The sequence below is a fragment of the Dermacentor albipictus genome, chromosome 1 (assembly GCF_038994185.2).
Source record: "Dermacentor albipictus isolate Rhodes 1998 colony chromosome 1, USDA_Dalb.pri_finalv2, whole genome shotgun sequence".
NCBI lineage: Eukaryota > Metazoa > Arthropoda > Arachnida > Ixodida > Ixodidae > Dermacentor > Dermacentor albipictus.
Window position 1 is genome coordinate 205217649 of NC_091821.1, and position 136447 is coordinate 205354095.

The window sequence follows — 136447 nt, forward strand, 5'->3', positions numbered from 1 at the left end:
GAGCGGCATGATTACAGTAGGCTGGCAAAACCACAACGGCTATTCACTAAAGAATCAACAAAGTTCAAATACAAACCCGACTGGATGGTGATAAATTCTGAGTGCTAATAGAAAGGGTCCGGCACTCCTGGTTGTTGTCAACCAAACCTGGGAGAAAAATAAAAGGTTCACCGGCTGCAGGTTTTTTTCCTGACCTACAGCCGGTGGCAGACGCTCCAGAATGTCCAAGTCCTGCCGCGGTCTGGTCGTCGAAACGCCGCCACGTTTCCTGACAGCCAGGGGAGATTCCGCATGTCGTCGGGAAGCTACGTTGCGGCCGGCTGGAGGCCCTGCGAGCCCACGTCCGGGCGTCCGTGAAGCCCCCACCTGCGCAGCCCAGCTCGCGCGGCGCTCCGTTCTTGTAGTTATCGTCGACCATATTGCATGCGGCGATCACCAGAGACAACGGTGAGTTCGTGCACATTATCACGGTGTCGTTGCCGAGCTCCTTCGCTAACGATAAGTGAAATGGCTGGCTGGATGTACAAAAAAAAAAAATCTTTCGCTAAATTCTTTCATGAGAGTAAATTTCAACCGATCTTGATGTTGGGTATATTATTAGCGAACGCGGCCGGCCAATGGCAAGCAGCAAGCGAAGAGCTTTGCGAATCCGTCTGGAGAGCCCGGATTCACAAATCCTTTTGTTCATAAGTGTTTTTTTTTTTTGCCGTTGGCCGGTCACTTTTGCTAATAATATACTGAACGTCGAGTTATACTGAAATTTTATCTTACGAGGAATTCTAGCTTAAGAGCCTTTCGTGAATACGCGCCCAGTTCTTCAGCGTATAACTCCTTCTGTGGTTATGGGCCCAGGTGGGCTATAGGCAGGATGCCCAGAGTTTCTCGCTCGCCTGAGTTTGCTCGACAGCAGACAGTGAACGAGGATAGCGCGGAACACGCGAGAGCTGGCAGCAGGTACAATAAAATGTCAAGATAAAGCCACGTATATGTCAACACGAGCGCACCATGCGCCACGGTGCTCCCTCGTTTCAAACGCAGAAGACTGGGCCAGCGTCACCTATTGTTAACGCAATATCGCAATACCGTGAATGGCCCGCTTTCTATCTGCACTCGGAGCTAGCCGCTTGCCACGCCTTTCTGGGGCGTGTCACGGGCGCATCTCCTATTTCGGATATTATCTGCATATCCATCGTCGAATGCGAACAGCGCAAATGTGGCGCATTCCCTCGCCCACCCTTTCTTTTCTTTCGAATAGGTTAAAAGATATCGTTTTTTTCTATAGCTTACTTGCACAGGTAGAACGATAAACAAATGAAAGAAGGCACCGCGATATGGCCACGTGACTGCTTCTTTTTCGGTCGCCCATGAGGCAAGGGGCAAGTGATAACCCAAGAGTGAATCTAGATGTGCCAATGAAACTGAAGGCGTGCCGAGCGTCTTGGTGCTATAGTGAGCTAATAAGAATGCGCTAATATATTAGCTCATTCATATGGGGGCGTCGCCAGTGCTCGGGGAGAATCCAAGCTTTGCCAAACCCGGGCCTTCCTGCATATAGCCTCCAGGGCCCCGTATTCACAAAACTTCTCTTACTATAAGTGCTATATCGAGGGTTGGTCTGTCGTTACCAGTCCGATCACTCTTATGAATGTCGGGTACCCAAGCGTCAGCCAATGAGAAAACGCTCTTGCGAAGGAGCTAGGGCCCGTATTAAAAATAAAATGATTTGCTACAACTATTCGTAAAAGCAGGTATCAGGCAATCGTGTTGCTGGACATAGTATTAGCGAAAGTATACTAGCCTGCCAGAAATAGCTCTTACGAACGAAAAACTTTCTGAATGCAGGCCAAACGGCCGAATTAACAAAGCTTTTCATCCCTATGCGCTGTTTGCCATTGGCAAGTCTGTAAGTTACGTTACAATACTGTAAAGAAAATTGGTGACCTAACTCTGCGAGCGCTTGTGAATATCATTATGGAACACCTGGTATCATGATTTGAACTGAATGAACATTTGGATCCTTTTTCTAAGGGGAAAAAAAAAAAAAACTCTCAGCCCAAGCACTCCGTACAGATGGTTAACCAGCGAAGCTGAAACGTGCCGCCCCGATGTTTATCACTTGGTATATCCCGACGGTTCATTAAAGTATTTTTTCAATTATTGGTTGCGCCTTCGTGTTTCCGAATGAATGAATTAATTAATTAATTATGGCGCCCGCGAGAGCAATGGCAGTAGCGCCGAGGGCCGCCAACAAGCCAGCTGCGGAAGAAGACGACGACGCTGGAGCCAATGCTGATGATGATAGTCTTTTTTTTTTCTACACGCGGACAGGATAGTGGGGAAAGCAGCCGTTAACAGCTTCGCTGTAAAAAAACAAGAACGTTTAAGTTTTCCGTAAACAGTGGCTGAATTCAAAAAGCCTTTCGATCCTACCTATATGTGCTCCTTGCGATTTGCTGGTAGCTTTCTCCAATTATTGTCCAGCGTCAGGATTGGCTGAAATTTTCTCTCGCGAACAATTTTAGCGTGAGAGCTTTTTCTGAATACGGGCGCAGATTTACAAACTGTCTCGTACGTAAGCATGCGTGGTAGTTGTTAGCCGACACATGAAATCACGGAGGAAGGAAACTAAGGAGAGGCCCTACCCCCTCCGCGCGCTAGGAGAAAAGTGTGGCGCAAATGACGTATAGGTTCTCATTTTTTTTTGCTGCTTTATTATTTTTGTTTGCTGCATGGCCACGCCTTTTGGGCCACAATGGCGGCGTTGTTTTGATTTTGAGCGCTCACACGTGTTGCTCTGGTAGGTTTCGTGCCGTGGCAAAGGCGCTGTGTGGGCGGATTTGCGTTAGTCACCGTGTCTTGTTGCGCTGTGTTACCTGCACCGTGCTCTGCCGGATGTTGCGCGAGCGCGCGCGCTCCGCGCGCGAAACCACGCGCAGCGCGGCGTGGTTTCGCGAAAGATGTAAACAAGAGAGGAGGGTGGCACAAAAGGCGGAGCATCGCCATGAGCAACGCCAACTTCCGGCTTCACTTTTGCTTCACAAAGAGTGACGTCAGGGCCTCTCCTTAGTTTCCTTCCTCCGTGCATGAAATGAACAAGGCTTTAATGAAACGATAGTGACGCAGAGTGCCGGCAAATCTCGAACCGCACTTGCGGATGACAGAAGTCGTCCAATCCCGGGCTTTGTTTGCTATCCATAAGGGATGTTGTGTCACGGAGTAACCCTACAGTGCGTGCCCATACGCCCACTCACTTCCGCATGGAATGAGCGAACCCGCATTTCTGTACATTTGAAATCGCCGCGCTAGGCGCTGACATCCGAGCCCGACAAGTGGCGCCGCGGCGGTGCATATCGCGCCCTCGCTCCGTTTTCAGCTTGCACGGCCCCCACCCCAGGCTGCGCTGTTCGTCTCTCTCCTACAGTTGCGCATCCTCTGACGGCATCGCGCGTGTAACACGTTTCTCCTCTCCTTTTTATCCTCTCTGTATCTCTGCTTTGTGCGCGCGTCTTGGCTCGACCTTATCTCAGCCGCCCCCTGAGGGGCATGTTCTTCGGCCTCATCTCGTCCACCCCTTCATCCCATTCAGCGATGCCCTGTTCCGCGCTTGTGCACCCGACCGTGCCAGGGAGGTCCTTCGTCCTCATCCCGCACGAGGGCGAAGGGTGTGGACCCGGTCGCGCGAGCCAGCTATAGAAGCCCACCAACATTTCAGCTGTTCTCGGAGCGGAGATAAAGCGAGATTCAAACGGTTCGCCGCCCGTCTAGAAAGCCCCTGCTATATAGTGTCTAAGCAAAAACCCACTTACCAATGGGTGCCAGTCAGCGCGGGTATGCAACGGGCTCCCAAAAAGGCGAAGCCAAATCATCTCATGTTCAGCGGATCGCTTCTGTAGTGCTGCGCGCGCAGAATGATTTATGAACGAGAAAGGTTGGCTGTTGTGCGTGCGATGCAGACTCGCGCGGCCGCATAATGGCGCGCTTCCACGCGCCGCTGTTCACTCTGCGCCGCGGGATGGAGCATGAAAACACGAGCGCGAGATGAGGGCCAAGATCTACGGCCGTAAGGGTGATGAATGAATCTAATCGCTCTTCTACACGCAGACAGATTTGAGCTTGTCCGCGTCATATGCGCACACGCCAGGAACAAGTATTTATACAGAAGCGTGTGTAGTCGAACCTAGCGCGCTGGTATACTTTCTGCGGTGCATGCTTATGGAACATTTAGTTTTTACTGCGATAGCAATTATTGGGGGCGAGAACTTACGGATTCACCATCTGTCGGAAGAGCCTCGCTTGCGTTGTATGAGGGATAACGTGGCGCGCTCGTGATAGGTTTAGCTGTCGGCGCTCAATAAAAACACCACGCGGGACAATCCTGTAAGTACTCTCCGAACGAAGGAAGTGTTTACTGTCAAAATAATAATCTCGAGCAAACAGAATGCAGAGAATGGTTTACAAACACTATCTATTTACCGAATACGTACAGTGAACGCCCACTGCGCGCGGTCGCCGCGATCGGGTCCCCCAGAACGGCTTCTTGCGCGAAAGGTCAGCTATCGCTGAGAGCAAACTATGTGAAATATGTTCTTATAGTAGGCTGTTTGTATAACGAAGTGGAGCATAACAGAATGAAGCCTCAGTGCAGCGATCGCACGTGTTCGCAGACCGACTGCGCGTCTGCATGCATGTCCACGCACAAAGTTTCGCTTTCGCTGCGAGCGCGTTTCCCCACCGTGCCGTCTCAGAATATGACCATGTGACAGAACACAAGCAACCATTGTTGCGTGGACACTATGAGAGCTGTTCAAAAATAATTTTGTTATAACTAGGGAGATGTCAACGACGGCGACTTGTGATGTCCCGTCGCGACAATTCAATCTTTTTTTGCAGAGAAGCTGTTTATGCGGACCCTGCGCCGTCGTTGTCAGACTTCGCTGAAACTACCATCACCAACAATGGCTCGAGTGTCGTCATCTTCTTCCACAGCTGACTTGTTGTCGCCCCTCGGCGTTATCGCGCGAAGGCACTCGTGCCACTGCTTCTGCGTTCGTATGGCTCCGTTGCCGCTCGTCATTCCAGCGTAGAATTTCTCTTCTGTCGTCGTAATGGGGAGACCGCGTTTACGAGGGTATGAGCCATTCATTGTCTTACTTGACGGATAGATTGAATTTTGAAGCAATTTAATTTTTAAGAATCGCAAGCGGCAATGCCGGGCGGATGCTGCTAACCACTCCGCCGAGCTAACTCGAGACATCGAGTGCAAGCGACAACGGCGGACGGCGGGCATACCGTCACTGACGTCGTTCTCTCGGTCGTATACCCGAACGTGTATGTGAACTCATTAAGAAACACAAAGACGTCAATCGTCAAACGAATCCAACCAATCGTCAAAACGATTGCAGCGCCCGCATCTCCAGTGGTGGGCCTTGCGCCCAGTATACGGAGCTTTGGATTAGTGGTTGCGCACATTCCATCCCAGCTACAACTACGAGAAGACCACGAGTGTTGCGTACTCCTGAGGAAACAGCTGCCTACCACGAGCGTCAGTGAGAGTTGGCTCGTGAACCGGCTCGTCGTCGTAGAGCCTCACGCGCAAAAAAAAAAAGGAACACTGAGAGAATTGCAAAAAAAAAAACACTCCGAGAGAATTGCAAAAAAAAAAGCACTCCTAAATCATGCTCACCACGCGAAGCACGCAAAAGCGAAAATAAGGTGAAAGCATGGTGAAACAAAAGTTTTACAATATAGACTGCTTGCGAAGCTTCATTTGTATTACACTCTGTGTAACATAGCTTCGCTGTCCGACCATCTTCACGGACTGGAAGGGGCTTTTTTTTTTTTTCTGCAGCGAAGCTGTTAAAGGGACACTAAAGACAAATATTAAGTCGACGTGGACGGTTTATAAATACCATTCCAGAAACTTCTCAACACCTGTTTTGTGCCATGAAAATACTTAGTTTACGAGAAAATTGCCCACGTGAAGGGTCCGAATATCTTCTTCGAAATTTAAATCTCCCGCCACCCAACCGAGGGAGTGGTGACTTTGCATACGCCATCACCACTCTTTGCGGCCGTTGGTGAGTAAAACGACGTCCGACAGACGGCGGTACCGAGCCAAGGCAGAACGGTGGATACGCCGCTGCAGCTGCTTTTTGGTCAAATGGCGTAGACTGTTCGGGCATATCGCGACATCACATGGGAGATGAATTCTCTGCTACTTGCCTTTCCGTGCGAGTTTCGCGAGCCAGTAAAAACAGCGCAGCACTACGCCATAACAAAACTGCTGAAACGCGAAAGCGTGGGTGGCACAGAGTCGAGCGAAAACGAAACCTTTCGACCGCCCGCATCATTGTCAAGAGCAATTTCAATTAGTTCTTTTTCCTAAAAAAATGAAATAGAACTGGACAACCAGCATTTTATTTCGTCTTATAATACAATACGAGGATGTTTTATGCAACGAGTGGTTGATCATTAGCGAAATAACTTAACTGAGGAGTGCTGTCGTCATCGGGGTAATACTTGAATGTCCCGGGGAGTCTCTAATCATGACCTGCATTTATCTCAATTTCTGGATTAATAAGGCTCTATTCGCGATAATATTGACGCCTTAGTAATTCTCGAGCACTAATCTATCAATTTAGCTTGACTTAATATTTGCCTTGAATGTATCTTTAAAGGGACACTAAAGGCAAGTGTCATTCCAGAAACCTCGCAACGCTTGTTTTGTGCCAAGAAAGGAATTAGTTTACGAGAAAATAGCATCTGAAGGGTGCGAATACCTTTTTCTAAATTCAGATCTCCCGCCACCCAACCGGGGGAGTGGTGACATTTCATACGCCATCACCACCCTTTGCTGCCTTCGGTGAGTAAAACAACGTCCGACAGACAGCGGCACCGAGCCAAGACAGAGCAGTGGATTCGCAGCTGCAGCTGCTTTTCGGTCAAGTAGTGTAGACTCTTCGGGCATCCCGCGACATCACATGGAAGTTGAATTCTCTGCTACTTGCCTGTTCGTGCGAGTTTCGCGAGCCAGTAAAAACTGCGCAGCACTACGCGATAACGAAACTGCTGAAACGCGAAAGCGTGGGTGGCACAGAGTCGAGCGAAAACTAAACCTTTCGACCGCCCACGTCGTTGTCAAGGGTAATTTCAATGAGTTATTTTTTCTAAAAATGAAATGAAACTGGATAAGAAGCATTTTATTTCGTCTTATACAATGCAATAATGTTCTTGCAACGAGTGGTTGAGTGCCAGTGACAGAATTTAACTGAGGAGTGCTTTCGTCATCAGGTAAGTGCTTGAATGCCCCGGGGGTCTCTAATCATGTCCTGCATTTACCTATTTCTCGATTATGAAGGCCTTGTTCGCGATAATAGTTGACACCTTAGAGATTCCCAAGCACTGATCTATCACTTTAGCTTGACTTAGTATTTGCCTTTGGTGTCCCTTTAATTAGAACCGCAGCGTAGGTGGGTCTAAACTTTCGTTTTCAGCTCTCTTCGGTGCTTCCGAAGCAGCGGACGCGGCCGCTTTGTCCATGTGATCCATGTGATGCCTGCGGCGGCGCCAGCTTTTTCAGTGGTGGAGACCGTCCCCAATATGGACACTCTAGGCGCATTTATGCCGTCGGTGTCGCCATGAGGTTCCGTATAAAGTCCACGGGCGATAATATCGTCGTCGCGTGCCGTATGCTGTATGCACGAGTGAAAGCTTGCGAGGGTGAGCCGTTTATCGCGGCTCAAGCTCGGGCGCGCAACGGCGGAAAGCAGGGAGGAAGCGCGCCGCGTTCCGTCGCGCGCAAGGATAGCGGGGGGAGGGGAGGGAGGGAGAGGAGGCGTTTTACTCCGGGAGACCCAAGCGGCCGCGCGCGCCCGGCGGGGCTGCTGTATGTTGAATGCCATCTGCGACTGGTGCACAGTCCGCGCTGCGCTGTGTTTTCAAGGCGTAGTCCGCGTTGAAGCGAGCGGCTGCACGAAGGTCATTTTGCTCGCAGCTGCTGCCGCGTTTCCTCAATGCAGCGTTTTGACAGCGAGTTCTCGCGGTCATTGAATAATGTGTTTATGTTCATTGTGCGCGTTTGACACCATGCTTGTTAATTTGGGTGTACTCGCGGACAGCTTTCTGCGGCTATGAAGGGAAAGCTACGGAGGCAAAGCGCGCACAAGTGAGAGTGCTTCTGAAAAGAGTCCCGCATTTTAATCCACGCGTTGGTTTAGGCTGGGGAGAACAAAGCAGAAATACCTTATTAGCAATATATAGTTAAACAAGACAGAACACACTATTGAGTGTAATGGTTTACTTATCTTGCGGCTTTTCCCTTCGGCGTCTGGGGAAACGCGAAACCATCGCACGTGGAAGCTGCGTCGATTCAGCGTCTGTTCCGAGCAACCAAAAGCACCATCAAACGCTGCCGGGCTACTTGGCGCAGTAACACATGTGCAGCAGCCACGCGCCCGTAACTTAAGTTTCCCTTCATAGCCACAGAAAGTTGTCCGCGAGTATAGAATGCCTATGTTTACAAGTTTATACAGCCGATAAAACTAGGATTTTTCGTATAGTTGTCCACTAATTTGCTATCGCAATCAATGCTCTGCTTTCGGGCGAAATTGATACTTTCTTTTGTCGTTTGCGCCCCTTAGAAACCGTTACAGAGCACGTTATATGTTAATGCGATGGGCGAAGCATATGTGCTCTTTTATTTATTTATTTTATTTTACACAGCTGATGACTCCAGTGGGAGTCGTTGCAGACTGGGTAGCAAGCGATGATTACATCGGGACAAGTCTCTCAAATAGAGAGCAGTAAAAAAGAAAAGAAAGTCACATCATGATTACATATATACAAATATTAGAAAGAACGCGTACAAAGCGAACCGATCAGCTGGTACAAATTTTTTGAAAAATTTGTGTCTTCTGCTGCAACTGCGTACGAGTCTATATAATTCCACTCTATTATCGTTTGCAGAATACTTAAACAAATTACTTTTTGGCTCAAATGGAACTATTGAAAGACTATGGCGCCTTCTAGTGGCATAAACTTTAGAAAAAATGCACATAGCTAGATGTGTCACTTTTTAATTGCTCTTTAATTATTTTCAACATAAAGCTTAATCGGTTTCTTTCGTTCCTCTCCGAGGTGTGTTTTAGGCCAATTTTTGCCACCAATCCCGAAACCGATATCCTGCCATAGCGGTTAAAAATAAACTTCACTGTTTTATTTTGAACTCTTTCAAATCTTTTGGTATTAACCCGAGTAAAATGGTCTCAAACAATATTAGCGTACTCAAGAATGGGTAAAACAAGAGTCTTGTATGCTGCAAGCTTCGTTTCTCATGAAAAAACTGCAAAGGGAACGTTTCATGTAATGTAGTTTCGACATTGCCTGGTTAGTCGTTTGGGTAATGTGACCGTTCCAACGCAGATTATTGCAAATACGAAGACTTAGATATTTGTAATGCTTGACGAGTGATGTTCCATCCAGTATGTAGTCACATAATAAGACACGCGCCTTATTTGTTACAGACATGACAACATTTTGCCTTAAGGTTTACTGACATTCGCCATGTGCTGCACCACTGAAACAGTTCATGAAATTCTGTGTTTGGTTGAAGCTGATCCTCAGTTGAGTTAATAACATAATATATTACACAGTGGCCTGATTTACATTATTAAAATCTGATTTAACATTATGTACGTCAACAATGTCATTTATGTATAGAAGCAAAACACCGGGTCTAACATGGAACTTTTGGGAACACCTGAGACAACTGGAAGCAAATATGGAGAAACTTTGTTAAAAATGACATATTGATACGTAGATGTTAAGTAAGACTGATCCACTTACCAATCATACTGTCTTTAAAATGCACAGTAGTTTAAGAAGTAGTTTTGGGTGTGACAGCTTATCAAGCGCCTTGGCAAAAATCCATAAATATAGCGTTGACTTGACATCGATTATATATAGCTAAAGCAAAATAATGAATTACTTCAACTAGCTGTGTAACCATGGAAAAACCATGCCTGAACCCATGCTGTGTCGGTGATAAGACCGCGTTAACGTCCGAGAATTCACTTACATGCTTGTATATTATGTGTTCTAGTGCTTTGCAACATGTACGTATACAAGTCAAAGCTATCGGCCCATAGTTAGTTATCTGGGGCCGAATTCACAAAGCTTTTCGTGCGTAAGTGCTGCTTCTCGTTGACTGATCGCCTTCGCTGATAATATGTCCTACATCACTATTGGCTGGTACGAACGCTTTTAGCGTAAGAACGCTTTGTCAATACAGGCCCTGATGTTTGTCACCTTGTTTATGTGGAGGCTTTACTTTCGACACTTTCCAGTCACCTAGAAAAAGACCACTAGAAAGCGAGTACCCCAGTTCCGATACTTCCAAGTTTTCAATAGGAGGCAGACTTTTAAACTGTCAGAGAGATGTAAGTATTCATTGTCGGTTACAAATACTGATATAAGATCTTCGTTAAATGCATTGGAAATTACAATATAGCATCAGAAGTAAAAGCGTGGTTTACAGTAAGTGTATCAGTATTACACAGGGTGAGTTTTATAAATATCCAAAAGTTCGCTGCAGACACTCTAATCATCCGGCTAAGACGGACATTATGAAAAGTGTATTTTTATTCTCGCATCTTGCTCTCAATTCCTTGAGACATGCTTGGCATCTGACTTTGCGTGATTGTGCTGTGGTGGCGTGTTTTAGACCGTTTATTTTAAACGTTTGACTTTTCTTTTTATGTGAACGATATCTTATGTGATCCAAGGATAGGATATGTTAGCTTTTTTAGTTCTGACTGGTACAAATAGTTGCATGCAAGCCTGAACTGAATTCCTAACTTCAACCACAGAGAATCGACATCTTTTTATCTGGTGTGAGGCGAGCATTCCCAGTAAGGGTCCCAGAATTGATCGCTATTGTGACTTTCGCAAGCCACTAGGCTTCGGTAGACAAGACTAAACTTTCAGGAATTCATTGCATCAGACTGACACAAACCATACATTAAGTTCAATATTCAGTGGACTGACTCACAGATGTGTTATGTGTGCAATGTTCCCGAGGACCTGCAACATGTTCTATGTGACTGGATAGACAATCTCAGAAGGCCGCATTGCACTCGAACTGAGACTCGAGCTTGGAGAACATCCTTGGTCCGTATATAAACATCGTGCTTGCATGTTGCGCACAACGAGAGAGTGAGAAGCGAGGAAAGGCTGAAAGGTTAACCATACGTACTTCCGGCTTGCTACCCTGTTCATGGACTCGGTGCGTATGCCTTCAAATGTGCGCGAAACTACTCTCTTTCTCTCTCTTTCTCATTATTTATATTTTTCTTGGAAGCTGATCTTAATCCGACTTAGTAAATAGCTTTGTAGTTTTTATGAGCGTGTCTATGAGCGCCATCAGTACCGCTTGCGTGTGATCACTGTGTATAATCATGCAGTAGAGTGCCATGCTGTCAACCAGGCTAACAATTAACTCCAGCTCCTTTATCAAATTCAGCACCTCTCTTTCTGGTCAGCAGTCACAATGTGCCTTTACTATTGTGACTAAAATACAACGAATTGGTTTTAAAAATGGGTGGATTCCATGCATATGTGTCTATCGGCGATAAACGAGGCTTAAGTTTTCTTGATGGTTACTGAAATGTCTTCACTTCTATGAATCTCAACGCTCTTAGATATATGCACGCTCTGGTCCCATTTCGTTCCTTTCACTTTCTCCAAACTCGGCTGCTTCTGTTTCCAACTTCTTCATTTCTCTTTAGCCGACTTCAAATTTATGTTGCCGACTACACTTCTCGCCTCTTGTTCTGCTTGTCTGTTTGGGAACCTGCTAGTGAACAAAGCAGTACTTGGTCACTTACGTCTGGGTGTTGCATTTACGAATGCATACTCATATTCTTGATTGGAATGATCGATAGCGCCGAATTCCATGCCTGTGGTGGCGAGGAAACTACAGAACACCCTCTGTGCTACTGTCCATCCTTCGAAAACGAAAGGCTTGCCCTCCACACCGCTCCAAATCAGCTAGGTGAAGAAGACCTTGCTTGTTGAACTCGATTTTGCGGCCGTGATGGCCTCCCATATCACAGCTGCAGAAGGCCACGAAAGTACTGCTGCTATTACTAAAGGCAAATGGACCGAGCGACAGTCTGTGACACAGATGAGAGAACTGTCACTGCGTCGGCGACATCCAATACGGGACATTCTATTAATCTTTTCTTCCCAATTTTTCTTTCGTTCCCCCAGTACAGAGTAGCCAACGGGCCTCAGTCCTGGTTCAGATAACTGCCTGTCATTCATCCTTATTTCTACCCAGTGGCATACACCCATTCTTGGGGGTTGGCTTAGAGTGTCCACATATCCTTGTAGTTTCACATGCACATGCTCAATTGCATATACCCAGTGGCCTAAGTTGCCTGGGCGTATACCTAGTGACACTTAATGGCCCAAGTTGCTGTATACTCGGCAAGACAGCCGCGGCCAGCACCCGCAGCATGGGTAGGAAAAGGCAAAGAAAGCGTCGCCTTAAAATAACATTCGCCGCTAGTTTTAGCGTAAAGCTTTCTTTGCGTTTTCCCCGGGGCTTGTCGTTCGTCGTCGCTTCCTCGACGACTGGATAACAACTTGCGCTGCGTAGTATGTGCCACTTAGTGCGTGCCCGAATGGAAAACTTGGGCCACGGCGTATTGGCCCGTTCTTGGACAACATTCCAGAATGCGTATGTGGCAAGCCCCAAATGCATTTGCACATCTGTCGTAAATCTCTTTGCATACACTTCTCATCAACGTTATACCCTCGACAAGCGTCATACGTGGTCTCCGTCGTCGTGGCACACAGACAGCTAACAGCTACATATATATGTAGGCGACGAGGACGTACGTGCGTGTGTCAGCCACTACCGCCTGTATACCTCGCTAACTCAAACAAGCTTCGCTTCAGTTACATTACAACATTGCGTTAGATGTGCGTTTTTCTGTCTTTCTTTCTTTTCATAGTTTTTTTTTAAGTTTGTCACGCGTCACAAGAGAGTGAGAGAGACAAAAGGAAAGGCAGGGAGGTTAGCCAGTGGTAACTACCGGCTGGCTACCCTGTGCTGGGGAAAGGGAGTAAAAGGTGAAAGAAGAAACGAATAAAAAAGAATAAGCTGAGGAAAATTCACACAATAACGCTATGCTACGCGCTAGAACTTTCAAGGTTTGTGGCACAGTTCACAAGCCTTTAAGAACTTGAGCAGAGCTCTTAAGGCCTTGAGTGCCGAACCTCGTCTGGACCAGTGTCCTAGAATTTTTTCCTCTGCGTCACAATATGATCAACATAACGTTTAGAGTGAATTAACAAATAGCTTGATATCACCACGCACGCAACCCTGGGGCAATTTTCACGCTCACTAGCGCAGGAGGGCACTTAATATGTCGTCTCATTGTTGAGGCCTGTTATGTCGTGGCATGTTGAAGTTGTTAATAAGTCAACACGACATATTAAGTGCGCTCGTGGGCCAGTGAACGTGAAAATTACCATATTGCTGCGTCATGGGTGGAATGACTGCAAGTCATTGCAGCGAATAAGCAATACTGAACTTACCACTTTCTTTTTTCATCTGTTTTTCCAAAACTGCAGATTTTTAAGAAATCCGTTGCGAAAGGCAGTAAACAAGAGGGCGGTGGCCCGAGTATGAAGACATGTGGCTGCGGCGTTCCGAGATGCGGAGGACGGCGGGCATGGTGAACCACATGGCTCGGAGTCGAAGCTACGGCGGTAGGATGGTGTGCAGCGACGGAAAAATCGTGCAACGGGTCCGGGTAGACCACACGCAAAACAGATTGGCCGGTTGTCAGGAGTGCGCCATGGTTCACTGCTGTGTTGGTACCTCGGCTGAACGAAGTGAGGAACTTGAGGCAGTGGCACGACTGATGGTAATAGCGCAACGGTCTCAGATGGTGGCCGTGCGATAGCCTCGGCATAGCTGAGAGGTGCATTCACCTCGGTATAGGCAACGGGAGTCGGCACCGGCGGAGTCTCGCGGGAAGAAGGAAGAGTTGCGCAAACTTGCTCCTGTATGACCTGGCGAAGTTTGGCAGGCAAAGGCGAGGGTGGCTGCGCGATTGAGGACAGCAGCAAAAGCTGACGAGCGACCTCAGCACGAACGAATTCCTTTATCTGGCAAAGCAGGGGGGAGCGGTGGCAATGCTCGCAAGGGCGTCGTCGGATACATGTGGGCGCCGCATGAAAAGATGCTGTCTGCAGAGCTCGTCGAAACTCTGGCAAAGCTCAATGACCTGAGAAACAGTGCCAGGGTTTTTGGACAGCAGCATATGAAAGGCATCGTCGAAAATGCCCTTCTTGATGTGACGTACCTTATCCGCCTCCGCCACCGTCGGATTGACACGCCGGCAGAGGTCGATGATGTCCTCGATGTAGCTGGTGAACGTTTCACCAGTTTGCTGCGATCGACTTCGTAGGCGTTGTTCAGCGCGAAGATTGCGCACGCCAGGGCGGCCAAAAACTTCTGCGATGCTGGTTTTGAAGCTAGCCCACGTGCGGAGATCGGCTTCGTGGTTTTAAACCACAGCTTGGCGACGCCCGATAAATAAAAGATCGCGTTGTTGAGCTTCAGGAGATCGTCTTATTTGTTGGTGGTGCTCGCTCTTTCATACGATTCCAGCCAATTTTTTTATGTCTTTCTCATCGGTACCACTGATGATGTCAGGATCTCGCTGACGCCGGGCGCCGGCACATATGATGGCTGGTGAAACCGGTGGGGATGTCTGGCTCGCGTCGTCAGGCATGACTGACGGCAGGTCGGTTGCGCTATTCCGGGGGGGGGGGGGGGGGAATCGCAGCGCCTCCATCAAAATAAAATGCGAACAAAGGACATGACACGAGAGCAGCAGGCAGCGTTGGCAGCGTCTCAATCATGATGGATGGATGGAGTAACTTTATAGAAAGGTCCTGCGAGCTACGGGGCGCAAGGTCCCATAGAGCGGGCTACTCCCACGTTGGGACCGGGAGTTGTAACTCTCTGGCCGCATCGTGGGCTCGCTGGACGGCCCAGAGCTGCTCCGCCAGGTCCATGAAAGCCCAGGCAATCTCGAGTTCGCGCCTCCCGGACGACTAGCGATGTGGCTGCAGCGCCGTGCATTCCTATTCACTTCACAACAAATAATGTTTAACATTGTCTTGTGTCTTACAGGTCACGCATGTTTAACGATGTATAGGAGTACGTTCTGACCCCGTGCGGCGGCGATACGGCAGGGAGGCTACTGGCCTCCTCAGTGCCTTCGTCATACAGGACTGGTAAGATGGTGACCGTAATGACTGAAAATGACTGTGCGATGGCTTGTTTCAGAAGATGTTGAGGGTCCCTAGCAGCCTCCTTTGTTGGCCTAAGGTCTAATGCATCGTGAGAATATCTACCGGCTCGCCTCGTTCCCCGCAACGCCTACGTGAGAGGGGAGCCATTGAAACTTTATAATAAATCCGAGCCTGCGCAGTTCGTTGAGAAAGCGTAACGAACCTTGTGAGCACTTCTTGGGATGAAACCGTTGTTATAACAATTGCAGAGCAAGCTTGCTGTCTCACAGCGCTGCAACGCGCTGCGACTGGTAGGACTTCAGTTTTGTTAAGGCTCAATGGCCATTCTGTCGCATACCATCGTCGAGCCGACGCATTTAAGTCGAGCCTCCCAGGACACCTCGAGAGTCGGAATTACAAATGCGGCCACGCTGGTTCCGCGCTCCATATCTGCCGAAGCCTTTATGAAGACTAAGATGCTGGTCGTACGTTCCCTCCAAATGTTAAAGGGACACTAAAGCGAAACAATAAATCAGTTCAGACTAATGGAGCATTGTTTCAGAACCCTGCAGGGAGTCATTTAAAAAAATAGTTTGATTATTAGATGAGAAAATGAAGGCCCAAGTATGAGTATTTGAATTACGCGCCGAAGCCCCAGCGCCAGTATGTCAGCGTGACGTCAGGGATTCCAAAGTATGTTTTCGCATTTGGGCCGAGTTGGCTGAGTAAAGGTTCCCGAAACTTGCCATGTTTAATAGTTGGTTCCTTTAGAACACTATGTAGTTAATCTGTACTGCTATATATAATTAGTAGGCCCTAGAAGATGCCATAAAAATCTATGACGTCACAGCCACCAGGTGCGGGAACTTAAGTAGGCGTCGCCACCCGTATTTCGTTCTTGCGCTTTTTCTGGCTTACCAAACGTGTTGTCGTTGTAAGAATGGTATTTTTGGTTTTGTAGAAAGGTAATTTACTGATGCAGAAGAAATCATTTTTCACTTTAGTGTCCCTTTAAGAAACAACCTACATACTTCCACTACAGGTGTAGAGCGCTCGTTGTGTATCCGGGGAATGGTCAGCCATCCAGCCCAGGATTTCGTATGAGCACGATGGCTCAGACCGCTTCCTTCGTTTGGGAAACTCCAGACAAAGAAGGCGAAGAGTGTTAAACGCCATGAAAACACGCGTGTGCATCGCCGAATACGATTTCACAGGGTCGACATAATTGATGAAGTGGCGACGTGCCGTGGACGCTATGATTATAGTCATTGTACCGCGTTAGATGTACTTCGAAGATTGGTAGTTCAAAGTGGGGAACTCATCCATCGTAGATGTTAAAGCTTAGACGAGTACATAACGCACTGACTGTCAATGTCGTGCTTTTTCAATAGCCCTTACCTTCACGGTTGTCCTTGGCGTATACCACCAGCAGCGGCGAGCGTCAAAGTGCTCCACGGAGCTCGGCTACCACCGCTTCACCTTCTCACCTTCCAAAGACTGCTTATACGCATGTAGGGGCGCGAAATGCGTCCGCGATAGACAGACGCGCGCAGAGAGAAGAGAACGAACTTTGAGAGCAACCGGCGAGCAGCCGAGCGGCGGTGAAACTGAGCCTTTATTGTACGTGCCTTCCACGCCGAGGAGGCCGGCGCCGCGAACAGAAACATCCGCTCGTTGTGCAGACGCTCATGGCGGCGGCGGCGGAATCGGATCCACTACAGGGCTCCCCCCCGTAGATACAAAGGTCGCTGCTGTCGCGCTGACGTTGGTCGCAAACGCTCAAAGAGCGACCGAAGTTGCTCAACGTAGGCAGGAGGCGAGAGGTTGGGGACTGCAGCTGGTGCGAAGAATTCGCCGTGTAGACGTAGTGTCGTCCCGTAGACAATTTCGGCAGCTGTACACCTGAGGTCCTCTTTTATCGCCGACCGAATACCTAGTAGAACTAGCGGCAGGTCGTTGACCCATGAAGTTCGAGCGTCGCGGGCGATGAGGGCGGCTTTCAACTGGCGGTGAAGCCTTTCCACCATTCCATTTGCTGACGGATGGTATGCAGTTGTGTGGATGTGGCGGATACCGAGGATGCTTGTTAACGCTCCGAAGAGCTCACTTTCAAATTGTCGTCCGCGGTCGGTTGTTACCACGCTGGGGCAGCCGAAACGAGATATCCAACCGGCCACGAAAACGGACGCCATGGTTGGTGCCCTAATATCGTGTACGGGAAACGCTTCAGGCCAGCGCGTGTAGCGGTCAACGCAGGTGAGGATGTATCGTTTACCGCGCGATGAAGGCAGTGGACCGACAATGTCGATGTGAACGTGGTCAAAGCGAGAGTCAGGCGGACGGAAGGGTTGAAGTGGTGACTTGGTGTGGCGGGTCGTTTTTGCACGTTGGCAGCGTTGACATTCTCGAGCCCAGCGGCAGACATCTGCGTTGTGGACGGGCCACACATAACGGGAGGTGATGAGGCGCTGAGTGGCGCGAACACCAGGATGGCTCGAGTCGTGTAGCTGGCCAAAAACTTGACGACGGTGCGAGGAAGGCACAAATGGACGGGCACAGCCTGTTGACATGTCGCAGAAGATCGTACCGGAGGAGAACGGCAGTGGCACCTCAGCAAACGAGAGAGATGTGGACCCTGCACGTAGATCACGCAGCTCGTTGTCAGAATGTTGTGCCTCTGCGATGATGTCGAAATCCACAGCAGCAGTAGAAAGCGCGTCGACACGTGACAGGGCATCGACAGCCGCATTAACGGGTCCTTCGATGTACCGTAGGTCGGTCGTGAATTCGGAAATAAAATGCAGGTGCCGAATTTTCCGGGACGTGTGTGTGCTGTGGTTTCCACGGAAAGTGAATGTCAGTGGCTTATGATCCGTCAGTACGTGGAACACGGTACCTTCGAGAAGGTGGCAAAAGTGGCGAATGCCAAAGTAGACAGCGAGGAGTTCGCGGTCCAAAGTGCTGTATCGAGTTTCTGCCAGCTTCATCTTCTGCGAAAAGAAACCGAGTGGACACCACAGATTCTGCTGGAATTGTTGTAAAACTGCACCAACGGCACTGGAGGAGGCACCGGTGATGAGCCGCATGGGCGCGTCAGTTAGGGGATGCACTAGGAGGGTGGCTTGTGCCAGAGCATTCTTGGCTTCTTGGAAGGCGGCGTCTGCTTCGGATGTCCACTCCAAGATCGCAGATGGTGCCTTTGAAGCCTTCAGCATGTCGGTCAGAGGTAGAATGATGCGCGCTATATTCGGCAGGAACCGTCGATGGAAGTTCAGAAGCCCGAGAAATTCGCGGAGCTTGCGAAGCGACGTTGGACGTGAAAAATCCCGCAGAGCTTGAACCTTCCTGTCCAATGGCTTGATTCCTTCAGGTGTGACAAGGTGTCCAAGGAATTCGACGTTGTCAATACCAAAGACACATTTGGCTGTGTTGATAGTTAAGCCATGTTCCTGCAGTCGCGAAAACAGCAACCGCATATGGTCAGCGTGCTGCTCTGGTGAAGAACTTGCCACCAGCAGATCATCAAGATAGGCGATGATCGACGAAGTGCAGACCACGTATGACTTCATTTATGAAGCGTTGGAAAGTTTGGCCTGCAAAACGTAACCCGAAAGGCATGCGGACGTACTCGAATAGGCCAAAAGGTGTTGTGATGGCAGTCTTCGGTATGTCCGCTGGTTGCACAGGAATTTGGTGATATGCCTTGACTAGGTCGATCTTGCTAAATATGGTTGTTGCAGCAAGAGTGGTAGCAAAGTCGTGAATGCGCGGGAGCGGGTACCGGTCGGGAGCGGTGCGGGCATTCAATGCACGATAGTCTCCACAAGTGCGCCAATCTCCGGGGTCACGCTTAGGCACCATGTGCAGCGCAGACCACCAGCTGCTTGACGATAGGTGGATTATGCCTAACTGCAGCATGTGATCAAATTCTCTGCGAGCTGTGGCGAGGCGGTCTCCAGCAAGACGTCGTGGCTTGCAGGACGCTGGAGGACCCGTGGGGACGATGTGGTGCGTCACAGTTTGCCGCACTGGAAGTTCCAAATTGGTAGGTTTGGTAAGTTTAGGAAATTCACTGAGGATAGAGGCAAATTCTGATGATGGCGAATGCGGAGCTGGTTGCGTAGAGGCGGACAGCGGTGCGAGGATACCTTGCACGGAGAGGCTGGTCGTACAGTCCACAAGTTGACGGGAGCGGAGATTCACGTTCAAACCGAAATGGGTAAGAAAGTCCGCACCTAGTATGGCGAAGCGCACGTCGGCGAGGATGAAAATCCACCGAAATATGCGACGCAGGCCCAGGTAAATGGTGAGGGAGCGTTGGCCATATGTTGCTATTGTGGATGTATTTACAGCTTGCAAAGGCGCAGTCCTCGGACAACGGTGTCGGTCCTGACGAGAGGCAGGAATGACGCTTACCTCTGCACCAGTGTCCACAAGAAAGCGATGGCCTGCGATCCATTATGCAAAATAGAAGTGAGGCGTGCAGACAGGACACAAGAGTAGAGAAGGGGACAACACGAACGCCTGCGATCCTGTCTGTGATGTAGAATAGGCGGCTTCCCGTAGCGGTTGAGTCACGCGCCGCCATTAGTGACTCGCTTCCATGTTTCGATCCCTGCCAGCGACAAGGCTGTCGACATTTTGCAGCGCTGGCGCCGAACCTGGTGTGGTACCAGCAGAAGCCGTCAGAAGTGTATCTTGGACGGGAACGGGAACGCGAACGTGAGCCACCCCTAGCCAGTGGAGAGCGACGAGGCGTGTCCATCTGCATTGCTGCCATGGTGTCCATCAGCCTGTCAATTTTCTCCTCGAGGCGAGATTGCCAGGCCTCGAGGTCTGATGTGACAGTGGTCGAGGACACCGCGGAGCTTGCGCCGGAGTAGTCGTTCACGCGGTCAGCGAGCTCTGCCAGTTTGTCAAGAGGCATATCATCCGCAGCTGCCAAAACCATGACAAGTGTCTGAGGCAAGCGTTGCAGAAACAACTCGCGCAAGAGTGGACTCTCAAAGTCTTGGATACGGTCGCCGAGTAGCTGTCGCATCGGATGTAATAGCTGCGACGGTCGGCGATCGCCGAGTTCTTCCGCGTTGAGGAGTTGCTGCAAGCGGCTTCTCTCGGACACGGTTTTGCGTGTGAGCACTATGGCCTTGAAATGGTCGTAGGGCGCGGCCGGATGTGGGGCTCTCATGACGTCGTCGAACTCATCAGCTACCTCGGAGGAAAGTGCTGAGACGGCATGCATGCAGGTACATCACACGTTGCGATGCGATGCGCTGCAGATCGAAGAGGGCTTCTACTTGCGTGAACCACACGGCGGGATTCTTCGGCCAAAACGGCGGCAGCCGCAGCTGGGCATTGGAAATGGCGTCCATGGCAGCACTGGGGGCAGGGATGTCGCCTGGCACTGTTGACTGGGGCTGAAGAGCCGGGGCGTCGTTGCTGAATACTGTAGTGTTCATTTCGTCTTCCATTGCGTGAGCTTGCTACGTCCGGGTCACCAAGCTATAGGGGCGCGAAATGCGTCCGCTGTAGACAGACGCGCGCAGAGAGAAGAAAACGAACTTTGAGAGCAACAGGTGAGCAGCCGAGCGGCGGTGAAACTGAGCCTTTATTGTACGTGCCTTCCATGCCGAGGAGGCCGGCGCCGCGAACAGAAACATCCGCTCGTTGTGCAGACGCTCACGGCGGCGGCAGCGGTATTGGATCCACTACAACGCAGTTAGGCGGCACCTATCACGTGTTTATTATGTCTGCGTCTTCAAAGAAATGTTAAATGCCTTCATTGCTTTTTCGCTGTGTTGTTGTCATGACCAAGTGCCGACCAAACTTTACGAGTGATATAAGTCGGTGGGAATCGGCGTGTAGTTCTAGTTGCTGTCTGTGCTAGCGTGTACTGGGCAATCCAAGATCAGATGGCAACCAAGCTCGTCGTTGTAGCTACAGGAGAAAACGGGAGATGGGGCTCGTTTTATGCGCTATAGCAAATGTTTTGTGTATGGTCTATGAAGGCGCAGTCACCGATTTAGTGTCTCGGTACTCCTTGAAAGGTCTAGATCCAAGTGGCATTTGAGATGAGGGTCAACTTCCTGAAGGATCAATTCTTTATCATTTTCTGCAAACCAGATGGGCATACGGAATTTATTTTTACCACATTAATATGCATATTATGCATCGATTGGTGATAACGGAATGAGTTAACTGATAAATGTTTTAATCTCGCTATCCAGATATTGCAAATTGTAGTGAAAGTAATGCCCTTCACTCCTATTTACTGCCACCGCTCGAAACTACGTACACGTACGTAGCTGTCCGATAGGGAGTTCTGCAGGCAGCTCCTATGGTGGCAATTTCCCATGTAGCGTCCCAAAGTACCTATCAGGTGGAGACACCCTCGGATTGAGGAGAAACAACCCTTACCAAGCGTTGAGGTCCCATATTGGCCGATAAACTGGCCGGAAGTGCACTTGTACCTACTTTACCGGTAGGTATCCGGCGACAGCTCTAGTCTGCTTCCCACAAACCCGGCGAATGCTTTACCAGAATGCCGTTTGTGGTTGGACAAGAGGCAACCTGAGACCCCGCCTACAAATCTCTATGGGGCCCCCTTTCGAGATAAGTAGCCGGGCACCAGGCCGGGGGACATTTCTACCCATCATAAAAACCAGTGGGTTTCCAGCGGCGCCAGGAGTCGAACCCATGCAGCACCTCCCGCATACGAGGCGGATGATCTACCGCTGTAGGCCATGACCGTGTATTTTGGGCCAGTATGAAGTGAGAATACCTTTCACTATTCCTTTCTCAATTTTGGCTCAGTTCGACACACTGCTGACGAAGCGCGAAGAGAAATATAAATGGAATAGAATTGTTACATTATCCTACTGGCGTGTGACTGCATGGGGTGTGGGAACTTGGGTGGGTGTGGGTGCATGAAGCCAGCAAAGTAAACGTGAATCGGTTTGTCGAGCCGAAATCCGTTCGTTGGGTTTGTGTTAACGATTTAGCGGGGGCCTAGGAGCATAGGTGAGGGCTGGTTGAGCTCGCCAGCAAAGGGTGAGACTTGCTCGACTCGCCTGACGGAATGTAAACGCGTTCGGCTCGGTCAGGTCATCCTAACTCGACCTGCATTTAAGTCCATGTAAACGGAACTAATGAAACTTAGAACTACACCAGGTACTCACGCTCCTCCGAGAAAATCCTGCAGCGAATCCAGCACGCGCTTGCGATGTTGAGGCACTCATCTGGTACGCGCCCGTTAGTGGAAGGTCGTCGGGTGGGTTTCATCGTGCGAAAGGCTTGTAGTGCTTGAACTCCCGTAGACACGAAGTCGTGAGCGCTTGCCGTAGCTCTGTATAGTGTATAAGACTTGAGGTATCTTTCCTTTTGGCTTCCGGTTGCTGTTCAGGCGGCTGTTTCATGCTTGCCCGGTTTAGACTTGTCTTGCAGGGGCGAGTGGCCATATTATTTTTCACCCTGCAGATGCAGATTTGGGCCACCGGGTGGCATTTTGAATGAATGAATCTTGTTTAAAGAAACGGTGACACGATGGGCCTATGTCAAGGAAAACGGGGAATAGAGAAAGTGGTAATGCGGCAAAGAAATGTTTATCCTCGTAAGAATGTCCACCCCGTAGGCGAAATCCAACAGCGCACGACTGTATGCGACCCCAGTTTCGTTGGTTTGTAGCGGCCAGGCGCGATTTTATCTATACTCTTCGTACAAATGCACATTAGTCTCCTACTTTCCTTAAACGATATGTAGAATGGGTGTCTAAGTACCTGTGCTTAATTTTCAACAAATCATCAGTGTCTTGTTCTGGCCCACTTGAATGGAAGATAGCTAAAATAACTCCAGTCTACAAATGTGGTAATAAGTCCGACGTCTCTAGTGGCAGGCCAATTTCTTTTACTTGTACTGTCTGTAAACACCTCAAACATAAATTTTGATGCAAGTAACCTCATACCTAGTGCAACATCACATTTTATCTTTGTCTCAGCATGGATTTCGTAGAGGACGGTCCACCGTAATGCAGCTATTAGAAATAATACATGAACTATACCTTACTATATATAGACCGAAACAAAGGGATCTCTTACTGCTAGATTTCTCGAAGGAATCTCTGATCGTGTGACCTAGAACAAGTTAATTCACTCACGTTCATTCGACACTCGGTGATGTTCCAATTATAAAATGAATAAAGGGTTACTTATCTAACTGATGGCAGTTTGTTCAGGTAGGTAGCGAAAAAACCTCATTAGAACCTGTCACGTCAGGATTACTCCAAGGTAGCGTCTTGTGCGCTATATTACTTGCATCTACATAAATTGATTTACCGTCTGCATGTCAAGTAAAATTCCGTTTGTTTGCGGATGACTGCATCCTTTATCCCGTAATCAGCAAGGCAAGAGATCACGAAATACTGAATAATGCATTGGAGTATGTTTGCATAAAGTACGATAATTGGCAAATGTCCATGAACCTAAAAAAATCTCTCATCATCAATAACATGAAAAAAGAAAGCGTATTTCACCCATACCTACACCGTTGACAATACCATCCTCATTCTGTTTAATGAGCACAAACACATAGGTGTAACGCTAACCCACAATATTAGGTAAGGAAGTCACATCGACAACATTGCAGCAACTGCTTTAGGGCGTCTCTTCTTCCTCAGAAGACAGCTTCTCGTTGCGCCTTCTAAAACAAAACTGCCTACGACACACTAGTCCGATTAGTTATCGAATACGCAATCACTGTCTGGTTTCCGTATAACAAGCTACTCATATCGAAATTAGAAAACATACAACGTAAGGCACTTAGGTATATATTTAATAAGTGCCAGCGAACTGATTCTCCAACAGACGTACTTAGCCCAGCCTATATACTAATTACACAAGATACAGGAAAGTTATTACGATTAAAGTTTGTTTCAATTATTGCATGATCAGATTAACAGTGGTACGTCCAGGCTTATTTCATATGCTAACACAAGACCTAGGTCTTGTGTTAGCATGGTAGCTACCATGCCATGACCATTCTTCACGAATTCACTGCCAATTCAACATGCTTTAAATGCTAATTTTTCCCTTTTGTGACTGCTGAATGAAATAAGTTGGAAGCTTCTGTAATGAACGCCTTCAGGTACTTTTTTGTCATTGCGTGAGAAAGAGTTATATATGAAGTTCGGTTACGGTAACGACCGGCCTATTCCTGGTCCACCATAAATGTTTGTTTTAATGTAGTTCGAAATATTTGATTCCTTGTCATTCATGATGGTAAAGTTTTTGTTTCAATTATTGCATGAACGGATTAACAGTGATATGCGAAGGGCTTATTTCATATATATGCTAACACGAAACCTACCACGCCATGACCACTCACTCGTTTAGGTTACTTTTTGAAACGTGCACACAATACAAGTTAGTGGTCATTTTCCTTCCTGTTCCATTTTCCTTTCTTGCTTTGTATCCTTGCTACGTTTTTGTGTGCTTTTCACGCACGTGATGGTATGTTGGTTGTTCCCGTGAGCTGCCCAATTATCCTCTTTAATAATATGTATGTTGCACAGGAATGATAGACAGATGTCAGCGTTGGTAGAATAGTTTAATTTTGCATCACTGACTTTCATGTTGCATGTACGCGGTATACGATGTATACCTGTCAATTACGGCCTCTTACGTGTTTAATGTATTTGTGATATGAATACGTTTTTCCTTCTTGCAATTCCTGTAGTACAATACTTACGTAGGTGACCTTCCTGCTATGATCTTTCATGAAATCGTTTGCATTGTGAAATGACTGAGAATGAATGAATGAATGAATGAATGAATGAATGAATGAATGAATGAATGAATGAATGAATGAAATTCTCCTAAATCCAGGCACTCTCGTGTGGCGTGGTTCACCGCGTGAGTCAAGCGCCTACAATCACTGACCGTGCTAAGGAGCTGGTCAGTGTACAATTAAGATCCTCTCCGTACCCGAGTGCAATCGACAGTAGCACACAGTACTGCGGTACCTTGGCTCAGAAATGGCGCGGCTGCTGAAACGACTTCCTGCCTCGATTTGTAATATCCCATATACATTGCGGGTATTCTCAGCAAAGCTTCCGCCATATACCAAGCTTCCGCTGCCTAGATGCAAAGCTAAAAATTACCAGTTTATTTCAAGAACACGAAACGCACTAGCGCTTACATGGACTTTCGGCGACAGTGCTTTACGCACACAAAGTTTACCGCTTTAGTGGGCGAAAAGAAGGAAGTTATCAAAGCTTTCCTGAATAGAGTATATAGTTAGTGAGACAAAATTGCGATCACGAGCGCTAGAATGGCTTTGTCGTGCCGAGCTCCGAGCCTTCCTTTCCCGGGCTTAGTAGGCAGCCGTCGTGCCGCCTGCTAATGCTATTCCCGTTGCCGAGTGGAGGAGCCCGGCCGGCGAACGTCCGAGGCAGAACGAGCGCGCGGAAGAGCGCCGCGCCCGCCCTCGGGTCGCCCCCGTGACAAGACGGGAACCGCGCGCGCGAGCGGGTAAACATTGCCTACGCGGGCCGCGAAGGGACTCATGCTTCGAATCAAAATTGGGGCCGGTCATTAAAGTTCAAAGTGGCGCGGTCCGGCCCAATAGAGACGCATTGATCGATTAACGGTGCACTAAAGAGGAGACAGGCTGCGTCAGTGGCCATCCGCTCGGAGGCGGCATGCATATGAAGTTGTACGCACTCCGGGTGCATGCGACCTGCGGCGGCCATCCATTTTTGGCATGACTAGAAATGAGGCATTTGCAGGATCTCGCGCGCCGTGCGTGCGCAGCCCGTTTCTCTTCCCGCGCGCCGCCAAATTGATGGAGGCTTCCGCGGGCGCGCGCGCGGGCCGCCGCCGCAAATGAACGCATCTGACAGTGACGCATCGCCGCCGCCGCGCCGGACGTCTGAATGACCAATGGCCCGGTCGCCCGACATTTATCTCGGCAAAGATAAAAAGCGAGCAGCCCCAGCCGTGCGCGCGCAGAGGTGTCGCGTGCGCAGCCCGCAGACGCGTGTACGGCCGGTGTCGGACGAGCGGCGGCTTTGGGGTCTTCGCTGCGCACGACGCCTGCATGCGGTATCGCTTCGCACTTGGCGGGGAGCTGTCGTGGGCTGCTCCTTCGACACCGCGCTCCTGCATACTTCGTGGGCGGAGACGGGACGCAGTTTTAGCGCGGCCGTATATGCATGCTCCGGCCGAAAACTAACTTGTTCGTCCGTTCGTGCCGATCCGCGAGCGCGCGTCGTCTCCCAGATGTGGTGGCCGCGACGAGCTTTGTGCGCTGGCTTCCTTCCGCCCCGCGTAGGCACCCTGCAAACGGGCATCCCTTGTGGGAATGCTCCGGAGAAGGCGAAGCTAGAACAAGAGCGCGTCAGTGCGATGAACGACACGATACTTTTTTAGAGATATCGCGCGCAAAGCTGCTTAAGCGCGGCCAAGAAGTATTGTAGTATCAGAAACAATGCACGCGCGCAAATCACAGATTCGGATTCTTCTCTCTAGACGCAACTGTAGGGTAGATCTGGGTCCGCTGTTTCCAAAGCTCTTTGTATTTTCGAGCATCGATCGCATTGTTGGCGTCGCGCCGTATACGATGTCACCGCCAAACCGTCTGAGCACACCATGGTGTCGTTGAGCAAGCACCGCAACAAGAGGCGCAGCTGCAAGCCGCCTATAATGCCACGTCACGTCGCGTGAGTTGAGCGTGGAAGTTATGTTTGAGAAATCAACGGTAGATTCGGACATGGGCGCGAGAACATGCATACATCGTGTAACTAAATGGTGGAAGGAGTATTTTTGCCAACCCGCCGTGGTTGCTTACTGGCTTTGGTGTTGCGCTGCTAAGCACGAGGTCGCGGGATCAAAGGCCGGCCACGGCGGCCGCATCTCGATGGGGGCGAAATGCAAAAAACACCCGTGTACTTACATTCATGTGCACGTTAAAAAACCGCAGGTGGTCAAAATTAATCCGGGTTCCCCCCATTACGGCGTGCCTCAATCAGATCGTGGTTTTGGCACGTAAAACCCCATAATTTAATTCAGTATTTTTGCCAGAGTGATTAGCATGTCCTATAAGTATTCCGGCAGCCACGGGAGTTGATACAATGTTTACTGAAAATCGTGCATGACCTTTAAGAATTTCTGATGCGCATAAGTTTTGATTGAACGTAAAACGTTCCCTCGCTCACGCGCCTCTCACACATGGATCCGCCGCGGTATCGCAATGGCTCCGCGCGACGGTTTACCTGTATACGTTACGCACACGGTTTCAATGTATCCTCGATTTCAATCTGAGGCTAATCGCAAACAACGAAGACAGAAGGCATGGCTTATGTACCGGCCATCTCAACACTGGAGTGAACAATGACTGTAGACTCCGCGACAAGGATCTACGGGGCCCTCGAGCACTGCCTGAACAGCATACAGCCCCATTGGGAAGGACACTTCCATCTTCGCGACATGCCATGGAACCCAAGGCAATCGCACTGCTCATCTGTTGTCATGCTCGAGTTGCTCTTGCCGCTCGAAAACCCACCCAGGTGCGCGCACACAGAAATGTGCCGATCCATTTCTACCGTAATCGTATGTGCCTGACGCGTGCTTCTGCTTTCCGTTTATGACTGCATGCAGCGATGAGCACGGGCTGCTGTTGACCCCTAAGTGCGATAAAGGATGATTATAATAATAAAAAAAAGAGAGACAGAAGAAGAACAAGCCGGCTGGCACGGGGGCTTTGCGATGCAGACAACACAGCTCGCCTGTTTGCACTGTGGGGCAAGATGTCTGGATCTCCGAGAAAGGCATACGTGCCCTTGCAATCGCTAGCGGCCATCTTGAGCGCGTGAATAGCCGTCGCCGTCTTTGCTGTTTGAACGGCTGCGTCCAAAGCAAACACGCGCGGCCTGCAAGCTTCTGTACAGAACAATGAAGAGGCGGCGCACTCCGTCGTTCCGTAACGACGACGTCGTCTCGGTGGTCCCAATATAAAATAGGGAATCGCAGCTGACGACCCACGTTACCGGACTAGCGAGTGCGCATGCGGACTGGCTTCGCACTGGATTGCTGAAGTAGAACACTTAATCTGACCTTGTCGGAGCTGGGATAGAAAGGAGGGCGCTTCGGTACGCCAGCTGCTCTTCTCCGTGAACCTTCAGAAGCGATATGGGACGGTACGACAACGTAACGTTAACGGTTTCCTCTCTTCCGGTAAGGCTGGTTGTTAAGGCACGAGTGCTGGGCACTCTAGAATATTAACGGAGAGTCAATGAGAAACGTACGAAATACACTGGCGTTCCAGTTCCGAAACGCCTCCAGTTCGGGATGGGACTGACTGCAATGCCAGTGCGTTTGTTAGAACTTGGGGACGGACATATTGAAAGTGGTGATATAGACTTAAGCTTTCTGGCTAAGCGGACGCGACTTATTTGTTGCTTGGCTTCAATTTCTCAAGCGCAACGTGATCCCTACAGTGAATAAGTAATAATGTTGTGAGTGCATTTGTTAGCCGGCTTGACAGAGTGATTTGTCGAGTGAGTAACAGGCTGAATTGCGCGGTATGCGCCATGCGATTTGTTGAAACTCTGTTAGAAGATTTATTTAAAAAAAGAGTGTAGTGACGCTTGTGTTTTTTATATGTACTAAGTTGCTAAACAGTGACAGTTTCTGTTGTTTTAAGAGAGTGTCGTGCGTGCGCTGCAGTGACGCAGTAACCACGCCCACTGTTCTTGGCCTAACTAGTCGGCTGGCAGAAAGAATTTAGTTCGGATGCAACTGCGGGAAATTTGTGGCATTTTTAGGTTTCATATCTAGCAACTATTTACGACACCTGCTCTTCGCCAGACATTTCGCCATTCCTGGTTCACTGCGTGTGAACCAGCAATGCCTGCAGGCGGTGAAAATGTAACAAATCCTTGATGTGAAATCCCAATACGTTCGTACTAATCGCATGCCATTGAATGGTAATCTCATCGTTTCGCCAACTGTTCGTAACATATAAACAATTCGTTTCTTACGAACAATTTTTGTGTACGAAGGGCTCGATACGAATCCGGTGTCTTGTTTCTAAAATTTTGCCACTTTGTTTCTCTCAAGCGTTTACAACCCTGCTGACGTAGAAAAGGGACATCTCACACTTGTGCGAATAGAGTATTTGTGAGAGCAAATTGTATAATACTTGTCAGTACTACATCATAGTAGTTGCGTCAGCAGGCTTCGCCTCATTACTGGGTTGCGCTGCGACAATGCAATCCTTACCTCAGGGCATCGCTTTACTGTACTTCAGGTTCCATATCCCGCTTGTTTTCCTTGGCTTTAGTGTCTTCCAGATCCGTATGTAGGTTACCTAATTTAACATCGAACAGTTCAGATTATCTCATTCTTGTTCTGTGCAAGCCATTTGCTACAATTTTCAAGGTTAACAGATTGTCAGAAAGAGATTTCACCAGCTACCGCTTTCGTGCAAATCGAAGACTAGGGTCAGATGACTCCCGTACCGCATAAACCTGCTCAAAATAAGTCCTCTCAGTAACACACCGGCGAAATACTTACCCTGCAGGAGATTGATTTCCTTCCTTTTTAACACCCATAATCAATAAGTGGAAAGGTCGCTCATTCTTATGTATTTCCTTCATTAACTTTGAACGAGAAGAAAGGGGGTTAACCGAGGGGCCCGATTTTATTAGTCACATCATAAGAAGCCAACAAACACTGACACCAAGGACAACATAGGGGAAATTACTTGTGCTTCATAAATGAAATAAAGAAACGATAAAGTAATGGAAATTAGAGTGGATGAAAAAAACAACTTGCCGCAGGTGGGAACCGAACCCACAACCTTCGCATTTCGCGTGCGATGCTCTACCAATTGAGCTACCGCGGCGTCGTTTTCCCATCCACTTTCTTGGGTATTTATGTGTCCTAGTAGAACCCTGGGAGTGTTAGCCAGCGCCACCACTCACAGACCTTGGCGGCGGACGTGGAACGTTTTTTTTGCCGCAGGCGTCACGAGAACGTGATTCATTAACTTTGTGATTGTGATTATAACTTCACGAGAACGTGAACTTCATTAACTTTGTGATGTGACCGCGTTCCAAAGTTACAAACATTCTGACCTTGCAATGTCGCTACACACTACGTAAATTAGCAGTCGCGCATCAGATGCTATGTAAAGAACATGTAAGGAAAAAAAAAATCAGAGCCATGCAAAACAAAAGTATATATGAGAGATTCAGAATAAATGATAACTCGGTCACTTGCGCAAGAAGCGCGTTGCAATAAAAAAAATAACCGAAGATTACGATACTCCCTAATGCGAAATTTGAGCGCAGCTATATACATGTTTTCATTTACGATACATTGGCTGGCGGGGACAACTGTCTCGTGCGGCACGTTGTAAACGGAGCGAAGTGTGGTGCCACTGCATCGCTAATCTGGAGATCGCGACAGGCAGCGCATTGGGTGACGCGTGGGTGCGATTCACAGCAGTCGCCGCAGACAGACCTCCGCTCATGCGGCGCTTTATTTCCATACATGGTATCGGTGGCGTCATCGGTGAACAGACGACGCGTGCTACTGTGGTGCCATCTCGTAGCCATCGTCGCCTCAAAGCCCGTCTTGCGCGGCACTGCGCTTTTCTTCTCACGCTTTCGCCATTGGCGGCGAGGAGTTACGGAGTCGCCATCTGTCGGAAGCGCCTCGCTGGCGTAGTATGAGGGATCACGCGGCGCGCTCCTTATAGGTTTCGTGGTCAGCGCTCACTGAAACCACCCCGCGCGAGCTCTCCAGGACATTTCTGTAATTACTTTCGGCACAAGAGAAGTTTTTTACTGTCTAAATAGTAATCTTGGGTAAACTGAAAGCACACAAACGTTTACAGACGCTATCTCTTCACCGAAAACGTACAGTGAACGCCACTGCACGCGGTCGCCGTGATGGAGTCTCCCGAACCGGCTTCTTGCGTGAAAGGTAGGTAAACGCTGAGAGCAAACTATGTGAAATATGTTCTTATAGTGTTTGTATAACTAAATGGAGCGTAATAGAACGAAGCCTCGATGCAGCGATCGCACAGATTTGCAGCGACCGACTGCGCGTCTGCATGCTTGTCGACGCACTGTTTCGCTTTCGCCGCGTGAGCGTTTTCGCGCCGTGCCATGAGCTTTATATGCCGCAGAATATGAGCATTTGACAGTATACAAGCAACCATTGTTGCGTGGGCGCTATCAGAGCTGTTCAAAAATAATTTCATTTGAGAGACTTCGACGCCTACGGGGACTGTGATGTGCCGTCGCGACGATTCAATCATCTTTTTCTTCTAAATTCTGCAATATTTCGATATTATTTCTGGATTTGCGTCGCACTGTATGTTTATCGGTGTTCTCAGCGTGCGATTTCCCGCTGCTCCTTTTTTTAATCCAGTGCATTAATTCATAACATAAACATGATCATATGTCATAGTTTTTATAATGTGCTGCTTACCGCTCCCTTTGCACTCCAGTGAAGTTGCCAGTATCTACAGTATCGACAAGTTCATAGACCAAACCGTCATGACATTAGTCGGGCAGCGGACTCGGGGGAGCGTCTCAGTGCGCGTTTTCCTAAGATCGCAGACCTGGCGCCGTAGCAGAAATACAGTAAAAAAAGTACAGGAACGGCGCTTACCTTGCCTTCTTGTTTTGGATTGCCGTTTCTTCAGCGCCATAAATATGTCAAAAATGCTCAAGACAACTTGCTCTACTTTATGCATTAAGTAGAAGCTTTCATTGTTATGGGGAAGTGTGACCACCTCGGCAGATTCATTCGCGGAATTATGGACATAACTTGTCCTGTATGGTTACCTCTAAGTGACCATTATTATAAGTGAAGTTCGGAATTTAAATTTGAAACGATGCCTATTTAGCAACTCATGCAGTTTTGACCCCGCTAGCCGAGTCCTATTCGAAAGTACAGTCAAATTAAAGGCACTGACAACTGGCCGAGAATGTGTTGTGAGACATTAGTGGAAATGAAATGACCATGATTTATAGTGACAAAATCGAGCACACTGCTCGTGATGTAAGTAGGAATTATAATTTTAAATTGGCGAAGAAAGTCTCAAAACCTAGTAAGTGGCGTGGCCTGGCGGTGAAGCCTTGGTACTTCGGATGTAGTATATGGGATTACCGCACGTAAGTCGATTGTTATTAAGTACAGCATAATTGTTGTTTAAAATTGCACTTGGTATATTATTAGGCACTCGCGCTTTATTCTATGCTTCTGAAATCAAAAGCGCACGCATGGCTAAGGCAGCAGGCTGAATTGAGTATCACGTGTAAAAGTGAGTAAGAGAGCGAGTGAATAAACTTTTATTGGGTCCAGCAAAACGTGATAAAACGCGCACCCGGCTAATCCCACGACGGGACTGACAGGTCTAGGCTGCCGGCCCAATCGCGTACGCGCTGGACGGCCAGGATTTGGTCCTCAAAGACGGAGCGCGTCAAAGACGCAGGAGCGCGTACCACTCTTCCTTAGTGAACTTCGGGCCCAGCGACCCGCCCTCCCAGAGCATATGAGGCAACGTAGCTTCCTCACCAGAAGCCACGCAAGAACAATTCGGATAAATCTCGGGATATATGCTGTTAAGGGACGTCGGATTTGGGTAGGAGTTCGTTTGCAAGCGTCTGAGCCTGACTGACCGCATGCGGCCTGCTTAGCTTGGAGTGAGGCGGCGGGAAAACCCTTCTCTCTAAGTACAATAGCGTCGTTTCTTTTTCGATCCTATTCGTTTCGTTTTGACTGGTTAAACACCAAAGCAGTTGGACAGGAAACCACGAAAACACAGAGCTATTAGCGCAGAAATACTTTAAGATTTCGGAAAACATGACTCGAAGGAACATCGACTTGACAATAAAATAATACTTCCTCAGAGTTACGGCCGCACTTGTCGTCTGCCTCCCACTAATGCCGGCGTATAATTGCTATCGCGCTCACCTATCAGCGTTTTCAGCATGCTTCATGCAGGAATCGACTACATCTTCACTGCAGATGGAAAAATTCTTATAAAAATGTTCCACGGCGTTTTCCGCGTTACTACTGCATGATTAGACACTCTGACCGGTAAGCTTTCCATTGCACTAAAAAAATGGGTACCATGAAAATTGGTTGTCAGTCCCTTTAAGTTCGACCAACGTATCACATAGCCAGTCCGTGAGTCTATTCCTCGAAAAAATAAACCTGACTACTCTCTTTTCGTCATCTACTTACCAACCTAATGTATCACTGACCGGTCTCACAAGAAGCTTCCCTAACCTTATGATGTAGGCTAAACGAGAGTTAAATGTGTTGTCAGTTTGTATTTTGGAGATGGTACACTCTAATTTGGTTCTTAACTTCCATATTTCTTTTCTGCTGCTCTTCAGAAGTTATTAATGTGCGCTTTAACTGAGAATATGCGATGTTGTAATGCCTAATTATTCAATATGCTGTGCATGTGTTGGCTCATTTCTATTTATATATCGCAATGAAAGGAGAATATGTCCTTAGGTTTCTTTACTAGTCTAACATAGAAAAATTTCCTATAGTTGATATTCTTTCCCAACCAATTGGAACAGTCGCTCACCGTAAGTAGTGCCGAATTAGGCGCGCCGTGAAATTAGCAACGCGCTACTTTGCAATACATCAGAGAGTTGTATGCGAAAAAGTGAACTGTTAAGTTGCGCGATACCGTATCTGCAACGTAATTATTTTATCACTAAAATAGAACCGGGGGAAAGCACAAAGCTACACGGAACACCTGACATTATGATTAGACTCCGTAATTTTGCACTCTTGATGTCGACAAACTGCATTCTGTTAGAGACGTATGATTTAGTCCATGTGACCATGCAGTCCTGTCAGAGCCGAGATCCACAAATTTTTCTATCAGCTCATCATGTACAATCTGCTGCAGAAGATCGCTGGCCAACGCGGTCACAGAAGTAGATGACGAGGAGCATATTATAGTGGTGCAGCTATTATCAGCGCTGGATTGATTTCGAAGTAGAGATAAAAGTTACACCTTCTATACGCATAGATCAGACCATGTTCTATATAGCGAGCGCAGCGTTTTAAAACGTATGTATCCGCAATGTAACGGCAGGCTACTCGACCTACGAGATATTGTGCAAGCTGGTTATTTAGAGCTGCTGAATCGAAAGAGTTGCAGCACATGCAAAACAAAAGTGCGACAAAGGCAAATTTCAGAAAGAACATGACATTTCATGCAGTCCTTAAAATGAAACCACGTAACGGATACAATGTGTCAGGGACTTCCATCGGCCAGGAAAGGAAACGCGGCACGTATGAAACGCAAACGCCGTAATTATTTGAGAACTTCGAACACACACACACACACACACACACACACACACACACACACACACACACACACACACACACACACACACACACACACACACACACACACACACACACGCGCGCACGCACACACACGCACGCACACACGCACGCACACGCGCGCGCGCGCGGACAGATAGATAGATAGATAGATAGATAGATAGATAGATAGATAGATAGATAGATAGATAGATAGATAGATAGATAGATAGATAGATAGATAGATAGATAGATAGATAGATAGATCAGTTTACTCATCCCAGTTGCGTATCTTAAGAGTGTAGATTTTCCTAACGTTGCCGTACTTTACAGGCGCGTATAGTCTATACAGCTTTGCATTGTACTTAAAGCTTGTAGCTGTGTTTGATTATAAAAGGAGCCTGTCTTACGTAACTCATCTCTTACGTCTTACGTCTGTCTCAGGACACTCAACTTTGAGCGCAGTCAAGCAAGGATGGGTGCAGTCATGCTTTCCAAATCCCAAAACAAGTCCAGAGAGTTTTACAGGTGGACTCTCGTCTTCGTAATAGAAGTAACCTCATACACGCGATGCTTCTCGTGCATGTTGGCTTCCCGTGCACACCCCTTTCTCATGCGCATACTATAAATATAGGGACGGTTGCTTTTTTGTTTTAAATTGATCTCTGGTGTTTCGCTCTATTTTGCTTGATCACGTGCGGGCGCAATGGGCCTATCGATCATCATCCAAAATCGAAACACTTAAATTGGCGCCGCGCAAGACGGAGCTGTTGGCACCGCGTGATGAAGCCACGGTGCGTAACGGTAGGCGTCTGCGGCTACGATATTACATTTTGCATCGCCTCGACTCGGTTGTCTGCCGTCTCTATTACTGCTGCTCCTTCATTTCTTTTTTTTATCTTCGCGATAAAATTGATCTCTTCTCGTCTCTTGAGCGGTTGGTTCATTTAAGATGTCCGTTCAACTTTCACCGGCTGTGGCAGAATTTGTGCGTCAGAATAAAGCGCCCAGCTGTTACTACTGCATATTCTTAATTGTCTCTCATACAAACAGCTCTCATGCCCACCAGTAATAAGTGTTATTGTGCTGTAGACTCACTTTCGTTACCCTGCCATCCCCTGCAGTTTCCCCCCTTTATCATGTACTACGAGAGGAACGGCAAAACCGGTATCTACGGATTGTCGGCCTCGGTCATGGACAACGTAACGGCCTCCCTAAATATCAGGTGAGTTCGTCGACAGTTTGCTCGAGTCAGTCGGTCTCTATAGCCACAGCAACAGAAGCTTGCTTGTCAATACCCCAGGAGCAGCAGTGTTAACGCGCTGCAGCAGATAACGAGCAGGTTACAAGCGGCTAAGCTACTTTAAGCCTGGAGCACATGGAGCGAACTTCGCAGAAGAGAAGAAGAAGCGGCGGCATACGACTAACAACGTTGCGCTACATGGAGCGAAAAAGAGGCGGGCGCCGCCGTGCATTCGCCGCGTCGCTGTCAGTGTGAACAGAAAGCGTACAAGTATTTTGGTATCAAAGTTCAGAGATAGAGGAACACACATTACTCGAAGCCCCGCGCACCGCAACGAAAGATTTTGTTTTGAGCGTCAAATGGACACGATTAGTCACGCTCCACTAACGTTACGTGGCATGTTAGGTCCTATGCCTTGCCCTTCAAAACGGCGGCGGTCCTTGGATTTATTGCTCCGATACCCCTAAGAAATTGGCCTTCTTGGAATGCTTTAAAGAAGGTTCACTTTATTATATCGAAAAGTTGGAATTTTTTGTCACTGTCTCACCGGTAAGTATCCTTACTAGGCTTACTAGGCTCATTTTATATTTATACTTATTCGCCTTTTTTCCTCTCTACTCTGCAATATCTTAATCTCCCTCCCACTCCGCATGCAGAGTCGCATGTGGCGGCAAAAATGTATGCCTTCCAATAAAGCGTTTCTCACTCTCTCTCTGGTATCAACACAATGTACAAAGCAACTAAATTTAAAAAAAATATCTTACCCTGACAGTCCAGCTAGTGTTGTGACTTTCAGCAAATATTTCGAATGATAGTAATAAGGTTTATGACGTCGTCATCGCTGAAAAGTGCGTAAAATCTGAAGAGATTTTACCACGCATTCCACGTGGGAGGCGGATACTGTACCAATGCCGTTACGAGAACTCCCGCGAGGTACGCTTCCAAGCGCCTCATTTGCTAAGGCCTCTAGGCATTGCTCATCGCATCGCCATTAGAAGAGCACCATCAACGCCTCGCGCATGGCGACACAGCGAGTGTCCCTCGTGCAGGCGCACACGGCAGCTTCCGACTCCCCCCCGTCCAATGAGAAGTCACAGCGTGGCTCCTGGTCTTCGGGGCGCGTGTTCGGTGTGGAGACGTGGTTCACCGTTGAATAGGCTCCCGTCAACTCTTGTAAGTTGTGTGGATGCTTTAGTCTCGAGGGTACAAGTTCGCCCACAATAGACCAGTTTGCCTAGTGTGCTTCATTGAAGAGTATTGTTTTCCTGGTGGAAGTGAGGGGATGACTGGAAGTCCCCGGTTCGTGAGAGAGAGCGGAGCCCCGACCCTCAGCGATAGGAACCCACAGAACCGAATCCACTACACCAGCGCACAAGCCGCCGCCTCTCCGAGGAGACCCGCCCGTGTTCCGACCGCTTGCTGTTGCTGCAGCAGTGCAGACAACGGTTACTGCAGCGACGGTGAAACCATGACCAGCGCGGTGGCATCGTCCCAGCTCGTCGTGTACCAACGATGCACGCCCGAGTCCTTCCAGGTGCCACGCTCGAAGATGTGGAAGACTGGTTAGAACACTTCGAGCGAGTCGCAGGTTTCGACGGCTGGGTCGAGACACGGAAGCTTCGCCACGTGTAATTCGAGTTAGAAGAGTCAGCGAGGACATGGTACGGGAACCACCATGCGGCACTATCTTCGTGGGAAGAATTTCGGCGACATTTGCTTGGCACGTATGGCAGCACCGATCGGCGAGAGAAGGGAGAGCACACTCTACAAGCCAGAAACCAGCGCGCTAACAAGAGTGTCGGTGTGTATCGAGGACATGTCCCGCCTCTTCAAGCGCGCTGGTCCAAACATGACCGAAGAGAAGAAATTACGTCACCTGGCGTTTGCAGGACTCGTCCGCAACCCACCACCCGGTGTTGCTGAGTTTTGCACCGGAGAGACGAGCATAGAGAAGGCGCTGCAGCATAGCGCCCACCACTACAATTGTAACGTAACGTAACGTAACCAGCCGACCTCCTGTCCGCAGGCCCAGGCTGTAACACGGAAGCGCTAAGAGAACTGGTGCGATCAGCAGTGGCGCAGCTAGGTCGTCTGGCACCCGGGGCCCTTAGCTCTTCTGTCACCCCTCCCCCCTCGGGTGTAGTCGAGGAAGGCGAGGATATCGCCAATTTTCGGGTGTCTTCAGACGTATATGACGCCCCCCCCCTCCTCCTTGCCCCGTGCACCCGTGCACCCGGGGCCCACGGCCCCCCGCCTGTTGCTACGCCACTGGCGATCAGTCATAAAGGAAGAGCTTCGAAAGCTGCAGCTACCGCAAGCCACGCCAACAATAGAGACTTTTAGCGTGTCCTCTATTCCGGCAAACCGGGGCGGTTTGAGCGGATTACCGGATGGTCGGTAATCGTTAATCGTCGGTAATCACGTTCGTTACTGGAAAGTTCCGGGCTCGCAGCGTTAAAGAAAGGAAACGCATCAAGACAGATAACGATTGTTGTTGTGTGGCAGAAGGGGCAAGCCAAAGGGTGTAACTTTGCCTACACTCTAAGAACAGTTTACACCCTTTGGCTTGCACTCTAAGAACAGTTTACACCCTTTGGCTTGCCCCTTCTGCCACACAAAAATAATCGTCATCTGCCTTGATGCGTTTCCTTTCTTTATCGCTGCAAGCCCGGAACTTTCCAGTGACGAACGGCACGCGCGTTATCACAAGGGGCACTCCAAAGGGTGTAAACTGTTCTATGCTGATAACGCGCGTGCCGTTCGTTACTGGAAAGTTCCGGGCTCGCAGCGATAAAGAAAGGAAACGCATCAAGGCAGATGACGATTATTTTTGTGTGGCAGAAGGGGCAAGCCAAAGGGTGTAAACTGTTCTTAGAGTGTGCCCCTTCTGCCACACAAAAATAATCGTCATCTGCCTTGATGCGTTTCCTTTCTTTATCGCTGCAAGCCCGGAACTTTCCAGTGACGAATGGCACGCGCGTTATCAGAAGAGGCACTCCAAAGGGTGTAAACTGTTCTATGCTGATAACGCGCGTGCCGTTCGTTACTGGAAAGTTCCGGGCTCGCAGCGATAAAGAAAGGAAACGCATCCAGGCAGATGACGATTATTTTTGTGTGGCAGAAGGGGCAAGCCAAAGGGTGTAAACTGTTCTTAGAGTGTAAGAGTGTACCGTGCAGCAGTGGACTGACGTGCATGCATCTTGACCTGCAATAGATTATAGGCCCGTTTGATTCACCTGCACTTTGTGAACAAGATATAGCATCAGTCACGGCTACAGCCCGATGGAACGCGTTCAGCCTTATCCATATAACACCTAATTAACCAGTTCGACATGCCGGCACCTGCACCGCTACCGCACGTGAATCACTCAGTTCAGTCTTCGTGGAGGACAGCTGTTCGCTGCGCTCGCCAGAGGGCAGCCTGTACCATGCCGGTTCAGCATGAGTTCGGGCAGTGAAGATTGCGTGTGCCACTCGTGGTATAGCGCGAGACCGAGCGGCAGTGGATGCAACGCCTTGAACGCCATACACTTTCACGATTGTAAAGGCTTTCCCTGGAGCAGGGGTTGCCTGGAGGGCGTTCATGGAAGAAGATCATGGAATGACATTACACCAGTAGTGTGCGTCGTACGGAGGTGAACGGGCATGTCAGGGTCCCACCGCGTCGGCTACAGTCAGGTACCGGCGAATGTGCAGCCAGCACTCGTGGTTCAGTTTGTCGAACTGCGTGACGCCGTCCTCTCGGGCGTGGCACACGACTCGTCTCTGGACGACGCCGATCAACCGCATGAATTCGTGCACGTCGGTGAGGCACGGACGCCGCAGGGCTGCTCGGATCAAGGCCACGGCCGCGGCCTCGTCGCTCAGTGCCGCCCTGCGTCGAACATTGTCCACGAGCTTCGGGTGCTCCGAAACGAGCTCCACGGCGCATGCGCAGTAGGGATCCTGGTCTCCCAACACGAACCTGGTCGCTCGCTCAACGAGGCTGCAGTTGCGTCGAACGATGTCCTGGACTGCGAACGTGTTGGCGTAAGGTTTCACGCAGACGGGAACTTTTAGGCGAAGCAGGGTGAAATTTCGGTGAAATTATGGTAAGAGATGGCGCAGGAAGACTGCTCTGTTATCGTCTGCTGCGAGATTGAGGGTGAGCACGTGAAGGCGTCGGTTGCCGAAGACGGTGTCAGCGAGCGCTTGACAGTCGTGGTCACGTAAATGTGCCAACCACTCCAACCTTATCTTGGTAAGGCCTAAATTCGAACAGAGTGCCGTGCACAAGTCGGAGATAGCCACAGGCCCATCGTGACGTTCGTCACTGATGTGAACATCGATGTCCAGCCGGATTTTCTTGAGCATGAACGCGCCTTTTATGTAAGTGGCCAGTGTTGCGTAAAAACTTGCGTCGAAGTAATTTAGGCACACGCGAAGTGATGAGATGCCGTTGCAAGCCACAAGGCAATGGAAGAAGCGCTGCACACGCGCGGCGTCTTCGGAGCGCCTTAGAAATACAATGACGCCTTTCACCTCGGGAAAGTCGGAAAGCGTTGGCGTATCTTGGCGCTCAACGCAATGTCCCGCGATGCAGGCACTGTGGACAAGTCCGCTGTTACGTATCGCGCTGCAGACTTCTTCCAGCCTGTCGACATCCGGAAGATCGCGCAGCGTGACGCTTTGAAGGCACTGCTTGTTCGCGAGAGCTCCAAGTAAGAGGCAGCAGCTTTCGGTGGTGGACCACGAGACGTCCAGGTCCAACTTCTGCAGCGAGTCGTTTTCCTTCAGCGACGAGATCCAGGATCGATCGTCGGCGGTCTCGACGTTTTCGCGCCGTCGCAGTGCCATCGCTACGTCGTCCATCGCGCTAAGCCGCAGCGTCAGACAGCGCAGGAAGCGGTTGCCCGAGACTTCCGTGACGAACTGTTTGCAGTAATGGCCCGTGCCGAGCCATTGCGCGTCTAGTTCTTGCAGGGTCGTCATATCCGAGATGGCTTCGGCTAGGTCCTCCGACCAGGCGGATTCGTCATCGAAGTGCCGCCCTCTCAGCGTCAGCTTCCTGAGCGTTGCGTTTTCCTTTAGCAGATAGTCCTCGAACGATGGCGACCACCAGTCCAACGGACCGGAATCGAAGACGCAGTCTACGACGGCGACGTCCGTGATGGTGTGGTTCGCAATGAGAGCTTCGACGAGCTTCCTCGACGTGAGCGGGCTCATTTCCAGCTCCGCTACGTCTAGCGACGTCAGTCGGGCACCCCATTGTTCCAGCAAGCGGACGGGAATCTTCATGCTGTCCAAGGAGTGCTCGTAGCCTTGAGGTAACTTGAATACGCCCTGCATTCCTGAGAGCAGGGTTTGGCGGCCGACCGGGCCAACTCCTCGAATAGCTTTGGCTGATCGCTTGCGATACCGAAGAGTGTGAGGCTTTCCAAACTCGGCGAAGATTCCATGGCTTCGGCGAGCATGCCAGCGTTCACCATGGCGTAGTTAATCTCCACCGAGACGATGCATCGGTGCACTCTGAGCAGGCAGCGCAAGAGGGCGGTGGCTGCTTCCTGGTCGCTTTGGCATTTTGTGCAATACGGGATCTTCTTGCAAACGCTTACACCGTCGCGACGCTGACGTCCCCGAGCTGGCTCCGTGGATCTTCTCTGAGCTGAAAGCCCAGGTTCCATAGTACCTTGTTGAAGGCTCTCAGGTACTCCTGTAGGTGACAGAAGCGAGTCAGGCCCCGCGTGCAGGTAAATATGACTATCTCGGCATCAACGTTCTCGCACTTCAGTGAAAGCAAGGATAATGGGAGGACTGCCGAAGTCCTCGCCATATGGAAATCCAATGTGTGCTCCTGCTGATCCTATTTTTTTAGTAAACGCGGACAGTTGCTTGTTATTGTGGTAACTTATATTTGGTGACCTTTGAGACGTCTGCGCGGAACGCGATAGTGAACAGCACATAAGGGAAGAATGCGTGCGAATCTTTGTAGTGCGGCCAGATTTAGGAGGCGGGTCACGAGGCCATCTGCTAGGATGATAACAGACGTGGCATTCTTTTCGAGAGCTCTTCGTAATCTACGATGTGTGTGTGGCTGATTTGCCGTATCTACGCTAGCAGGCGTGCTCTGTCTATGCGACGTATTTTAAGTGTTTCCATACCTGCCTGACGCAGAAACATGATTGACAGCACCGCGCATACGCGCCTTTATCGCACCAAGTTGCCTACCATTGGCTAGGCGCAGGGGAAAGACTGCATAAAAATCGAATATGACCAGCAGTGGGCGAATCGAAATCCTGTTGATGAGATGGCAGCTATACATATATTTGACGAAATAACTTTCAGCAGTATAGGAATGCTCAGTAGATAGCTGGCGCTGTCTAAACAAGGGTGTAATGAAGATGGAACAGTTTAATTTGATGGGAAGCATTTAAAAGAAATATTATTCAGAAATAATTGCTGTTTTTACTGACGGAGTATTTGTTAGTTGTTTCACTTTAGTACTAGAATTCTGAATAACCCGCATCGAGTGTGTGACCCACTGAATCATGGCTGTTTTCCAGCATTTGAGTCCCTTAATTGTACTGAGCCAGAGAAAAGAAACGAGAGCGCATGAACTTATTGCAGGCGAGTCCACGATGCACGAACTGAAGACCGTGGGAGGCTCTGTGAAGGACCGTAGAATTGCAACTATTCCTTTCTCTTTGTTTCTTTCTTTCTTTGACAGCGAAACTGTACACCGGTACCGTCCAAGGAAATTTTCCTGTCGTTGCGGCAAGCAAAAGCTTTCCATACGTGGGTCGATCCCGGAGATAACGCAATAGTGCAAGATATTGCAAGATAGTGCAAATTGCTAGCCTTTTTAAATAAAGTGCTTTCACTGTGTGACTGAGTCTTGTGGCCTCAAATAAGCCTCCAGCTGTGGGGGTTAAACCCCAAAATGCTGCGAGACCTGTGAACTGTACATACAGGTGTGACGATTTGCAAGCATAGCACCAGCTTTGTACATCCGAGAAACATTTTGTCCGTTCACCTTCTGATTCTTTCGAAAATCCAGGAATGCAAACAGGCCTGCCATTTTTCCAAAACCCCATTCGACTGATTGTCTCACGGTGCTCATTTCCTTGTTAAAGCATAATGCGGCAAGGTTATGCTAGTTCCGCCATAAGGTTTCAGCAGCAGAGGTCGCAAGGGATAAGCGGGATCACCATAAAGACAAAAGCTGCGCCCTCTGACAAGATTTTCAAGCTTTTGGTAAGTCCTGCTATTTCGGAGGATACCTGAAAATATACGAACACATTTTACTACAGGATATCACTGATGAGTATATTGCAACCTGCGCACAGTAGCTGGCTTGTCAATAACGATGTACACTCGTTGAGAAAGCTGCCTAGTGTGAATGTTCAGATGCACACTTCCTTCATGCAACAAGGCTAGTTCACGGAACTCTATTAAAGAACAAGGTTCCTTCATAATTACTTGACAATCAAACAGGTATTTCCATTGCTTCTATAGTAATGATGCTATCTTCATAGGTATAATTCCTATTGTAAATTTAAACTGAAAACATGTTGCACAATAACAAACAAAACTGGCTTATAGCATTAGAATGTTAATTAGGACACGTCACTGTTTCACAATTTCGACCTTACTAAATTTTACCATGCCTTTTTCACAACCGCGTTGACAATCGTATCACCACATGGGGACATTTGTCTCACGAGGTCACTCGTAAGATGAGTTGCAGTTGAACAAGTGCCGCTGAAGCAGTTTCAACAAAGGAACTAGTCATCAAGTCGTGCCTTGTCTCGCACGGATGTGACTGCATTACGCATGTGTTTGAGTCACAGCATGTAGCGATTGGCTGTGCGTAATACAAATCATCAAAATCGTTAACTTGCCTGCATCATGTCGACTGCCCACGTGTGGGCCGTCAGATAATCCAATTGGGGCACATGATGGACTGGTATTTAAGGGCATGAAAACGTTTGTGCCCCGAAAAGACCTTCTGATCCTTCGATGGACGGCAAATGGCCCGCGTTGTCCCGTCGACGAAGCCCCAGCAATTGTGGGGCGGCGCCCCTTTGGAATTCACGGTATGCGAGTAAACGTGATACAGCTGAGCACGAGCGCACCCTGCCAAGCAGTTGATTGCATACCTGGGAAAAAGTCTTCCAGTTCAGCAAGGTCGAGCCAAAAATGATTGTTGATATCTCGCAGGAGGTGGCCGAACGTGCTCTCAATGTGTGCGAGCACAGCATTGGTGGCTGAAGAAATCTCTGAATAATGGCGCCCGAAGAGCAGCTTCAATTCCCGCAGCCTGTTCGCATGTGCTAGCCGCCGCAGCGTTAGGCAGAGGCTCTCAACTCCTGGAACGCTGACACACCGCGGCGTCGACTCAACTTCAGGCCGTTGCAATGCTCGCTGCAGCCTTCGCACATCATGTTGCTCGAAGCGAAAGTACGCGCGGAATTGCCCGCTTTCCATGCCATCGATGTCGAGGTATAGCCATGCAGTGACAGCGGGTCTCGGCGCGTGTACTGGAACACTTCCTGGCACAAAAAATCTTCTATCTCTGACCACTTCAAAGTGGACATGAGAAAGGTGTCCTCCAGCACACTTCTCGGCGGCATCACTAGTGCGAGCGCTAAATAACTTGCCTAACGCAATCCCAACTTGTTCTCCAAGGAAGTGTGAACAAAAGCGTCGCAGGCGCATTGGCGTCAGAAAGGATTGGATTGGATGCAGAATGCAACATCGTTGACTATCACGTGGCGTTCGCGAAGTCGATGCTTTATTTTCCACTCAATAAAATGGACCGATATTGCATTACAAGTGCACGTTTAGATACTTAATTAACAAAGAAGTTATATACATGCGTTTTATTCTGTAAACATGACAAATTTGTTTTTTATGTTCTTTCATAACCCTGAATTTGGCCAGAGGGCGCTGCAACTACGAAAGGTCCGCTCCGATACGCTAAACGACTAAAACGTGAAAATCGCCCGCCGCTCCGCTTTGGCTTAGCGGGGCAACCCGGAGCGGAGCGTACCGTAAAGACGCTCAACTAAAACACTCTATTGCTTATGCGAGCCGCCTCCTAGCACCATATCGGAACGCAACTATTCCATTAACGAATGAGAATGCCTTGCTGTTGTCTGGGTGGTTGCAAAGTTCCGCTCTTACCTTTACGGTCGCCCTTTTTCCATAGTCACTGACCGTAATGCACTCTGCTGGCTCTCATCGCTAAATGATCCTACAGGCCGGCTTGGTCGATGGGCTTTGAGGCTACAAGAATTTTCATATTCCGTGTTGTACAAACCTGGCCACCTGCACCAAGATGCTGACAGCATGCCAGTGCTTCTTGTGTATTCTCTATATTACAGCTGCTTCATTTCGCCGACGAGCAACGCCGTGACGCCCACATCAAAGCACTCATCGACCGTTTTGAACACTCTCCGGCCGACGCCACTCTACGCCTCTTCGTCCTCCGCGACGGTACTCTCTACCGTCGTAACCTTCATCCGGACGGCTCTGAGTTCCTACTTGTCATACATAAACACCTCCGCTCAACCGTTCTAGAAGAGCTTCACGACGCACCAACGGCAGGACGCCTCGGCGTATCTCGAACCTATGACCATGTACGTCGCCGTTTTTTCTGGCTGGGCCTTGCCCGTTCCGTACGACGTTACGTCGCCGCTTGTGAACTTTGCCAACGACACAAGAAGCCTTCCCAGCTCCCCGCTGGTTACCAGCAGCCGCTCGACATTCCTGTCGAGCCCTTCCATCGTGTCGGCTTAGACATTCTCGGCCCATTACCGGAATCTGCATCAGGAAACAAGTGGGTTGCAGTCGCGGCGGACTACGCGACCCGCTACGCCGTAACCCGCGTTCTTCCGACCAGTTGCGCAACTGATGTTGCGAACTTCCTCTTACATGATATCATTTTGATTCATGGTGCTCCGCGTCAATTGCTAACAGACCGTGGCCGTACGTTTTTGGCCAATGTCACCGACGAAATCATGCGTGCCTGCTCAATACAGCATAAATTTACCACCTCCTACCACCCCCAAACGAACGGCCTCACTGAGCGTTTGAACCGCACCCTTACAAACATGCTATCCAAATACGTTTCAGACGACCACCGTGACTGGGACCCGGCTCTACCTTACATTACCTCTGCGTACAACTCATCCCGTCTCGAAACTGCTGGCTTTTCCCCATTTACCTCTTGTATGTCCGCGAGCCGACGCTACCACTGGACACTGTACTTCCGTTCGCCACAGCTTCAACTAGCTATTAGGCCCATGATGCAATCGCCCATGCTGTCCATGCTCGCCAACTTGGGCGCGCTCGTCTACAAGTGTCTCAAGACAAACAGAAGCAACGCTACGACCTCCGTCACCGTATGTCCATTTTGTGCCCGGTACCTTGGTGTTGCTTTGGTCACCATCGCATAAAGTTGGCCTTTGTGAAAAAGTGCTTTCCGGTTACACAGGCCCATATAGTGTGCTTCGCAAAGTGACCGATGTCACCTATTAAATCGTTCTAACCACGCCCACTACGTCCTCCGCTGTGACAACCACAGACATTGTGCCCGTCGCCAGACTCAAGCCCTACAACTCTCCACGCGCCTTGGATATTTAACAGCACCGTGACGGCGCTTTTGCTACCGGGGGGGGGGGGGGGGTAGTATTACGGATATCATCGAGTGATGCTCAAGCGACGAGCTGCCGGTAGAACGACGAAGTTGGTCAGTGCCCTGGGCGCGAGCGAGTGTCGGCCTGGCTGCTTGGCTCCAGTGTAAATAGCCTGTGAATATATCCTCTTTCGTCTGTGTCTTTCCACGCGTAACAATATCAACATGTAACCAGAAATTCAGGGACCATTTTTAAGCGTCCATCGGCTATCTAGACATCGCCCGTTCAGCCCAAAGCAAACACTTGGAGCGCACTAGGGAAGTGTGTTGACTGCTTCAATGAAATTATGGGGCTTTAGGTGCCAAAACCATTTCCTGATTATGAGCCACGCCGTAGTGGCGGACTCCGGAAATTTGGACCACCTGGGGTTCTTTAACATGTATCTAAACCTGAGTACACGGGTGTTCTCGCATTTCGCCCCCATCGGAATGCGACCGCCGTGGCCGGGATTCGATCCCGCGACCTCGTGCTTAGCAGCCCAACACCATTGACTGCTTGCTGCGACGGCGGAGAGAGACGGACATGTAAAACAGAGAATCGAAATGGCGGCAGCAACAGAGGTCTTTATTTACGCTTTTAAGGCACTTCATGCCCTGTGTAACATATATGACAAGTCCGAAACCCTCGTCACGTTATCAACTAGCCAAACTTTCTGCAATACCATTGTGTGACAGCCGTGGACTTTGAGAAAAGTGTGGAAAGTCACGACCGTATAAAAGCAGCTGTGCCAAGTTTTTTTTATAATGATACTCAAAGATACGAGAGGTATTCGAAACGTTACTCATAATGCTCCTGCTATTTCGCACCAAGACGAAGAATTTCTTAATTGTAGAGAACAGAAATGCTTCACGCTGGGCGTATTGCATGGAGCACTTGAGACATAGTACTGCGAGAAAGGAGAGGAGAATAAAAGCAGGCGATGGGCAATGACGTCGTTGCTGACTGACGACAAAAAAAAAAAGAACAAGATTATTGGCGAAAGTTTCACCTCGCGTACACTTGCTTTACGAACTGTGTCTTATACGCAGGCATGTCTGTGTGGTAGAAATAAAAGTGGACACAAGTAAAAGGCGAGAGCCCGCATCGCTAGGTACAGTACGAAGTGCTCCAGCTATCGTCAGCTGCACTCTGTACTGGAAACACGGTCACATATGGCCTTCGTAGTAGCGTGCTCCATTTACCTCAGGCGAGTCCACGTTTCAGCAGTGAACAGAAGCACTGGCTGCATAAGCTCGTACGTCGCTTGCTGCAAGTTACTTAGTCGGCGCGCACCCACGTGAAGACGCGGGTGTATCGTTAGGCTACATACGTCAAGTGCATGTAGGTTTACCGCGAAGCACTGGACTGACGTGCATGCATCTTGACCTACAGTAGATTATAGGTCCGTCCGATACACATACACTTTCTGAACAAAATATAGCACTAGTCACGGCTAGCTTACGCGAGCCGCCGCCCTATTTAACGGGGTCAACTCCATCCCGTCCATCCGTTCAACCAGTTCAACATGGCGGCACCTGCATGCTGCCGCACGTGAATCATACAGTTCAGCCTTCGCAAAGGACGAGTTCACAGTCATTCGCTGCGCTCGCCAGAAAGACTCGGCAGCGTTCATGCAGCGTGTAGTATGCCGGTTCCGCATGAGTTCGGTCGATGAACAAACTGGAAGGTTGATTGTTGCCGCTCGCGACATACCGTGAGACCAAGCGGCAGTGGATGCAACGCCTTGAACGCCATACACTTTCACGATTGTAAAGGCTTTCCCTGGAGCAGGGGTTGCCTGGAGGGCGTTCATGGAAGAAGATCATGGAATGACATTACACCAGTAGTGTGCGTCGTACGGAGGTGAACGGGCATGTCAGGGTCCCACCGCGTCGGCTACAGTCAGGTACCGGCGAATGTGCAGCCAGCACTCGTGGTTCAGTTTGTCGAACTGCGTGACGCCGTCCTCTCGGGCGTGGCACACGACTCGTCTCTGGACGACGCCGATCAACCGCATGAATTCGTGCACGTCGGTGAGGCACGGACGCCGCAGGGCTGCTCGGATCAAAGCCACGGCTTCGGCCTCGTCGCTAAGTGCCACCCTGCGTCGAACGTTGTCCACGAGCTTCGGGTGCTCCGAAACGAGCTCCACGGCGCGTGCGCAGTAGGAATCCTGGTCTCCCAACACGAACCTGGTCGCTCGCTCAACGAGGCTGCAGTTGCGTCGAACGATGTCCTGGACTGCGAAGGTGTTGTTGGTGTGAGGTTTTACGCAGAAGGGAATTTCTAGGCGAAGCAGGCTGTAGTTTTGGTGAAATCGTGGCAAGAGATGGCGCAGGAAGGCTGCTCTGTTATCGTCTGCTGCGAGTTTGAGCGTGAGCTCGTGGAGGCGTCGGTTTCCGAAGACGGCGTCAGCGAGCGCTTGACAGTCCTGTCACGTAAATTTACCGACCACTCCAAGCTTATCTTGGTAAGGCTTAGATTCGAGCAGAGTGCCATGCACATGTCGGAGATAGGCTGAGCTAGAGGCTCATCGTCCCAGTCGTCGTCGGTGTCAACATCGATGTCCACCCGGATTTCCTGCAGCGCGGACGCACGTTTTATGTAAGTGGCCAGTGTTGCGTAAAGAATTTCGTCCAAGAAATCTACAGACACGCGAAGTGATGAGATGCCGTTGTAAGCCACAAGGTGATGGAAGAAACGCTGCACAGTGGCTGCGTCTTCGGAGTGCGGTACATATACAGTGACGGCTGTCACCTCAGGAAAGTCGGAAAGCGTCGGCGTATCCATGTGCTCAACGTAATAGTCCGCGATGCCGACCTTGTGGACAAGTCCGCTCTTCCTAATCGCGCTGCAGACTTCCTCCAGCCTGTCAACATCCGGAAGATTACGCAGCGTCACGCTTTGGAGGCACTGCTTGTTGGCGAGAGCTTCAAGTAAGATACAGCAGTTTTCGGTTGTGGACCACGAGACGTCGAGGTCCAACTTCTGTAGCGAGTCATTTTCCTTCACTGACGAGATCCAGGATCGATCGTCGGCGGCCTCTACGCCTTCGTCCCGCTGCAGCTCGTCCATTATGTTGGCCATCGCGTCAAGCCGCAGCCTCAAACAGCGCAGCAAGCGGTTGCGCGAGACGACCGTGACGAACCGCTTGCAGTAACGGCTCGTCCCCAGCCACTGGGCGTCTAGCTCTTGCAGCGTCGTCATTGCAGCGATGGCTTCGGCCAGCGCCTTCAACCAGATGAATTCGTTATTGAAGTGCGGCCCTCTCAGAGTGAGCTTCCTGAGCGTTGCGTTTTGTTGCAACAGATAATCTTCGAACGACAGCGATGACCCGTACAGCGGACCGGAAGCGAAGACGCAGTCTCCGACGGCGACGTCCGTGATGGTGTGGTTCATGATGAGAGCTTCGACGAGCTTCCTCGACGTGAGCTGGCTCATTTGCAGCTCCGCTACGTTAAGCGACGTGAGTCGGGCACCCCATTGTTCCAGCAAGCGGACGGGAATCTTCATGCTGTCCAAGGATTGCACGTAGCCTTGCGGGAACCGGATCACTCCCCTGCATTCCAGAGAGTAGGCCTTGGCGGCGAACTCGTGGAATAATTCTGGCTGATCGCTCGCGACACCGAAGACGGTGAGTCTTTCCAAACTCGACGAAAATTCCAAGGCATCGGCAAGCATGCCGGCGTTCGCCACGGCGTAGTTCAACTCCGCAGAGATGATGCATCGGTGTACTCTGAGCAGGCTGCGCAAGAAGGCGAAGGGTGCTTCCTGGTCGCTTTGGCATTTTGTGCAATACGGGAATCTTGCAAACGCCCGACACTGTCGCGACGCTGACGTCCCCGAGCTGGCCCCGTGGATCTTCTTTTAGCTGAAGGCCCAGGTTCCACAGTACCTTGTTGAAGGCTCTCAGGTGCTGCTGTAGGTGACAGAAGCGAGTCTGGCCCCGCGTGCAGGAAAATATAACTGTCCCGGCATCAACGTTCTCGCACTTCAGTGAAAGCAAGGAAAACGGGAGAACTGCCGAAGTCCTCGCCATATGGAAATCCAACGTGCGTTTCTGCTGAGCGTATTTCTTTAGTAAAAGCGGTGCAGTTGCTTGAAATTCTGGCTCCTTAAATTGAACAGTGCATAGTGAACAGCGCATGAGGCAAGAAAGCGGGCGAATCTTTGTAATGCGGCCAAATTTAGGAGGCGGGTCACGAGGCCAGCTGCTAGGATGATAACAGACGTGGCATTCTTTTCGAGAGCTCTTCGTAATCTGCGATATGTGTGTTGCCGGTTTGCCGTATCTACGCTAGCACGCGTGCTCTGTGTATACGACGTATTTTAAGCGTTTTTAGAACTGCCCGACGCAGAAACATGATTGACAGCACTGCGCATACGCGCCTTTATCGCACAAAGTTGCCTCCCATTGCATCGGCGCAGGGCAAAGATTGCATAAAAACCCAATATGACCCGTAGTGGGTGAATCGAAATGGTGTTGATCAGAACGCAGCTATACAAATATTTCACGAAACGACTTTCAGCAGTATAGGAAGGTTCTGTAGATATCTCGTGTGGTCTGAGCAAGGATGTAATCAAGATGGAACAGTTCAGTTTGATTGGAAGCATTTAAATGAAAGATTATTCAGAATTAGTTGCTGTTCTTACTGACGTAGTATTTGTTAGTTGTTTCACTTTACTACTAGATTTCTGAATAACCCGCATCGAGGGTATAACTCACTGAATAAGGGCTGTCTCCCAGCATTTGAGTCCCTTAAATGTATTGTGCTAGAGAAAAAAAAAAACGAAAGTGCTTGGAATTACCGGAGCTGAGCCCACGATTCTTTTTCCTTTTCTTTCTTCCTTTCCTTCTTTCTTTCTTTCTTCCTTCCTTTCTTTCTTTCTTTCTTTGGCAGTGAAGCTGTATACCTTGACCATCCAAGGGAATTTTCGTATCGTTGTGGTAAGCAAGAAAGTTTCCATACGTGGGCCGATCATGAAAATACTGGAATGCCGGCTTGACCCGCGGCGGAGGTGAAATAGGCGTTAATCACTCCCCATACATGGGCCCATTCCGAAGATAGTCAAATACCGGCCCTACCGTGGCAGAGGTGAAGCAGGCGTTGAGCACTTCTCATACGTGGGCCGATTCCGAAGATAGTGCAATGCCGGCTCGACCCGCGGCAGAGGTGACACAGGCTTAAAGTTCTCCCTATGCGTGGGCCGATCCCGAAGATGGTGCAATAACGGCGCGACCCGCGGCAGAGGTGAAGCAGGTGTTAATCACTCACCATACGTAGGCCGATCCCGAAGATAATGCAATGTCGGCTCGAGCAGGGGCGCAGATGACACAGGCGTTAAGCACTCCCTATGCGTGGGCCGATCCCGTAGCTAGTGCAATACCGACTAGACTCGCGGCGGAGGTGAAGCAAGCGTTAAGCAATCCCCATGCGTAGGCCGATCCCGAAGATAGTAAAATGCCGGGCCGACTCATGGCGGAGGTGAAACAGGCGTTAAACACCAGGCCCCGTACACTCTCAAGTTCAACAAATGGCCACAGAGGGCGAAAAATCAATCGAGGCGCGTTTCAGCGTAAGCGCGCAAGTGGAGCTACTGTAATTTGGTCGAATACTTTAATTTGTGCTTTCTCTGCTAGGGGCGCTGAACATTCTGAATTTTTTACTTTACACAAACCATTGACATAAACAATCGAGGCGTCTAAGGACGTTTTGTTACCTCAGGCAAGTAGGCAGTTGATTTTTTTTTAAATTTGATTGTTGAAGCTGCTGTTTAGTCATAGCGTCAAGGTTTTTGTACTTGATTAACCACCGACAGCCGACAGCCTATTGGTATCGATGTGTTTCCTGCCGTTGGCGTTCGAATACTGCGGCGGTAAAACCGGTAAAACATTTTCGAAAGCATGCTGGTTTCGTCTGCGAGTCATTACATAGACTTGCTGTAAAGAGGTCTACTCTTGGCAAAAAATAGTGCCTCATTTTGTTTAGGCGTTGATTATCGTAATGAATGCGGCGGAGGTTGAGGGAGTACGCTTGAAGGTACGTTTTTATGCCGTTGATCTCCATAACACCGTAAGTACGCAAACCGATGTCACTGTCAGAACACCCGATGCATCATTGTGTGTTCTCCGTCATCGCTTGTTTGCTGTACGCCTACTAATTCTTCATTTCTTCAAGTGTTGTATCCTCCTTTTGTCCTTGTTCTCTTGTGCTTCAGTTACAGTATGTCGTTCCGTCAGCTGTAACGCGCATTCGCAAAACCAATACGTTTGATAAGACGCAGTGGTTATCATAATTTCACTACACGTGTATAAGCTGGCACATATGGTTCAGATACAGATACCTGTATGCGGACTTGCACGACGTTGATGCGGACATTAGGATAATTATGACACCCGTAAGGAAGAGGCAGCTGACGGCCGTAAGCTGTTGCGTTCTTTCGGCCAAACTACCCGACCTGGTAGTGCTGTAATGATGCTGTATAAAAGTGACACGCGGTGACAGGGAAATTATTATACTTAGCAGCCGACCGTACGTATTGTAGCTTAGGTCTTCTTTCTTGTGCGTTTGTGCTACCCTTATTAATGAGCCATTTCTTGATTACGTTCTTGACTATGTAACCGCGTTTGTGTGGATGCGTAGACGTGTGCTTTCTATTTGTACTTGTAAAATGCAAATAAAATATTTTCAGGCTCACTCAATCTTTGGTGTCATGTGCGTTTATTCCAGTCGAGGCCATCGTGCCACCTGGAAAGCGCATTCTGTCAGTAGCCCTACACGAAATGCAACAGCTGGCGCGCGGCGGCACAACTCGGGGTAACGGCGGCGTAATGAACAAAAAACCGCTCGGGATGCCCTTAAAAGTCAGTTCAGAGTGTGCCTTAACTCGACATGACTCAGCGCTACATGTATTCTGCTGCGCCTCGATCATGCTCCCGCCAGTTTGGTTGCTGTGTAGCAAACGTAGCGCCTACATAAATATATAGGCGCTACGTTTGCCACACAGTAACTAAACTGGCGGGAGCACGATCGAGGCGCACCAGCTAGAAACCCAGTAAAGCCACAGAACACCTGGTAAACTGCGCAAAACCCCGTTTCCGTTTCCTGTTGTACAGCGCCACCCGTGGTCACATACTTTAGTTTACGACGCCACCGCTACGCTTATTTCCGTAGCACTGTGGAAGGTACAGTTTCCCTTCTCTAATGCTATCTTCGGCTGGTCGCTTCCATCCCCCGGAGCAGAGTCGGGCAGATCCGGCGTTCCCCGAGCTCAGAGGTAGAGGACGAGCGCGCAAGCCAAACGTGCGACTCGCTCTCGGAGGAGGCAATGGCAGATGCTAAACCACGTGACTACTACCAACGTCCGATGTTTCGCTTATCGAAAGCTCCCGGCGCTGCCGAGAAAACCGGCGGACGCGCCGGCGGGACGAGCGTTCGTCGCAGTGGCCTAGGTTGCCTAGGTTACGGTGGGCCGTCGCCAACAGCAGCAACGCGGCTCTGCGATGACGTTTCAATTTCGACGACTGCTCCGACGACAGGGCTCGGAGCGCCTCAGAGCGCTCGAAGGTGGAGGAGTGCAATCGAGAAGAACCAGCCGAACGCAGGGCGGGCACCCTCTTTCAACCAGCCGAAGACAACGCCGCTCGCGAGAGCGCTCAGAAACGACCAGTCGAAGATGGCATAAGTTTGTATAGCTGTTCTGTGTTAAACACTCCCCATACGTGGGCAGATCCCGAAATATAAGTGGAGTACCGACCCGACCCGGGGCGCAAATGAATCAGGCGGTAAATTACTCCCCATACGTGAGCCGATCCAGAAGATAGTGCAATAGTGGTCCGACCCACGGCGGAGGTGAAGCAGGCGTTAAACATTGCCCATACGTGGGCCGATCCCGAAGCTAGTGCAATACCGGCTCGTAGTAGTATTAGTAAGTGATTTTAGAATGAGAAAAGAAGAGATAAGTGCGGTACCGTAACTGCCTCTCGCTTAGGAGGTCACCTCAAATGTACTGCGCGGGGGAAGGTAAAGGGAATAAAAGAGTGAAAAAAACTTTGAAAACTCTGAAAAAAAGGACCAACCCTGCCCCTACAGGTAAATGGGAATAAACAAAGCTTGCCCTGCGTGCACCGGACCTTCGTCACGATAAAGTGACCCACAGATAACGGTGCCGAAATGCATAGGCCTCCCGCTCACTCAGCCCGGGTTCTTCTAGTTGCTGTCGGATTGCCTGAGCACGGGCGGCTTTAACGGCTGGATCGGCGCGCCCAGGGCGAGCCCTTTCACGGGCGAGTTCTCGCTGCCACTCGTCGAAGGCTGCCAGTTCTTCGGGGAGCGCACAACACATGGCCGTCGCGTCCGTTTTCCGAGAATGAACTTAAAGGAAAGGAAGCCAGAGCGGCAGGCGCGAAACCCTTTCCTGCCTTCTCGGCTTTTTCCCTCCCCGCAGGAAGCGAATAAATGGCTCTGCTTGGTTGCGCTCGTGGCGTGATCGCGCGCCTATGCCGCTTTAATCCTTGGTAATTATTCACACATGGGCGCCGGCACAGCTGCGAACACTTCAAACCGCCCTTCCCCGCCACTGCTCTGCTGTGGAAACAAGTGTGTTTTTTTTCTTGCGTGAACACAATGCCTCGGAAACTTGCGAGCCAACGTAAGCTTCGCTTGAGGAACCCGATTGTCATTGCTAAACTGATTCATGTGTCGATGTCACCGGTCAGGCCCTCAGTGCGTAGTAATATTCGACGTCACCCACGTCACTAACGCAAATGTTTCAATCGGACCTGCGCGACCCGACTGGCCGTGTGGTTCAGTGGATCGTGCCACCCCTAATGTGACGCGAGTTCTCTTATTCCCGAACACACTCTTCTTTCCCATCATCTTTCTATCCAATTTCGTCTTTTTTCACAGCGTTGGCCAATGTTGAGGGGTCAACCACGCCCTGGAGACAGTTACGGTGAAGTCAGCAAACTTTCCTCTTCGGGTTTCGAATTCTCTCTCTCCTATATTCGGATGTTTACGCGTGCTGCGCTCTTCTGCATGAGGGATGTCACTGAGGTAAAGACTAACCAACATCCACAAAATAATCATAAAAAACTTATTAAAGGCTTTTGTTGCGGTAGCATTGGTCAGCATCGAAGCACATCAGCTGATACCAGCGTACAACCGTTATAGTAGAGGAATGCAGTGGCTTGTTCAGGCAAAAGAAGGTTTTATTGAACATGGTTGTAATTCAGGGGAAACTGTAAATCGGAGCTCGTCCGAAGCATCGTTGCTGCGTCCTCAATAGTGACGTCATTAGCACTAGTCGTCATTATGCCATACAATATTTTGCGCACCTGCACGCACACCTGATGTTTTGTATGAGAAGCGGTGGAAGATTTCGCGGTTGAATAACCGTTCGGTAATTTTTATTCTTTTAACACATGGCAGTGTCAACAAGAAATAAGAGTAATTTGTCAAGTAATGCCCAATCCTTGTTTCAAATGATGCTGGCAAACCAACTTAGCCGCGGCATCGCATGTGCACAAACGCTGATACAAATCTGCACGGGATGGTGCGATCCAGTACTCGTACGAAGGAAACGTGCCCGATTCATATGTACACAGTCCAAGCTCCGTATATTTCGGTGCGATTTCATTGAAGCAACGTCGGGATGTTACATTTAGGAAACCGTCTCAATGTTTTATCAACAGACGCAGACGGCGAACAGCCTCTCAGCAGTCCAATGAAACAAGCAGTCAGAAGCGCATACGAAAGATTGATGTTAAGAAGGAACAACCTTTATTAAAACTTCTCTAGGTATGCTCTCACCATGTGTCATTAGTTGCAGCTGGGCATATCGCCCTGTCCAGAAGCCGCTGAGGCGGCAGACGAAAATGAGTGATAAAATATTAAAAGGCGCTCTGTATATCAGCTTGCACCCGGGACAGACATAGACAGTCAACTTATACCAAAGGTCACAATTATGTTCGCTCTCTCAATGAGTGATTGAAAACAAGCTTCGACAGGAAACGTTAAAGGACGGCCCAGGGTGTCAAGCCAGGACCTGCGACTAGGCGTGCAAAGAAAAGGAATAAAATGAGGAATAAAATGACTATCATAAGAATGGATACGGAAAAATGAAACGGAATGGCTCAAACAAACAAGTGTCGCGTGCAGTTCACGTCGCGAAATCACACTTTGCCAAAAACTCATCTCCGGTAACATTTGTCGCCTACGATTATAGTCAACACGGGAGCGAGTGCTGATTGATGCCGGTTGCTACATGCAAGTCACTCTGACTAGGGCGCGGAACACTGCATCAGGAAGCGCAACCGCTCGAGACACAATCGAAGCACATGGCAGCAAGCGCTTCCTTGTTTGACTTTAGACGGTATAGAACGTTCTCTCGAGAACGCGCAAATTGGGCTCATCGGGGAGCAGAATCCAAATCCACCTTTTGGCGAAGGTGCGACACACAGAATGACTTGAACTCCCTTCAGGTTTCCAATACGTCGGCTACCTGCAGGTATTGGCGAATGTAACTCCAGCAGTCGTAGTTCAATTTGTCCAACTGCATGCCGCCGTCGTGCCGGACATTGCACTCGACCCGCGTCTTGACGACGCCGGTCAGGCGCATGTACTCGTGAAGGTCGGCAAGGACGACACTCCGCTCGACGGCACTGACCTTGGCCGCAGCTTCGGCCTCTCTTCCTAGCGAAGCCCTGGCTCGAACGCTGTCGACGAGTACCGGCTGCTCCGAGAGGATCTCGAAGGCCCGCGCGCAGTAGGGGTCGCGGTCTCCCATCACGAATCTGGTCGCTCGTTCGACGAGACTGCAGTTACGTCGCACGATGTCTTGGGCAGCGAACATCTCGGCGTTGGCCGGTGCGCAAGCGTAGACTTCCAGGCGAAGCAGGTTGTACTTGTGTGCCATTCCTGGAAAAAGACACCCCAGGAAGCTCGCGCAAGATTCTACCTTGAATCCTCTCAGACAGAGCTCGTAAAGACGTGGATTCGTAGCGGCACGGGCGAGCACCGGGTAGACGTCATCGCGCAACTGTACCGCCGACTCGAGCGTGATCTTGGTGATGCCGAGGTTCGAAGACAAGGCTTCGCACAAGGCAGACATACAGCGATCGAAGGGAGTCTCGTCGGCAAAGCGGGCGCGAAACAAGATGGCGTGAAATTGGTCGACCCGGACACTGAGCTCAATTGCTTTCAACGCAAAGGCGCTTCTTATATAAGCGGACAATGACTCATAAATGTCGGCGTCGAAGATGTCGAGAAATACGGTAAGCGATGTGATGTGGTCGCAAGAAGCCAGGACATCCAAGGCGAATAAAAAGTCAGTCGCGTCGAGATAGTATACGTAAATGAGAATGACGGCCGTCACTCGGCGACAGTACCAAATCGCTGGCAGATCTCGAGGTCCTACGCGATGGTCCCCGATGCCGACCATGCAGTTGAGTCCGCACTCCCGTATGATGCCACAGACCTCGCGCAGGCCACCGTCGTTGGGAACACTGTGCAAGGTCAATTTCCGGATGGAGCGGTTGCCCACGAGTGCTCGCAGTAAGACTAAGCAGTCTGCGGTTGTGGACCACGAAATGTCGAGGAGCAGTTCCTCCAGAGTTGTGTTTCTCTGCAACGCCGAGGCCCAAGCGTGAATGTTCACCGCGTACGCGAGTACAGTTGGGCACATATTCATCAGTCTATCGGCGAAACCCGTGAATCGCAGGCTTAACGTCCGGATACTGCGGCTCCCGGCGATCACTCTCATGAAGTACACGTAGTCTCGGCTGCCGCCATGAAACTGCACCGCCAACTCTTGCAGCGTCTGCACTGCGCAGATGGCGTGCACGAGAAGGTCGCACCCAGGTGCGGTATCGAAGTAGACCGCTCTCAGAGTCAGTTTACGAAGCGTCGCGTCTTCCTTGGTCAGGTACTGCACAAACCGCCCTGACGGTCGGTTACGGGGGCCGCACGTAAAGACACAGGCGCCGACGACGAGTTCAGTGACAGTGCAGTTCTCGATGAGCGCGTCGATGAGCTTCCAAGCCGCGGTTCGGTTCATTCTAGTTGCGGCCACGTCCAATGACCTGAGCATGGCACCGCATCGTGTGAGCAGGCGATTGGGGGTCGTCATTCTCGCATAAATATGTGCGCGCACATGGTGGAGGATGAATTCGTCAGTGTAATGCAAGGAGCACAATGTGTCTTCCGGGTGGTCGCTCGCGATTCCGATGACTCTGAGCCTTCTCAGACTCGACGAAGACGCCAGGACTGCGTCCAGTGGACCTGTGTTTGCCACTGAGTAGTTCAGCTCCGCAGAGACAATGCACCGGTGATCTGCGATCAGGCGGCAGAGGAGGGCGATGGCCGCCTGCTCGGTGTGGCTCTGAAATCGGCGGTAAATGCTCGGCACAGTCGCGACGCTCACTTCTCCAAGCTCGTCTCTCGTGTCTTCGCGTAGCTGAAGGCCCACGTGCCACAAGACTTCGTTGCAGGCTGTCAGGTGTCGCAGCAGTTGACAGACGCGATTCTGGCCTCGCGTGCAGTTCAGACGAAGCAGCTCGGCAGAAACCAACTCGCCCTCCATGGGGAATCCGCGTTCCAGGCACAGCTGTCCAAGTGATCGCCTCGGTGCCGACGTGGCCACCGTCTCTCGTCGGTACAGGTGTCTGTGACGCTCACTCAAGCGCCAGCTGCTTTTGACACACCCGTTGTGCGTAGCCTAATCTTCAGCCAATCATAAGGCGCATAGGTAACGAGACCCTTAATTCATCGACAATGTTAGAGGGAGAGGGGGCTGGGTGGTCGAGAGGCAAGTAACGAAATCGATAACGCATATCATTTTCGTGGTTGGTTTTTCGCGATGCTGAAATTTTCAGCGCGGGGTTGAGATATTGACTCGAACATATGCGTTCTGCGCATATCTGTGGCAATTGCGAGCAGGAAAAAAAAAGAAAGAAACAAAGAAAGAAGAGAAAAGGAAAGTTGTAGTTTCTTCTGAAAGGCGAGACATCGATAAGGCTACAGCTCACTTTAATATATGACCTAGGCGACGTGCGTAGACATGGGAAAGTTGCCGTCATGGTGATATAAGTGTGCGCTGGGAGCCCTGGATTGTCAGGGATTCTAGAAAAAGATGGTTACGTAACATCTTAAAGCAAACGTAAGCGGACCATGACCCCTCTTCAACTTCATCGTGAACAGGGCTTCCCGTGTGGGAGCCGAAACGTCTTACTTTGATAAAGTTTCGTTGGTCGTGGTCACCGTTTTTAACTGTTGTCATGTATGTTCCCAACGAGACGGGTCTCCGTACCATTCTCGATTTCAAGCGGACACATACACCTAGCGCCAAGCACGAAAATGTGGTCGCAGTACTAAGCAACCAATTGCGTCCGCGCACATAATAAAGGTTACAGAGAACAGCCGACAGGCAGAAAAACCTTCTATACAGTCACGGTCACCGAGTGTTATACAAGCACCACCAGAGGGAACTGTGGCGCTATAGTGCCTACTGGAACTGTAAGCAGGGTAGTTCAGCGAGCACGGGAGTGATGGCCTGTATATGGTTATGCCTATATACTTCGTCCTTCTGGCTTCAAACGGCTTGTTGACTTTGCAATGTGATCACATGTTTAAGTACTGCTTTATAAATAATTAAGTAAACATTAATAAGTGTGTGCGTCAGTTAGACTAGAAGTCGGGACCTTTAGCACAGAAGAATTATATTAAAATTATCGCGCTACAGACGCATGATCGAGCGAGAATCTTATTGCGTTCTGCATGAAAAAAGAATGCGTAAATTGCTTAGAAATATGGTCCTATTTAGGCTTCAAGATAAGGCGTTATAAACGAAGACTCGAGAGCGTCTGAATCCACAAGCACGAACATTAGACACATCCGTGTATTGGCCATCATTCCCATGGTGGCTGAAGGATCGTAGCGTGAGAGTTCCTTTCTAGTAATTGCTGTAGTAAACTCTGTGGTACCAGTGTTCATGTGGTTAGGGGTTTTGTTTAGGAGTATAGATATATATAAACTTAGCTGCGTGTCGTGGTTCATTGCAGCATATGATGCGTAAACGCATACGTGTGCTGATTCGACATCAGCTAACAGCGTCACATATATATATATATATATATATATATATATATATATATATATATATATATATATATATATATATATATATATATATATATATATATATATATATATATATATATGTATATATATATATATATAGTGTTTCAGCCAACACTTTAAAAATCTTTAAAAGTCGATTGCCTGAGGCGGATATCACAATTCTAGTTCATGGGCTGGTCTGCTCGAAGCGGCGGACAATGCTTGCACAAACAATCGAGATGCAAAATCGACCATTTAATAAATAATTACTAATAAGGTTTTAACTAACTACATTATAGCCGATATTGCAATTTACAGATTATATCCGTGGCGTTCGCTAGGCGGATCCAATTGGAACGACTTTCCAAGATGGTACGAGGCTCGAGATATAAATTCCCGAACTTTGCGGAGAAATGCATTGGCGTTCCAGTTAATTTGTTAAGAAAACATCGCTTTATGCACTGAGCCCACAAGTAGCCGGAACGGCAATTTCGGGAAAGTTCGGGAATTTATATCTCGCAACTTGTGTCGTCCCGAGAATTGATTCCAAGTGGATCCGCCTGGGGAAGTCCACTGCTACAATTTGTAAATTGCAGTATGCGTCATAATTAGCTATATATTTAATTGGTGAATTCCTGTTAATCAGTAGATATCGTATTAAAATTTTTAATGCAAGTAGTGTCCGGCTCATAACTAGAATTGAGCTATCTGCCACAGGCATTCTTTAAAACATTTTGAATGTATTTGCTGAAACATCTTGTATTGGCGGCGAGGAGTTACGGAGTCGCCCTCTATCGGAAGCGCCTCGCTGCCGTAGTATGAGGGATCACGTGGCGCGCTCCTCATAGGTTTTGCTGTCAGCGCTCACTGAAAACACCACGCGCGAGCTCTCGCGGACATTTCTGTAAGTACTTTCGACACGAGAGAAGTTTCTTACTGTCTAAATAATAATCTTGGGCAAGCTGAAAGCACACAATCGTTTAAAGCCGCTATCTCTTTACCGAATACGTACAGTGAACGCCACTGCGCGCGGTCGCCGCGATGGAGTCTCCCGAACCGGCTTCTTGCGTGAAAGGTAGGTAAACGCTGAGAGCAAACTATGTCAAATATGTTGTTATAGTGTTTGTATAACTAAATGGAGCGTAATAGAATGAAGCCTCAATGCAGCGATCGCGCAGATTCGCAGCGACTGACTGCGCGTCTGCATACTTGTCCACGCACTGTTTCGCTTTCTCCGCGCGCGCGTTTTCGCACCGTGCCATGAGCTTTCATCATCATCATCATCAGCCTGGTTACGCCCACTGCAGGGCAAAGGCCTCTCCCATACTTCTCCAACAACCCCGGTCATGTACTAATTGTGGCCATGCCGTGCCTGCAAACTTCTTAATCTCATCCGCCCACCTCACTTCCTCATCCGCCATGAGCTTTAGGCCGCAGAATATGAGCATTTGACAGTATACAGGCAACCATTGTTGCGTGGGCGCTATCAGAGCAGTTCAAAAATAATTTCATTGTAGAGACTTCGACGCCTACGGGGTGTTGTGCCATTACCACAAGCCCGGATCCCGAATCTGCAAGATGCAGAATCTATCCTGCGAGCGCCATAATTCTCCCTTCACAAGTCAAGATGCTGCGCCTTCGTGCGGGAGAAGCCTCGGCGGAGCAGCGTGTTTTGACGTGTCCGCGTGTGCCCGACGGCCCGGCGCCGCACCTCCCTTGCCTGGAGGTCACCGCGCGCGCGAACTTTGAACCGAGTGGCCAGCGCGGTCGCTGGTTGGACCCCTCGGACGACCGTCGTGTGCTGACTTTGTATTGGGCCGTTTGAGTGACAATGGGCCTCGGGGATTATAAAAGCAGCGACACGCCGCTCGAAAACAGGATCTGCCGACCCCACCGGGAGAGAGTGTCGCTCCCGACTGGGGTGAGATGTGTAACGCGTTTTCGCCGGACGTCGTCGTGCGAGAACAGTCGCGTTTGTTGTGAGCACTCGGCCCCAGTGCCGACCCGTTCATGTCCTGTATGATAACCTGTATATAATGTATAAAGTCCCTTTTGTTATTCTCATCGACGCCAGGCTCGGAGTCTTCGCTACCAACGCTCTGTCACGAAACGGGTGACGAGCGCTACGGGACCACAAAGCCGTAATCGTGGTGCAGCGGTGAAAGTTCGTAACACTGCTGGCACCGGTTGGATGTCGTAACACTGGCGGCACCGGTTGGATGTCGTAACACTGGTGGCACCGGTTGGGATTCCATAACACTGGATGGCAGCTACGGGATTGACCGGCATCAGCTACCTCGGCGCGGTGAGTGCCTGAAGTTTACCTCAAACACCAGACTTTCTCTGACACAGGTTATAGTAGCTTAGGGAAGGATTTGGTGTTGCATTGTGATAACCTTGTGTGTTTCAAGCCTAGTAAGAGTGTTTTGAAAACCAGGGGATGCTGAGCGGGTAAACAGGGCAGTGTGTGATATACTTGCATATGTCTTACTAGTAGTATTATAGTAGCGTACGGCAGGTATATTCAAAAAGGGTAAACAGCAGGAGGACAGTGTGAACGATGGAGAAGTACAAGGTGAAGGAACTTCTCGAAATTTGTGAGGAGTTGGGCATTGAGTTGGGCTCAACCAAAAGAAAGAATGCGATCCTTGAGGTCATGAGGACCGGGGACGTAACGGCTGAGGAAGCCGCTGAGGCCTGGGCGGGTATCAATGAACGTCGGGAAAAGGAGGAAAGGAGAGAACAGCAACGTCGCGAGGAGGAAAAGGAGGAAAGGAGAGAGATTCGTGAGCACGAGCTTAAAATGAAAGAGTTGGAGACCCGAAATAGCTCGCCAGCGCCTAGTCTCACTTCTAACGTTCCAAGAATACGCGATCAACTTCCACCCTTTGTCGTCGGAGAGGATATGGCCAAATACCTCGTGAAATTTGAGCACGTGTGCGAACGGAATAGCATTGAGCGATCCCTCTGGGCACAGAATCTGTTAGCGTTGCTTCCTGGGGAGGCATCAGACGTAATAACTTGCTTATCGAAAGAGGCGTTTGAGAGCTACAGTGATGTGAAGGAAGCGCTACTGCGGAAGTACAAATTGTCGCCCGAAGCTTTCCGGCAGAGGTTCCGGTATGCAAAAAAGGGTAAGGAGTCGAATGTTGACTTCGCGTTTCGTCTAAAAGCCAACTTGGTGGAATGGCTGAAGGGCGAAGAGGTTTACGACGACCGCGACAAAATTGTCGAATGCATCGCGTTGGAGCAGTTCTACCGTTGCATTGATGAGGATGTCCGGCTCTGGCTGCAAGATAGGCTAAAGGAGGTTAAGCTAAACAAGGCAGCAGAGTTAGCGGAAGAGTATTACACCCGCCGCAGCTTGCACAGCAAGGCAGTGCGCATAGAAAAAGCAGATAGAAGAGATGGGTTTTACGGGAAGCCCGACGAACGGAAGGAAGTCACGCGTCGCGAGTTTCGGGACGACGAGTCCCTTCCCAAAGAAACTGTAAGGGATGGACAGAATGCATCTCAGAATGATGACGATGGTCCGAAACAGCGAAACGAAATGACGCGTTCTTTTGAAAAACGGAGACCGTTAACCTGCTACAATTGCAAAAAGCAAGGGCACATCGCTGCAAGCTGCCCAGAGAGAATTGCTTTTGCAACGATACAGGAAACTCACAAAAACATACGTCTATTGGAGCCCTATGTGCAGGAAATTAAGGTAAACGGCAAGAAGTGCCGAGCACTGCGGGACTCTGCAGCAACTATGGACGTTGTTCACCCGTCTTTCGTCTCCTCGAGGGATTTTACGGGAGAGTGCGTTAGGATACGGCAAGTGGCCGAGAAGGAGAGTGTCTGTTTACCGATCGCAACGGTTAGCATTGAAGGAGAATTTGGGAAACTTAACACCGAAGCCGCTGTGTCAGCCGCCCTCCCGGAGCAATTTTCCTACCTCTTCTCAAATAGCTCGGAGCAGCTGCTGAGGGATCAGGGCAAATCATTCTTTGCCGACGTGGCGTACATGGCCCCCACGGGATCCAAAGCGCGCCCGCTGTCGAGGGAACTTGACTTAGCGTCGGTGAGCGAAAGGCGGTGCGGCACGCGGACCGATCACGGTAACTTGAGTGGCGAGCAGTCACGGGAGAGGCAGAGCTCGGAGGCTGGCCTAGACGAGCGGGTCCGGGAAGTGAGTGGGAGTGACGCGTGCAGTGCTAGCCGCGATATAGACTCGACGCCGCAATTAGGCGACGCGGGCTCCACACTCGCTCCGGTTTCCGCCAGCTGGCAGGAGCAGGCTGCAGTTGAAAGGGAAACTCGGATTCGCGAACAACAGGAAGATTGTTCACTAGCCGATCTGAGGAAGAGCGTCAAACGGGGAGTGAAAAAAAAGAGGGTTTCATTTGGCAAAGAATCTGGCTTATCGTACCGCGGCTACACGGATAAGCAGGGTCGCAAATATAAGCAGCTTCGGATTCCGCGAAAATATCGCCGGGAAAAATGAATGACCTCATTTGCTTCCTCAGAAGTATGGTTTCGGTCCAAAGCGATTTCAAGGGGACCATTCTATTTGTCATTATTATTGCTGATTATTAATTGTTTCTATTTTGGTGTGTTGTTGATTTGAAAACTGATTGTTTGAGCCTTGTGTGCTAGATCGTACACCTGCCTCTTGTTGCAGCGGGAGAAAAAAAAAAGGGGAAAACAATTTAGTTAGGTTGATTTGAATTATGGCCTTGTCTGGTGTTTGACGGGAGACAGAGGGCACTTGTTCGTGTTGGGTGTTGCCTTTTGCCGGTCGGTTTTGCAAGCTGCAGAACGACCAAGCGGGACCAGTGGCGAGAAGCAAGGTCTTAGGAACGACCCGAGCGGAGCTGGTCAAGGTGCCTTGGCGACGACGTGGTGAGCAGAGCTCCTGTCCTGGCGAGTCGGACCTGGGCACGTGAGGTTACCTGGCGTCCCGACACTGGACGTGAACTTGGACGAGCCTGACGAACGTGCGCGCCTGGCATCCGAGCCACGTGGAGGCAGCTCGTCTTCCCGGCGCCTTATCTGAGGGCGGGGATGCTGTTGTGCCATTACCACAAGCCCGGATCCCGAATCTGCAAGATGCAGAATCTATCCTGCGAGCGCCATAATTCTCCCTTCACAAGTCAAGATGCTGCGCCTTCGTGCGGGAGAAGCCTCGGCGGAGCAGCGTGTTTTGACGTGTCCGCGTGTGCCCGACGGCCCGGCGCCGCACCTCCCTTGCCTGGAGGTCACCGCGCGCGCGAACTTTGAACCGAGTGGCCAGCGCGGTCGCTGGTTGGACCCCTCGGACGACCGTCGTGTGCTGACTTTGTATTGGGCCGTTTGAGTGACAATGGGCCTCGGGGATTATAAAAGCAGCGACACGCCGCTCGAAAACAGGATCTGCCGACCCCACCGGGAGAGAGTGTCGCTCCCGACTGGGGTGAGATGTGTAACGCGTTTTCGCCGGACGTCGTCGTGCGAGAACAGTCGCGTTTGTTGTGAGCACTCGGCCCCAGTGCCGACCCGTTCATGTCCTGTATGATAACCTGTATATAATGTATAAAGTCCCTTTTGTTATTCTCATCGACGCCAGGCTCGGAGTCTTCGCTACCAACGCTCTGTCACGAAACGGGTGACGAGCGCTACGGGACCACAAAGCCGTAATCGTGGTGCAGCGGTGAAAGTTCGTAACACTGCTGGCACCGGTTGGATGTCGTAACACTGGCGGCACCGGTTGGATGTCGTAACACTGGTGGCACCGGTTGGGATTCCATAACAGGGGACTGTGATGTGCCGTCGCGACGATGCAATCTTTTTTTTTCTTCTAAGTTCTTTGACCTTTCAATACTATTTCTCGAGTTGCGTCGCACTGTATGTTTATCGGCGTTCTCAGCGTGCAATTTCCCGCTGCTCCTTTTTTGTAATCCAGTGCATTAATTCATAACACAAACATGACCATATGCCACGCTTTCTTTAAATGTGCTTCTTACCGCTGCCTTTCCACTCCACTGAACTTGCCAGTATCTATAGTATCGACAAGTTCATAGACCAAACCGTCATGACATTAGTCGGGCAGCGGACTCAGGCGAGCGTCTCAGTGCGCGTTTCCAGAACATCGCAGACCGGGCGCCGTAGCAGAAATCTTCCTCGCGTCTATGCTTGCTGCATACCCGAGTTGTAGCCGATGACTGCCGGTTTTATGTTTCGCGAGCCAAGCTTCACACAGCTTGAATTCTTGTCCTGCGGCTACGTGTGAATAAGGCCGACACCGGCCTCCGTTACGTGCGTCCGGCCCTGCGGCACCGAGCAGTAGCCTGCCATGTTGCGCGCCTTCAAAGGCAGCCACTACCTATTGTAGTGCTTTCAAGCGTTGTAAAGGAGACACTTGAAACGGGAAAATTTCGCCACTAAATGAAAACCGCAGCGTACGAGGGAATTGAAACTCTCGTTTTCAGCTCGCTTCGGCGCGCCCGAAGCAGCCGACGCGGCCGCTATGTCCACGTGATCCCTCCTAGCACGTCACGCCGACGGTGGCGCCAGCTTTTCCAGTGGTGGAGCTCGAGGCCAATATATACGGACACCTTTACATTGGTGTTAAGTGGCGCGCTGTTTTGGCACTGTTACATCAGGTATGGGAGGTCCAGCGGCCGTGGTCCCTGCAATTCGAATAAGGTAACGCGCAATCATGGCAATGCGGAATTTGTATGCAGAGCACTTTTCGACAACAAGTTATGCACGTGTTGACGTCGTATTTTGTTAGTACTTCTCAACGCCCGTTACCCTGTTCTCAGCATAACTCGCAATGTGACATAATTTAACTTGAGTCCAGGGACTTCACAATTTCATTACCTATAACGTGAGCCTAAAATATGTTTAAACGATAAAATTTGCTGTCTATTTGCATAACAGTAGCAAAAGTTGATCATTACATACATAATATTACCAAGTGAACTACCACATTTTGCACCAGATCTAGAAAATCCTACAGGGGAAAGCTTTATCGGATTTAGAGGAAAACTGGCTTCGAGGGTTGGAAACACTCGTGTCAAGTTTCCTAAAGCTAGATTAGACGAGTTTGAACACTACACTGCTAAATAATTTACAATCTTAAAGGTAAAATAAGCTCCTTAATTGGTTTATATCTTGCACGCTCACCCCAAATATAGGTGTAAGGGTGTGAGTTAAATTGATTCGTACCCTCATTCGCTTTTAATGCTGTGGTTTCTATACCAGTGTTGGCACGCTGAAAGAAAGAGCTCATGAAGCCACCAGCCATCTCGGCTAGTGCTGGAATGTTGCACTAGCACAGATTACCACAGCGTACGGTGCGCGAGGGCCGAAACTGGAAGCGGCAGCGCTGCAGTCGTGATTTGGTCGAAAGTTGGAGGACGTGATATTGCTTCGCTCCGGCGAGATCGCGTGTGGCGGTTTTATCCAGCGATTTGGGACGCTTATTTTATTTTGATGCATGTGCGATGTGTTGCTGGTTGAGCGGCATCGGTGAAGCTCATCGTGGGATTGGATTGCATTGGAGTGAACATTATTTAGGCCTGCAATTGTGGGAATTTCTCGGCGGCTAACTGAACAAGCCGCCTGTTTTGTGGCTTGGCAATGCGAACGTTGAAATCACCGACAACGATGACCGGTATGGAGTGCGTTCGCACGAAACCCTCGATGTCTGATCTGGGCGTGTTAAGGGGGATGTACAGTGTTGATCAAAAGTTCCTAAGCAGTGCGACCGTGCCCGAAGGAGTTACGCTCCGTTATCGCGGCGCTGCCATCAAGGGTGCTTGCAGACGCTCGCTGGATTCGGGGATAAAATAGAGGGACAAGGTACATCGATCTCGCTTTATCGCTGTTGTATGCTCGGCAATCATAAAGTGGCCCATCAGCTGGTGTGGCCTGTCATCTGCGCTTTTAACTTTCGTGCTCCAGCCGCGCGAATGGGCTGCGGACAAGAGCTGCCGCCAAGGTGATGCCGCGATGCTCCGTAGCCTACTGTTTGCTAGCGCGAAGCCTAACTTCATGGGGGCGAGGGTTTAAAAGGCGATAGTGGTGGTAATGGGAACCAACCTCAGCGTTTTCCCAACCACATACCAAAGAGTTTGAAGTCGACGTCTATTGAAGTATAGCTGTCCGATTCTTTTTTTAGCTGAAAACGTTTTGTGCATGAAAGCCAACCCGAACGCGTGAGCTGGGCGGGGCGATAAAGCTTTGGAGCGCTCCGTCGGGAACACGACAATGTCGAGAAAATGCTCCTAGAAAATCCCCAGCATCGCGGCTCTCTGACCCGCTGAGCGCCCTCAGGGAGGGCGAAACCCGCAAGGGGGCATGCGCAACAGCTCACTGGTTCGTGGCGCACCACAGCATGGCCATAGAGCGATGTAGTAAACGTAAAGAGTGGACACCGACGTAGGCGCCGGCGGCCGACTTTGGCTCTCAGCGCACGTGGCGGATTCGGCGAAACGCACCAGCCTTCAAGACTATCGCCGCACGCTGCCGAATCTCGGAGGCCATGATTTCAGTTTCGTTTCTCTTATTATTTTTTTGTGACCCATAACGCTGTATAAATCGAGTAATTTCACGCAGGTGCTGGTGCCGCAGTTTATATCTTGCGTCGACGAGCACGCAAAGGTGTTTCACTTTATGTCAGTATTATTTAAATTCATATTTGCTGTTCCAAGCCGTAACTTTGCGCAACAATCATGCCAAATGTTGAGTAAGTAGAACTTTATCGTTCGTGATACTATATTTCTAGGAACTCGCATCGAAAGGGGTATCGTAAATAAATGTGCCATGTTCCTTCAATATATAACAACTTGCTGCACAGCCATGAACACGAAACTAGCAGACAACAATTTATTAAAGCAAGATGGTGAGAAATGTGGCAGACAAGAAAACGGGAAGAAACTGCGAAATGCAAGTAATGGAGAATAGTCGGAAATTAATGGCGTCATGGCAATTAGTTAACCAAGAGAGGTAGCGGGATCGATACCCAGCACCTCCACCAGAATGTTACGTGTGGAAAGACACAGATTAAAGAGGCTCTTTACAGGCTATTTACACTGGAGCCAGACCGCCAGGCCGACACTCGCTTGGCCAAGGGCACCGACCCACTTCGTCGTCGTTCTCGCGGCGGCTAGTCCCTTGAGCATCGCTCGACGACATCGTAATAATATGTAAGGCTTGTGCTGTCTTCCTTATGAAGGCTTGCGAGGTTCACTTTTATGTGCAGAGCAAGCGTATAGCTGTCCGTTTGTATAAGTAAACAATGTTGGCTCGAGATATGGTGAGGCCGAAGGAGCTTCAGTGTTCCTTTCGCAAGCACCCTAAGCTTCGATGCACTAACTCGAGTACACCTAACGCATTGCAATGGGCGCTGCAGAAAACTGCCTTGTGGTTTCAATTGGGGGTTGTAATGAACTAATGGGTTTCGAGAACAATGCGTGTCTCGCCACAACAAAAGTCGGTTGTTACCGTTGCGTAAGGGGCGTGCCATATCGTCGATAAAGGCTCCTGAGGGCCGCCAGCAAACATGCCATCGCTTACAATTCATTGGCTCTCGATCTCAACCACGAAACGTTTATTTCATGTGAGTGCTGCTGTGTTCGTGGCTGCTAAACGACGCGCCGTCGTGTTAGCAGCCACGAACAATTCATTTATGACGGCCTGTTTCAGAGAGCGTTGAAAGTAGCAGCAAACTTTTCTTACGAAATACGTGCCTATTTCTTTTGCGCAATAATAAAGCGTCCATAGTTGACTAGAACAAAACACCAGAGTAAGAAGAATCATGGTGATATCGTCACTGCGCAGCGTCTTTCTAACATGGATAACACGTTGATATCAGCTACCAAGATTTTTCTTCCATGTAAAATGCAATGTCTCTCGTACCTAAGTACTAAAGGATTATTAGGTGCTTAGCAAAGCATCATACACAACTTCGTGTGTGGAGTTTGGAGGCATTCTATTTACGAAAAATTTATGGAAAGACACGTCGCATATATGCTTTGCGAAACCAGTAGACCCCTTCAACGCTACATACCTTGCCATATCCAATGCGTAAGTTCTCTCGACTCATGCACTTTTGAAGAAGGATTTCTGTGCTTTAGGAATGGCAGCAGAAAGGAGCGGACATATGCTTCGATAAATACGGCTCGAGCTACCCATACCCCGAACATACAAGAAATGAACGAGCGCACCCGGCAGCCGAGCGAGCCGGAGTAAGCGGCGTCCTGGACATGACGTCACTCGCGAGAGAGCGCCACCCCAAGTTCTCTCCGCTTATACTACACCGAAGTCACGGGATCCACCAAAATGCCTTGTCAGCAGTGTAGTCATTCACTTCTGATACACATCGCTAACATTTTCTTCAAGAGCGCATCGATTTATTATTCGATAATGAAATGGATAACTTTATTTTTTTTCGTTTTACATTTCGATCCTTTACTACCGGTCGAAGGTAGAATATTGTGCGCCTTCAAGCACACAGTGGCAGAGAGTAGACCTTACACAGTGTCCTGAACGCATAAACCCCTGTTACCGAACAATAGGCGAGTCACGCTCATTTTTTTACGCTAATCCTGTTTCTACAACTCGTAAATCAATGCCAGTAATTGTCGCGTATAGATGCTACTGGTGGGTAGTCACGCGACAGCCAATGAAACACCCAAAGAATGACGCGCGCGTCACTCTAGCTGCTGAGCTTGTGACCCTACTAAATTTGATTACGTATCTACAACTTAACCGCATGCCTTTATGCGCCGTTCAAATGCACGTTCAGCGGAGGGGTATAAATGGGCGGCGCAAATTGAAGCGGCCACTGCAACTACGTACACCCACGACAGACGGTCGACGCAACGCGGATGTCCGTACCACTTCCACAATTCCCGCAGTTCTCCAGAGACGCTGATCTTCTTGCAAAGGTGAAGTCACTGGTTCGGGGATGATTCCCTCTACGTGCACACGGGGCCACGGTCGCGTATGTCATCTGTTTCGACACCTGACAGCTTGCAACAAAGTGTTGTGGCACGCCGGCCTTCAGCTCAGAGAGGAGTCTCACAACAAGCTCGGAGACCTAAGCGTCCGGACGGTGCCGGGCGTTTGCCTCGGATCCCCACATTGCGAATTGTGCACCCACAACGAAGAAGCAGCCCTGTCCCTCTTACGCTGGCTCCTCAAACGGCACCGATGTATTGTCTCAGTGGCGGCAAACTACGGTGCCGCGAACACAAGCCAGCTGGTCGAAGCCCTGCAATCCTCGTCCAGACTCGAGAGGCTCACCCTATTCGGCAATGCAAGTGACCAAGTGGAAGTCTTCGAGCAGTCGCCCGGATGTTCAGTCGGCCATGCGTGTTCCGCCGAGCGAATGAAAATTCCCGCCCGCCTGTTGGAAAAAGATGGCACCGGACTGGTCTCGCTGGACGTATCGGAGCTGAAATTAAGCACTGTCATGGGGAAGACGCTCATCGATGCTCTCCTAAAAAATGACACCATCACTGAACTGACTGTCGGAGGCTGCTTCTTTGCTTCAGGCCCCCTCGAAGCCGCATCGGTGTGGTTCGCGGAATATCTGGTCAAGAAAAACGGGATGCTCCGGAAACTCAAACTGGTAGAACACCAGCTCGTGTTCGCAACCGCGGCGTTGCAGACGCTGGCACAAGGGATCAGCACAATGACGACTTTGGAAAGTTTATCCGTTGAAGGCCAGGCCGCGAGCAAGGACTGCGCGCTGTTCTTGGAAGCCGTAGCCCATAGCCCGTCTCTGCAAAGTGTGTGCTTGCTGCTCGAGGGAAGTGATGAAGACTTCCTTAATCCGCAACCGGATGAAAACGTCGACGCACTCGGCGTCCCTACTTGGGTGTTAGCGTTGCAGGAAAACAGCACGCTCAAGCATTTAAAGCTTGGCTTAACGTGGTCCACCAGGGAAGACTGCTACCTCTTGCTCGAAGCACTTGAAAAGAAGTGCCGCCTTAAAATTTTGACATTGGAAACCATTCCGAGCGATTGTGGTATCCAAGAAATTTGTCGCATAATACGGGATTGTGGCGTTGGCGAAAGAGTGCGCATCGGAAGCTATGTCGTTCTCCCCGAGGACGTTGAGATAGTTTCTGCGTGTGAGGCAGTGACAGCCGTCACTGTCAGTTTTTTTATCTTCCTAGCAGACGTGGCTGCTTTGAGAAACATGTTTAACGTCATCGCTACTTGCAACCACATAACGTTGATTCACGTGTTTCTGGATTTCTTCGACAACGACGCGTTCGCATCGCTTGCTGCGTACATTACGGGATCAACCTCCATCGAGGTAATTCAGCTAATTATCGAAACACATGACTCTGGCGATGACTGGGACGAAATTGAACAGGAGCACTACGAGTCCCTACGTCAGTCGCTATCTAACTTGTGTGAAGCTCTGTCTTTGAATCAGAGCATCAGCAATATCTATCTGGACTCCACGATCGAATTGCGCGACGAAGATTGTCAGAAGCTCGCCGACGCCGCTTTGAACAACCGGCAGCTTTACGAGCTCATTCTCCCAGCCGTCAGAGGCAGCTCTGTGCCTGTATTCCTGGGGCGTCTTCTGCCGCGGTTAGCCGAGAACTACAACCTACTTCTCCTGGGGATTCCTTTCTGCTTGCAGCACAACGACGAGATGTGCGCTGCCCAGGATGTCGTGCGGCGTAACTGCGGCCTCGTACAGCGGGCGACCCGGTTCGTGATGGGAGACCACGGCCCAGAATGCGCACGCCCCTTCGAGCTCCTCTCGGAGGACCCGGTACTCGTCGAGGGTGTCCTGCGCAAGCTTGCGCAAGACCGGGATCGGGCGCAGGTGACCGGGAGTGAGAAGGCCGAAGCCGTGTCCAAGATCGAGAAAGCCCGCCAGCTTCTGCGCAATGCGGACTTACACACTTACATGAAGTTGACGGGCGTCATCCAGGAACGGGTCGAGTGCGAGGTCCAGGAAGACGGTAGCAAGCAGTTGGACCAGCTGAACGAATACTGCTTTCTGCACATTCTTCGGTACCTGAAGATAGCGGACGTCGTGGAAGCTTGAAGCTATCTGGACGAGGTCGCGTCCTCTGTGTTTCGCGCCTCTCCAACAGCATTCTGGATACTCGCTACAAAAGAGATGCCCCAGTAAATATATCGTGGGCATTTGCAAAGAGTGACAAGTCTTCACCGTAATTGAGGCTACCCAGCGTAATTACAGTGCGACGAAGCGTTCTAGCGAACCGCAAACACGCCCTGGTGCCACTCTGCGCATCTAGCTGAGACTCTTGGTGTTCGTGCCCTACAGTTTCCTTGATGGCAGCACACGTGAAGCCACTGCTGGATCGTTTAGTGGAAGCTTTACCTGTGGTTCATGTCCGAACTCGTTGTTGGAATATATTGACGCGTGCACTGCATGTACTTCGTTTGTGTTTTACCAGTGACCACCTTTTAACGGCTAACACATCCTAAACGTTATCGCTTGGTGCAAAACATGTCTGCATGTATCGGGACATTACCGATTAGCGTAGCCGATTGTGTCTGTTGCCTTTGTCGTCGCCCAACCCTTTTTCTGTGTTTATGCACGACGCGAACGTGTTGCACTTCCTGAAAGATGTGCGAGAGCCCGCGATAACGCTTCAACTTTCGACTGATCATGTATGAAAGCCGATGCGCCGGACACGCTGATGAAATTTCGGACGACGGCTGACTGTGCTCGCCGCTATCGTTGCACTTTCAGTGCAACTTGCTTTTCTGGGAGCGAATTTGCCCAATAAAGAGTTTCATGATTAAATATTTTTGGTACTGTTTATTTGCCATCACAACAAGCTGTCAATATAAAAATCGCACAAGTGTTCTATTTAGATGGCTGGTGAATCTATACGAATGCCCTTTTTAGAGCGCCGCTCTTCGACGGCCGTTCCTGCGCTTAGTGTCGGCGTCCTCGGCCTGATGGAGCGAACGAGCGCAGCGAAGAAGGAAGGAGGGAACGCAGAGTACAGCGGGGGATGAAAGGCGGCAATAGTGAAGTGAGCGCGAGAAGGAAAGCGTTGTGCCGTGCAAGACGGGCTGTGCGGCGACGACCGCTATGAGATGGCGCCAGGGTAACGCGCCGTCGTCTGTTCAGCGACAGAATATCGCGACCTCCTCAGCGGGTCGCTCCGGCATTGCACTACCTTCGGGAACGGCCCACGTATAGGGAGCGCTTAACGCCTGCTTCGCCTCCACCGCGGTTCGGTTAAGTATTGCACTATCTTCGGGATTCGCTTCGTAGAAAAAATTGTCTACGCGCAGACTTGAGCCGCCAGCTCCCAGCCATAGACACCTTAGCTGTAAATATTGCCGCGAACACCGGTCAGTTGAAAAGAGCAAAGAAGAAACGAGCTGAAACACCATGCTTGCGAAACCGTAACTCTGCAAGATGCTCGAATGTTAGTTTCATAAACTGTATGTGTTAGAGCATGCGCAGCAGACACGCGTGATATAGAAGTTTACAAATTACGTGAAACTTCTTGCAATTCTTTTTACGGATTTGCATAAATGCTACTCCCGCATTAGTGCTATACCTTTTGTCAGCTTTTGAACGCGAAAGAAATTGCGCAAGGACTTGGACATGTGAAGGGATCTTTTAGTACGCGATTGGAATCTATTAGCGTGTTTTTTCATGTTCTTACTTTCTCGCGGACAACGTGCGCGCACATCTGCGAGGCATGTTGAGATCGATCGGATATCATTGGTCATTGGATATCATTGGTCGTGTACGTTTTTCAAATGCGGCTTTATGTTCTGCATAACTTGCTGCTGCAAGTATCATCCGCACTTAGTTTACGACGCAGCAATATCGTTGGTCAATAAATATCTATAGCGGGTTAAATCTCATTGCCCGTAAGAATACAGAGCATCAGGGATTGGCGCGGGCCTTCATTAGCCTGCATACGCAGCAGATGAACGTGCCGCGTAGTCGTTTCTCGATCGCATGCGCCCCAGGGCACAATAACACAGAGGATATATAGCTTGCTGTAATTACGTTTCGACGTGAAACGTCTTTAAGGGGGGTCGAACCTGCTGAAACCCATGCGTGGAAAACACGGTAACTGTGGCATATTCGCGTCTAGCTTCGCAACCATACTATACCCATGTCCCTCTTTCTAGAGAGGAGTGAAGCCATTACTCGGCCTTGCCCACGTGCCGCATGCGATAATGGTGGTGCTGTCGGCCCGTGCATGACGCAATCGGAGGTAAATTTAGCCTCGCGCGCGGTGTTCAGAGAGGCGCATGTCTGGGCAGCATACATTTTTCCATCCGAGCAGGAACGGTGGTGTCTGAGAGAGCTGAGCATGCCGCAGCAGGTATAACTTATCCAGCTCAAACCAGCGTTCGTCGGGAGTTCTGCAAGGGTTACAAATGTGCAATTTGTTGTAAAAAACTTTCATGCGTGCTCGGGTACGACCTCCCCCTCCATGCGTTCGACACATGCGGTTCAAAAATGGCATGGACGTATTCGGGCAACAAGGCAGGGAGATATCCGAAACCTTCGACTACAGCGGTTCGTGGCAGTCTTCATGGCGAGTGCAAGCGCCCGTGATTGAAGCGAACGAGAGGGCACCACAACCCTCTGTAATGTGCGGCGCGGGCTCGAGCCGCTGCAGAAGCCAAGGGGGTCCCGGACTAGGGTACCCCCCCCCCCCCTTTAGACTTTGTAAGGGCTGGGCCCTTAGGGCTCAGCTCACACCTCTCCTATAAATAGAAGAATAAAGTTGATCACCACCACCACCGGGCTCGAGCAGGGCAGCGAAGCCTCGGGCAACGCCAGAAGGGAGCGAGGAGCCACTTTTTCTGCCTTCGTGCTCCTACACTATCTCCAAAACAAGTGAGCCCGCTACGAATGGAGAGCGAGCACGATTGCAAAAATTAAACCACAAACACCCCCTCCATCTAACTGTAACATAAGTTAGGCATGACTGATCTTTGAAATGGTTGAACAAGATGTAACTGATGGAACTTGTGTATTTGGTTACGCAAATTCTGTAGCCAAGTGACCATACACCATTCGCAGCCCGCACAAGATGTTTCACGTATCCCACAGCCTAGCGTAGCAAGTGGCCCAAGAGCTGAAGATAAAGAAAAAAAGCAAATGAAAATCCCCAGTCAGTGAAAAGGAGGTCGGAGGACGTCATGCGCTTTTGTAGGGTAATAGATTTACGTAATTTTTGTCGCATATCTGTACACGTGTACTTGTGTGATAGAGTTTCCCTTTCTGTCGCGCGGCGCATATCGCGATCCCATCACCCTCGCCCACTATGCGTAGATAATCGCTGGCCGCAAAGCCATAGTTTCTCTATAGGAAAGCTGTGGTGTTCTTTTCGTCCTTTATATTCCTTGTGTGTCATTCGGCCACGTTAAGTTTCTGCCATGCAATAAAGCATGTTTCAAGTTCAGTCGGCCTCTTCGTTCACGGAAGCCCTAGAACACGACAATTTTATCTTACGTTTGTGTCACGTAGTAGGGAAGGCCGTTTTTATTTGTGCTGATGATGAAAGAATAAAAGACGTTTTGAAAAATGAGTCAAATGCTATTTTCTTCATGACAAACGTTATCACGAACTGTAACCCGGCCGCGCCTAGAACGCTGCCAGCCTTTGACAACAAGTTAACGTACTTAGGACAAAATTCTGAGGAGTGATCTCGAGACCTTTAGGTTGTTGAAAAAGAATAACTAACCGGTACGCCATTTCGCAGACCAGGTTTCATCCTTGGACTTTAAACGAGCAATCCAACCACACACGAACAAAACTTCGCCAATTGTCTACATAAATTCCGCGATGAACTTACTACAAATCATTTAGGAGGCTCGGAGCAACGGTTTTCGGCGCCAGTAGGGCGGTAATTACCACTAATCGACAAGAGGCAATGTAATGACAAGGGTCAAAATAAACGTTCTAAATCACGGGATAAAATGGCCACACACGACGTCGGCGCGGCGAAGCGATGTCACGTGATACCACTTTCGACCCAAGAGCGACCTCCGCGCTGCTGCTACCAGTTTCGGCGATCGCGCTCGGTACCTTTGGGTAATCTGCGGCAAGCGCAAGTCGGGCTGCGCGATAACTCGTGAAATATGCTCACACTCGCCTAAGGCTTAATATAAATAAATATTGTGTGATTCTGTCAGAAAATTCAGAGTTCTGCCAGAAAGACGAAGCACGGATTGCTATAGGAAAATTAGCAGATAGCGTTACGAAGTGCAGCTAATAGTTTTATCAGCCGTATGAACTTGTAAACATTCGCTTACTGACTAAATTAACAATGATAGAATATGTAAGCGTGACTCAACGCGGATGTAGAAAGAAAGGGACACACGGAGTCAGCGTTGTCTGCTGTTTTCTACGTCCTTGTTCAGTCGCGCTGACACATTCTATCATGGATTCAAACCAACTAGCCAGTCAGCGTGTTCTAACTAAACTGACCAGCACGGCGTCGCGCGCGCACATGTAAACATGAACACACATCGCTCGATGACAGCGGAAACTGTCCGTTAAAACGCTGGAGCTTGGAATCGGGGCAGCAGTCGCGAGGCAATTGACCTCCGTGCATCTGTCGCTCCAATGCGTCCGAAACGTCTTAAACACAGCGCATACGACGCTACCGGGACGACGCGCACTCTGCAAACATCGTGGATCCGTTTGAAGACGAGTCCCGCACGGGCGCGCTCTTTAGCCACGTTGCAGACTGCCTTCCAGACATACGAGCACCGGCAACGCGTCCCTATGGCGTCCGCCAAAGGCGTCCACTACGGCGTCTGCGATTCCGGCGACAACGCCGTGGTAGACGCCGCGGTTGTCTCCACTCTGTATGGAGTGGCGGGCGAGGAGAATGTCGAGGCACGGTAAGAGCCGCCGTAGAAGAACGCCCTTCCACCCCGCCTCACCACTCTGCCTCCCTTGCCACAGGAGAAGGCACGCATCCGGGCCTCGTTCCTCGCTCTCCGCATGCGAGATGGAACCGCGTTCGCCCGCTCACCCTCACATGCTTTCACTCATACGTAACCTCACGGCGACGGGAGATATATGCCTGGAGTGTCAATGTAATTGCTATCGCAATAACAAAAATGTGGAACGCTTAGCGATTTCTTGTCATCTTCGCGCTGGGGCGATGTAAATCTTCTCTGTATCCTTCCAATGTTTAGTATATGTACTTTGGAAGCGCACCTGCTAATCTTTCGTTCAACTACATATCGCCATGATTTCGGTGGTACCAAAGCAGCGGTAAGAGTTCTTTAATATCCTAAGATTTGAGGCCCCGACGGTTAACAAATCACAGAAAGTTCCGTGTTTTACAGGTATTAGGATTCTTAGCAATCAACTGCTATACTGACGACAGTTCATTTCAACGAATAGGATTCGTATACCGTATTATTTACCTGTACTACGAGGGAACTGCGTCGGCTGCCGATTTTGGTGCCTCTGCATGTTCGTTCCACCCTCTCGTGGGCATCACTCGAGTTAACACACATGCCGCGTAAATTCAAAGCGTGGTACCAGAATTCCACGCAGAAGCTACTCTGGGAGCTGTCTAAACTGTGAGTAAGCATCATGCCACTTGCTCATATCCACGCACCCTGGTGTGTCATTCCAAATATTATGAAACTTCATCCGACCATTATAAACCTTTTACAAGCCTTAGTGGACTAGGTCCTACACTTATCAACTTTGTCTTCACCACCGCACTAACTTCCATGGTAGGCTTCGGGTACGGCCCCGCGCCGAGCAACATGTATCCGGAGCACAACGTCGGTAGAATTCACCGTTGCGGTGCATTCTGCAAACACTACAACTACAGACTCCACATACGCTACGCTACCTTCTTGCCTACTGCATCCCAGAGCAGTGTGAATGCGCCCTTCGCGACGGCGCCTTTGAGGTCCACCTGGCAATGATCCGCCGGGCATGAACTTTCGCCGAAGACTTCATATAAGAGGCCCGGACTACCTCCCCTACTCTCTTTATCTGTTAATAAACATGTTTGCATCGTCATCACGAGTGTTAACTCCAAAAGAAAGCCCGATGGTCATTGCGAACCCGATTGAAGTCTCCCAGTCGACGGTAACGCTTTCGGTGCGCAGGAAAGCTGGACCTCATCACCCAGTCACAGACGTACATTCTTCCTTTCGAGCTGCGGGACCCGGCTGGCTGTGTGGTTCACTGGACGGTGCCACCCTTAATGTGACGCGAGTTCCTATATTAACGAGCACACTCTTCTTTTAGCATCATCTTTTTTATCCTATTTCCCTACTTTTCGACAGTGCCGACCAAGGTTAAGGAGTGATCCTTGCGGTGTAGACAGTAACGGTGCAGTCAGCAAGCTTTCCTCTTTTACGGTCGAACACTCTCTCCTATTTACCGATATTTATGCTGGCTAAGCTGTTCTGTATGAGGGGCGTCACTCAGATGGCGAATAACAAATGGCCGCATTATAATTTTGAAAAACTGAGTAAAGGCTTTTGTTGTGGTAGCATTGGTCAGCATCAAGGCACATCAGCTGATACGAGCGTACAGCAGATATAGGAGCCGAATGCACAGAACTGTTGAGCCTGTAGATGGTTTTATTGAACATAGTTATAAACAAGGTATAAAAGAAACCGTGTGAAATTTGTGGCAAGCAAATATTGACACTTGTCGGAAGTATCGCTGTCGCATCGTCAATAGTTTCGTCATTAAAAGTAGTTTCCGTTATGTCGTCCAATATTTTGCCTACCGACATGCACGCCACTTTGCAACGGCAATCGACATACCCCAGCCTTTGACCTCAAGTTTCGTCTGCTGTTGAAGATTTAGTTTTTGTTTATCCAGATGAGCATGTTAATTCCTCGCGTATCCGGCAGTCTCAACAAGAGTCAATTGTCCTCAAGTAATGTCCAATCCAAGTTTCCAATAATGCTGGCAATCCTGCATACCTACGTCGGTACAAACCTGCACAAGATGATGCGAACCACTATTTCTGCGAAGGAAACGTGCGTGTTTAATAAGTGCATATGCAAAGCTGCGTGTTTGTGATGCGATTGCCTCGCAGCAATGTCGGGATTTTACATTTAGGAAGCAGATTCAACGATTCTTCAACAGACGCCGATGGCAAGCGACCAATCAGCAGTCTACTGGAACACTCAAAAGTTCAGACTAGCGATTGTTAAAAAAAAGAACAACCTTTATTACAACTTTCCCCATGCGTCATTATTTGCAGCTGGACATATCGCCTTGTCCTGAGGCCGCCGATGCGGCAGATGAAAGTGAGCGATAAGACATTAAAAGCAGGTGTCTTTATCAACTCGCACTCGGCACGTACATAGATAGTGAATCTATACCAGACGTCGCAAATGATGCTCCCTCTCAGTCTCCCTCCTCAGAAGGACGGATTGAAAATAAGCTTTAAGAGCAAGCGGTAAAGGACGACCCATGGTGTCGAGCTTCAGCCTGCGACTCGAGTCCTAAGAAAGCTCTAAAATGAGAAGACTAAAATGTCTATGATGCTACTGAATACCGAAAAATGAAACGGGATGGCTCGAACAAACAATGGGCGCGTGCATTCCACGTCCCGAAATCACACGTCGCCTCAAACTCGTCTCCGGACGCATTTGTCGCCTACGATATAAGTCAACGCGGGAGCGAGTTCCGATTGGTACCGTTAGCTACACACAAGTCCCTCTGGCGAGAGCACGACACATTGCATCAGGAAGTGTAACCATTCGAGGCATAATTAAAGCACAATGGTATGTCGACCGCTCGTTATGGGGCTCTGTGAAGGCTCCATGAACGCCAGCATTGGGGTCATCGGGGAGCAGACTCCAAATCGATCTTTCGGCGAAGGTGCTGCTGCACAAAGAATGACTTGGCGAACTCCCTTCAGGGTTCCAATACGTCGGCTACCTTCAGGTACCGGCGAATGTGAATCCAGCAGTCGTAGTTCAATTGGTCCAGCTGCATGCTGCCGTCGTGCCGTGCATTGCACTCGACGCGTTCCTTGACCACGCCGGTCACGCGCATGTACTCGTGGACGTCGCTACGGGCCAGACACTGCTGGACGCCACTGACCATGGCCGCAGCTTCGGCCTCCCCTCCTAGAGACGCCCTGGCTCGAACGTTGTCAACGAGTACCGGGTGCTCCGAGAGGATCTCGAAGGCCCGCGCGCAGTAGGGGTCGTGGTCTCCCAACACGAATCTGGTCGCTCGTTCGACGAGACTGTGGTTACGTCGCACGATGTCTTGGGCAGCGAACATCTCGGCGTTGGCAGGTGCGCAATCGTTGATTTCGAGGCGAAGCAGGTTGTATCTCTGGGCCAGACGGGGCATTAGACATCCAAGAAAGGCCCCGCAGAAGATTTCGCCGAAGTCCTTGAAAGTGAGCTCGTGAAGACGGGGATTCGTGGCGGCACGGGCGAGCACCGGGTAGACATCATCGTCCAACTCCACCGTTGACTGCAGCACGATCTTGGCGATGCCGAGGTTCGAAGAGAAGGCGTCGCACATGTCAAACATAGAATCACGTAGAGACTCGTCGTCGCCGACGTCCTCCATCCAGACACTGATCTCAATTGCTCTCAACGCGGGGGCGTTTCTTATGTAAGTGAAAAGTGACTCATAAACGCTGTCGAGGAAGAAGTCGAGAAGTACGCTAAGTGATGTGACGTGGCTGCAAGTACCCAAGACATCCAAGGCGCTTCGGAGTTCAGTCCTGCCGCGAAGGTATCCGTCACTAAGAACGACGGCCGTCACTTCGCGACAGTCCGAAAGCTTCGGAAGATCTCGAGGTCCAACGCGATGGTCGCCGATGCAGACTCTGTGGGCGAGTCCGCACTCCCGTATCATGCCGCAGACATCGCGCAGGCCACCGTCGTGGGGAAGACTGTGCAAGGTCAATTTATGGATGGAGCGGTTGCGCGTCAGTGATCGCAGAAAGATGCAGCAGTCTTCGGTAGTGGACCACAAGATGTCCAGGACCAGCTCCTCCAGAGTTGTGTTTCTCTGCAACGCCGATGCCCAAGCATGAGCAGTGACCGCGCGCGCGCGTTCAAGTGGGTGGTGATTAATCAGTCCATCGCCGAAGCCCGTGAATCGCAGGCTCAACGTGCGGAGACTACGACTCTCGGCAATCACTCTCGTGAAGAGCGCACAGTCTCGGCTTCCGACATAAAACTCTGCCGCGAACTCGTGCAGCGTTGTCATTGCGGAGATGGCCTGCACGAGGATGGGCCCTCCTGGTGTGGTATCGAAGTAGACCGCGCTCAGAGTGAGTTTACGAAGGGTCGCGTCTTTCTTGGTCAGATACTGCACAAACCGCTCTGACGGTTGGTTCCGGGGGCCACACGAAAAGACGCAGGCTCCGACGGCGAGTTCCGTGATCGTGCTGTTATCGATGAGCGCATCGATGAGCTTCCCGGCCGTGGGACGGCTCATTCTCGTTGCCGCCACGTCCAATGACGTGAGTGCGGCACCGTCTCTTGTGAGCAGGCAATTGGGGATCGTCATTCTCTCACCGCAATGGCCACCGACATGCTGGCACGCGAATTCGCCAGCGTAGTGCAAGGACCAGAATCTGTCGGTGCATGGGTTGCGGATTGCCGGCTCGTCTATCACGATTCCGGAGACTCTGAGTCTTCTCAGACTCGACGAAGACGCCAGGACTGCGTCCAGCGGACCTTCGTTTGCCATCGAGTAGTGCAGCTCTGCAGACACAATGCACCGGTGCTCAGCGATCAGGCGGCACAGGAGGAAGATGGCCACCCGCTCGGTGTGGCTCTGTAATCGGCGGCGAATGCTTGGCACAATCACGACGCTCACTTCTCCGAGCTCGTCTCTCTTGTCTTCTGTGAGCTGAAGACCCGCGTGCCACAGGACTTCGTTGCAGGCTGTCAGGTGTCGCAGCAGCTGACAGACGCGATTGTGGCCTCGCGTGCAGTTCAGACGAAGCAGCTCGACAGAAACCAACTCGCCCTCCATGGGGAATCCTCGTTCCAGGCAGAGCTGTAGAAGTGATTGCCGCGGTGCCGACGTGGCCACTGCGTCCACCGTCTGTCGTGGGGACAGGTGTCTGTGACGGTCACTCCAATGCCGGCTGCTTTTCACACACCCGTTGCGCGTAGCCTAATCTTCAACCAATCATGGCACGCATAAGTAAGAAGACGTTTAATACGTCGACAATGTCGGGGGAGGAGGTGGAAGTGATAATGTGTATCGTTTTCTCGGTTGGTTTTCGCGATGGCGAAATTTTGAGCATGGCGTTGATGTATCGACTCGAAAATACGTGTTCTGCGCATAAGAACTGTGACAATTGCGAGGGCGAAAAAAGAGAAATAAAAAAGAAAAAGAAGAAAGAAGCAAAAGGAATTGTAGTTTCTTCTGGAAGGCGAGATATTGATAACGCTACAGCTCACTTTAAGATGTGGCGTAAGCCACGTGCGTACACGTGGGGTAAGTTGCCGTCATTGCGATTAACTGTGTGCTCGGTGGTCCGGACTCAAGGAAAAAGAATACTCTCGTCACTTCTCAAAGCGAACGTATTCGGACCACGACCGCCTTCAACTTTATCGTGAAGAAGGCTTCCCGTGCGGGAGCCGAAACGTCTTTCATAAACTTTCGTAGTCGGCGTCCGTTCTTAAAGGGACACTAAAGGGAAACAATAAATCAGTTTAGACTAATAAAGCATTGTTTGAGAAACCTGCAGGCAGTCATTTCAAGAAAATAGTTTGAATATATTAGATGAGAAAATGAAGGTCTAAGTATCAGTATTTGAATTTCGCGCCGAAACGCCAGCGCCTGTACGTCAGCGTGACGTCAGGGATTCCAAAGTTTGTTTTCGCATTTGGGCCGCGTTGGCTGAATAAAGGTTCCCGAAACTTGGCATGTTTAATATTTGGTTCCTTTAGAACACAATATAGTCAATCTGTACCGTTTTATATAATTAGTAGGCCCTAGAAGATGCCATCAAAATCCAAGACGTCACAGCCCCCAGGTGCGGGAACTCAAGTAGGCGTCGCCACCCGCATTTCGTTCTTGCGCTTTTTCTGGCTTACCAAACGTCTTATCGTTGTAAGAGTGGTGTTTTTGGTGTTGTAGAACGCTGATTTACTGATGCAGAAGAAATCACTTTTCACTTTAGTGTCCCTTTAATTGTTGTCACGTGCGTTCCCGGCCAGACAGGTTTCCATCCGATTCTCGATTTCAAGCGGACACATATTGCCGCAGTGAGCTCTCCGCATATGATCAAACACGAGGCAGTGGTACCTTAGCAGAGAATGTATCACGTTGCCGGACACGTTCGTAGCCTTGGGAACACCTGCCTGATTTCGACTTGGAAAGATGTCTTTCCGCATTCATTTTAAGTGAATTATGCCCAAAGCTAGCCTCTGAGACATAACCGAAACCTGCTGTCGCTACTAAACGTTTCTCTCTCTGCAAAACTTCGGAGAATTGCTGTGCTAACATTGACTTTCGAAGAGAAATACGGCATCATAAATTGCGAGAGTATGCTTAGAGACACAACTGCATGATCTGTGATTGCTTTTTGGCTGCCTATAGTGTCCAACTTACATGCGTAACATGGCGGCGTCTGTTTTTTTACACGTTCGAGAAAGCAGGATGCGTGATATCGCGTCGCTCGAAGTTCTAGCTGCTGTAACACGCCAGCTATCATCACGTTTTAAAATCGAAACTTTGCGAACTTCGCCGGGTTTCGTGCCCGCGGCTGCGGCCTGGCTGTCCCCTTGCCGAACAGGCCAACCAATCACAGCGGAGTACGCGCGCCGCGCGTGCCGATGGGCTCTTTGCAACACCACCACATGGCGCTCGCCTCCGCGCATCCGCGGCTGAACGCTAATGAGGAAGTAAACGCTTATTGCGGATATAATGGATTCGAATTGGGCTACGTACGTATTCGCATGCTGCCTCTGAAACCATAATGCGTTCAAGGTGTCCGTCGTACTTACTCTTTGTCAGCAACTCCGCTTCACAAAAGGCTCGGCATAATTCGTGTGCGTCCGTGCCTGTGTGCGCGTGTGCGTGCGTTTCGACTCTTTATACACTCACACAAAGCTTCGCTCTATATATATTCCAACTCGCTGAATCTGCTGCATAGTTTTTGTACTTTATTCTGAACACTACGACCAAATATAGTTTCACCGATCTAGGATGAGGCCACGCTTATTCAAAAACAAAAAGAAAAAAACAAAAAAATAAGAAGAAAGAAAAATATTGACTGCCATCGCGACCCTGCTAAAGTGGATGGCCAGCGAAGCTGTTACAAAACCGCTCAAATGCCGTCGATAGGGATATGAAATGTTTTATTGTTCTGCCTAGTCTTAGCAAGACACCGTTGTTGAGCATTACGATTCTGCACTCTTCGACGTTCATTCTATTCACGCTGCTCTTAGGGAGTCTTGGCGTGGCCCAGCCATAGCGGTCTTGCATTGAATGCGTTGCTAGGCAGGCCTGCCTTTTATATATGAAGTAAATTTGTTGATGTCACTCAATGATTCGTAAGCTGCCGCTGCCCCTTTCCCACCGGAGCAGCTTATGCAACCGTAATCTTTACCGGGACACACGTGGGGAAAAGGAACGGGCCTGACATTGTTCATAGGAACCTTATCATCCATCATGCGGTTTTGACGCTTGTTTTGTGCTTTTATTTGTTGAAATGAATACTGGGGCGCTATTCTGGACATTCCGCCAGTTTCTTCGATGCGTGACGTAGACGCGACGCGAATAAAATGGCGCTGATGGCCCAATTTTGCTTTCGTAACGCGACGCCAACTTAATTTTGCCTAAGAAACCGAAATGAAGGCACTGAACGTAAGATTCTCGGCAAAGCAAAACAGTTTTCCTCCGCAGGGAAAACAAAGCAGCTAGCTCAAAGCGCATGATTACTTCGTCGAAAACGCTTCTCGCATCCGTCGTATGCTGCGTACAAGCCGTCATCTGCTTCATTAGCTAGGATGCGTGTACCCAGGAAACGGAATGAGTCATCGTAGGTTGGCGCCAACGCGCTGGTTTTCTACCTACACATGCGGGAAGCGAAGCAAGCATTACTTAGGAAATGGCTAACAACATCACAAACTCCTAATCAGAATTGCTAAATTAGACTCTCAGATCGAACAATACGCAATCAAATTGGCGGCATAGCAGTGGACTCTGGCTTGCGAAGGAGCGCATGGTAATCTTAGCACTAAAAAGACCTGGCAATTGTTCCGGCACCTGCTCGACCCCACCACGTCTAGGACGCACATGAATGAATTGCTGCATGAACATGCAGCCGACCTGCCGACTATGTTCAGCAACCTGGCCTCCAAACATATACCCCTTCTACGCACATACCCATGCCCGACTATGCTGGTGAACCCAATGAGGAGCTTTGCAGTCCCATCACAGAAGCCGAGGTTCGCCATGCCCTCAACGAAGTGCGAACCACCACGGCACCAGGCCCAGACTCTGTGACCAATAAAACGCTTCGCAACCTCGATGAGCAATCCATATGCAAACTCACCGAGTATTACAACCACTGTCTCAAAGAGGGGGAGATGCCCCAACAATGGAAAGCAGCCATGGTGATCTTCATTCCAAAGCCGAATAAGCCAATTCACATTGATAACTTCCGTCCAATCTCTCTCACTTCACGCATAGGGAAGATCTTGGAGCACGTAATCCACCTACGCCTCTCCAAACACATCGAACATAATCACTTGTTCCCTTCGGAAATGACTGGCTTTCGCAAATCTCTTTCTTGTCAGGATGTCATGCTAAGGCTCAAAGAAGACATTATCGAACCGAGCGACGCACGTGACACACAAGCGTCGCTCGGCCTCGTCCTCAAGGGCGCCTTCAATAACGTGTCCCACTTGGCCATACTACGCGAACTTAGCAGTATAAACTGCGGGGAACGAATCTACCGCTATATACGCTATACACTCCAATTAGGCAGCGAACAATCTGGTCAGATAAGTTTAGGAAGCACTGGCACGCCCCACGGGGCAGTACTTTCCCCGCCTCCTCTTCAATTTGGCTATGGGACCTTTAGGTTTCACTCTCAAGAAGATTCCTGGCCTCCGATTCACACTGTACGCGGACGATATTACGCTGTGGATGACCGGAGGTTCTGACGGGCACATCCAAGTTACCCTCTAAGCAGAAATTGATCAGGTCGAACAAGTAGGCCACGAGTTGAATCTCAGGTGCTCCCCCACCAAACCACAGCTTACCATTCTGCCCCCCACGAGACACTTCAGGACTTCACCCCCATATATCTAACTCACGATTGAAGGGCACCCTATACCACACGTGGACAGGATAAGGGTCCTAGGATTACACCTCCAACGCAACCGAGCAAATCAGCATACCTTGCAAGCACTACAAACAACGGTAGACAATACGCTACGCCTGATAGGGAGGATATCCAACAAACACGGAGGTATTCGAAGGAGCTAATTCAGCTAATCAAGGCTTTTGTCTTAAGCGAAATCACCTTCGCACTACCATATCTCCCACTCTCTAGACAGGAAGAGGATACTGTGAATTGCTTGATCCGCAAGATAACAAAGTCACTCTTGGTGTTAAAATTAGAGCATACATACAAAGGGTGATGGCCACGGCCACACTAAATACCCTTCAAGAATTAACCGAAGCACATCCATCATCGCAATACCGCAGACTCACCACCACTGAAGTTGGGCGTGAGATCCTGAGACAACTTCATCATGATCCACCATTCAACGAGGGCAAGCGACATCAAATTCCTCCGAACATAGACGGCCAATACCACATCCAGCCCCTGCCTAGAAACATATGCATCCCGAATTTCACGTCAAACGCCGCAAACTTCGAGCCAAGGTGCTACAACGCAGCTATGGACAGGCTGAAGGAGTCTACTATGTGGACGCTGCAGCCTACACCACTAGACATCGTTATGCTCTAGCGGTCGTAGACAACCAAGGCAACACTGTTTGTTCAGCATCAGTCAAGACCACCTCGGCGGACGACGCGGAAGAGGCCGCCATTGCATTCGAATCGGGGCTACCCGATTGCGACGTCATCATTAGTGACTCTAAGGCTGCTATTCGGAACTTCAGTAACGGCTACATTAACAACTTCGCGCACTCTCTACTTGTCGCTCACCCACCAGAAAACGACATCGCTCTCGTCTTGACTCCAGCACGTCAAGGACTCCAAGGCAACGAAATGGCTCATGCCGCTGCTCGAAGATTCACGGACCGAGTGGCCGCAAAATTGGGCCTAACTCTAGAACCCAATGACTCCTAACAACACACAAATAACGACACACTCATCACATTCCATGAAATTTGCACACATTACAGACACCAACGCCTAATGTATCCACCTCTCTCTGTGCCTAGAAAGCGCCAGAGAGAAATACTGTGGCGCCAACTACAAACTCGCACTTTTCTTACCCCGCGCACTTTGCACTTATTCTTTCCCGCCACATACCCATCACCCAAGTGTCACTTTTGCCCTGTCCCGATAACAGATCTCTCCCATATAATTTGGCAATGCCCCATCAAAACTCCCCCCCCCCCCGCTGCACTGTAAACGAAAATAAACCCACCTGGGAGTTTTTAAGAGGTGATGTACCCTAAAACCTCCCCTCCTCAAATATTTACTCCGATGTATGGGAGCAAAACAGCGCCATCCCCTCGTTTCACTCCGCTGGCTAGCTGCGGGAGTATTAAGGCGACATGACGCGATTTTGCTCCGCTTAAAAATCTTGTTCTCCCGTGAAACTCCGACAGGGAGTTTTAAAAAACTCCCCTCCGCCGATACAGGTTTGTCACGTGGCGCTTCCCATGAGGCTGTGCGCCTCGCCAGCGACCGGGCGCGTTCGGCGGAGCGGGCAGTGCTCATGGCTGACGGTTTGTTTACGTGTGTGAAGTGTCGTTCCGTGGCAGCGTTTCGTCAATTTGTTTCCCGTATCTCCTTCCAGAAAGTGTTATAGGCATGCCTGAAGCTCACTATATCTCAGCTTCAAGTACATTAGCTGTGATCACTTTGCTGACAACGATGATTGCAAGAGCCACGTTTTCAAGTGCGGAAAAAGGCTTAGGTATACCTCGAAGCTGCTCACTGGCTCGTGATGTCGGCTCACGTTCTGGCTGTGTTTTCGTGCTGCGTCACCCTGTCTTGTGTTCTTCAGTACGTGAAATGCGACTTCTATGTCCTTTTGAGTGCATGCTAACAACGCCCAGTGTAGTGTTTGAAAGGACCGCGTAGCAATGGCAACAGCAGCCACTGTTTGAGCGACGACATCCGTGCTATATAGTCGCGCATGAATGGCGTAACCCAAGTTCGTTGCGGTGCTGTGTTGCCAGTGAGAAAGACCGGAGTGCAAGCAACTGTTTTTATGTATCTGTGAACGGATATCCTCGCCCGAAGAAAAACGGTGGGACATAAGTATGCGTACTGAAAATAAAGCTTCTTATTGAGCGATGTGAATCGAATTGTTATCGCGCATATAGGTTTTGGTCACGTCGATGCTTCCGATATTGCATTAACATTACGCTCTATCCGAGACACTGATTTAGACACATGCCTGCTGGCTCCGAGTTTAGGGATTCACTCGACAGATCAGCGATGTAACTCCTTTTCGCAACCCAGACAGATTGCTTGGACGCAGAGAAAGTAGTGCGGCGTATAAAATGTATGACTGCGCATTTTTCGGTGTTACGTCGGCTGCTGCGGGACATGCTCACACGTAATAATTTCTTGCTACGCTACCACTATATCGCAAAAATTTAATTTTGCTATCCAGCACATGCACTTAGTTTTTCTTGCTTACTGTATAACTAACGCACTACTTTTTGGCCGCGAACGCCGGCAGTGTGCGAAGTCGCTTCAGCACTCACAGAATGGCATGATAATTTTGAAAAAGTACGCCATTAACTTTTTTCTCACTATATTGAACTAACAGTTTTGTGTTGATTAAGGTATTTTGTTAATTTCAGAGAGGCAGATCTCGTATGACCAAGCATGTGAGTCGTAATTTTGAAAACAGCACAGCTGCTCCCTAGGCGGTTTCGGGGCACACAGTATCGTGGCTATATATACTGGCACCGTTGCTTCTTGAGTATCGCGTGTACATTGGATGTCTTTCAAATTTCTGCATTGGGCGTTTCTGAAATGTTTATGTACGTCATGATATGTGTGCTTTCATTGACTTGTTTCGTCGAATTTGACGCAATGTCGTGTGCATAATTCAAAATTTGACCAGCAGCCTCTGCATGTAAACATGTTCGCGCTAACTCACGTCGATGCCTCTTTTTATACTCCCGTTGCACCTCGAAAAAACTCCGTCAATTGCAAAGCAAAAAATAAAGAAAAGACAGAAAAAAACTCCCATAATTCCACGCAATAATTCCGCTCGTACGGAGTAAAAATTCTACTCCGATCATACGGAGCATAATAAACTCCGAACCGGGGGGTCGCTAGAGGACAAGCAGTATACTCCCACCTCGGAGTGATTTCCGTTTACAGTGTGCACGCTCAAACCATTAATTAGTAGTGAGGAGCTGTGGGAGACTGCCCTGCGCAGCTCCGATCCCACCCTACAGGACCGAGTTTTGAGGTGGGCTGAGGGGGTAGCGGAGGCCTACCACGACTGGTAGACGGACGTCTAGCCACATAATGTGATGACGGACACCTACTGGGACTGGAGTACTTAGACCTCCCTCTCTCCCCCGGCCCCTCCCCTCTCTTAAAAGGGGAATAAAGTTCATTCATTCATTCATTCTACCTTCAGACGACATACGCGACCTACCAGTGGTGATGATCGCACGTTCTAGGCCACGTTATCGCTATCTCGCGAAACGCAAGTGACTCAGCCCGACTCGACTGGCTGAGAAAGGCCGAATATCATCGAATGCGTTGCACGCGCCAGAGATATCCTCCAGCGCGACGCAATACGACGCAAGCGCCGGCGCTGCCATCTCTTGTTCACTTCGCTGGTTACTCGCACTGCGGGAGGAAACTTCGAGGTACCTTTTGATTGTGCGAAAAGGCATTAATCTTGATTGCAATAGAAATGCAGCAGCGAAAAGTTAACGTTGCCGAAAGTTTGCTATGTTCAACCAATATTATTTCATACACTCTTACACTCTAAGAAAAGTTTGCACCCTTTGGGGGCGTATATCTGCCATGCAACGATAATCGTCATCTGCCTTGATGCGTTTCCTTTCTTTAACGCTGCGAGCCCGGTACTTTCCAGTAACGGATGGCATGCGCGTTATCAGCATGACATAGCATTCCCGACAGGAAAGTAGCGGGCGCGGCGTTTTAAAGAAAGGAAACGCATCAAGGCAGACGACAATTATTGTTGTGTGGCAGATATGCACCCCAAAGGGTGCAAACTTCTTTTAGAATGTAGGCAAAGTTACGCCCTTTCGGGTGCAACTTTGTAACTTTTTTATAGCTGCATCTAGCTTCGCTGGCAATCAGAACAACTGACAGCGAACCTCAAACGTTGTGACAAAAAGTATACAGGATATGCTTGATACTTTCAGCTACGACATCGTGAAGCCTGCAGACATGTTGTGGGGTTCCAAGAGTCCGGAAGGCGTGTACACGGGCATGCTGAGGGATGCGGTTCTAAATGTAAGTCGTTGAGGCTTTTATTGACACCTCGTTGACTCAGCTTTCCAGATCAATCGTATAAATGGGCTGTCTTTCAGAGAGCGAACATCGGATTTGGCCCGTTCAATATGGAAGACTTCTTTTTCGGAGATGAACTTCTCGTCTCGGACATATTCGACTACCCTGAAATAGGAATCACGAGCGGAGTGAAAGATATTGCCACTGGAAACTTCGGCATCCTCAGCGCATTTGATTTAACCGTGAGTGGGCTTTGCTCTCATGCAAGTCCTTATATAGTTACTTGCACGAGACAAACGTCCTTAATGACCCCGTTTTAACCTTCACGCACTTAGCTGTTCACGACGTTAAACTTTGCGCTTGCCTTTATCTTTTAAAAAGGGCGTTACGTTTGCGTGACCGTGTCCGTAGCTGTAATATGGTCAATGCGCTAACCGCGGTTTATTGCAAGGTTAAATACTTGGTGAGCAAGGCTATCTCTATCGAATGATCGAATGATGTTCACAAATTTCACGAGCCCGATGGGTCTGTTACAGACGTGGGTCTGCCTTTTGATCTCGATGATTGCACTAAGCTTCATAATTCCTGCGCTGAAGCACACATCTGCCACGGCTGACGGCGAGGTTCGAAAGCAAGCGGGCAAGGTTGCATCCATCTTCTGGGCTTTGATCGGCAGCCTCTTGGGACAAGGTGGGTGACTTTTTTTTTGCTTGTATTTTTGCGACGCAGGGTAGCGTATCCCATCGCTGTCATACAGCTGTTGCGACTCTGCATGCCTCCGAGAGGCCATTATGGTTCCGTGGCTGATAATGTGCCAGGTGCCGTGCGATCGAGGGGTCCGGGGCGACGTCCAAGGGATGAGAAAAAGGGCTTATTTACAAATTTACATGATGAGACTTTACATGAACTTGCGCGACTTCGAGTAGTAGCTACAAGCATGAATAGGACCACGCGCACTAGTCAGAGCACCCGTACGACTAGGAGTTCTAGTAAGAGTCGAAGCACTCTACCACAACACTCCAGATCCACTTTTTATGCAATTCTTTTCCCCCTTTCTCTCGTTGGGGAAATTCACTGTTCTTCTTCTCGGTCAACCACAATCGTTGAACTATTCGCAAAATCCCGCCTATGACGTCGCATCGTCGCCCCGGGTCCAATGTTGCGCGTTCGCACCCGCATACGAGGCAAGCCGGGAACTTGACGTTCAATAATGTGGAAAGTTGGGCTAGCTGGTGATTAATCGTCATACCTTGCTGGTGAAGCAGTGCATTGGCACGGACACAGTGAAGACACACAAGCAGCGAGTGTCGTCTTTTCTTGTGTGTCTTCACTGTGTATGTGTCAGTGCACTGCTTCACCAGCAAGGTATGATGGGAACTTGATGTCGAAGTCGTTCCCACGTAAATCCTCGACGTCGGCTGCTTTGATCAATTAGTGGACCATTCGTGATGCTCCGCTAGATAGCTCCGATAGAGTGGTGTTCACGGTATGGTTGTTGCTTTCACGAAGGACGGTGGCTGTGGGCGCCTAGACGTCAGCGCCTTTGTTTGCGTGTCACCGTCTATGTCGGGTCCAGTCACGTGCAGGTAGGCGCTCGTCTCGCCCATCAGCTTTGGTTACGCTGGTTTAGTAACCAGCTCCCTGGTCCGGAGAGAACGATGATACATCGTGAAGGTCATTTCATAGCTGGACGCTTGCCGGTGAAGCATTAATCGTCTAGAAGGGATGCCGGGTGAACAGTGCTAAACGTCAATCGTAACAGTATGTAACAGGCCGATCACGATTGCTTCGCACGACCTGAGATTCAACGATTCCATGATATTTTTACTCCGTCCTCCACCAGTGGAACACACACATGCTCGATCACTCACGCGCACATACGTATCCACTCATATAGGCCAAGTGTATTTTACCTCCATGAAATTATTACTCGCTATGAAATTATCTCTATGGAAAAATGACACTGTCCAGATAGCTAATAAGAAAATTAACTATAATTTTTTTTATTATTCACATTAGGGCGCATGTTGCAATTCCGAAATTAAAGCCTAGTAGTAGTCTAATCACGTCTGCTTAGCAGGAATTCTAATATAGCACAACTTTCAACATATCCGTCCCCAAATCGGCCAAAATATACATTGACGTTCAAGTTAAGGTTACCCCGGAATGCTAAAGGGGGACTTATTGGAAACTGTTAACTAGAACACTAACACACCAATGTATAGCAGTATCATAAGAAGCCAACAAACAATGTTTGTATACTAATGTATTGTAGTGCAGATTAAGGAGTGATGTATTGAAAGTTGGGGGCAGCCTTTGCATTTCTGATAAGCAAACGTGACTTAATTTAGCTTTGTTTCAACTTCTCAATTGCAAGATGTGCCGTAAAGATCACATTTAAAAAGTTGATTAATGAATATTTTTAATTAGCTACTGTTAGGATTGGGGGCTCAATCCCACCGTTCGTTACCAGTTGTCAAGATTGGAGTCGGGCATGAATTAGATGGTAGCTGGCCCATGCCGTCGTCCAACTTATCCACGCTGAGGGCGCACCTCAGCAGGCCGTTGTTAACACCCCCTGGACATTTGGGATTTCTTATTCAGGGAATGTTCATTCTTCCATAAATGCATCTGCAAAGGCGGTACAGCGTTATCGCCTGCGTCTTTTTAAAAATCTGTTCCAACTATTAAAAAAGAACATTCCACCAGAACCCATCTCACCATGACTGTTGATATTAAGGCGGGTAGTATTCAAGCAACGTAGCGACCCACCGGATTGCTGAAGACGCTTTTATCGACAATCTGCAGAGGTCATTATGAGATTTCCATTGCTTCGGGTTCGTTGCCAACTGCACATATGAGGGGTCTATGGATGGCGAAGCAGGACACGAAATAAGTGCTTTAATATCGGCAAGTCCCCAAACAAACACATGGTCCGTGACCCTCCTGTTGGCGCTATGTGTACAAAGTCTTTGACGACAGTTTGGACACCGAACGCCTATTTCATAAGCTCCGGAAACCAGGCACTCACTGGTCTGGATATATCGACATTGAAGTACAATTGGTATCTTCTACTGGCGTCGTTTCCGTTCTTCTAGCTCGGGAGCTGATAAAGCCCTCTTAACTGGCATGTCCTATACTGCAAGGGATGCGCTGTAACCGGTTATATCGCCCTCCTCCTCGTCAACCCTCGTCCTATTTTTTTTTAATGTCCACTGCAGGACGAAGGCCTCCCCCAGCAATCAACAATTACCCCCGTTTTACGCTAGCTGATTCCAACTTGCGCCTGCAAATTTCCTGATTTCAGCACCCCACATAATTTCTTGCCGCCTCCTTGGCATCCGTTATGCAGCTCTAATTGTCCATCGGTTATCCGCCCTGCATATTACATGGCCTGCTGAGCTCCATCTTTTCCTCCTAAAGTCAACTAGAATATCGGCTATCCTCGTTTGCTCTCCCATCCACACTTGGAAATAATTGTGTGGATATACTGGAAATAAACTCCGCAATGAATGCAGAGCCATCATTGATCACTGAGTGTTCCGGCGCATGCCTTCTACTTTCGCCATGATGCCTGGGCGTATGTCCATTCGCGGTCCTTGAGAATGCATGAGCTAATAATCATTATTATCATCATCATTATTTAAGGGACCTAGTCTCGCGGCATTTGTCTCTTTCCAACGACCGGCTCAAGAGTAGCGCACACATATCTGCCCTGATTGCCCAGAAAGTCTGCCGACAAGTGTGAGATAGGTGCCGCTTTAAGCGGAGGCCAGTCCGTCAAATAAGTCAAACCATGTGGGCCTGAGACTATAATGCAAATATGAGCTGCTATAATGTATGAAAAGCGAGGACTTTTTTTTTCGTTCGTTCATTCGGTTTTCTTTTTTCTCTTTTTTGCATTAGTGCACTTTGTGGCGCTGAAAGTTCAATTAGCCGTTAAGGTGGCAGAAATAGAAAAAAAAAAGTTGCAAAACGGTGAAGCACGATTTCAGCTATTCGGGCATTTTGAGGCTCGATGACAGACGAGGACAATAAATTGTACGCACACAAGCGCTAATATCAAACAATGGTTTCATTCGAGACATATGCATGCATATACCACTCGTGCGGAAGCAAAGGTGTCATGAGTGCATTACGTATACCATTATATAAAAAACAACTGTCTCACTTTTTGGCAATGCTACAGCAAAGGCGTGTTCACGCTCACACACTCGGTGTGTACATTTGCACTTTTCGTTGCTTCAATAATGAGGCTACAAGGTCATATCTCTTTTTCTCAACACAGTAACGAAATTCTGAAAAAAAAGCTCACAACCACACGAGCTGCAGTGTCTTACCAAAAGAGAGCGCGAAGTGGCATCAGAATGAGGCGCAACAATACTGCTTGGGTGCGGACGTACATAGCCAGTGCGTCTGAAGAAGAACATGAGCATAACTGGTCACGTGATTGCAAGCGAGACCGATCGAGGAACATTTCAGAAAGAGCGAGAGTGTAACAGCAAAACGAAGTACGTACTGTGTACGAAGTACTTCCTCCGCAAGAAATCGGAACATTAATTTAACACCATAGTTCCAGCGCACAGAGGTGCAGAGACCGCGGCAAATGCAGAGGCGTCAGGGGGCACACCGCTTCTGAGCAGCGACGATTGTGGTTCCTGCAAAGCAAAAAAAAAAGCAAAAATAAAAGGCACTCGTCGCTTCTGGGATTCGCGGGCCCAGCGTTAATTGTTCAGCTCGCTCGCTCCCCGCACACAGGGGAGTGTAACGTTTGTCGGAACGTAACGTTGCGTCCCATTTCTGCTAGTAACAGCGCAAAATATAGACAAGGGACGAGACAAGAAGACACCACAAGCGCTGACTTTCAACAACGTTTATTCCGAAAGAAACACGGCTTTTTATAAACATTGCCCTCATGTGTCGCAGTCACGTGATCGCACATCATGTGAAACAAGCACTTTTTTCTTTTATGCACTCAAGATAGCGGTTGCACGTGCAAAAGCTCAAGTTCTTTTTTTGTCAATAACAAGGACGGCGTGCTAACGCATTGATCACGAAGTCTGGTAATCTCGGCTGCCTCAATTATCTCCCGGACCAGCTGGTCATTGTGTTTCTTCAGCACTTTACAGCGTCTAAATTCTGCGGCGCAATCTTTTGAGGGGCAATCCCTGATATGTATGCCTAGATTCCTGTTAGCCTGCTCGACGCTAAGTTTATGTTCCTTCAGTCTCTCATTTGTGCATCTAGAAGTTTGCCCTATATACCTTTTTCCACATTTCAGAGGTATTGAATACACAACGGCTTCTGCGCACTCCACAAAACGATTCTGGTGATTAGTCGTGCACCCTTCCTGGTTTATCGGCTCTTCAGCATTGACGCGTCGGCAGAGGCTTTTTAGTTTTTTCGGGGCAGTAAGCACTACATTGACTCCAGCTTTTCGCCCAATCTTTTTCAGGCGGTGAGATAGGTTGTGCACGTATGGCAGGGCCACGGTCCGTCGTTTTTCTTTTGGCTTCTCGCTACCTGGCTCGCCATGGGCACGCTCGAGTTTTAGGTTCTTGCTCATTTTTTCCGCAACGGACACAAGAAGGTGCGACGGGTAACCAGCCCTAGTAAGCCGGTCAACCTGCCGACAAAAACTTTGTTCCATTGCGTGGATGCACGATTTTTTGAGCGCATTTGTTAGACAAAGGTTTGCAATTGCTCTCTTCACTAGTTTTGAATGCGCTGATTCGAATGGCAGTGGCGCCTTGTCGCCTCTGGGTTCATAGGCCCAGCAGACCTTCCCTTTGGAGAGTTCGAGCCGGAGATCAAGGAATCTCAAAGACCCTTGCGTGGGGACCTCGTGGGTAACAGCAAGCGGCTGAAGCGCATGACTAAAGCATGTTAGTGCCTCCGAAACTGCGTCATCTGAATTCGTGCCAGAGCCATCACATAGAACCAAGTAATCGTCAACATACCGAAAGACTCCCCGGACGTTTGTTCTGGTTAGGGCGTTCTGAAGTAATCTATCTTTCTGGGCAAGAAACAAATCGCTAAGTACTGGCGCAATACATGACCCTATACAGACGCCGCGTTTCTGGAGGTACACATTCCCTTCCCACGTAACATAAGTGGATTTCAAGTATACAGAAAGGAGTTCCAGGAACCCACCGGTTGAAACCCCGGAGGCGTTCTGAAAAGCGACAGCACCGTGTGCATCTATACATTCTTCCACGCACTCCAAAATTTCATGTTGGGGGATCGAATAATATAAATCTTTAACATCTACAGAGCATGCTGCAAAGTCAGTGCTAGAATTGTCTTTTAAAAACCTTATTACAGCGTCTGAGGATTTCACCTGGAAAGGATCGTCAACAGTTAGTAGCTTTAGTTTTTCTTGCAAAAACAGGGCAATCGTTTTCTGCCAAGTGCCCTTCTCAGATACTATAACCCGCAGGGGCCACTCAGGTTTATGCGTTTTTACAGTGAAAAACATGTCAAGGGATGATTTTTTGCTAGTTTCGATGCTACGCACAAGGCGGTCGAGTTTGAGATTTCCGCATAGCTTCTTTGCAGCTGACTTTGCTTTTCGCAGAACAGACTTTTCATGACTGTTAAAAACAGAACTTATGGCCTCTAACGCCTTATATTGGTAGTCGTCTTTCGGCATCACAGCGAAGCCCCCCTCCTTGTCAGAAGTAAGCAACGAGAGGGAATGTTCTTTCAAATACGTCACCACTTGTCGCACAGGTAGGCGGTTCGTGCCCATTTTGCAACGGGCAACCACGTCGACTCCGTCGGACAGGCACCTGGAACTTTCAGACTCTGGCCCTGCGCGCGCAACTCGTCGCACCATTGCCAGTAGTTCCGGTGTAGAAGTCCTCGGCTCGACGGCAAATTTCGGTCCATGACGTAGAATCTCGAGGATCGAGTGAGGCAGAGCCTCGACTCCGCTGGTATGGACACTGCTTCCAGGCGTCCGTGTTTCTGCTGCTCTTCGTTTCAGGGTAGTGTCGGTGCGCAGCTTCGCCAGGATGACGTTCCACAGAGCCACAGAGTTCCACGTTCCACAGAACGACGTTCCACAGAGCAGACGTTCCACAGAGCAGGATGGAAAACCAACAAGCCCAAGCTGCTATTCTAGCGAAATACGTCCCATTTCTGTCTGCTCTTTCCATTTTGCCCGCGTCGCCTGCTGTGCACGTTTCTCGCAGCGTCCGCCCGTAGCCGGAACCCCACTCACCGCTGACTCGCAGGTACAACTACGTTCGGCGGCCGCCGCATCTCGCGTTACGTGATCGGCGCGTGGCTTTTGGCCAGCCTGGTGATCAGCACGTACTTCACCAGCCTCATCGTGGCCGCCCTAACGGTGCACGCGTCCTTCGCCCGCATCGATTCTGCCGAGGACCTCGCCAAGCATCCCCACCTCACGCCTCTCGTGCCCGCCGGAACGCAGATCGCCACCATCCTGCAGGTTACGGAAGTTTTTTTTTTTTTTGGTCTAGTCGGGGCGTTTGATTGAATCGTGTTCTTTGATATGTGATTTTATTTTTTCGTTTCTGCGTACTAGCCCATGACCAAGCAGGAAAGTACAGGCTATACTAAAAATGACGTACGTAACCGGTAACACAACGTAAGAGATGCTCGCAGTCAGACTCAAGTGTCGCAGATGCGAAATAGCAATTGGGAATATGTAGGCACACTAAAACTAGAATTTGACGTCCTGTACATTGACATGGATTTCAAAGATACAATCGAGGTAAAGGAAGCAGCATATGCTTCGGACAGATGGTTCCCGCGAGTGAATGCGGATAGAAGAATAGAATACTCGCGCTCGTTAATGCCACTAACGATCATCTCATAAGAAGCCAACAAACACTGACAGCAAGAACATAGGGGAAATTACTTGTGCTTAATAAATGAAATAAAGAAATGATAAATTAATGGAAATTAAGGTGGATGAAAGAACAACTTGCCGCAGGTGGGTACCGAACCCACAACCTTCGCATTTCGCGTGCGATGCTCTACCAACCAGTAGCCTTCACCCAAAAAGATTACGTTCTCGTGACGCCTGCGGCAGAAAGGATGTTCCACGTCCGCCGCCAAGGTATGTGAGTGGTGGCGCTGGCTAACACTCCCAGGGTTCTACTAGGACACATAAATACCCAAGAAAGTGGATGGGGAAATGGTGCCGCGGTAGCTCAATTGGCAGAGCATCACACGCGAAATGCGAAGGTTGTGGGCTCGGTTCCCACCTGCGGCAAGCTGTTTTTTCATCCACTTTAATTTCCATTAATTTATCGTTTCTTTATTTCATTTATTAAGCACAAGTAATTTCCCCTGTGTTGTCCTTGGTGTCAGTGTTTGTTGGCTTCTTATGATATGACTAATAAAAATTGGGACCCTCGGTTAACCCCCCTTTTCTTCTCGTTTAACCATCATCTAATCATTCATTGTGAAAGTGCGTAATAAACGTTCGAAAGCACCTTGTCGGAAAAAGACAACCCTGCATTTTAAGCTGACCGTAGTGCGGCAACTTAAAGCGAGTAGAACTCAAGTACAGAAACTGATGCACAATCTTTAAGCTGGATAGAATTCTACGATGAGCTAGTGACTGGCTACGAAATCTGGTGAGCTGTATCTACCCGCAGCTCACACCTCCTCCTCGCAGTGACTGAAGTTCGGCGTTAATAATGAAGAAATAACACTAACCGTTTCGAAAAGAAAAGGAGAGAACATGTATGTGAGAAGAGCGGGGAAGTTGGCCGGAGAACTGTTGTGCCTGGCCCTCTACTCTGCCTTAGGGAAAGGTTGAATAGGAGGGAAGGGGAAATAGAGAGAATGAGAGTGCGTGTGTTTAGGTGACAATGATGCGATGTAGCGAGCTACGTAGTACATGGGATATCTCAGCCTGGTGGCCAGTTAGTATACATGCCCAGTGCACTGGTACACAACATTAGCGTGGACGCACTTTGAACTAACAAGAGCGAATAAAAAATTAACTGTGCATTTTATCTTCTCCGATAATTCAGTATAGTATAGCGCACGCACATACACAACAGAATTTGCTTTTCACTGTTGCGCATATCATGTCAGTGCTCGGAACGCCAGGTCCTAGTCCTCCACGAAGCACACGTAAAATGGCGCGTCTGATCATCTCGCCACACGTTCCATAACACGCCCCTACTATCCCATCACTTTCACGGAACTGGCGTGGAGCGCTAGCAAGAGAGCCGGGCTCGAATTCAAAGAAAGAAAGAAAGAAAGAAAGAAAGAAAGAAAGAAAGAAAGAAAGAAAGAAAGAAAGAAAGGAAGAAAGCGGTTTTATTATACACTATGCCGAATAAAAAAAAAGAATGTCTGTGGCAGAGTTATAATCCTTGAATTAGACTGTCCGAAGAGGTGCAAATTATTTACACAATAAATCGAAATACGCAATTGCCTAATTAACAACTTTTTCACTAATCACAAGTCTGGTAAAATACGGGGTGTGAGACAGGGGTAAAACTTTACGAGGTGTGAATACTCTGTTTCGAAACTCTGTAACAAGTTCCTATCTACTGAATATCATGGTTCGAAAATTTCTGCGAAGGGTCCTTTAGACATTTATTTACGTACCGGTACAAAATATTCAGTCATAACCTTGAACTGTGCCCAGGGGCGAAGATTTTGCCCCATTTCTTCACAGCGGAGCTGTTAAGCTTTTCGTAAGTCCGTTTCGGGCCGACAGAAAACTCGGCCCAGCTATGCGTCGCCGAGCCACGCAACCTCCTCGCGCCACACCCATGCGTATGGCGCTGTCTCGCCGCGGCATGCATGCGCTTCCCTCTCCCCAGCCGAGGAGAAGGAAGTGTTCGCTTAGTCGTGACGTCACTGATATGCTAGAAAGGTCCGAGCAGCCGGCGCGCGTGCACGTCTACCATGGGGCGATCGAAGAAAGGCAAGACTTCCGAGGAAGAAGCCGCCTACAAGGAAGCTCGGCGCGCGGCTCAGCGGGACTGCGATCGACGACGGAGAACCGATCCTGCCCATCGCGCCGAGGCGGCCGCCGACAAATGGCGTCGCCGAGCCCGAGGATCCCGAGTTTCGGGCCAGAGACGAACGCTGCCGACTGAGTGCTCGGCGCCGCCCAACTTAGCAAAACCCAGCAACGCTTAGTATGAACCTACCCGAGCCACGTATTACCTCGCAAAACTTAGCAAAACCTAGCAACACTTAGCAAAAGCCAAAACTAGCTCCGCTGTGACCCAGCCTTGCACCACTAGTGCAGACTACCCACATTTTTTTCTGCGTGATAAACACGCTTCCTCGCCGAGTCGCGCGTTTATGATCCGCACAAGGGTAAAATTATAGCTAAACATTCTTAGCAATAAAAACACTAATTACATGCACGCACGAATATTTTGTGTGTGTGTGTGTGCGCGTGTGTGCGTGCGTGCGTGCGCGCGTGCGTGCGTGCTCGCTTTGACACAGACGCATCCGCTCAGGAAAGCGAACAACCGCAACTAAATACATTCTTCAAGCGGCAATTGCTACATAGTAAGTGTCCTCTTCATGCGCAGTATTCAAAGTCTGGAGTCTACCGTCAGATACAGGACATGGTGGAACGACACCAAGGCGTGAGACCTGTACCCGTACTGTACGCCCAGAACGACGTCGAGGACATACTGCGGAACAAAGCAGTCTTGCTGGTTGGGAAATATGCGTCCAAGTTTGAGCTGAAGCGCTACTGCTCTATTCTGCGGGGTCGCTTCTACATAAGCCAGGGATTCCTCTTCATCTGGAGGAGTGTCTGGGTCGCCAGCAAGCACTTTCCTTTGGACCTATTCAAAGAGATGAACAAAAGGTAACTGCCCGTACAGCACGCTTGTAGATGCCAGGTCAGGCACGTACCCAGGGCCCCTCCCCCCCCCCCCCTCCCTTTAAATTAAGCGGCACCCCCCCCCCCCTCGCCTTTATACGCAGTGCGCAGACCCAAGGACATAAGAACACGCATGTACATGAACACGGGCCTGTGGATGTCTGTGCTCCATGAGTCTCCGGACGTCGTTGCGCCTTGATTGTGCTACACTTTCCTTTTACCGGTAGGAAAAGCTGACAAATATAGATGTTCCTCCTCATTGTCACCTGGTCTAAGACTTGTTTTTCTGTGCCAAGTCTCATTCTGCAACTTCAGTATCTCGCCAAGCTTTCCATTCCGCGCTCAGTGCTTCTTCTGTGGGTCACCGTTCTACAAATGAACTAACAGATAATAAATAACTGTTAGTGTTTATGTATTATGTCAGTAATTGCCGATGGGAAAACCGCGCGAACAACCTTCATGTGTAGGCATGATACGCTTTTTTTTCTTCTGGAAAGCATGAGCATTGCAAGTTTCCTATATGCAGATTTTTGCAGTTCGTGTGTATTACGCATGCAATGGAGTGCCTAGTAGGTATGACTTAGTGCCTTAAGTGACGCAATTTGACTGCTAAGCATTGGATTCGTGGTGAGAGAAAAGTCGTGTTGTTGGCTCATTTCACCTGGTCTTTGATTGAAGAATAGGCCTTTTTGCGAATGTTTTTTATGTGTTGCTGTGAAAGCTGACTACCTTCTGCTCTCCGTTGCCACCATTGCTGAAGTTGTGGCCAAGTGCAAATTAATGTGATAATGTGTATTTCCGTTTTTAGTACAATATTATTTTTCTTCTGCCATGTCTTTTTCATTTTGTTCAGTAGTAATGAACAGGTCACGCATTTCATACACTTTTATGCAGGGTTATAAGTAAGTTCTTGTTTTTTTTCTTTGTATGGCTGTCAATAAAACAATCTTAGCATTTTATTCTACTTAGGTATTTTACCTGTCATTGTTTTTGCCATTACCAGTGAATCTTCCCTTTCTTTAGTTGTCATGATTATGTCATACACGTCGTTCAGTTTTGTAGTTTTGTGCAATATCTCAGTGAGTATATAAGAAGCTCTCAATGTGCATATCAGAAGCTCTTCTACACTTTGGTCTTTAGGGCATTATATGAAAATCTTTTATACGTGTCTCATGAAACGGCCTTCGCGTTTTCTTGATTTTATTTTTTATTTCACTGTCTGTGAACTTTTGTGTTGTTTAGTAGTCATGTACATGTCATACATTTTTAACTTTTGTTCATTTTCTGAGCGTGCATCATACCAAGTTATGCGCAAATATTTGTTTTCGGAAACGGAAGTCCATAAAACGAGGTCAAAGATCTCAGGTGTTGGAAGTGGAATTTATATATGTTCTGGCATATCTTGGCATACTCAAAGTAGGAACAAGACTGCGTGTGTACTAAAGCATAAAGAATTCACAGTGCACCAAGTGCCAGTTCACAAATACTCGCAAGCGCAATAAAAAAAAAGGCACCGCCGCTTCGCGGACAGGCGGAAAGAAAGCAAAAGAGAAAGTGCGCGGGGCATGGGGAGGGTGGAGAGGGAGCGAAATGGGCCATCATAATTAAAAAAAAAACACGCTAGAGTGAGGAGGCGCCGTACGGCTGCTGTTTCTGTTGCCATGACAACGTAAACAATCGTGTGCGCCGCCATTTTGCCAAAGTATCGCCCTCCTGCTAGCGCCGTAACTGAAGGGGACCTTGGCGCTAGCGTCGAAAGAGCGTCTGCTTAAAACCGCCAATGGCAGTCGTGCGGAGATTCACCCCTGGGCTCAGGTGTCCTCGGATATACACACACACACACACACACACACACACACACACACACACACACACACACACACACACACACACACACACACACACACACACACACACACACACACACACAAAGTCGCCATCGTCAATTACCGGACTACTTCGTTAAAAACGGCGCTTCAAGAGAGCACAAAAAATACGTATAGCGACACGATGCAACAGCTTTGCTTCTTTTGCTTGCTGTAACCCATTGATGCAACGCTATATTGCAATCGGTTTTGACACGTATAGCCACCTGCTTGAAGTTCGCTTCTCCCTGCGCGTCCTCGCGCGCGTGCTCAACGCGTGGCCCGCAGCCAACAGTAGCCAACAGCACCCGTCTCTCCGCAGGATCAAGTGGTGGATGGAGGCCGGCGTGCCGGCGCTGCAGTCCCACGTGATAGAGCCACCCGGCGGCGCCTGCTTCGCCGGAAGCCAGCGCTCGAGCATCTACCAGTTTGACACTCTGCGCTTCGAGGATCTCACCGGGTTGTTCTTCGCTCACCTGGCCTTCTTGGTCGTCGCGATGGCCGTCTGCGCGCTCGAGCTCTGTGTGGGCCGAGGGGCGTCCATCCGCCCACAGTGACGCGGCTCGATCGAAAAGCCCAGCCGACGCCACGCACCTTTCCAACAAAAAAAAGAAAAAAAGGAAAGAAAGAAAGTAGAAAGGAACAATAGAGTAGTGGGGGCAGGTCCTTACCGCCCACTGTGGTCTGCGACATGATAACAAGTGACCAGTCGACACTCCAAACCATCGGAAGGCTGCCACGCGTCACCAGCCGCCGAGCTTCCTGTAACTATATATAGAAATGTTTTCCAAGCACACGTCACGGCCAAGCAGTGACGTCGGCGGATGTTGGGCCGGTGAGTTTGGCGGAGCGCACAGTCAAGCTACTCTTTCCCCCATGTAAAGCGCTCGCGCGTACCACGGAGACACAAACATGCTAAGCTTACACACACGCACACAGACAAGTGTGTTAAGGGGAAGGTGACGAGAGAGGCGTTCCTACCGCACAAGTGTAATGTTGTAGTTTGTCATTCTTGGCAATAAAACCAGTAATTACCTGCACACACGAATGTCATATTGTTCATAAACTTGGGGCCCTATGACGTAAAACTAGTCCAATATGTTTTATTCCAATCTCCTGACGTCAAATTTGCGTAACCGCCGACGCAAGCATCGGGTGCTGACCCGAAGGGTTGTCTAAACAGACCAATGAAACTCTCTCCTCGTTTATGGGAAGTCACTTTTGTTTGCTTTAAAAATAAATAGCACTGCCTACACTGAGTGGCTGGTCTTATCTAATTGGCGGACAAGAAGCGAGGAGCACGCTCAAGTGGAGAGGGATTCAATGGGGGCGAGCCAGTGCACTGAAAATCGATAACCGAATGAAGAAGCTAGTGCCGGCGTCTGCGATTGGTCAGCTTTCCCTTACTTAGCTTGCGGTGGCTGGTCGAAAATTGCGGCGGCATGCAACGGAAGCTTAAAAATGACGCTAAAATGGATTCTCAGCAAAGAATAGTGGGCAGAACGAGGTCGTAAACGTGCCGAAAGTTCTCGAAAAGGTTACAAGGCTACGCAAAAGGTTTTTTTTTTTAATACGCAAATAATGCTCTCAAGAAGGTATATGAGCAGCCACTGCCTGAGCGATCGGCGGCAGCCATCTTTTATTCCTTTCGGAACGGGGCAGCCTGTGGCTATTCAGAAGAAAATTAAGTTTTGTTCGGCATATTAATGTATCTTTAACGCGTACACGCCACTTTGACGCGATGAGTTTCCGTGGTTTTGTGACGTCGCGTGACATGCAGGTGAAGTGGGGGCAGTCCGAAAGCTTTTGACCAATAGACGAGGGCTTATGACGAAAAGGCGTCGAATCAGAAATAACTATTTTTTGTTTGTTCCGTCTATTCATGCATAATCAGTGTGTAACGTCATATCAGATGGGGAGCTATCGCTGTTCTCGTGACGTCTCGTGACAGACAGGCGAAGTGGGGGTGGTCCAAAATGTTTTCGACCAATCGCGGCGGGCTGATTGCAGAATTGAAATGTAAAAGTTTGGAATAGCTTTACTTTATAGTGCTCCTGAAAAAAAATTACATTATGGGGTTTTACGCGCCAAAACCACTTTCTGATTACGAGGCACGCCGTATGGAGGACTCTGGAAATTTCGGCCGCCTGGGGTTCTTCAACGTGCACCTAAATCTAAGCACACGGGTGTTTTCGCCCCCATCGAAATGCGGCCGCCGTGGCCGGGATTCGCTCCCGCGAGCTCGTGCTCAGCAGCCTAACATCATAGCCACTAAGCAACCACGGCGGGTAGTGCTCCTGAAGCAAACAAAATGTGTAAGAGTTTGAAACTAAAGCTAACAACGCGAACGACAGTAAATTATTTGTGTTGCTCTCTGTAAGGATATTCCGTCCGACGGTTGAAGCACACCTTTGTTTAGTGGGGCATGGCCGTGGAACAAATACTTCAGTTAAAAAAAAAAGAAAACACACACACACATACATACACACACGGCTGCCCAAGTGGTTCAACTCCAGCGTGAATCTTATCGCTGTTGATGATGCTGCGGACAGTCCATAACATAGCGCTCCACAGAAGAGCCCGGGGTGCCAGAGTATAGGTGCAGCTAGAAGGTTGTTTTCTTTCTCACGCAGCGCAAAAAAGCGAGGTGTATCAGCAACGTCCAGTCGTAAATTGTGCGCAATGGCATCAAAAGTACGACCAGTTTTCACATTTACTGATAACTGCAGAAAAGGGTGTACTCCGTATAACAGTGATCTTGGCTCGCTCGTCGAATCATGCACATGCCTTCAGACAATTTCCTGCGCAGCTTCCGGATGTCGTTTTTGGCATCCAGTGGAATGAATATGCCGATAGGTCGTCCCATTCTAGGACTGGTCAGCAGCTGCTGGTCAGTCAGCTCCCTCTCCAGTTATACCCATGTAACTACGGGTATATTGAAACTGAACTCGCTGATCGGATAATTTAGCAACAATTTGCAACTGATGTTACGTATGATGCCGAACAGTAATCAGCATACAAGTTTAATTGAGTCAATGTATCTATAACTTATTTGACAGAAACTGTATTGCACCAACTTGCAACAGAATTCATTGGCACCAGTGTGTCCCGCGGCTCGAATAATTACAAACAGTTGTGCCGAATTAGATGAGGTCCTATGCTACAAACCGTGACTCCATTGGGCGCTTGAACGTGAAAAGCCGACGTGGAACTACTCTTTGTTGCCGATACATCAGTAGACACGAACGTACTACGGCTCATGTGCAGGAGTTTTGGTAATTTGGCGTATATGGTTGATGCAATAATAGTTTGTCCTCCCTGCAATGGCCAGAGCCACTGAGGCCATTACCAATCACCACGGCGCACGAACTTATGGTTTAAGCAAGCTTCAGTGTGCATATTGGAATTCCCTTTTGCCTCAAATCAAAACTTGCTGCCCAGCGTGGCTTCGAATCAAACAAATCGAATCAAATTTTTTTCGCATCACAAATATACACGTGCGCTTGTTTGTCTTTCAGATGTCACGTAGTAGTGTGAAATTTATTTGTAGCGCAAGAGAAAACAGGCTTACATCTTCAACAGTACATTAGGAGGTCCCAAAGTAGAACTGGCCGGGGGACCTCCTGCTTCACAATGCATACATGATAATGTTATAAACAGCAGTAGGATGCATTCAAGAAACGATGATACACAGTACATTGTTATATAAGTACAAAAAACAAGATGAAACATTGAAATAAATAACTGTGCTAATAGAAAAAGGTTATTTCATTATGATAAGCAAACAGAGCCATTAATACAGGTTATCAAGCTTGTTTATCAGGTATTTATAACAACACAACATGAAAGTATTTGATTAAAATAAATATGAGCAATAAGAGTGCGGAAATTTATACATAGTGGAAATTGCTACAAAGATACTAGAAAACACACATCCACAGAAAAAAAAGGAAATTGGCAACAACAACAACAAAAAAAGAGAAAGACCACAGTGCTAGCAGCTCTCCTAACAATTTTATTTTTAGTTTTCGTTTAAAAGAGTACAAAAAAGAGGTTATCTTAATGTCTGCAGGAATTGCATTCCAAACAGTTATACCACCGAATCTGAGGGCAAACTTTCCATAATTACAAGTGATTTTGGGTAAAAGAAGGTTATTCTGTTCAGAAAACCTGGTGTAGTATGAATTTACGATGTGACACAAGGAAATGAACTCCGTAGGTACGTCAATATGAATGACGCGAAACATGAGAAGGGATAACTCATATTGAAATGAGCACCGTAGGGGCAGAATACAAAGATGTTAGTAAATAGGCAGGGAATGGCAGCGCAGCGGTCTAAATGTCATGAGTTTCATTGCTTCCTTTTGTAGGCGTCCTAAAGGCGAGTAGGATGCGTGTTTCCCCATGTAGGCAAACAGTATTTTAAATCGATAGCTATATATGCATGATAGAAGGAAGCGATGATATGTGGCGCATAGTATGCATGTCCGCGTTTTGATGAGAACATGAACACCAAATGACACTTTGTGTAGTAATGAACTGACATGACAGCGGTATTTTAGGTGTTTGTCAGGGAGAACACCAAGAAATCTCACTGTTTCAGATATTGGTAGTTCATAATTATTCAAAGAAATTGTTATGGGATTTACTATTACTTTTTGTGGACTGTAGGAGAGGGCTGACGTTGTTTTAATTGGATTTATACGCAGTTGCTTTAAAGTGCACCACGTGTGGACGTTGGAGAGGTCAGTATTGAGTGTGGCTTGCAAAGCGGTTAGTGTGTGCTGAGATGAGTATAATGTGGTATCGTCGGCGTATAAGGGGCAGTCTGAATCGGTCAGTACATGATATGACTAATAAAAATCGGGCCCCTCGGTTAACCCCCTTTCTTCTCGTTTATTACATAACGAGGGTCTTGAATCCGGCAACATTGATGCCTTCAGATAGAATGTGTGGGTTTATTGACTGGTTGCCTTTACCCCCCCCCCCCCCCAAAAAAAAAAAAGATCACGTTCTCGTGACGCCTGCGGCAGAAAGGATGTTCCACATCCGTCGCCAAGGTCTGTGTGTGGTGGCGCTGGCTAACACTCCCAGGCTTCTACTAGGAAGCATAAATACCCAAGAAAGTGGATGGGGAAACGGTGCCGCGGTAGCTCAATTGGTAGAGCATCGCACGCGAAATGGGACGGTTGCGGGATCGTTCCCCACCTGCGGCAAGTTGTTTTTTCATCCACTTTCATTTCCATCAATTTATCCTTTCTTTATTTCATTTATTAAGCACAAGTAACTTCCCGTATGTTGTCCTTGGTGTCAGTGTTTGTTGGCTTCTTATGATATGACTAATAAAAATCGGGCCCCTCGGTTGACCTGTCTTCTCGTTCAGTACACAGTAAGTCATTAATGAATCATAAAAAAGCAACGAACCTAATACGGAACCCTGAGGAACACCATTGGTAATTAATTTATTGGTAGAGTAATATCATTTACACAAACAACTATGAAACAATTAGATTAGTAGCAGCGGAAAAGTTGGAGAGGTGGACCAGTAATGGCGCATTGCTCTAGATTAAAAAAAAAATAGAATGCAATGATTTAGTGTGGCGAATGCCTTCGCAAGATCGATAAATATAGCCCATACAATTAGTCCCCGATCAATGGCTTGCTTAATGTTGTCAGTTAAGTGAACTAGAACCCGTCGGGGTTGCTTAGTGGCTGTGGCGTTGGGCTGCTAAGCACGATGTCGCGTGATCGAATCCCGGACACGGCGGCCGCATTTCGATGGGGGCAAAGTGCGAAAACAGCCGTGTACTTAGGTTTAGGCGCACGTTAAAGAACCCCAGGTGGTCCAATGTTCCGGAGGTCCCCACTACGGCGTGCTTGATTATCAGATCGTGGTTTTGGCGTGTAAAATACCATAATTTATTTTAAAAAGAAGTGAACTACAGCTAACTCATTTGAATAGCCATGTCTGAACACAAACTGGAGGGGACTGATAAGCCTAAACTTATTTAGGTAGTTCATGAGGTGAGTATATATAAGTTATTCAACAACCTTGCTAAAAAAATGGCAAGATAAACATGGGACGGTAATTAATATTTTAACAACTGCCTTTTTTGAAGACAGGAATTATTTTAGGAACTTTAACCCTTTCTCTACTGAGTTTCTTGGCCAAAAATGATACAAAAATACCGACTTTCTTTATTTGCCTAAATGATTCTACGCATTTTGAAACCACCAAAATATCCTTAAAAGCACTTTATTTGTAAGATACATACGAGCAAATTATTTTTTGGAAGTATTGAGAGAGGATTGGCTTCACTGCACTGCACAGCGGAGAGTCTCCGACTTTCTGTAGTCTTCGTTGCAAAAAATGTCTTCAAAATAAAAAAAATTAAAAACAATACTCATGTTTGTGGCAAGGGATATCAGATCCCTAAATTGTAGACTTGTGGTACATTTCAAGAGCACGGTATAGTGCAGAGTGCTACCCTCCATTCCTTGCACCAGGTATACGTGTAGCGCTTGGTTTCACGGATAATGAAATCTGTTAGTTCATTCGTTAGAAAGAATTCAAAATACGGGGCACAGTTCCCGTCCTCCGTCACAGGTACCTTTAAGCCAGGCGCGGCCGTGAAAACAAACTTCGTCCACTGCCGAAACGTTGAGACGCTGTCGTCGTCCGAATCCGACGACTCGGTTAAGATGTGCTGCTCCGTATGGTGACGATGATGACGACCTTGATGAGTTTGGCGCGTACCCACTCACGGGGATTGGACAAGAATCAAGGCAAGATTGGCTCGGTATCGTCGCTGCCACTCTAGGAGGAAAACCGAACTTCTTCTTCACTCTCTGAGTCCGACAAATCTTACGCAAACAAACCTTTTGTTTTCCTTTTTTTTCCCCGGAGCGGAGCCGTTGCCGCCACGCGCACACACAGAGGAGGACGGCATTTTCATATCCCAGTTGCCAGCACCGAAACGTCACTCTTCCAAAATGCAACCTTTTAATGCGTTTCCATTTAATTTTTTTTTTGCTCCGAGATCTGTTGAAGCCAAAAAGAACTAAGCGAAATGCACCAGGGCAGCTTGACTGCGGCAATGCGCAAGCGCTTGTTCCAGCGTGGACGAGCCCAGCTCGTACACAAACCGTGTGGACGAGCTGAGGTCGTATACGGTAGCGAAATGGTTAAGTGAGTTAGGAAATGCCCCAGAACGGAACATTTCCTCAATAACATCAGCAAGGACAGGTGAGATGTCAGCAGAAACAAGCTTCATATATGAGCTGGTTTGATCGAATCAAAGCCAGGTCCAGTTGATTTTAAGGAAGAAATAACATTGTCGGCTATACGCGGTCAAACAAGACCAATATAAGATGGGCATGAGCTACGCGAAATACTAGACACTATCTGCACTAGCTGGAGGGCTGTTATCAGAAGCAAGAAGGCTTCACTAAATGCGTTACCAGCATCAGTATCTCTGGCGTACTCATGATCATTGAGGACAATTTTTCTGATGGCCCGGTCAGGCACTTTCATATGAAGAAACTGTTGAAATAGTTTCCGGTTACGCTTGGTATCTTTTCCCTTTTCAATTATTTTGTTTTGGCAGTAGTCTCGTTTTGCGCGCCCGAGAACGGCAGAAAGAATGTTTTAATATGTACGGAAGCGACTTTTCGAACTAATGGTAAAGGGCTGTCATTTTACTCTTTTGCGAATATTATTTTTTCTTGTTATGGAACGCAACATGGCATCTGTGATCCAAGGACTTCTTGGAGTAGAATACCAATGTGTTACTCGTGAATAATTAGTACACTGATCAATGGATTTAGTAATGCAGGAATGGAACAAAGAAAATGTCTTCTTAGGAGAACCTTCCATATATACGTCATCCCAGTTTGTGGTATGAACCTGATGAATTAACTGTGTTTTGTTGAATGAAAATTTAACCTATCTTTTAGAATTGCTAACTGTTTCTGAACTTAGACAAAAAAACAAGGGGTAATGATCAGTGATTGAATAATCGATTACACCAGAAGAGCAATCAGAATCAGAATCAAATGAAGAAAATATGTGACCAATCAGCGTTGAAGAGCCTGAAAAATTACGCCTAGTTGGAGTCTGAATTATGGAAGAAAAGCGATAGCTGAGTAGATAAGTTACATAGTCATAACAGGACTGACAGTTTAAATCGAGAATATTACTGTTTATGGCTCCATAAATTATTATATCTTTATTTTTATTCGTTAAGGAATGTAATATTTCTTCCAGCTGAGAGAAAAATTCCGCATATGAGGTTGACAGTGAGCGATATATAGCACCTACTATTGTGCTACTATAATTGACTGACAGGTAATTGCGGTAAAACCCTAGCAAGATGGATTCGCACAACAAGTCCGTAAAAGCAAGATCTTAATTGACGTTGAACGTAGGTCCATGATCGTCTGATGAAAACAGCCGACCCGCCGCTGCGGTGGGAAGTACGATGATTTATTTCAAATTTGTAGCCAGACAGACCATACAAATTGCCATCAGCTGATGTTAGCCAGGTCCTCGATAAGCATCCATACAAAGGAAAAAGTGTGGTCAGGCATGGAAAGAAAATTCAATAGATCGTGATGATTGAATTGAATTGAATTGAATTTTTATTCTCCTTGAACAAATGCACAAGGAAGGAGTAGCCACAAAAAGCTACTGAGATTAGTAGCTTGACGAGGTGGCTGCCCCTTTGCACAGCAGCAGCAGCAGCAGCAGTAGTTCTGAGACAATTTTCATACAAATGACTGCTGTTACGTTTCGCCTACGACGCGCGGTGTAGCCGGCGCGGATGCAACGGACGCGGGGGCTTCGTTCAAAGCGGCGGACATTTTGGCCCGTTTGGAGCTGCCGCAACGCATCCCCGCCAAGCGCGTCCAGGCATGTTCAGTGCCACGTGTCTTCGTGTGTGCGTGTGTGTGTGTGTGCCCACGCTTGTCAAAGCGCGGCAGCCGGGGAGAGGAGCTCCCCAAGTGTGAAGCGAGGAGGTCTGACTGGCGCCGGCCCGGCTGATGCGTCACTACACTCGTCTCAACATGTCTCTCAGCTTGTCCGTGCCTCGCTGTCACGTGACCTCGTCCCATGACGTTCCCTCTTGCCCTCAACTCCGAGAGTATAAGAGCAGCTGCCCCCGGACGCCAGGAGAGAGGCTCCGAATTCTTCCGTCGAGAAGCGTGCTCTCCCGTCTCTCCACTTCGGTCGACCTGACCGGCCGCTCTTTTGCGATGCTAGAATAAACAAGTTGTTCTGTTAGCAGTCGACTCATGCTTTGCTAGGACCTTCGGATGCTTCCAGTTGTGCCCCAGGCCGCCAGGCCAACGCTACCCTTGGGGCTTGCGACCCATTTGCAACAACTCGTACGGTGCGACTGCAATAACGGGTGTCAGCATTGAGGTTCCAACACTGCTTTCATACAGATCTACGGACAATGATTGCACAACGGAACATAAGCATTTTGCAAAATACAAAAGAAAGCTTCACATTTATGAGCAAAATATATGAAAATAGATAAATAAATGCATCATAGTTCACAGGAACTGATCTCGCATTGTTTTTTTAGAAGACTGTGACACATCTACAGATTCGTTGGCAAGATTATTGAGCAGAGCTGGAAGAGTAAAAGCGAGTGATTGTTTCGCATTGTTGTTTTGAGGAGTAGGTATGTGCCAAATATTGTGGTGACGTGTAGTGTATACGGCAATATTTTCTCTTAACTCTGAAATCTCGCTGTAAAAAGAGTTGTTCTTTTTTGTGGCCGAGCAGTATGTCTGGAGTAAAAGATAATTATAAAAATCATGGACATTTATAACATTAAATTGTTTAAAGATTTGCTGCGTGTGAAAATCATATGGGACGTTTGCAATTATTCGCATAAACTTCTTTTGAAGTAGGAACAGTCGGTTTAGATTAGTTTTTGTTGTTGTGCCCCATACTAGGTGGGAGTAGGATAACTGAGAAAGGGCTAACGAGTTATATAGTAGTAGTTTTATACGTTGAGGAATGATATGTCTACATTTGTTTAGCATACCCGCAGTTTTGCACAATTTTTTATGAGTTTCGCGGATATGGTCATCCCAAGTTAAAGTACTTGAAAAATATACGCCCAGCACTTTCATGCATTCTACTATTTCAATTACATTGTGGCCAAGTGTAATCAGCGGCAAGCTTATAACCTTATTTTTTGGTCTGAAGAGTATCGCTTTTGTTTTTGCGGAATTAATAAGTAAGGAATTGCACTTTGTCCATTCCAGTAACAGCGGCATTGTTTCATCAGATATCTTTTGTATATCGTCAGTTGTTTTACCGGTGATTAATAATGTAGTGTCATCAGCATAGCAAATTGATGTTACATGTGGATTTAAGGTAAAGGAGTGTAGGTCGTTAACGTAAACACAAAATAAACGTGGCCCCAATGTACTGCCCTGAGGTACTCCCATTTTTATGCATTTAATATCTGAAGAGGATGTTCCTATTGATACGTACTGCTTACGATGCCTTAAGTAAGAAGCTAGGAGGTCATACGCAATGCCGTGGACACCGTATGACTGCAATTTATCAAGTAGTATTTCATGCTGTAGTGAATCAAAGGCTTTCGATAAATCTACGTGATGCTTGTATAAACTACGAATTTTGCAGTGGAGGAAAGAGAACGCAGGTGATTTATCTTGCAACAAAGATTTCACTTGGTTACAACAAAACATAATGAAAAAAAAAACACAAAACAGCAACTGTGGTTAATGTCGAGAGTGCGTGAACTATCACTGAATGATCGCCATATTCATCGTACCATTGATGCGATATACACGGCTGCTGCCTGATTTCTTAGCTTTAATCACACAGTTGTCAGCCCAAAGGTACTTCCAACCTTCAGCTTTGACAGTGAAGAACGCAGCAACAAAAATATAAAGGAGGAAACTAAGTTCTTATTGGACGCACCTTTGCCCACAAAAACAGGCTACACTCAAAGCACAACGTTAGCGGTGAACGCAGTCCGTGGTCGCCGAAATCTGATCAGCGGGACAAGCGTGTCGGCTTTTACACATCACTTACCGAAGTTTCTATACTCGCGGACAACTTTCTGTGGCCATGAAGGGAAAGCTTCTACGCATGTGTTACCGCGCCAAGTAGTCCGCCAGCGTTTCACAGTGCTTTTGGCTGCTCGGAACAGGTGCTGAATCGACGCAGCTTCCACGTGCGACGGTTTCCCGTTTGCCCAGACGCGGTAGGGAAAAGCCGCAAAATAAGTAAACTTTTACATTCAGTTGTGTTTTGCCTTCTTTAAATGTTGCTAATGAGGTATGTATGTTTTCTCTTCCCGAGCTTTAACGTGGATGAAAACGCGGGACTCTTTTCAGAAGCACTCTCGCTTGTGCGTGCTTTGCCTCCGTAACTTTCCCTTCATAGCTACAGAAAGCTGCCCGCGAGTATATAGTGCAAACGCTGGTGTCCGCGTGGTTTACAGAAGCTACTACATAATTCCTGTCGCGCATGCGGTCTGATAATACAAGGTTCGGCGAGGACATACACAACGGATAGAACGAACGATAACATTCGCGTAGGTTCCAAACCACGCAAGCGCGTCTTGCGCTGAGCGATAACGTTTTAACATTTGTTAGCCGGGAAACAGCGATCACCGGAGAAAGATAAAGGAGCACACATGACAATGCCCCCCTCTGAAAAACATCGTCCCGATGCTACAAATTATCCCACTTCTGTCACCACATTGACACGTGTACTTGTTTATCTTTCTCCTGTGACCGCTGTTCACCGGCTAACGAATGGTAAATGTTATCGCTCAGCGCAAGACGCGCCTACGTGATTTGGAACTTAAGCGAATGGTATCGTCCATTCTATCTGTTGTGTACGTCCTCGCCGAACCTCGAGCAAACCGAGAACAAGGTAAAAGCGGGAGCCAACGTTTCGACAAGTGGACTTGTCTTTTTCAAGGCAAGTCCACTTGTTCAAACGTTTGCTCCCGCTTTTACCTTCTCGTTTTCCTCATCGTCTTGAATTTCCATCTCCTGCCTTCCCCGTGCTTTCCCTGGCTCGCTGAACCATATTAGACTGCATGCGCGACACGAATCATGTAGCAGTTTCTGGAAACCATGCGGGCGCCAGCGATTGCACTTGAACCTTGGGCGTGTGTTATAGAAAAGCCGACGCACTGTATCCGCTTATCAGATTTCGACGATCGCCGGCTGTGTTCGCTTCAATCGTTGTGCTTTGAGTGTGGCCTGTTTCTGTGGGCACATGTTCGCCCAATAAAAAAGTTTCCTCATTTATAGCTTTGCTGCTATGTTCTTCACTGTCACTACTGCGCGAAAGTGAAATACTACGTTGGGGGAGCAGATACAAAACCTCTACAAGAGCTTGGCCACGGCTCCGCGCCCCTTACTTTTGAAGTACTACCCGAAGCGCCCTAAAACCACCAGTCGAGCGTGCCATCAAAGTGTATCTCGTTGTTTGTCCTGGTGCAAGCACAATTATCAGACGCTGAACGACGGCGGCAGCGCGTAATCCCTCGCGAATGCCTTTTGGAAGGTATTCTCAACTTTCTGGGTCGTGCACTTGTGGCGTTATATAGGCTAGCACGCATGAACTCGGTCCTGGATCATCGACGCCACTCTCTTCTTTCGTCGCCGTTGTCTCTTTCACAAGTGCACTTTTTCCTGCATCTTTGACGCTTGCAGTGACGTAGAAGCACTCGAACTCGTATATACAAACTTGTATCTTTCGTTCTCCTCTTTTCAGCCTGTAGCAATATACAGTGTTAGGCACTCAAATAGGAGAACGATTTATTCGGAGAACCGAGGGACGTTCGAAAAGTAAAATGATTCTAAAAGCATAAAAAATTTTGCTCCAACATTCGAAGAGCTAAAACAAACACTCGCTGAAAGAAATTAGAGCAAGTAGGCAGTTCTCTTGCTTCTTGTGAGTTCTCTTGAGCGCCTTTCCCGTCCACGTCTCTTTTTTCCCGCAACGCTTCTGCGCTCCCCTTTGCGAAAATCAGTTCTCATGCTCCCACGCCCTCACACAATTTCTTAAAACTGATCCTGAAAATTTCTGCGTCATTTGAACTCTAAGAAGAGCCAAGCTATTGACCACTTAAAGATTCATCGACGGGTAATTCGGTTTAAACAACAACAAGCACCCGCATTTAATCATTACTTTCATTCTATCTTCTCCGAGTCTAATCGGTGCTCTCCGGTTGTTGTTGACCGTGTGTAAAATGTTAGTTTGGATTTTGTAACACATGAGCGTGTATTTTCTATGTTCTTTAACCTTCAACCAAAAAAAGGCATGCGGTCCTCACGGTATTCTAAGGCTTTTCTTCGTCGCTATGCCGAGTGGCTTTCACATTTTTTTAATTTTCCGCTCTTCTTTATCTGTGGCATCGTTCCGTCAGACTGGCGGATCGCTCGTGTTGTGCCCGTACTTTAGAAAGGCGACCTTGCATTACTATCAAACTATCGCCCTGTATCACTGACGGTTACGTCATGCAGCTTTTTGGAGTGTATTGTCTCAAACCTTATGATGAAATTTCTTGAAAAAACGCGGCACTATGCCCTCGTCCCGACACGGCCTTCGGAAGGGGCTGTCTACTACTACTCAGCTTCTCCCCGCTGTTCACGCTGTTGCCGCTGTTCTTGATAAAGCCGGCCAGGTTGGTGTTATTATCCCTATCGGGGGGCGAGCTCCACCACTGGAAAAAGCTGGCGCCACGGTCGGCGTGGCGTGGCATGAGGGATCACGTGGACACAGCGGCCGCATCGACTGCTTCTGAAGCACCGAAGCGAGCTGAAAACGAAAGTTTGAAGTCCCACCTGCGCCGCGGTTCTGATTAAGTGGTGATGCTTTACCGCCTTGGGTGTCTGCTTCACAATATTTGAAAGTACTATAATAGGTAGTGGCTGCCTTTGGAGACGTGCAGCATGGTAGGCTACTGCTCGGTGCCGCAGTGCCGGACATACGCAACTGAGCACGGTGTCAGCCTTACTCACACGTAGCCGCAGGGCAAGGAGCTGCATGAAGCTTGGCTGGTGAAACTTAGAACCGGCAGGCAGCCATCAGCTACAACTCGGGTATGCAGCAAGCACAGACGCGAGGAAGATTTCTGCTGCAGCGCCGGGACTGCGATGTTTGGTGAGTAGCAGAAAACGCGCACTGAGACGATCGCCCGCGCCCGGCTAATGTCATGATGGTTCGGTCTATGAACTTGTTGATGCTAGATACTGGCAAGTTCACTGGAACGGAAAGGGAGCGGTAAGACGCACATTTAAAAAGGCACGGTATATAGTCATGTTTGTGTTATGAATTAATGCCCTGGATTACGAAAAAGAAGCAGAGTGAAATCGCACGCTGAGAAGTCTGATAAACATACAGTGCGACGCAACTTGAGGAATAATATTGAAATGTCCAAGAATTTAGAAGACAAAAAAGATTGAATTGTCGCGACGGTACATCACAGTCGCCGTAGGCGTCGAAGTCTCTACAACGAGATTATTTTTGAACAGTTCTGATAGCGTCCACGCAACAATGGTTGCTAGTGTGCTGTCAAATGCTCATATGCTACGGCCTAAAGCTCGCGGCACGGTGCGAAAATGCGCTCACAGCGAAAGCAAAACATTGTGCGCGGACATGCATGCAGACGCGCAGTCGGTCGCCGCGAACCCGCGCGATCGCTGAATTGAGGCTTCATTCTGTTATGCCCCCTTTGGTTATACAGGCAGCCCACCATAAGAACATATTTCACATAGTTTGCCCTCAGCGTTTGCCTACCTTTCACGCAAGAAACCGGTGTTCGGGAGATTCCATCGCGGCGACCGCGCGCAGTGGCGTTCACTGTACGTATTCGGTAAATAGATAGCGTCTGTAAACGATTCTGTGCTTTCAGTTTGCCCAGGATTATTATATCGACAATCAAAAACTTCCCTCGTTTTGAGAGTACCTACATAAATGTCCAGGAGGGCTGCCGGGTGGGGTTTTTATTGAACGCCGTTAGCGAAACCTATGAGGAGCGCACTGCGTGATTCCCCATACTACCTACGCAAGGGAGGCGCGTCCGACAGATGGCGACTCCGTAACTCCTCGCCCCCAATGTTTCAGCAAAGCTTTCGATATGGTCTCTCATTTTAGTTTGATAGCAAAACTAAGCAACTACGGCTTTCCACCTAATCTAGTAAAATGTATATCTGCATATTTGCATGCGCAGACAATTCGTTGATGTTAAAAATTAAGTAAAAAAAAATATGGGGTTTTACAGGGCAAAACCGCGATCTGATTATGAGGCACGCCGTAGTGGGGGCTCCAGAAATTTCTACCACCTGGGGTTCGTTAACGTGCACCTAAATCTAAGTATACGATTGTTTTCACCCCATCGAAATGCGGCCGCCATGGCCGGTATTCGATCCCGCGACCTAGTGCTTAGAGGCCCAACAGCATAGCCACTAAGCAACCACGGCGGGTAATTCATCGATGTTGAGGGCCATTACTCTGGATGTCTGCCCGTGAACTCCGGAGTGCCACAAGAAAGCGTGCTCGACCTGCTACTTTTCCTAGTATAAATTAATGACATAACAGCATTAAATTGTTCGCAGATGACTGCTTACTTTACAAAATGTCTAACAATGCTAATGGCCCAGTAATCCTGAATAAAAGTCTTACTGCGATTTATGAGTGGTGCGATACCCCGGAAATGAAACTTAATGCAGGAAAAACCGTTTTTATGCGCGTAAACAAAAAAAAAACATCCTCTAACATATCAATACACTATTAAGCAATCTGCAGTCACTGAAACACAGTTGTAACAATCAACGATCGCTTGAACTGGTCGCAACACATCAATAATGTTTGTGCGTCTGCTCGGCGTAAATTGGGCCTGCTAAGGCACAAGCTGAAACACTCACCTCAATCCGTGGAACTCTTACCGTTAAACACACTGGTAAGGTCGCGATTAGAATATGCTTGCGTCGTCTGGGACTTTTTTCACGAAAAATAAACATTAACAAACTGGAACACATAAATAGACTTGCCGCCCGCGTCATATTTGATTGATATGGACGTTATCATTCATCTCATTTGATGAATGAAAATAACATTGGCACCCTGGAATTCCGAAGAAAGGTAGCACGCCTAAAATTGCTTTTCCGCCTCTGGAAACGTGAGTTACAACGTGATCATTCATCCTATATCCAGCCCATATCAGCCAGATCTATACTAGGAATCATCACCCCGACAGGATAACCCCTATTTTCGCGCGCACAAACTGCATTGAGTTTTCCTTCATTCAAAGAACAATCACTGAATGGAACTACCTGCTAGTCGATCTATTTCTGTCCAACAATGTGGCATATGCCATAAAAAAACTGAATGCGTAGTAAACGTGCCTGTGCTTTAATGTGTGTTAGCCTACGCGTAAAAAAGGGTATGTGTTGTGTCCATCTTCGCCGCGTTAAGCTTGATAAGTCTGGATTACTTGCATAGCAAATCTTTCTTGACTCTTTTTTTTTTTGCACTAGAAGTTCCCATTGATATTACATCACGACCCCTTGCATTGTACAGTGACCTTATTAAATAATGAATAAAGGGAAAATCAGACATCCACCCGTTCGTAGCAATTGCTACAAAGGAAACCCATACGGGTTCCTCAAAAGAAAAGTCTCATAGTCGAAGAAAAATTCGTCCTGGTCCGGGACTCGAACCCGGGACCACCGCCTTTCCGGGGCAGCCACTCTACCATCTGAGCTAACCAGGCGACGAGCGGATGGCAGGGCGAAGTCGAATTTGTCGACATCACGAAGCAAAGGCAAGGGTTTCCTTCGTAGCAATTGCTACGAAAGGGTGGATGTCTGATTTTCCCTTTATTCATTACTTCTCTCCACCTTGCGAGTTTCCGCAGAACTACTACGTCAAACACTTGCTTTTGCTTCGTGTTGTCGACAAATTCGACTTCGCCCTGCCATCCGCTAGCCGCCTGGTTAGCTCAGATGGTAGAGCGGCTGCCCCGGAAAGGCGGTGATCTCGGGTTCGAGTCCTGGACCAGGACGAATTCTTCTTCAACTATGAGGCTTTTCTTTCTAGGAACCCGTATGGGCTTCCTTTGTAGCACTTGCTACGAACGGGTGGATGTCTGATTTTCCCTTTATTCATTACTTCTCTCCACCTTGCGAGTCTCTGCAGAACTACTACGTCATTGATCTTATTATTGTGACAATGTTTTTTTTTGTTAATTATTATTTTTTTCTTCTCCTTAGAATGTTTGCATTGCGTATCAATACTGTGTAAAGAAATCCACTCCTGCCTGGGCCACATGTTGGTAGGCAGTATTCTGCAAATAAAAAAAAGTAAAGAATAGTAAATAAAGCAAAACAAAACAAGAACAAAACCCGATTGTATGAATACTAAACCCATGCTTTATTCGCGAGCAGCGTGCCGATTGGATTACTATGCATTGTTTCCACGGTATTCGTGGTTACGTAATAGTTACAAAACATGCACCAATCATCTGCATCAGTTTTCTGTTTGCAGCAGCAATAATTCGCACCCCAAAGGCGAATGATTCCTAGTATAGATCTGGCTGATAGAGGCTGAATATAGGATGAATTATCAAGTTGTAACTCATATTTCCAGAGGCGAAAAGCAATTTTAGGCGTGCTATCTTTCTTCGGAATTCCAGGGTGCCAATGTTATTTTCATTCATCAAATGAGATGGGGAGGGATAACGTTGGACGTACATGGATTACTATGTAGGCTTCGCCTAGATAGTGGCAGTGACTTTGTGGATTTCTATTAGCTTAGCATGTGTGAGCAGAAAACAAACCACTGATTCACAAAATCTACGTTTGACTATCGTGTTATGGCCTTCGAAAGGTCAGTATCATCTTAAAATTCAGTGTTTATTTACAAGAATTTCCACTTAGTTGGTGCTTTGCCATGTCCACAGAGAAGCGCATTCAACGTAAACGACTGGAACGGTTTCTGTCCGACCTAATTTGGTTGCTCATTTATACAGAAGGCACGCAAATAGTTCTCAGTATACACAGAGTAATGTCCATCGGCTGCATTCTGACGAAAGCCGGAGGAAAAAAGAAAGGAAAACAAAGGTGCCCGTGTACCGACATTTCGGTCAGAGGACGTTAGAGAAGCCACGGGTGGGTACGGCTTCCTTCGAGGTCAGGTCGTACGTGTGTATCTTTTTGGGGCGAAAAGTTGCGTCATTTATATTACGCAGTCGTCCACCTTTCTGTCGAGTCCCCAACGCAACAAAGAGGCCACTTGGCGGCCGGGTGGAATAGGTGAGCGCGCGAGTACAGCGTCGACGGCGAAATAAGAGCCGACCACCGCGCTATCTTTCGTCAGCCCTATACGCTTTTTGTCTTTTCCTTTCTTTAGCTTCGGTCCACTTCTCGTTCACGATTGTGCCAACGCAGCGCACGGTCCGAACTCGCCTCTTGCGAGGAGCACGAAGCTCACGGCTACGAGCTGCCCGTAATGTAGGCAACAGCGAGCCTCCCGAGGCACGAGGAAGAGTGCGGCGTCAAGTGACACGGCCCGTCGAATATGTGCCGAGCCGTAACTCGCACTGCAAGCGGGGCCCCGGGGCGAGCGGCCCTCGAGACATGCGCCACGGCTCCTCCTAAGAGGATTAGCGCACGTCCTCGCGTGTGGGCTCGCTCACTGCAGTTACTGCTGGCCATTTTAATTAGGCTCACACAGGCGAGGCGGCTTCATCGCGCCCCCTTTCCAGACGCTCTCCCCGCCGTCGTCTTCTCGCCTGGAACCCCACTCTTGCGCGGTGAACGGTGCTGCGAAACGGGAATGAAATATCTCTTGGATTTGTTTCGCCAAACCTACGGTGGCACTCTCTTCTTGTCCCTCGTTCTTGCCTTCTTGGGAAATTTGCCCCCCCCCTCTCTCTCATTTTTTTTTTCGTCGCTATTCTTCGTTCCGCGCCCTTCTACGATACCTGGGGCTCATGGAGCTTTTCTTTTGCTTTCCCTCCACTTCCACCCTGCCGCGACTGTTTGATGTGGCTTCTAGCGTTTCGTTCTCTCTCTTCTTTCTTTTTTCTTCCCAGAATTCGTCGCTCGGTCTATTCTTTTCCTGGGAAAAGCGTATTCTCCCGGCGCACATATTTCTTGGACTTGTAATTGGTAGCGTTATCCGACGTCGGAAGTCGCTTGTGCGGATCATATACAAGGAACAGGTGGACGGGCCGGATTATGTCCGTCTCGAATGGAGCCAAACTGTGATGTTTGCCTGGAACGACCAGATGTTTGCCTGGAATATCCAGAGATGTGTGGGCGTCTAAAGCTTTTCTGCAGAAAGTCAAAACAAGGGCAGAAGGAGGGGGGGGGGGTCGGATATTAGGCGCCAGCTCCGCCACTAGAGACCGGCGCTGCCATCTTTGTTGCGTAGAAAGATACATCACGTGACACCACCGACTCCACGCTGAAATCAATTCAACAACCGTGTAACTTCGCCCATGTTGCCGTTTTGCCATTGCTATGAGACACTTGTGTAGCGACTGGCGTTTTTATTCTTGCCCCTTTAAAGGAAGATTCCACAATTACGAATGCTTTGCTTTCCCTGAAGTTTTTCGCACAACCGAGACGTCGGCATTGGCAGAACGGTACGTTCTTAAGGAGCGGAAGAACCTCTGCGTTTTTCCACTCGGACACTATGAATTTCTGTACTACACTGACCCTGAACTTTAATCAAAGCTCCCAAGACGGCTACCCCTGAATTTCGAGACGCTGTACCATCGGCTACGACTTAACATGGCGTACACAAACAGCCTCCTCTATCACCTTGGACAAACTACAAGCCCCTGTTGCCACAACTGTGGCGCTGTATATAGAGTTGATCGAACATTTTCTGCTAGAATGTAGAGCGTACAGTGACGACAGGCCTATATACAGGGCAAGTATGACAATCATCTGTCAAGGCCTCTTGAAACTAAAGCGCCATATTAGGTCCCTGACACTCTCGATCAATGCAACGTCAAGCACTCGATTTCATGTTTGGTTACCTTGAATCAATTGACTTCCTCTCAAAGCTTTAGCTGTTATTTGGACTATGTACATCGTGTAAAAAGCCAGCAGTGAAGTCAAGAATACTCTTATATTTGGACAAGTAGGACTCAAAAGCTAAATCAAGAGAGCGAGTTGTGTTATTTTATTTTTATTTTTAACCTTCTTCTAGAGCCTTTCTCACCCCTCTACCCTTCTTTTGTAGAGTAGCATATGTAAGCGAATACTTCTACGCCGGCAAGCCCCTCTGCCTTTAAAATAAAGAGCTCTCTCTCTCTCTTAAATTTTGCAACAGAATTGTATTTATTGGTGTGCATCGCTCAATAAACAGTTGGCATTATGTTCTACCTGTTTCATCCGGGTTTTCAGGTGCCAGCGGGCAGCGAAAACACTCCATGTCTCTGCAGAAACTCACTTCTCTGATGGTGAAGTGGGCCTACGATGACGGTTTTACCTTTTTTCCGAAGACGAACGAGGCAAGCAAAGATGCCAATTAATGATGCAGACCAAAATATATGATCTTAATGCAAAAGATGAGGGGAAAAGTAAAGAAAAGGCATCGAGGCTCGTATCTTCCGTCGTCAGGCAGTTGGCATCGTTCAGGCTCCTATCTTCCGCTGTCAGGCATTTGCGTTTGGACGTGGCAATTATGAACAGCTGGTGTCTAAAGTCAACGAGACTTGCCATTGCGCTTTTGAACGAGGACATGACATCATCTTTCATTGGCTGCCGGAACATTGTGGCATCGTTGGTAATCACCTCGCCGATGACGCTGCCCGACGTGGCCAGGATAGCGCACCGACAGTCTTTACACCTTTATCGGAGTTGACGCTGCAAGAGAGCTTCGCAGACTCGCTCGTATCATCACGTTAACTTACTGGCATACACCACAGAACTCTAAGTGTCGTTTATACAGCCTCGACCGATCACTCAAACTTAAATTACCAGCAAACCTTTCACGACGTGACGCAACACTGCTGTGTCGGCAGTGGGTAGGAGTAGCATTCACCAACTCCTACAGCTATCGTATTGGAATGGCGGACTCACCAATGTGCGCTAAGTGCAAGTGTGAAGAGACCATCAGTCATCTTCTGTGCCACTGTTCTCGCTTTGATAGCCAATGTCAGACTCCCCAGAGTGCCTTGAATAGACTGGATGACAGGCCATTTACAGAAGCAAAGATCTTGGGAGCCTGGCCTCACAGTTCATTAGCCCAGAAAGCAGTTCGAGCGGTTCTTCACTACCTGAAGACAACAGACTTGAGTGCCCGACTGTAGACATGCTGCACCTAGCTTAGTACATGTGCAAGTGCGCTATACTACAATTGGGCCGTAAATAACAATGCGGGGGGCCATCTGGCAGAACACTGTAAACGTCAGAATTGCCATCCGTATCTTCGCGACACCAGGTTTCTGGCACGGTCTAGAAATAGACTAGAACGGGAGATATTAGAAGCTTTTTACATTGCAAAGGCCAAGGGCACGTGCATTAGATGCCCTTCAGTGACGCTTACCGAAAAAAAGAGATAGCTTTTCTAACGAGATAGGGAGGTCGTGATGTCACGATGGGCCATTCTTGGTTGCATCTATTTAAAGTCCTGTTTCTTCAAAAAAACATTTAGTTGGAAGTAGCGCCATGTCCGTCGTACATGTTGTTCTTTTAGTCTGCGTCTTCGTAGCGCTCTTTTCATTAAGTATGCAAAACCAACTCGCCCGCATCAAGCTTCTGCTGCTTCAAGTGCGCTATAGACTCATGTTCTCTCTCTCTCTCTCACTCCCCATTCGTCTCCCCACGTGTAGGGTAGCGACCTGGACTCAGTCTGGTGAGCCTCCCTGCCTTTCCCTCATCTGAGTTAAAACACGACGGATTTAGCATGCCTAACATATTCAGCTTCCATCAAACTCTATCTTGCTCTCTCTCTCTCTCTCTCTGTCTTTCTTTTAATGTTGTTAGAATGAAAACGAAGGTAACTTTATGCCTTTATTGTATGTATCAGGATCACTGGTAAGCTATCATTAAACTTTTTGGAATTGTTCATTGCTCGGTACTGCTTACAGAAGAGAAAAAAACGAACGTATTCGGGCGAAACCGGCGTGAGCTCTTGCTCGCTGCTACCGGCGCACGAAGAAGGTACGATGGGGCTGAAGAAATGCTAGAAGCAGCCACTGTTGACCACGCTGCACGCGGGAAGCCAGCTGAGGCGTCGAAGAAACATTTTGAGACCCTTGTCAAGTGGTGACGCATGACACGGGACTGGAAGCTCTTCTGAATATGCCGCCACTGGATGTACCCGCGCCCAACAGACGTACACTGGTGGCGTGTGTATCTCATTTATTTTGTTTCGCACATGTACGCCTTTATTTCGTCTAAAACAGTATTTGCGATTCTTAATTTTCAGTCTGCAATACACAATGCATGTTTAACGTCTGGTCACCCTGGGTGTCGCAGGATTTCAGCATGCGAATAATATCCACCATGATGGGTTTCACACGTACTCGATGCATCTGGTCTCCCGGCAAGTGCTGATTAACAGAAAATAACGCTGCAGCTGGAACATCGCTGACATGGATCAAAACACAAATGCAGCAAGTCTGTTGGGGTCGCATGCGATCCAAGGTGCTTGCAGTACGGGACTGTTTGATAAGAAGCCCCCTATTCCATGAACAGTCCCAGTAAATTAATCGTGGTTGGAAACCCTAAATTATACGAGCCAAAGCCACACCATGCTTAACCTGTCAAGCGTTCAACACGGGGGATCTCTCAGCACGTCTGGCTCTCAGCTACAACCACACCGTGGCTACAACTGAAGGCAGATGCTTCGGTTCGATTGCCGTCAATAGCACCAGGAATAAAGCCTTAGTTGTCATCGCCCGCTTGGCGAACGCATCAGTCGGATTGGATTTCGTTTACTTACCTTTGGATTTGAAATGGCTGTGGCTGGATTGTGGGTTTTCCCTGTGAGATCACGCATACTGGCGCAGCCTTCACAGCTAAATTCGAGTTCTGTGTAAAGCAAGCGATGGTTAACTGGGCAAAGAGCTTAAGAAATTTTTTATATTAAAGTTCATTGCATATTTTCGCCCACTACGTTCGAAAAGAAAATGCCTTCTTATGGTTGAATACGGCACAGAACGGTCGTGGCACATACATAACTGATTTGGCGATAGAGGGTCCAGGTTGGAAGAGCATCCATGAACCAAGTACTGTCTGACCGCAGGAGAATCACGACTATATTGTTTGCTCTGACAAACAAGTTTACGTTCCGACGATAGGGTGCACTGTGGATGCGAGACGACGCCCAAAGAAAAGCGTTCGTTCCGTGTCCCATATTACCGCGTTAGACGCGCGATGCGCATATTGTGTCGGATACGTATTACTGACTAGGCCCCTCTTCTCACGCAGTGGCGCTCGTAGGGATGCCGCCGTTATTCGTGTGTGGCGTATACGAACAGCCAGCATCCGTGCACAGGATAATGTGGACATGGACGGCACCGTCGCGAGCCGTGCATCCAGCTGCAATACACGAACACATTTTGTGTGGCCCACTTCCTCCGAGCGCGCAGTTTATATACACGGATCCCAAAGCTTATGCCCCAGAAAGAGTTGCTGACTATTAGCAGTCTATACACCCCATGGGTCATATACAGTATGGAGCCCTTGCATTGCCGCCCGATTCGCGCTAAAATTGTTTTAGTTATCGCGATCCTAGACCGTTCGCATCAACGCTGGAGTGGGCGCCTGGCCGAACATGCATGCGTAACATGCTTTTCGTGAAGAAGCACGTATCTTACGAATCGCAAACAGCTTAGTATACGCTAGAGCCGTTCGCATCAGCCAATCGTGATAGCAAATACAACAGCAAATACAACATGAGTTCTAACGAACAAAACGCCTTGAGAATTCAGCCATATATATGTATTAAATCGAGATGGTTGAATTGTGCGGCACGCCAGTGCCCCAGGAATGCCCCGAAATAGTTCGACAGGAGGTGTCACGCTAACTGAGACCGCTTATTAAGTGCGGTGTGCTTTATACTAATCAAGTAGCATAAAACCTTGATGAAGCATTCAGTGTATAGGAATACACAGTGTACAACGTCCCCACGACATGGACGTACACCAACACCAATCTACAGTCACTCTGTTGCAAATGCTTGCAAAACGCAAGAATATACCAGCTTCTATGTTTGCCTACCGTTATTGCTGAGCCGTCGTCGCTCGACATGGCCGTAGCCAAGCCCAGAGTGAAGTCAGATTGATGACGCGACTTCACGAAACCGTGCTTCGTGCTGTTTCCTATACGTGCCCCATCGGTATACGTATAGGCAACGCTTGAACACGCGTTAGATTCTTGGCCACATTGTCATTATCCGATGGCAAACACAATAGTTTTTACAAAGCCGAACAAGACACTGGAACACAGGAAGATGGACACTTGACGTGATGAGCAGTAGTGCAGGGGTTGTCATTTGGAGCCAACGACCTCCCTTGTTGCAGACAAACCTTGTTTCACCACTGAAGATCAAAAGTTGTTGCCTGACATATAGTCCGTACGGTTTGTTCTAAACGTAATATATCCCTATTGCAGTATAGTCCAGAGTGGTCCTTTACTGTATTCGTTCTTTCCTCCTACACTGATACATGCAAATTACTCGAGACAATCAAGTGAAATTCATGAGGTTTTTCTGCAGGAATGCCTATGCGTGTTGGTAATGCTACTGCCACGCAACCGTACAGCGGCGGAATGTGTTATAAGCGCCTTCTCTTTTCACTGCAATAAAAGCGTCCTTTTCTCTTTCGCCGACGCCCTCTGCACGTGCGGGTGGGCGAACTGCTTTTCGAACGAACTTCCACTGCCTGCCCAACTTAACTCCGCAAACGCACACACACACACACGCGCACAAGAAACAAAAAATATAAAGGCAAAGGAGACAACGAGAACGCACTCTCCCCGAAGTCCGCACCAGCGAGTTTGGCCTTTGTCGACCTGCCGACTTCGGGACGCCCTAATCCCCAAGACAAACCTTTTTCTGCCGGCGCTCGCGTAATACGTTTCCTTCTTTTTTTTTTTTCGTTGCCTCTCCTTTCCCGCACCGAACTTGGCGTCACTTCTGCGGGAGCGTGCGAGAGTGATAATAATAATAATAACAACGATATGGACAACAAAGACGAACTCTCCAGCGAGGGTCCGCATGCATATGCACAGGATTACGAAGTGGCGGCGGTGGCGGCGACCGTTTCAAAAAACTTCGCGCCCTGATTCGTATTCAGCGGCCGGCGTGCGTGCGCTGGCAAAACAGGCGGCGGGGGCGGCGTCTCCCCAAGGAGCGCCGAGCGCGCGGGCCCGGGCCAGCAAGAAAACCCGGGGCCGCTGCTGAGAGTGCGGCAGCAACAACAGCAGCGACGGCGGCGCGCGGCCGAATTTGCACAGGGCACACCGTCTAACAGCTCGCGCAAACAGCCTGTTGTCGAGCCGCGCCTCATTCGTGTGCGCGGCCGAGCGCGCCTTATTTGGAATTCAGGAGATCTTGGGGCGAAGAAAACGAGATTTAATTAAACCCCGCTGGGAAGGAGGGGGGGGGGCACACCTTGAGCGCGGAACGGGCAGCTTGGTTTCTGAGGATACTCCTCCCCTTCAAACGCGACACGCGAACACGTATGACCCCTCTACTGCTGCAGTATCGTGGTCCCCCGTGTGCCGTGTTCTTTTACCACTACAGAATCAGTGATGGGTGCAACGGCGCTGCACCGGCGGGCACGTGCGATGCACTGTGTGACTGGGTGCCGATAAACGTGCGGTGCCTACGTGAAATGGCAACGATCACTATATCACCCGGGCGCTTATTCTCGGCATTTTTGCTACCATAAGGCAAGCATGGGTAAACTAGAGCTGCTGCGACGACGAAATGATGACTTGACGAAACTCTCCCAATGATGTAACACCAGCCAGCCCAATTATCCATCGCGATGTGGCAACAGCGTGCTCCGCGGACTTAGCCCTTATGCATTCATTGCCCCCAACGAATCCGAGCAGGGTTCATTCAGCCGTATCGCCGCATGCCCTGCTGTTTGCGGGACCGGGTTTTAGCGGTGTGAAGAACAACGGACACGCAAGTCATGCCATCGTCCTGTCGCTTTTGACATGCTATCTTTGTTTGCGACGCAAAGGCACGTGTCTGCGCATGCGCGTTGATTGGTTTGTCTTTTCCGTATGGGCTCCATCTTGTCCGATGATCCACCCGTTCTGCCTGTCCGTTTGTCTGCCTGTCGTTTGCGAGCTTTACACGCTTTGACGGACCTAGCTTCCTCTCAGAGGTATGTGACACGTTGCAAAATTTTGACGGCATTAAGAACTTTTTGTAGATGTGACTTGCGTGCAACAGTCATCCAATTTCAATCTCATTCTTGAAGGTTGTTGTTGTTGTTGCAGTTGTTGCCTCAAAACGTGGCTCGTATCCATGAGGGGATTGGCCACACTGGATGGATTGAAACGTACACCCAACATATCAAAAGGGGTAAAGGCGAACTATCAAATACGAAGAATTTGGCAACAAACCGATAACACAGATATTGAGGGGCCCTATGCATAAACTTAGGAATAAAAATAAAATAAAATGTCATACGGGCGGGGGGGGGGGGGGGTGAGGTACCCTAGCAGCTTAACCTTCCGGACGCTTCAGTGAACGTTGTTGTTGCATCAAAACAAGTGGTGGTGGTTGTGATGAGCTTCTTCGTTTTTTCATTGTAATGAAAATAAAATTAATAGGGTTAGTTCTCTTATAATGGTGATGTTTATTTCATTTCATTTAAAAGTAATAATCAAGAATATTATGATATAAAAAGAAACGGCACATGTTTCGGAAATGTAGAGCGGATGTAGTTAAAGAAAGCAAACAAGATCTTTGTATAGTTCGAGACACGCTGAAATGGCCACGATATAGTTGTACCATCACGTCGCACTGATTCCCAACACATTCGAGTACTACGAGGAGGAGGAGGAGGAAGAAAAAAAAAACTGTCTCTCGGCCCCGCCGCACCAGCTGCTGCTCGTACCGCTGGTCCGAGCTTAAAAACACGGCCTCCCACTGCTCAGTGGTGGGGTTAGGGATGGTGAGCTAGCATCGTGCTGTGGCGGGTATTCGGAGCTCCGATGAGACCTACACTAGGCTGCGATGCGGTCCGACATGAACAGGCGCACAGATGAACAAAATACGCAGGCAACATAATACACGCGCAGAGACACAGCAGTCAAAGAGCGAGCTGCAGCACGCGAGTGCAATCCAGTAAGTATAACACAATTTTAGACAACACGCACATGTAGATATTCATTCCAATTGAAGTTATATTTTTTTTACAAAAAAAAAAGAAAAAGCATCCTGGAAAGGAATATGGACTGAAAGCTGAATGAACAGCTTGACTAGGCCCATAAACATCTACAAGGCAGCTGCGCACACTCAGGCATGAACGCACACATCGAAAAAAAAAAAGAACAGTGCATGCTCTTCAATCCTAGGGTAGATAGGTAATAAGAAAGCAACAAGATTTTTTTTACAATAATGTTTATAACATTCGGGCAGGACTTTGAGTAGAAGTGCAAATAATAAAAATGGTAACAGCCATTCAAACATTGCAAACAATACACCAGTTCCAAAGAAGAATAAAAAATATTTGTATATTTAAAGCTATGATATTCAATCCTATATAACAAACATGAGGAAAAATTTTGGTATACTAATTTAACGCAACATTGCATAATAAAACACAACATTAATAAAAATAACGTAAGTAACGTAAAACCACAGTACAGACAATACACCAGTTTAGAACTCGGAACCAGTTCTACATCTCAAACTACTATACAAATAACAGTATTCCATCATACATAGACAAAGGGACGAGGACTAAGGTACCATAATTCGCTAACATAAAGTGTCACTGAGCATTTTCCCCAAGTTCCAGAGTACGTCTAAAATGCTGTGTAAAACTAATCAGGGTGGCGCTTATAGTAAGTACATGTTTAGAACGTCTGTGTCTTCAAAGAAATGTTCAACCGTATTCAATGCCTTCCGCTGTGATGTTTTTGGGGACCATGGACCGAGCAGTGTGTGGAATGAGAAAGGCCGATGGGTATCAGCTGCGTGTAATCTTCTAGCGGCCGTTTATGCGTAGCGTGTCCGGGGAAATCAATAAGTAGAAGGAGAACGTCATCACCGGTCATTATCACAGGAGCAGGCTGGGTATGGTGCACATCTTACGCCTTATAAGAAATGTTTCGTGTATGTTGCACCAAGGCGCAGTTGAAAAATTAGTGTCTCGGTGCCTATTGCTTCTCATTGCGACTAACGTTTTTTTTCTGCTTGCACAGACAAAAGATGACATGTTTGCATAAGTGCGTGAGTCATACAAGCTGTATACGTCCTTGTACGCGAGAAGCTGAATGAATCGATGAACCGTTCATTTTGTCACGGGGGCTCATTCACCTAAGCGAAGAACGTATAGTGACACTAACATAAAGAACAAATGAATATTTCAAGGCCGACGAACAAAAAAAGTTCGCCTTTTCCGACTGCTCAGGAAAGTGGAAACAGGAAATTCCCGGGCGCCTTTGACTCTCCTCGTCATTGTATGCGCCATATATAGACAACAATCCGCCCCAAAATTTCAATGTAGCGATGTTGGCCTTCTATTCCTGGGACCATCGGGTATACTACGCTTTCGTCAAAAATGGGCCGCATGATGGGGAGGTGGCCGGAATACACTGCCGGCACATAAGTACGTATATATGATCGAGCGATTTAGCGTAACCAGGATGTGTAGTACATATAAACGTCGATGCCTGCCGGAATAGCGAGAGACGTATCCCCGGAGGGGACAGCGCTGATGGCGATACTTTGTAACACGATCAACCATAACGTGCTGGAAATGTTTCATGCGTCGCACCACTCTTCTCTCTCAACAAGAAAAAATGAAACACACGTTGACGCTGCAGACACGTTTGCGCCAGCAGATGTATCGGATACATTCGGTCATTTCAGTAAGCGCCCATGGATTGAGCAATACATTACGAGATCCCGCTGCCAGCACTGCTGATCACGTCTACGGCCTCTTGTAGTACCGTACACGTCTATGTGAGCGAAAATAATAAGGGGAACCGAGAGGTTCGTAATGCGATTAGCATCCATTACCTACTTAAGGCACTTGTAACCAATCGGAACTACCTCTGGTTAACCGCCCTGCCTTTCTATGCAAGCATCTGCATGCATGTCGTCAGCCTTAGATGCATCTATGCATCTAAGGCTGACGACAGTGGACGGAAAGACAACATACAACGTGTGGGAGCCGTACTTACATCTTCCGCGTTGCGGGCGCGATGCTGCAGACCATTGACCTACCGCGGCGGCCGCCCACCCAGTGGCTTGGGGATTGTTTATGTACAGTTCAGTTTTGTTTACGTGAGGCTCTGGGAGAGAGAGTTCTGGTGACACTGTTCGTGAAAAAAAATGCGCGGGAAGGGGCAGGGCTGATGTACTTTGACGTGACACCGGCTCGAACGTCGACATCCAGCATTCGAATAGTATTGTATCAGGGGGCATTTTAGTTGTGTATAACGTCCTACTTCTGCTTTTGTAGGTTCTTTCTCCGCTAATGTTCTCTGCAGCCTAGAGAGTGATTAGAGTTGTATATGCATTGACGGGGGGGGGGGGGGGGCGCAATCCGCAGCGGCAAGGTTCCATCAGGACACGCGCAGCTTCCCGACCGTGTGGGCTCACGATTCCTCTCCGTCCGCACATGACGGTGGCGTTTAGCTCGATGCTGAATTGTAATACGCCGCAGTGGGCTAAAATACCACAGTTTTGACCGAAAGGCGAAGTGTCGATTGCAACAGCAAATTAGTAGACAGCTATACGAAGTAAGGATAGTAGTTATATCGGCCGTATAAACTTGGAAACATTCGCTTGCTAACTGAATTAACAAGCATGGTGTGAGCGCGCACCAGCAAACATGAACACGTCACACTCGGTGGGCGCGGACACTCGCTGTCAAAACGCTGGTGTGAGCAAGCTTGCCAGCAGCAGCGAGCGGAGTGACCTTCGCGCGGTCTATCGCTTCAACGCAAGAGCGGCGAGAGCACAGCGCGCACAAAGGCATGAGCCGTCTGCAGATCCCTTTCAAGATACGGCGCGCGCGACCGCGCGCGGCCGTGCAAGTACGCGCTTATTGGCGGAGTCGAAGCCGCCGCCCTTCCCTCACGCGCTGACTCCCCGCTTTCCTTCCCATCGCGCGCGAGATTGAGCCGTGGTCCTCAGTTCCCCTTGCTCGCGTTCGCGAAATACGCAGTTGTTGCCACATCATAACGCCACCTCCCTCCCGCCTTCTTATCGCCCCACTGCCTTTCGCGCGACGGAAGACGGCGCGTTTGCTCTCCTCTTTCCTGCTTCGCGCGCGCCAGATTGAGACGCGAGCGTCGGCTTCCCTCGCGTGCTTACACTCGCACATGCAGCATTCGACGCGCGGCATGAGGTTATCGCCGTTGGACTTCATACCGAACATCACGGCGACGGCGACGGCAAAAATGCGCCTGAAGTGTCCATATTATTGCTATCGCAATAAAACCTACTCGCAATATGAGGCGGCTCGGCTCTCTAAAACATGTGAACGGGAAAATTCGCTTAGGGGCAGCTATTCGCTTTTTAAACCTAGAGGCTACGCTATCGCATCAGCGTTCGGACCTACTATGAGAACGCGAGTAGAATTACAAGTACCGTATTTTGCTGCAAGTCGAAACGAATTATTCACTGCTCGAATAACACGCCACATTGGCACTCATAGAATGAAATGAAATTCAAGGATAGAACAGGACGAAAACTTGGTTTGGTTTGTTTCAGATTTCATTTTCTTGAGACATATCGCAGTTATAGCTAGGGGCCGAAAAACTTTCGAAGCGCATTTGAAGGAAAGGAAACTTGGTTTTAGTGGTCAGCGCGTGTGTTCTTGATCAACATCACGAAAAAAGAAGAAAGTACCTCCGCAGGCGCGATAAAGAAAGAAAGAAAGCTGTAAAGGAAACCTACCCGAATAAAGCCTCTCACAATAAAGGGAAAAACCAAAATGATATCGAGGAATCTGAAGGAGTTTGACGATAAAATACAGTACGGGCGAGGGGCGTTGAGGGAGAGGACAAGAGGGCCGCTTTTTCGAATGCGGCCGGCGGGGCAATCAAACAAAGAGTCAAGCGCAGCTAAAACAGGCAGGCGGCTTTTTGTGTGCCTGTGGAAATCAACTTCCGGAGGGAAAATTGGCCCAGGGGCTAAACAAACAAGCGGCCAAAATATTTCCTCCCCCCCCCCCCTTTACCCGGAGCCG

The 136447-nt window shown here is 48.7% G+C and overlaps 1 protein-coding gene and 2 non-coding genes across 6 annotated transcripts; 1 reads left to right on the forward strand and 2 right to left on the reverse strand.

The window, feature by feature from the left end:
* The first annotated feature begins 275 nt into the window (after window positions 1-275).
* On the forward strand, window positions 276-106038 carry LOC139054161 (glutamate receptor ionotropic, delta-2-like). Of its 4 annotated transcripts, XM_070530793.1 has the most exons (9): window positions 28435-28538; window positions 31207-31295; window positions 35804-35904; window positions 92228-92318; window positions 92396-92557; window positions 92852-93005; window positions 99554-99771; window positions 102860-103143; window positions 105346-106037. In XM_070530793.1, exons 3-9 carry the CDS (start codon window positions 35819-35821, stop codon window positions 105578-105580), a joined length of 1230 nt encoding a protein of 409 aa, XP_070386894.1. In that variant the 5' UTR covers window positions 28435-28538; window positions 31207-31295; window positions 35804-35818; the 3' UTR covers window positions 105581-106037. The 4 variants fall into 4 exon arrangements, with proteins under 4 accessions (XP_070386892.1, XP_070386893.1, XP_070386894.1 ...); XM_070530791.1 differs by lacking the exons at window positions 28435-28538; window positions 31207-31295 and adding an exon at window positions 276-447 and having other exon boundaries at window positions 105346-106038; XM_070530792.1 differs by lacking the exons at window positions 28435-28538; window positions 31207-31295 and adding an exon at window positions 7220-7290.
* On the reverse strand, window positions 30138-30210 carry TRNAS-CGA (transfer RNA serine (anticodon CGA)). Its single transcript has one exon. It is a non-coding gene; the product is annotated as a tRNA-Ser (tRNA).
* On the reverse strand, window positions 78784-78885 carry LOC139055079 (U6 spliceosomal RNA). Its single transcript, XR_011511641.1, has one exon. It is a non-coding gene; the product is annotated as a U6 spliceosomal RNA (small nuclear RNA).
* Window positions 106039-136447: the final 30409 nt, after the last annotated feature.

Excerpts from the sequence above, each read along its gene's own strand:
- LOC139054161 (XM_070530790.1), top strand. The coding sequence starts at position 28,494 with ATGGGACGGTACGACAACGTAACGTTAACGGTTTCCTCTCTTCCG. Across the intron at positions 28,539-35,803 it reads TAACGGTTTCCTCTCTTCCG|TTTCCCCCCTTTATCATGTA; the intron begins GTAAGGCTGGTT and ends CATCCCCTGCAG. Across the intron at positions 92,558-92,851 it reads TCAGCGCATTTGATTTAACC|ACGTGGGTCTGCCTTTTGAT; the intron begins GTGAGTGGGCTT and ends GGTCTGTTACAG.